Source organism: Rattus norvegicus, chromosome 9, assembly GCF_036323735.1.
Source record: "Rattus norvegicus strain BN/NHsdMcwi chromosome 9, GRCr8, whole genome shotgun sequence".
NCBI lineage: Eukaryota > Metazoa > Chordata > Mammalia > Rodentia > Muridae > Rattus > Rattus norvegicus.
Window position 1 is genome coordinate 66,384,099 of NC_086027.1, and position 144,179 is coordinate 66,528,277.

General features: G+C 41.8%; 3 protein-coding genes, 2 long non-coding RNA genes and 1 other non-coding gene across 22 annotated transcripts; 3 read left to right on the top strand and 3 right to left on the bottom strand.

Moving 5' to 3' along the window:
* Positions 1–5,301: 5,301 nt before the first annotated feature.
* Positions 5,302–10,156, top strand: LOC120094688 (uncharacterized). 3 transcript variants are annotated; one of them, XR_010054789.1, is made up of 4 exons: positions 5,302–5,401; positions 8,255–8,411; positions 8,704–8,849; positions 9,924–10,156. It is a non-coding gene; the product is annotated as an uncharacterized LOC120094688 (long non-coding RNA). The 3 variants fall into 3 exon arrangements; XR_005489150.2 differs by having other exon boundaries at positions 5,323–5,651; XR_010054788.1 differs by having other exon boundaries at positions 5,308–5,401; positions 8,704–10,156.
* LOC102549484 (uncharacterized) lies at positions 9,774–60,027 on the bottom strand. 7 transcript variants are annotated; one of them, XR_005489146.2, is made up of 4 exons: positions 59,806–60,027; positions 59,247–59,361; positions 57,769–58,038; positions 9,774–10,124 (listed from the first exon to the last, which is right to left on the bottom strand). It is a non-coding gene; the product is annotated as an uncharacterized LOC102549484 (long non-coding RNA). The 7 variants fall into 7 exon arrangements; XR_010054786.1 differs by having other exon boundaries at positions 59,787–60,027; XR_010054787.1 differs by having other exon boundaries at positions 9,874–10,124; positions 59,822–60,027.
* C9h2orf69 (similar to human chromosome 2 open reading frame 69) lies at positions 59,986–68,622 on the top strand. 2 transcript variants are annotated; one of them, XR_005488908.2, is made up of 3 exons: positions 59,986–60,344; positions 62,966–63,083; positions 65,987–66,130. XR_005488908.2 is itself a non-coding variant. In NM_001108219.1 (2 exons), exons 1-2 carry the CDS (start codon positions 60,069–60,071, stop codon positions 66,806–66,808), a joined length of 1,098 nt encoding a protein of 365 aa, NP_001101689.1. In that variant the 5' UTR covers positions 60,012–60,068; the 3' UTR covers positions 66,809–68,622. The 2 variants fall into 2 exon arrangements, 1 of the variants encoding a protein (NP_001101689.1); NM_001108219.1 differs by lacking the exon at positions 62,966–63,083 and having other exon boundaries at positions 60,012–60,344; positions 65,987–68,622.
* Positions 68,623–71,265: 2,643 nt separating this feature from the next.
* On the bottom strand, positions 71,266–89,348 carry Tyw5 (tRNA-yW synthesizing protein 5). 8 transcript variants are annotated; one of them, NR_033170.1, is made up of 8 exons: positions 88,997–89,348; positions 84,136–84,271; positions 80,052–80,121; positions 77,301–77,345; positions 76,623–76,760; positions 74,612–74,699; positions 73,846–73,962; positions 71,266–71,778 (listed from the first exon to the last, which is right to left on the bottom strand). NR_033170.1 is itself a non-coding variant. In NM_001170473.1 (8 exons), exons 1-8 carry the CDS (start codon positions 89,072–89,074, stop codon positions 71,522–71,524), a joined length of 948 nt encoding a protein of 315 aa, NP_001163944.1. In that variant the 5' UTR covers positions 89,075–89,348; the 3' UTR covers positions 71,266–71,521. The 8 variants fall into 8 exon arrangements, 7 of the variants coding, with proteins under 7 accessions (NP_001163944.1, XP_038939226.1, XP_063123012.1 ...); NM_001170473.1 differs by having other exon boundaries at positions 84,117–84,271; XM_039083298.2 differs by having other exon boundaries at positions 73,890–73,962; positions 84,117–84,271; positions 88,997–89,136.
* Positions 89,061–96,991, top strand: Maip1 (matrix AAA peptidase interacting protein 1). Its single transcript, NM_001004251.1, has 5 exons — positions 89,061–89,841; positions 92,609–92,680; positions 93,053–93,179; positions 94,531–94,678; positions 96,741–96,991. The coding sequence occupies exons 1-5, from the start codon at positions 89,392–89,394 to the stop codon at positions 96,817–96,819; spliced, it is 876 nt and encodes a 291-aa protein (NP_001004251.1). The 5' UTR covers positions 89,061–89,391; the 3' UTR covers positions 96,820–96,991.
* An 8,246-nt stretch (positions 96,992–105,237) lies between these two features.
* Positions 105,238–105,365, bottom strand: LOC120094912 (small nucleolar RNA SNORA17). The gene has a single exon (XR_005489602.1). It is a non-coding gene; the product is annotated as a small nucleolar RNA SNORA17 (small nucleolar RNA).
* Positions 105,366–144,179: the final 38,814 nt, after the last annotated feature.

Here is a 144,179-nt window from a genome sequence, read left to right on the forward strand (position 1 = left end):
ATCAAAATACCAATCCAATTCTTCAAAGAGTTAGACAGAACAATTTGCAAATTCATCTGGAATAACAAAAAACCCAGGATAGCTAAAGCTATCCTCAACAATAAAAGGACTTCAGGGGGAATCACTATCCCTGAACTCAAGCAGTATTACAGAGCAATAGTGATAAAAACTGCATGGTATTGGTACAGAGACAGACAGATAGACCAATGGAATAGAATTGAAGACCCAGAAATGAACCCACACACCTATGGTCACTTGATTTTTGACAAAGGAGCCAAAACCATCCAATGGAAAAAAGATAGCATTTTCAGCAAATGGTGCTGGTTCAACTGGAGGGCAACATGTAGAAGAATGCAGATCGATCCATGCTTATCACCCTGTACAAAGCTTAAGTCGAAGTGGATCAAGGACCTCCACATCAAACCAGACACACTCAAACTAATAGAAGAAAAACTAGGGAAGCATCTGGAACACATGGGCACTGGAAAAAATTTCCTGAACAAAACACCAATGGCTTATGCTCTAAGATCAAGAATTGACAAATGGGATCTCATAAAACTGCAAAGCTTCTGTAAGGCAAAGGACACTGTGGTTAGGACAAAACGGCAACCAACAGATTGGGAAAAGATCTTTACCAACCCTACAACAGATAGAGGCCTTATATCCAAAATATACAAAGAACTCAAGAAGTTAGATCGCAGGGAAACAAATAACCCTATTAAAAAATGGGGTTCAGAGCTAAACAAAGAATTCACAGCTGAGGAATACCGAATGGCTGAGAAACACCTAAAGAAATGTTCAACATCTTTAGTCATAAGGGAAATGCAAATCAAAACAACCCTGAGATTTCACCTCACACCAGTGCGATTGGCTAAGATCAAAAACTCAGGTGACAGCAGATGCTGGCGAGGTTGTGGAGAAAGAGGAACACTCCTCCATTGTTGGTGGGATTGCAGACTGGTAAAACCATTCTGGAAATCAGTCTGGAGGTTCCTCAGAAAATTGGACATTGAACTGCCTGAGGATCCAGCTATACCTCTCTTGGGCATATACCCAAAAGATGCCTCAACATATAAAAGAGACACGTGCTCCACTATGTTCATCGCAGCCTTATTTATAATAGCCAGAAAATGGAAAGAACCCAGATGCCCTTCAACAGAGGAATGGATACAGAAAATGTGGTACATCTACACAATGGAATACTACTCAGCTATCAAAAACAACGAGTTTATGAAATTCGTAGGCAAATGGTTGGAACTGGAAAATATCATCCTGAGTGAACTAACCCAATCACAGAAAGACATACATGGTATGCACTCATTGATAAGTGGCTATTAGCCCAAATGCTTGAATTACCCTAGATCCCTAGAACAAACGAAACTCAAGACGGATGATCAAAATGTGAATGCTTCACTCCTTCTTTAAATGAGGAAAAAGAATACCCTTGGCAGGGAAGGGAGAGGCAAAGATTAAAACAGAGACTGAAGGAACACCCATTCAGAGCCTGCCCCACATTTGGCCCATACATATACAGCCACCCAATTGGACTAGATGGATGAAGCAAAGAAGTGCAGACCGACAGGAGCCGGATGTAGATCGCTCCTGAGAGACACAGCCAGAATACAGCAAATACAGAGGCGAATGCCAGCAGCAAACCACTGAACTGAGAATAGGTCCCCTATTGAAGGAATCAGAGAAAGAACTGGAAGAGCTTGAAGGGGCTCGAGACCCCAAAAGTACAACAATGCCAAGCAACCAGAGCTTCCAGGGAATAAGCCACTACCTAAAGACTATACATGGACTGACCCTGGACTCTGACCCCATAGGTAGCAATGAATATCCTAGTAAGAGCACCAGTGGAAGGGGAAGCCCTGGGTCCTGCTAAGACTGAACCCCCAGTGAACTAGTCTATGGGGGGAGGGCGGCAATGGTGGGAGGGTTGGGAGGGGAACACCCATAAGGAAGGGGAGGGGGGAGGGGGATGTTTGCCCGGAAACCGGGAAAGGGAATAACACTCGAAATGTATATAAGAAATACTCAAGTTAATAAAAAAAAATAAAAATAAAAAAAAAAAAAAAAGAAGTTGGAACTGGGTGGGGAGGTAAACAGGAGATCTGGACGTTTAGAGGAGGTAAGGGAGTAAATATGATCAAAATATGTTGTATGTATGTGTGGATTATTCAAAGAATTAATAAAAAACATTCTTATTTTAAAAAAGGAAAAAAGTCACAAAAATGCAAGGATCCCCCCCCCGTGGTGAAACCTTAATACTTAAATTTCTTCCCATATAGTTAAATTTAATTTGATTGAAAACTTCTGGATTGTGACCTTTGAAAGTGACCCAAAGCTTGATATTCATGCGCAGGGATTGCCCATCTTTTACAGCATGTGTAGGTACAATGGCCGGAAGTCTCCGACAGAATCACTGGCTGTTTATAAGACACCTGAGGGACTGACTACTGAACTCACTGAAGGTCTCTTAACTTAGTCTAAGAGAAGCATTTTATTCAGTGGCCCAGTTGTATAACTCTAAGGTGACTGTGAGATCATATGACCATCATCTCACAATTTGGAGGCTAAGGCAGGAGGATCGTGAGTTCTAGGCTGACCAGCCTACATAGTATAATCTTGTCTCAAAATCATCAAAGCCACAGCTGCAAAATCGTGTGTGTCTTAGCAATCTCATCTACTTGTTCTTGTCAGTATTTCCTTCCAAAAACCAGAAACCAGACGTTCCTGAGCAAACTCTGAGCCTTTTCACCTCCTCCCCACCCCCCCTTTTAAAGAAAAATCTAGAGAAAGGTAATTAGTGCATGGTTCAAGAGGTTTGGGTGTGCACACACCTGTCCATCTGAGGCTGTTCTGACTATGCCATCTTCCTTGGAGGGCCACCAACAGTTAGATGTTAATGACTTCCAGCTTCAGTGCCTTATGACTCTCTTGACTGTGTAATCTGAAGGAGAATGCTGCTCTACCCTGCTGTGGCAGTCATACATAAACCCAGAGTTATTTTTGAAGTTTACAGGCCTGGTCCGGCCTCCTTAAAAGTCTCCCCATAATGCTACAAAAGCAAATTCAAAGCAAAGGGCTAAAGGGTTTAGGTGGTAATTAAGCCTTTAGTGATGCTATTATACCTCTGTCCCCTGGCAACTTAACAACAGATCTTTTCAGAGCTGGAGGAAGAAGCAGTTGGAGGCAGGCGCTTCAGAGCTTCCAGCAGCCCGACACCATTAATATGGCCGGTGTGAGGAGATAAAAACACGTCACTTGCTCACAGTCAAACTTCCATGGAGCCCTGCACTCATTAGGTCTAAAATTCACAACTCAGTCTCCTGTACTGAAGACCTACTAGGCCATTTATGTGAGCCTGTTTTGCCTAATTAGAAAAAAAAAAGTAAGATTTATATCATCTTATTCCGCCCACGTAAACATGTGTCCTTTTCCACTGTTGGTAAAGCAGGCTCACAGTCTTAACTTGTGCGACCAACCCTCCCGGCACCTTTCAGACTAACTACAAAAGAGGAAACAGGAGCGAAAGCGATTCCCTCTCTTATGTTGTTTCTCAACACATTCTAGCTCCTGGAATAAGAGAGAGAGAGAGCTGATCATGATTCCCAACCCCCCCCCCCACCCTGAATCTTCTGAAAAGCTTTTGTTCACATTTCCATGTGATTCAATAGCCCCAAATGCTGAAAGACTAAAACTCGCTCTCCTGCAATTTCTTAAGCACACGTGTAGGAAAGAGAATGAACGCTGGCAGGAGACACAGTCCTATGAATCTCAGCAGAAGGAAATTGTTTGGTGTTTGTAATGGGGGTATAATAGCTATAATTCCTTTTGAGCGGCTGCCACTAATAAGCTGATAAAAACTGTGAGTCGAGACCCAGGAATCCATAAGTGTGTGTCTTCCACAAACATCTCTGCAAGTTCATTCAGTCACAGACAGGTAGCCCGACCACAGTGGATGTCACGTGTCTGATACTGAAGTACCCAAACCGCTTGGCTCTTCCCACAAAGGACAAGTGACAGCTGGCTGCATGGTGACTCCAAAAGGTGTTTTGTTTTCCTTTCTTTTCTTTTGGATTCTCTGTGTAGCCTTGGCTGTCCTGGAACTCGCTCTGTAGACGAGGCTGGCTGTGTTTCTTTTTTAAAAATCAGTAATTACTAGGAATTTCACAAACACTTCCAAGTTGGAAGACAGAAACCAAAATGTGCTTCTAGTTAGAGGTGAGTTGGAGTGAAGTCTTCTCATGGAAGCGGTAAAAAATGGCAATCAGAAACTAAGCTACTCTGTTCAGGTGATGGCTGACACTCATCCCCTAGGGACACAAAGCTGCTGGCTTGAGTAACAAAACATTTCTATTTAAGTGATTTTAAGCTGCAGATACCGTATGTTTTATGTGTGTTTGAGCATAAAAGCAAATGATATTTAAACTATGCATCACCAAAGGGATGTTTTGGGGGGGGTGTGTGTGACAGACACCTAGTAACATCTCTTGGTAGTGCTGGCCATGAGAAGGAGGCTTGAGTCTCAATCTCCACTGATTTACCATCGGGTGACCCTGTGCCCATCATTCACATGTAATTGTCCAATAGTCCTTGCACAGAAAAAAATGCAGGCTCAATAATAATACTGTAAAGATAGCGTGGACTGTGTGGCAAGAGTGATTTGAACACTGCTTGGCATTTAGAGAGCTTATTTTTCATGTAACTCTCTGAATAAAAATGATGACGTATGGTCTATGATGCTTATTCCACTAGTGACCAAGCAAGTGGCCCATGAAGGAAACAGTACATGTGGGGGGGGGGGTGAACAGATCCTTCTCAGGATCCTAACAGCACCCTGAACAATCGGCATCTCAGTGATTCGTGCATGAACCAGTGTGCAAACCTGCAGAGCTAAGCTAACACAGCCATTTGAAAAGACCAAGTGTGTACGCCAGAAGAAGTGGTCTATCTCAGTACGCCCACAGGTCCGCTGAGGACCAGGATCCTTCAGGAGTATGGATGCGGTGGGTGGGGCAGCAGTCAGAGCAGCTGCCAGCTGTTCATGCCGCTTTTCCCAGGACCTGCTTTGCTCTGCTCTCAACAGTTTCTTCTGGCTTCTGAGGTAAACGGGCTGCCAAAAAGAGCCCCGGGCTAGAGGCGATAGAATGAACAAAAGGAAAAGGATTCTTTGCTGCCGTCTCTGCAGCTCAGGGTTATTTCCGTGTTCACTAACCATGCAAATCCTACCATCCTGGACAGCAGGGCATTGTGACCTGAACACTCAACTCTAATTGTCATCAGACTGGCCGGAGCAGTATCCTGGGTGTACACGGTCGTGTGCACTGGACATGCACATGAGGAACATGATAACAGCACTGGAACAAATGGGCAAATGGCTCTGCCTGCCTGTGAAGTGAGTGGAACTTCCTTGTGGAAGCTCGCTCTTCCACGGGAAGGTGCATGGCCCTTCTCAGCTTAACTTATTCTGCTTTCCAGGCTTCTGTTTAACAAGTAGGCGGATCATTGTGTTGTGAAACTAAGTTCTTGGAGAAATGCAGAAAAGTAGAGGTTATAATATGTTGATTTTTTTTTAATTTAAAAAAAGGCCTGTGACAGCTAAGTAGGTAGATAATAGGTAGATATCGCCATACACCTTGGCCCAGGTGGGTCCTAAAGCAGTTATTTGATTTGTTAAGCTCTTTCTTGTCCTTTGATCACTAAAGTTTCTAAACCAATTTAAAATTAATCTTTCTATGATTCTCCTCCTTGAACTGAGAGACATATTTTCTCATATATGCTACCCAATCATGCCAAAAGTAGGACTTACTCTTTGGTCACAAATGTATTAATCACACACACTTGGGAGGCTACATTAATTCCTTGCAGAACACCAGACATTTGGCAACTTATTTCCCATGCCTGAAACAACATTATAATCAAAAAGAATCAAAATACCTCAAAATATAAGAAAATAACTCAGGATCAGGCTATCACAGTGTGTGCCTTTTTCAAATATCATACCTGAAAAGGAGGAAGGCCCAGTGAATTCGTTCTTCAAATGTTTAAAGTGGGTTGTTTTGTCTGGGAAAGTTCTCCAAGTGGACGATAGTGCAGTGGCAAAAATGTCCCCTGAATGGCTAAGGTCGGACGCTCTTGCTCTGCAAGTGCACACTGGCCACTGCTCGCCCATTTCCCAGCTGCTTTCCAGCCTACAGGCAGGTTTTCCGCTGCCCAATTATTGAAAACTCAGAAAAATACAATCCCTTGGTTTTTCCAGACATTAATAATGATGAAATAAAGCAACCCAGGCCTCTCTCTTCTGTGTAAACAGAAAAATCACGTTACACAGGGGGTGTGGGTGTGTCCTGGTTTTCATTTGTTTTCAGTGTGTTTATGCAGCTTAATTGTGTCATCAGGCACTTTCCCAACGTAATTATGCTTTTTAACAAATGGTGTTTATGGCAACCCTAACAGTGCAAGGGAAAGGATTAGTCTCATCCACTCGTTCCATGTTCTGATTCCCCATGGACAAGCTAAATCATACGAAGATGCTGTTGGAGAAATTTTCCTTCCCAGCAAAAGGTGGCACAGCCTTTGCTCTTAGAAGGCAGCCAAAAGCAATACCTATTCTTCTTGGTGATTTGGAACAGAAAGATCTGATATGGCCAGCCCATACAGCCTGGGATGACTTCAGGTGATAGACCAAAAACCAGTCCCTGGAGGAGGTGGCTGAGGAGTGGGGCAGGGACAAAGGCCTCTTAGGGCCTATACTCCCAGGCTGCAGTTACCCAAGGAACTCTTGGTGACTGCAGTTACCAAGTCCGAAGAGGACGTACAAGACAAGCATTAGGTTCTCTGGGACCACCTAGCCATGCAGGGCCCTCCTTCCAGAGGAGCTGAACCCCCCACCCTTTCGCACTTACACACCCTCATTTAGTCAGTTTCCCAGGACTGTGGAAGATACTTAGGCATTTCCTTCTCCACCGCCCCCCCACCCCCCAAGGCCAGTCAACCTTGAGAACACATTTTCAAAAAAACAAAACAAAACAAAACAAAACAAAAAAAATCAGGACCTGTTTCTGGTTGTTGTTGTTTTCTTTCCTCTTAATGTAACAAGGGTTTAATGTCACCATTTCTAATCTAGTTTCATTTCTGAAAGTGAAATAATCACCAAATAGCGACTTTGACGGAATAAATTAATTTTTAAATCTATTTTTAATTTTCTAATTATAATTTTTAAACACGGTTTGGAGGAAATTAACATTTATGTGGACATTTGGTTTCTAGCCTAATGTAGCATAAAAGTAAGTAACATAATGAGTGTTAAAAAAAACCCAGGTTCATGATGCTTCGCACATCATCATCATTGTGTAAGGTGTCACAACAGTATTATGTGCGATTATGTCAGATCCAGCCTTCTCCATCTCCGAGTGTTGGCAGGTAGGAGGCTTGTTGGCAAGAGGAGGGTGTTAACCTCAGGATCCTGGACCCATTCCAAGGCTGGTAATTATGTTCTGCCAGCCAAAATTCATTCCATAATTTTAATTGGATGAATCCTTTCTAGCCTACTGCTATGCCTGTCAAACTGTTGCCACATTTCACCCCAGAGGTGTCTGTGTTTTAGTTGCAAGAATCAGTCCCTTTGAGGTTGGCTTATCAGTTGAAATCCCCCAAAGTGTTCTGGGATCTTGTGGAATTAAATATACACTTAGGTAGGGGTGTGTGTGTGTGTGTGTGTGTGTGTGTGTGTGTGTAGTGAATCTTCACAGAAATGCATGAAGAGATACATATCCATTTCAACGTAAGGATCAATACTCTTCTAACCTCAGCATTTGACCAGGTATTTGGAGTTGGCTTTTAAACCAGAACCTTGTCCTTTGTTTCCCTCATCTTTTTTGCTGAAAACTTGTGTTACTTATAGCTTGAGTTTCCATCTTCCAAAACTCTTCCAATGCCCAAAGTTTCTTCCATGATAGTTAAAAATTGAGGTCCCTGGAGTGGTTCTCAACCTATGGGTTGTGACCATTGGAAGACGCATTATTTCCAGCGGGCTTAGAACCCGAGGAGGTACCGCTCAGTAGCAAACTCACCAGGTGTGAAGTAGCCACAAAAGTAAATGTATGGTGGGGGGGGGGGGTTCCAAGACTATTGGAAACGAGTGTGTTCTGATGTTTGTGACCAACAGGTTGAGAGGCACTGACTTTGGATGACTGATATTGGTAAAAAGCAGGCAGCGTGCTAAATATTCCATGCAACCCTTTCACAGATCTCCAGAGGTCAGCTTATGACACTGGAACTTGTCGGGATTCAGGCTGCAGCATCTTCCCGGAAAAAGATGGCTTCCTGCATCCTCTAGCCCTCTTGGCAAAGATCTCTCTTCCAGGAAGGGCCACTGGGGCAGGAAGAAAAATACAGTTCTATAGGTAAATCTTCATGTTACCTTTCCAAGCTCAAATGAATGGGAAGTGGGCCCAGGCCCAGTGTTCTTTGGGGATCTGTCCAACCTGCTTGCCTTCTCACCGTGAGTCACCATGGAGACGGGTCCTTGAGGAGGTCAGCAACAAGACCGAGAGCACTAGTGTGTTCTCCAGTACAGAAGAGCATCACTGTGGGACGAGGCTCTCCCCAGGTTATCTCGCCCACTTCCCTATTTACAGGAGCTGACTGCTCCTCGAGTCTCTCCTTTTTCCATTGTGGCATTCAATTCTTCCATAGAATTGCTTCTGTTGCTGAGTCTACCTGCTGGCCATTGGTGCTTTGGCTTATGACTCCTGTCCAGAAAGAAAGCAGCCCTGTGACAGAGGACAAGTGAGACGCCTGAGCCTTCCGTCGCCCGCCCGCCCTTTCCTCCCACGGCTTCTGTAAGATTACGAGGGGGAGAGCATGCCACTCTGCTTTTTCCATCTTACGAATGGGCAGCGCTTAGATCCTGTAAGAGCTGTCCCTGTGCTGTGTGAGCTGAAGAGGCTAAAGGGGAGACATCCACAACTGTGGCTCATGGAGCTACGGGAGTCTAGGGTTGAGTGTTGCTGAGTTTCCCATTATGCTTCAGAATTTTGAAATACTTTACAGAACAATTCAACTGATTGTGTGTCTTAGTCTCTTTCCTGTTGCTGTGGTAAAATACCCTGACAAAGGCACATTAAGAGAGAGGGAGGTTATTTGACTCTTAACTGGAGGAAGGTCACAGCAGCAGGACTGGGGAGAGCTAGTCACATGACATCCAGTAGGGGAGAGCAGCAGAGTGACACATGGCTGCCAGTGCTGAGCTTCCTTACAGATTTTATGTAGTCCAGGATCTCCTGCTGAGGTAGGGGTTCCAACTGTGGTTAAGATGGGCCTTCCAGCATCAGTTAGTTTAGTCAATACAAGCCCTCACACATCGTCTCACAAACTAACCTCAATTCAGACAATGACTCTAACCATCGCCCTCACACATCTATTTTCTAATTGACTATCATTGGAAGGGTTGGAGAAAACCATGTGGATAACTTCCCTCTGCAAGGCCACCTCCATGTGCGGTGGCAGTGGAGGCCAAGAGAAGGTGACAGGCTGGAGAAACCATGTGGTAGTTAAGAATAGTTGCTGCTCTTGAAGAGGACTGGAGTTCACTTCCCAGCACCAGCAACGGTTGCCTGTGACTAGTTCCAAGGCAGCCAATGCCCTTCCTAGACTCCCCCGGCACTCACGCTCATGCAGGATAAAATAAAATTTTAAAAAGGACCGATGTCCAAATCATGTTACACTTGATAACAGAAACATGCCCATCGCCTATAGTATCAGCATTTGATTAGTTAAATGGTTTTAATCGTTTCAGTCCTAATAACAGAATGAGAGAGAACCTCAGTGACGTGTCCACCAGGAACTGCTTCTTTCATCCTGATATTCTAGACACATAGTTTTGGTTTATTGTTTTGTTTTGTTTAACATAATAGGGAATTCTAGTCAGCTGATCACTTGTCGTGAGGACCGGCACAGCAGAATGGCGGTGTAGTTATTGGCTGGAACTGGGATCACTTAAGCATCTGATTCGCCAAGAGCCACCACATCACATGTAATTCACTGACAGTGCCCCAGTCTGTGATCCACCTTCATTCAGTTCTTGCCCTTCTCTGCTTCCCAGTGTTCCACAGAACCTAGAAATAAAATAAAGAGCATCTGTCCTCTCTGCAAGGCTGTGTTTTCATTGCTGTCAGTTTTGAGTGCCGATAAAAACACTCACAATTTCTGGTAATTTCACTTAAAGAACGAGATTATGTCTAAGGCTGTTACAATCCTAGAACGTATCCTTATATTCAGAAAACTCCATAAAGTGCGAGATGCACTGACCACTAAGTGATAGGAATGGTGTCACCGTGCAAGGTTTTATCATTGAGAACTTAAACTCCCAACGTGAATGCGGAGTGCTGCTGCGATTGGTGAATGCTGAGTGCTGCTGTGATTGGTGAATGCTGAGTGCTGCTGTGATTGGTGAATGCTGAGTGCTGCTGTGATTGGCGAATGCTGAGTGCTGCTGTGATTGGTGAATGCTGAGTGCTGCTGCGATTGGTGAATGCTGAGTGCTATGCTGCGATTGGTGAATGCTGAGTGCTGCTGTGATTGGTGAATGCTGAGTGCTGCTGTGATTGGTGAATGCTGAGTGCTGCTGTGATTGGTGAATGCTGAGTGTTATGCTGTGATTGGTGAATGCTGAGTGCTGCTGTGATTGGTGAATGCTGAATGCTGCTGTGATTGGTGAATGCTGAGTGCTGTTGTGATTGGTGAATGCTGAGTGCTGCTGTGATTGGTGAATGCTGAGTGCTGCTGTGATTGGTGAATGCTGAGTGCTGCTGTGATTGGGAGCAGCCCAGCGATCGCCAGTTACCTCTGTACTTGCAGGCTCCTCTGTCGCTGAGTCACATTTACTCAAGGGTCATTTAATGTGCCTGCATGTCTGCAACTGAAAGGCAATCCTATTGACAGCAAGAAGGTAAAGGCCTGTCCGCGTGAGAATCACGTGAATGCGTGAGAAGTGAGGGTCTAGTGCTTTCTACCTCCTGATCTCCCCGTCCTGTGTTTGGAAAGAAATGCTCGCTGGAGAGCATCTGCTCAGTTGCTCTTGGGCAGATTTGCGAGCTCTGGTTGCAAGACATTCAGACGGAAAGCTTAATGGTTTTCCTGCTGGCTTGTCCTTTACAGTGCAGCTCAGTGGCTAAAGGAATTTACATTTTCTCAATGTGCTTTTTCATCTCATGTTAGTTTTTAGGAAGAAGTGAGACAGATGAGTTTTCTGTGCTGCTGTTTATAGTGTTTTCTTCATCTTTCCTTGGGCCGGGGTCATTACACAGCACTTTTGGGCTTGAAGTCTAACTCATGGAGACCTTTTTTCTTCTCATTTGTTTTGAGACTAACTCTTTAAGACTAGGTAGCCCAGGTTGGCCTTGAAGTCAAGATCCTCCTATCTCAGCCCCTACATACCCCCAAGTGCTGACTTACAGGCCTAGGACATGAGAACTAGCTTGTGGAAAACATTTGATTGAAGCCTTCCTTTAATCCAAGCATTCAGGTGGCAGAGGTAGGTAGATCTCTGTGAGTTCAAGGCCAGCCTGGTCTACAGAGAAAGTACCAGTTCAGCCAGGGCTACAAGAAAAACCCTATCTCAAAACAAAAACAAAAAACAAACAAAGAAAAAACAGACCTGAGATTTTGAGTGCTGGAGAAATGACTTAGGAGTTAAGAGCACTGGCTGCTCTTCCAGAGGACTGGGATTCAATTCCCAGCACCCACACGGCAGCTCACAACTGTCTGTAACTCTAGTTCCAGGGGATCTGACACCTTTACTCAGACACATGCAGACAAAACACCAAGGCACATAAAAGAAAATTAAATAGATTATAAAAGAAAATTCCTTGGCATTCAGGGCAAAAGGGATCTATTGAGTTCATCTGGCATTTCCTCAAATCTCTCTCACCTAGATAATGTCTCACCTAGAAGGATGCACTGAAGAAAGAATTGTGTTCTAAGAGGGCACACGAAAAGTCCCTTGCAGGTTAACACTGTCCCTATTTCTGCTTTCCTGAGGCCCCTCCCTGAGCTCCAAGGTGTCTTTTAAAACCAGTAATCAATTCAAGTACCTTTCATAACAACATCATTCTTTCTTTTGAAGATTAGTCTGTAGTTCGAAAGGAGAACTAGGGTGTGCTGTCAGAATGAAAGCACTGTGGAATATAACTTTATAAGTTATTGAAAGGGTTTTAATAGTTGATAGAAAGGAAAATAAATACAATCAGACTTTTAAGTCTAGAAGGATCCATCAAAGGTCTTAATTAATACACAAAATGGTTGAGAACCCAGAAGGATGAAATTTTGGGAAGGAGGAGGAAGGAGTCAAGAGTGTACAATCAAACAGAGTCGACAATTACAGCTCAGACAACAGCAAGGAGGAAAGCAGTATGGTTACCGTGTCATTAACTATTGGGAAGACTGTAACAGCCCTGCCCTGCCCGGGGCATCTGTCACTTCTAACACTGGTATTTTTATTCCTCTATTTTGGGCAAAAAGAGGGCAGTATTCCTTGTGGGGAATTTTGGGTGGCTGTGAGGTGGGTGTATTGGTTTTAGATATGACCAGTTTTTGTTTTCTGTGCTCAACCCATTTTCTATCACAAGTTACAGCATTCGATCTATGATCATAAATTCTGAATGTCCCAGACCTGTCCTCAGCAATAGTTTCAACCACCCACATTTGAAAACCTAGTTCAAATTTTAAAAAAATTAAAAAAATACTAAAAATATCTAAAGATAATAAATTTTGTAAATCAGAAACAAATATATCAAACATCTGAATGCTACTGGTTTTATTAAAATTTACAATTATCATCAGGTTTTATTTATTTATTAATAGAAGATATGACTTATTTCTCTAAAATAAGAATACTTGTGAAGTAATTATTGAAATTATTGAGCATATTTTAAATTATTTAGCTTAGATTGTCTACAGCATTGATAAAAATATAAGAAGGAGAGAAGGTTGAGTAAAAGATACTATAAGACATTTTTCAGAGGGCTGGAGAGATGGCTCAGTGGTTAAGAGCACTGGCCTTTTTTTTTCTTCCAAAAGGACCCTGGTTCAAAACCTAACATGCACACAGCAGCTCACAACTGCTGCAACGCCAGTTCCAAGGGATCTGGCAGCTTTTTCTGCTCTCCGAGGGCACCAGGCATGCACATGGTACACATACTCACAGGCCAAACACCCATACACATTAAACAAATAATAAAATGTTTAAAAATGAAATTTATATGGGGGGGGACAACCTCAGTTAATTATTTACATATTCAGCAATAAACCAATTGGAAGGCTGCATTCCACAGAGTAACTTGCCCTCTCAAGTATGTCCAGGCTTAGAACAAACACGGTCACTTGAATAAACATGTGTGATATTACTTATTTATTTCTGCATAAGGACATGTATGGTGCATATGCTTGTGTTTGCACACTTGTTGGCCCACATGGGAAGGCTGCCCTTGCACATGTGCACATGCATATGGAGGCCTGAGGCTGAAGCCGCGAGTCTACCTCAGTTCTCTACACCTCACACACTGAGGCCAGGTCTCTTGCTGATCCCCAAGTTCCCATTCTGGCTAATCTGGCTAGACAGCTTCCTTGTCTTTTTATCCCGTTGCAGGTTACAGGCTTACCACAATGTCTGCTTGGCTTTTATGTGGACCTCAGAGGTCTGAACGACAGTCTTCACAATCATGGGGCAACTGGGTTACCTGTGTATTCATCTTCCCAGCCCTTAAGTTATAATGAAAGTAAATATCACACAATATAATTTTTGTGAATGAAAGGCTGCTTCTGACAGGTGTGACGGAACTACCCATGTAATTCCAGCACCAGTGAGGCAGAGGCAGGGTCGCTTACCACAGATTCAAAAGCAATCTGGCCTAATCTTCCAAGCCAGGGGACAGTGACATTCTGCCTCAAGTCCGAAAGGTATTCCTGTATAGACAGTATTTTTACTACTAAATGTAATAGAAACCTAATATATTGTTTCCCTGATAGATTAACTTATTGCAAAGCAATTTAAAATGGAAAGTAACACTGGACACGAATTCCTACAATATTTTCAGCTAAAGAAGTAAATTGTCATGTGCCTCAATTGACTTTATTTTAAATTTAAAATGCCTAGGAGATGAAGTCCAAGATCCCTTCCCTAGTAGCCCTTCCTACTCTGTTCTTTCAGAGTTTCCATCGGCCCTAGTTAGGATTACTGTTGCTGTGATAAACGCCAGGACCGAAGGCAGCGTGGGGAGGAAAGGTTTCGTCTGGATGACACTTGCATTTCACTGTTCATCACCAAAGGAACTCAGGACAGGAGCTCAAACAGGCCAAGAACTCAGAGGCAGGAGCTGATGCAGAGGCCATGGAGGGGTGCTGCTTGCTGGCTTGCTCCTCATGGCTTGCTCAGCCTGCTTTCTCATAGAACCCAGGACCACCTGCTCAGTGATGGCGCTATCCACAGTGCGCTGGGCCCTTCTCCATCATTCACTAGACAATGCTAGTTTTCTCATTTGAGGTTCTTTCCTTTAAGACAATTGTTTTCAACTTTCCTAATGCTGAGGCCCTTTAATATAGCCCCATGTTGTGGTGACCCCCAACAGTTGATTATTTTGTCCCTACCCCATAATTGTAATTTTGCTACTGTTATGAATCCTGATGTGAATACCTGATATGCAGGAGATTACGTGACCCCTGTGAGAGAGTCTTTAACACCCTCCTTCCACAGGTTGAGAAACCTCTCTAAGATGACTCAATTCCATGTCAAGGTGACAGGAAACGAGGAGTACACATGTTTTTTCCAACATTTCCCATTGATTTTATATCTTAGCAGCACATACTCACCACATACCTTCCATGATTGTGAGCCTCTTCTGTTGTCACAGAATTTCAGTCTGTGACTTCACCCCTATCCCGCATGCAATTCCCAGCCTAAAGTCTCCCTAAATTCTACACTCTTTACCATGATTTCTTCTCTGGCTTTCCTGTCCTCAGAATGTCTCACACTTAGGAATGAGGACCAGTCATGCCCTGTTACTACATCATTTCATAGCTGGCCATTTCTCCTGTACTAAGTAAAAATGAGGCAAGTTTTATCGTATTCGTAGTGTCTTGAGTCACGGTGACACTGAAAACTGGCTGCACAGGCAAGTGGTAAATTAATAGATTAACGAGAAGATAAGTGCAAGCAAAAATGAGTAAGTGGACAGATAAATGAACCAACAAAGCAGTGAACGACTGTGTGAAATCCCTCAGTCTTGCCTTTGCCTTTCACAGATTGCTATAGGCATGAGCGTTTGCCTGTGTGTACGTCTGTATCACGTGTACAGGAACGTGGGGATGTCAGAAGAGGGAGTTGGAGCTCCTGGAACTGAAGCTACTCTTTGTTGTGAGCCACCCCGTGGGTTCTGGGAACTGAACTGGGGCCTCTGCAAGAACAAGCGCTCTTAAATACTGAGCCATCTCTCCAGCCCCTAGCCTTGTCTTTATTAATACTCTGATATGGGACAGTTCCTTATTGTCAGCAGCTTCTCACTTCTACCCACTAAGCTGCGGCTCCTTCAGACGTCGGTTACTCTCCCCACGAGAGAACAGCTACAGTAGATAGGCAGATGACCAGATGCAGAGATTCCGGGAGATAGTGTGAATTAGAAACTTGCCTGCTTCGGTCCAGTACTTTTTCCTTTATAATTTAGCCTTGCCAACATTCAAATTCAACTCACAAAATATTCTTAAAACATGAGGCCAAAACTAAAACTAAGCAAAGTCTAATGAGTCAGATATTTATAAGTAGCACGGGAGTAAAGCTACGCCTGTTTATAAAAACTCACCTGGTTTACCAACGCCGTCTAAAAACACGGTTCGTCTGCAGGCAGTTGCTATGTGATTATGTGACTCTGTCCAAATGTATTCCTAGCAGCTTTTAAAGTTCTTTTCTAAATGCCACTCCATAGCGCCATCTTGTGGATCTTACAGGAATTTGCTAATTTCTGATTAACAGGACGGGTTTTTTTTTCTTTTCCCCAGAAAATGAATAAAAAATAAAGAAACTATGTTTTGAAAAACCAAAATTTTGCTCCTAGAAGTATCCTTCTAAACTCCAAATTAGGGACACAGAGAGATTAGACCTCAAGTTTGGTACTCAGCCAAGAGTCAGCATCTGGCTTGCACTTCAGCTTCCTTTGGCCTCAGGAAAGCCGACTAACCACATATCTTCATTATCACCAGGTGACTGTGTGAGCTACTGCTCTGTACAGTGAATGAGGCGAGGGCGCTCCACTAGGGAAGGCCATCCTGCAGTGCTTTTGATGCTTGAACAATTGTGGGGAACATACAGATATAACTGGGAACTAAAATTTCCTCCTCGTGTGCTAGAAATCCTGGAAGAGCCTAGGGGAGATGGTAAAACTCCATGACGTGAAGAAAGCACAAAACCCTTGGAACTATTAAATTCACAGTAGGGATAAAGACTGATAGTAGTACTTCCCCACAGGGATCAACACCCCATCGCTCTGACCGCACGGTATTTTGTGTTAGAAGGCTATTGACTGTTTCTTCCATCTGACTCATTGAAAACAGCTCTAGAATGCAGATCTAGCCACTGAGAATGGCTACAGTATTATCTGGTTTTGTCTAAATCTCCCTGTCCCTGTAAGAAGGCAGTCCCAGCTGTGAGTAACACACTTTGAGTTACCTAGGGATGTCACTGGTTGGCCCAACGTCGTATATGGAACGAACTTCAGGCTGGACATCAAGGGGAGGGACATCTTTGTCACCCAGAATGCACCATGGAACAAATGGCATTTCCTTTCTGCAGCTCAACTCCTTTAACAGTGTGGGGGTGGGGTGGACTCTGAGCTCTTCAGTACTTACAGTTTGGTTTAACAGATTAAGATTCTGTGAATTGCACGCCCAGTAAGAGCACAGCTTAATTTGAATTTTGCAATCAGCACAAACAGATGATTTGAGCCCTGTGTCTTACATAGCTTTGGGATCTAACAAGGTGATCCTGCCCCTCCTTCATGATTAGAGGTGCAAGATCTATCAGTTAAGGCTTTTACCTTGTCCCAGTACTATTTTTTCTCCCACATACACATCAGAAAATGTTTTCTTTAAGTATATGATGGCAACCTCTAGTTCTGCTCTTTCCAAATCAAGACTCCAATTCTCTGAAGCTTTTATAATGTAAACACTGTAATCACTCAAACTTTATCTTACAGCCTCTCCCTGAAGTGGGCCCATAGAATATTTATTCCTTTCCAGGCCCTCAAATGCAAACGGCGACGTTGGATCTTACCTTATGATTTGCCACCCCCTTAAGGATCCACAGTGGCTATATCATTTTGACAATTCTGGAGGCCATATTTGTTTGTACTTTCTGAAGGTCTTGGTGGGCAGTTTCTTTTTTAACAGGATCACTTTTTGGCTTCAGGAAATAACATTAGCTTCAAGTCTATGCTTTAGCCTCTCCTGACATAGAAGCTATCCTTAAGACTTCATGCTTTCTTAGGACTTCTTTTCAAGCCCTTTATTTTCATGGTATTTAATCATACAATAATATATATTAAGAGCCTTAGAACTCTCCTCTGAACAGCAGAATGGCCACTTGCAGACAATCGAGCTTCCTCGGCCAGCCCAGGAAGTGAGTACTTCGCATGAGGCATACGTCTCCTGTTCTTTGGACTGTCGCTGCCATTTCCAAATTAGATATGCTCAACGAAGTAAGGATTAAAAACATTTCCAAACTCTGCTAACAGATTCCCTGGTGCCGCTATGTTCAGACACATTTTTACAATGAAAAGCATGCTCAGTAATCAGTGGACTTGAAAGCCACGGAGTGGGACTGGGATTTCTTGAAAAGATAGTAGCACACAAAAGGTATCTTGAGAAGTAATGAGAAACTCTGGGTAAAACCGGAACCTTCTGCACCAAGAGTCACAGTGATGGCAGGCAGTTTTACCTGCTGCTGGGCTTGTGATTAACCTCTGCCTCCCTCCTAGGGAACAGGACACAGGCCTGGTAAAACCGCAATTCCCTGTGTCCTGAGCTGGCTATCAGCCAATAGTGGGACAAAGGTGCATAGTCAGTTAAAATCTAGGCTTGTTGAGGTGTTCAGCTTAAACTTCGGACATTCTATAAAATGCTGGAAATGTTGGAGATGACATAATTTATTATAATTAAACAGGAAGTTATATTGTCAGGTATTTTGTTTAAAAAAAATAGCCAGGAAACTTTCAGAAATTTGATTTTTACACCACTAGGCTATCTTTATTAATCTTATTGGAGTTATAAATTTTAGTTTGTCATCGACTGATGACAATTTTGTTTCTATTTTAATGCGGCGTAGAAAGGTTTCTCATATCATTGTGATTTTTCTGTTAAACTTACATGCAATGCTGTTTTTTTCTTATTTAAAATTTTAAGTCTATTCAAGCTACTAATCTACTTTTAAAGTTTAGTGAAGAAATACTTTTAAAACGCATTTTCTGTGAAAAAAATATTGAAAATATATAATGCTCTATGAAATCCCCACCATCTCTGTCTCCGTTCCTGTAATCCATGCTTCCTTTTGAAGAGGCCTTTGCCAATGTTTCTGCAAACTATTTTTGTTTGAAAATTTCAGGGTGGAATCGTTGTTTTAGATGAAGGAAACTGTATTCGCAATTACAGCTTATGCAGCAAAAGAAAACCAAAAATTCACTTGGGCATCTATTTGACTCGAGGTCAAAATTAGATTTCCTCTTCCTACAGCATTGAATCTGAACACCCCGAGACACACACACACACACACACACACACACACACACACACACACACACTTTCTGTAAGTAGACAGAACTCAGGTTGGTGGCGTCAGCTGCAAACTGTAAAATATGCTGCATGAATTCTAGGGTTAAAGTATAATTTTAAGTAAGGAGCTAATTTAATTTTGACCTTATCTTTTAAAGTTATTTTTCATCTTGGTACTGGTGACATTTTTTATACTTTAATTCAATAAAAACAGTGGTTTTCAAAAATTTCAGACTAACAGGATTATAAGTCGGAATCTTTCATGCTCACATCCGGCTGGCGAGGAGCGCAGGTGGGTAATGGTGTCAGTGACTGCAAAGTAAGGTATTGGGGTCTATTATGCTGCAGAGCCCATTGGGCAAAAATGTATTTGAAGAGAGATAATTCCTGCCATTTTCCCTGCATGTGAAATTGTCTTTCTCTGAAAAGGCTTTCATGGGAAATGTTCATAAATCAGTCTGAAGCTGTTCTCTGAATGAGAGCATGTGGGACTGGGTAGAGAAATTGCTCCTTCCTCTCATTATTTGAATGCGTCCCTTCACTTACTGGAGCCTCTCACAAGCAATTGAGAATTCCAACCCATTCCATCCACATTAGTTACTTAATATGTCAGGCTGATGTTTATGTATGAAGTCACAGAGTGTTGAGCTGAAGAGGATCTGAAAAAAGAAATCTCTGATGAGCAAAGAAAGAGGTGTGTCCCAAAGCAAGGAAATGGACTTCTGGAGAAATGAAAAATGCTGAGAGAGCCTCAGAATATAAGACCAACGTGATGGCGATGTGACAGTTTATAGACCTTAGAAACTGGCAGTCCCACTGGGTGATGACAGCACCAGCAAGTGGCTGGCAGTGGATGGGTCACGGTCCTGTACCTTACTCAGTATCTGGCCACATTTCCCATTACTTTCTTTGACTTCCTTGATCCTTGTGTGAGGGAAATGTTGCTTCCCTATGTAAAGGGTATCCACGAATCCCAGACAACGATCATCAAAAAACAAAAAAAATAAATAAATAAATAAATAAAACAAAAACAAAACCAACCCTGCTACCAGTGATGCTGGGCCAAGTTCCATTAGAAGTCATGGCAAAATGTTAAAAGTACTATTTTTTGTCATATGAGAAATTTTCTCATTTAAAGAGAAAATAAAATAACACTTAAAAGAAGGTTTCCTGGTCAGATTATATTCACTGGGCAATGCAGATGTTCAATGCTCTGAGTTCTTACATGGGACAGTATTTGTTGACTTTCTATTATGAAATTATCTCAAGTGCAAAGCAAAAACCGGTTGTATACTGAGCCCCGATGCCTGTCTTCAGAAATGACTGCCGTGTGTGGCCGATTTTATTCCATCTGCACAAGTCTGTGTCTTGCCCCTCCCTCCCACTCACCTTGCCCTTCTAAGGATGTCCTCAACTAAGGGAAGCTCAGCTGTTACATTCCACCCCTCAGTGTCAGAGGAGCTTTGTGAAACGAACGTCTCTGATCTTCGCAGGACTTATGTCTGTTTTGGAAAAGTTCTACTATCTTTACCCTAATTCACTCACCTGTGGCGTTACCTACAGTTTATTCACGAATGTGCTAACGTGAGGACTTGGCTGGCAAAGTGTGAAGGGAACTAATAGTCCTGTGTTCATGCTTTATTGTTTTGGAAGTAGCAGTCTAGTGTTAAGTAAGTTAAGACAAGAAGCCTTTTCAAACTCCTCATCCCTACACCCCTTACCCCTCCCCCACCAGGCAAACCTCCCACCCCTGCTCTAGCCTCTTCATTAGCTCTTCATATGGAGATTTTGTTCTTGATTCCAAGTTTCCCAACCCACCCCTTCTAGAAAACTCTAGAAAACAACAAAAGTCTATAGCACTGGGGAAAACAAAACAATAGTAAATTTCTAAAAGTCTGCATGTAAATGGTAGCTAACAAGTTTCATATCTCTCACGTCCCCACGCCATATTCTCCCTGGTACAGATCACTCCAGGTGGGTCTGAGAGAACAGAACACACATGACCACAATTTTATCCCTGAAGGGAGTATTAATAGAAAACAGGCAAACAACCGTCCACACTGCCAGGACTGGGGATGTGGTTTCTAAATTAGATAACACTAATAATATACACATCTCCACGTAAAACTACTGTATATCCCTAGTAACCATCGGGCATTATATTTTTATATATTATCCTAAAATAAATGACCATATGAGATTAGCTTCCCTATAAATCAGTCTGCAAATTAAAAACCGATGCTTAGAACTATAAAAAGATAATCATTGTTTTGTGGTAGTGAGTACTAATTCAAATCCCTTTTAGAGCCATCTGTGGCAATTTAAGTTTTAGATGCTTCAAACTTGACTCTTTTTGGTACTTGGTTGAAATAAACTCAATATTTAAGTCAAACATTATATACCATTGATGGAAAAATATAAAACAATATGTTGCTTTTAAGAAGTATGATGTTTCTTTTGTACTTTAAATTAAACGGTTTGAGCTGTTTATTTCCCCCAATCAAAAACTCAAATTACAATGTCCTATAATACAAAATATTTTCTGTCATTGCTTGTTGGCAGTTGAGAATATAAATGGTTTCTAATTTTAAGGATTCAAAGATTTAATAGCTAGATGAATTGTGTTTTAAAATTCCCATTAACCTATTTTCAAATGAAGAAAACCCACAACTCTAAGAAACTGATTATTATGGGGAAAAGGCCTTGATTTGTAATTGTACCCAAATATGAAAGCCTACATTTTGTAAAGCATAAAAATTACATTCTCTTCAAAAGATTTGCAAATTCTCATAGGCACATAACTTAGAGAATGAGAAGATTGTAATTTGAAAAATTACAGATTTCATTGTTTTTTGATGTGTGAAACCTATAAACAAGTATCAGGAGATTGTATTGCAAAACTGAAACTCTCTTGTTTAGTTTTGTAAAGGACAGTGCCCTATGTGGCTTACACAACCCTAACTTAAAAGAAAAAAATGCAGAGTAATGCAAAAGACATTCTAATCACTGCATCTAATTACAAAGAAGAACTCAGCTGAAATTGTAAGGGTCCCTGGGCGGGCGTGCGGTCTAGTGGTCAGAGCATGGGGTTTCAAGTCAGTAGTCTAAATTTCTATTTTAAACACCACTTTCGAATGTCTCCATGACTTTCAGCATGCCATTAACTTTATTTTTAAATAAGAATCTGAGATCTGTTCTTGATAATTATAAAGCTGTTCTAAAATCCTCCAACACGGCCATCAACCGAACAAAAAACAAAAATAGAAAAGGAGGGACAGGTGAGTTCCTGACTTCTTAGAAACAAACTGTCCTTGACAGGGAGCAAAAGCCACCGGTGTGTTTGTATTTGCCTGTAGGTCTGAGCGGTGCTCTATCTACCCCTGTGCCATCGCTCAGCGGTGTGAGCATGCGCAGTCAGCTCAGAGGTCTGGTAACTTCCTTCAATAACTTCCTGCTCCTTTGTGTCTGAGGAAGGAGCGTCCCCACAAGAGCCATGCTGCGTCTTTTATACTGACTTTTGCTGTCAGCTCTCCCGCCACTTGTCTGTTTTGCATTCTCCTGTGGTGTTTTTCAGTGTCCCTCCAAATGTAGTCAGGCGAATGTCCATGGGTGTTTTCTTTAACCTACTGCAGCGGTGTTTCTAGGGATCCCTGTAGGTGATTCAAATGCTAACACTTCCATTTGTCTCTGTATCACAGGAATTTCCCCTTGAAATAACTGACATTTGAATTTGGGAAACGTGATTCCCCCTCTCTTGGAACACCCCCCCCCCTTTTTTTATTCTTTTCTCCTTCCCTCTTTTGCTTCGTTGGCATTTTTGAGTCGGATATTCTTCTTTGGATTTTAGTCCTCGTTCAGCTAGAGTGTGCCCTATGGTTGAAATGGAGTCTACAAATTAGAAACAAAGCGCAGAATCAGGAAAAGGGCAAGCTATTGCTACAGTACACAATGAAACTATTCAAATTTGGCCCATATTTAACCTCACCGAACATAATCTATCGCACAATTTGCAGTATGAATGTAGCCTTTAAAAAAAAAATCCATTTATCAAGATAACGCTCCATAAATGGAAACAGAGGCCGCGGAGAGTAAAGTGAAGCGACCCACGATGGGCGGCTGTTTTATGTTTTCTGATTGGAAACGCAGCCAGGGATACCTTGCGGAAGCACCTCCGGCGCTGTTAAGTGGTCCAAATCTCAGGTGGGAAATCACAGAGTTAAAGGATCAAATCCCAGCAGGATCAGTTTGGTCTCTGGCTTTGTGTAGGATTGAAAGGGGCCTTTCCCTAAATTACTTTGTGCAGACTATGCAGACTGGAATCCTGCCCCGTGGATTGCAGGGGCCAATGGTGGGTGCCTCTGGATTTCCAGAAGGGCTGAATGTGGAAAGCAAAGAAAACTAATGTAATAAAAATTTAAAACTTGATAGGCTTATTTTCTCTAAAAATGTGGGTTACGGTAAACTAGGTATTTGTACTACATGCAGAGACTCACTTCCAGCCCCTGAGTTGCTCTAGGTATAACTCTGTATTCATAGTCAGGTAAAGGAGGGAAGGAACGGATCTCGCCAGAAACTGCAGCATAGTTTTTATGACCAGTATGTGATCATGGTTCTGTAACACAGTTAACATATTCATAATTTTTAATTCTTTTGTCATTGTTCTTTATTTTACATTTCCTACTGCAAAATGATAATTTTGGGAAAAGATAAAGTTGTAACTTTCATGGTGGTATAAAAATGAACACATGTTAAAGATTTGATTTTACTTATCATATAAAGGACTCAGGCAGGCATCTTTTACTGATTCAGAGAAGCCAGACAGCAGAGATCTTAGAGTAGAGAAATGTTGAGATGAATTACAAATCAAACAAAATAGCTTTGTTGGGAGGAGAAAATTAATGCAAGGCAAGGTAACATTTACATATCTAGCAGTTACCAACAATTAACAGAGTTGTAAAGTATCTCAAAGCCTGTGAAGAGACCTAAAATCTGAAACTCTGAAGGATATGGGATACGGGGTGCAGTCTCTCACTGAGGCACATTTGCTTTACAGACTTCACCTTTGTGGCAGAAACATCCTTGGCCACAAAACTAGATTAGATTGGTCTCATTACTTTGGCTTGATCCTATACATAGGTGTGATAAGACTGTTGGATTTCTATGTGGGCCTTTGTATGTGCATGCATGCATGCTTGTGTGTGTGAGAGGGTGGGTTGTGGTGTTGTATGTATAGTGTGGCTATGGGGAGGGGAGGGAGAGGTGGGAGGGTGTGTGTGTATGTGTGTGTGTATGAGAGAGAGAGAGAGAGAGAGAGAGAGAGAGAGAGAGAGAGAGAGAAGTTGTGGTGTTGTGTATGCAATGTGGATGTATGTGTGTGAGGGGGGGAGACAGAGGGAGAAGGAAGAGAGAGAGGTAGAGGGAGGGGGAGAGGGAGAGATAGAGATTGTGGTGTAGTATGTACAGTTTGGATGTGTGTGTGTGTGTGTGTGAGAGAGAGAGAGAGAGAGAGAGAGAGAGAGAGAGAGAGGAGAGAGGTTGTAGTGTTGTGTGTGTAATGTGGATGTATGTGTGTGAGGCGGGGAGAGGGAGAGGGAGGGGGAGGGGGAATGGGAGAGAGAGAAAGAGAAGTTATGGTGTTGTGTGTACAGTGTGGATATGTGTCTGTGTGTGTGTGAGAGAGAGACACGGGGTAGGGGTAGGAGGAGAGGGAGAGGTTGTGGTGTTGTGTGTTCAGTGTGGATGCCTGTGTGTGAATGTGAGCACTTGTGCCACAGAGCAGGGGTGGAGGTCACAGAACCACTGTGGATGTCAGTTCTTTTTTCCACTTCTGTGTATACCATACCAGCTGCCCCATGAGCCATCCCTCTCAGCCTGTTTTTCTCTTCTTTATCTGTCTTTAGTGTGTTCAACTTGCAGGGCCCCAGTCAATGAACATATACTAAGGGAAGGAAAGTGTTTCCTCTTCTCTTATATTAAAATTAAAACAAAAAACATCCAATAAAAATTTTTAAAGGGCCAAGCAGGGAAAACACCAGTTATAAACAAGTTTTTATTTTAATTTACAAGAGTGTAGTCTACAGATTTTTATGGGTTATAAATGCCTTCTGAGACGAGAGAGAGCTTTTTTTATATATCTGGACAAGGCAACATCAAACCATCAGAACTGTTCCAGACAAAAGCTGTAACCAGGCGTCTGTTCTACTCCACTGCATCTCAGGTCAACTGTTCAGAGTCCCATCAATGTCCTAACGAGAGCTTTGGAAATCCTGATCCAGCACATCAGTATAAAGTACTGAATTATGAAAAAACTTAAAGGTTGTTTAAGCCACAAGAAGCCTGTATCCAAAGCACTTGGCATAGCTCTTCCATGGGATGTAAGATGAACTTTATTGAAGACGAAGCCTAAAACTGACTGACCATTTTGTCAACCTGACACAAACTGAGGTCATCTGAGAAGAAGGAATCTCATTGAGACGATCCCTATAACAGACGAGCCTATAGCAAGCCTCTGGGGCCTGTTCTTGATGATTGATGTGGGTGGGACCATTCCACAGGGGGCAGTGCCACCCCCAGGCTGGAGAGTCTGGGTGCTATAAGAAAGTGGCTGTACAAGCCTCTGCGAGCACGTGTGACATGGCTGGTGTGTCCAGAGGACACCATTATTTTGCAGCATTCCTAACTCTGGCTCTTGGAATCTTTTCACCAACTCTTCCACAATGCTTCCTGCACCTTATGGGGAAGGAGTGTAAAGGCTCAATAATAATATTTCAGAGTTTAATTCACCTAAGACATGCAGTGTGTGGTATACCTTTTAGGGAAATCTGTCGATGAGAAGGTGGTGGTGTTATTGGTTTGGGTTTCCTTGTTGTTTTCACAGACACAGACACACTTGAGATGTTGATATCTGCATCCAGCCTGTCTGGGATGCCAATAATTAGTCAGGGCTTTGTTTGACCTATCATACTCATATGTCAGCCTCTGGAGGACAAGCCCCGTGATAGATGGTCCCTCAATACGTCCTGTTCTGTCACCATGTTTGAATGTTAATGTTCAAATGCTGAATAGAAGAGGATATCAGAAACAACAAAAACCTCATGTGTGTATCCAAAAGAAATCTAGCGTATTTAAATATTAGTTCAACTTTATTATCTTCTGGAACTTTAGAAATATTCAGTCAAAATAAAAATGTACTGAGAGGTAAGGCAGAATAAATCTTCTTACAGAGATTCTATATTTTAATTTGTATAAATCAGATATAGAAAGATTACAACTTCACACTGAAGGTCACAAGTCTTTCTGATCTTGGAGACAGACAGACAGACAGACAGACACAAAAACGACGTACAGCTTCTGTTTTTAAAACTTACATATGGTAGGTATAACATTAAGTAAAAACACTCACCAGTCCATACCAAAGTGCTACTCTCTTCTCCGTGAGTGGAAACAATCAGTTTGAACTTAAAATAGACACCAGAAAAGATCACCAGCTGATACTTCATCACCTCTCCCTCCACAGATATTTACAGAGATCACCCACACTGACTATAAAATACAGATTCCCACTGGGGAATAACTAAATTAGTCACACATAAACCAAAACCAAAGTCAGCTTAGGGCAAAATACAAATGATAATAACAGGGTTCTCTCATCAGTTTGGATTTAGCCCTGATGACCAAGAAAAGATGTGTTGTGGCTTTAAGTGCTATGTACTTCCTTGGCAACCATGTTTGTCCAGCTCTAGTGGGTGGAAAAACCATCACATCTCTGGATTGTATTTCCAAAACTGTAAAAGATCGTGTTCAGCAAAATATAAAAATTATGTCTGTCATACATATACAAAAAGGAAGCCATATCAAGTAAAACCATAAGTGTAAAGTGATAGGTATCATAATTATTTTTAAAAGGTCAAACACATAGGACTAAGGAATAATGAAGTGAATTAAAATTGGATACAAAACTGGCGGTTGTGGTGAGCAATGGAGTAAAAGCCGCCTATACAGATCTATAAACTTAGCAATAATCAACACTTTACAAAGGGTTCCAAAATATCTCAAAGATAACAACCTGGGTAAAACCTGATGATGGCCTTGGAGGGTACACTACAGAAAATGCAAAACGGTTTTCACTGAAACATGTTGTGTGCGTGTGTGTGTGTGTGTGTGTGTGTGTGTGTGTGTGTGTGGCAATTATATTCTTTATTCTTTGAAACATTTATAATCGAAGTACCTAAATACAAATTTCCTTTCTGTCTTCCAAGGCATATTCAGAACGTAACAATTACTACTTGGTTTTGAATGCTTTATGAATTGAAATAGAGATTTATAGAAGATGCAACATAAATGTGTTTCAAACATGAAATTCTTGAGTAAAAGATGATTATTCTATTATTCCATACTTCTGTGATAACCCTCCCTCATTGTTCCACTGGAAATGCAAAGAGTTGCAGGAAGAATGGAAAACAGATCAATATAGGTTCAAAACTTGGGTGGAATCGGTTCTAGAGTATATTCTATCTATAGAATGCTGTTCATAAATTGTACTGTGTGGTAGGATATACATGGAATCATGGTAGTTTATTTAGTCAACTTCAAAACCACACAGGTAAGACAAGCTGGGTATTCCAGACAAGCCAGGAAAAGAGCTAGGACAAGTAGCAAAGGTTGCACGGGGAACAGATCACAGAATAGGAGAACTGAATGTCAGGTGCAGGAGAGGAAATCAGAGGGTTTCTGAATTTGTATCTTGCCTAATTAATCCCTTAGAATCCACTCGGGGGAAAAATAATCCGCTGAAGCTGAAGAGCAAAGTAGAATTTCTGAAGGGAAGACACAGAACCCAGAACCTAGAGGGCAATTTGTAGTCGGATAATTTTCTTTTAAGGCAGCAAATGCCCACACGAGGACTTGGTTAAAGGGAATTCAATTACAGGGGCACTGGGGATGACTTAAGGCTTCTCATTTGCTCAGAAGCCAGGATGAAAGACTGACTTTCAAGAGTAAACCCAGTTTAAACTTTAAACAAACATGTGTGAGTGAGAGATCTCCTGACTATTAATGCTAACAGAATATGATGAGGTGTTTTACAATGACTTTATCTACTATCAGAAATGTTAGTATGGTTTGCTGAGTTGAACAGTGCATCATGTTGTGATCTGAACGTCTGTGATATTTTCTTGCTTTATTGTCATTGCTCTGTTTTTTGAGACAGTAGCCCTGGCTGTTCTGGAACTCACGCTGGAGACTAGGCTGGCCTCAGACTCAGAGACTCACTTGTCTTTGCACCCAGAGTGTTGGGATTAAAGGCGTGCACCACCACCATTCAGCTGTGCTGTTTAAATTTAGTACCGCATAATAAATTTCCCTCAAACCCAGTAGCTTAAAACAAATATTTAATTATGATTGATCTTTAAATCATAATAAAAAGCAGAGATGGACTGGGTGAATCTCACCCCCGCTGTGGCTTTAAGGCAGTGTGGTCCTGGTCTAGGCTGGTCTATAAGGGCAGATTCCTCTTCCCTAGTCTTTATGCATTTGTTTAGAAGGCCGGGCTTGTGCTCTCCCCTAAAGACACTCAAACTCCTTAAGTGACTGGTGCTCAGGATCCAAAAGGGAGCTGTTTTAGAGGCCAGACTGCGGCTAGAACTTTCTCCAAAATTCAAGAACATTCTTTCATCTAAACCAAAGTCCAGTTTAGACTCCAGGATTGAGGCATAGACCTCTCCACTCAAAGAGAGGGTTTGAAAGGTATGTGGCCATCTTTTATTCTCCACGGTGGACTTCTGCTTTGCGGTATGCTCTCTCACACCGGCCTTCTACAGTTTAGTTCCCCAGGAAATCAGACATTGATAGCAGATTTCAATTTTCACATTTTCCAAACTTTTAATGTAAATATTTTCAAAACTGAGTTACCTAACTCAGGAAAATAAGAAACACTCCCACCGATGTTGAAGCTAATCTCTAGCAAACTATTTGAGCTTATTTGCTTTGATCTCCTAAGATCTTCAAACTGGCCCAAAACAATAATTATGTTTCGCTTTCTGCCTGCCTCTTCAGTCCCGATTCTGTATTTACAGCATTGCATCACTAACTGGGAAAGTGCTAGGTTACCAGGCCCCAGGATGTCAGTGCTAAGGTTGTGATAAAAAAAAAAAATCTGAGGGTATGCAGAAGACAGAACTGTGGGCCAGGGGCTGTCAATTAGCACGGTTTCCACCCTCCGAGCAACCAGCAGTTACCAGGAAAGGGTGGAAGCAAAGGCTACTTCAGCATTGGCTTATAAAGTGGAAGTTTAAAGGTGGTGTCATTGGGGTGCACAATACCGTGGCTTTTGCAGCTGGGGAGATTTGGACATCTCATCTAGGAGTGAAGAAGAGCTACCTCCAAATGGGGCTTGAATTGGCTTTAAAAACTGTGTTCCTGTTTGCAGATGCGAGCCTGTGGGCTAAGATTCCCATTGCTCTCAATGCAGCCTTAGTGATATTTTATAATACTGCACTACCCTGCAGACCATCGCAAACACTACAAACTTCTAAACTACCATTCTCAAGCCCTGCTCTCATTCTCAATCACTGACCCAGCTTCCTTCACAGACGTTCTCAATTTCCTGTCCACCTGTTCCCCAGAGTTCCTTGTGCTCGTGCTCATGCTTCCTCATTAGCACATGCTGTCTCTTTTTAGCTCTAGATCAATACGTGCATTTAAGTTAAACTCCATAAGGAACCAGGCTAAGAATAACTGAAGAAGGCAATCTGACTTCATAAGAAAGTCAATACTCTGTTCTGTCCTTGGGTTGCATGCCATTCACCTGTTAAGCGGGAAAGCCAAGTAATACTTTTTAGAAAGGTGCACCTGAAGACTGGAAAGGAAGTAAGGGTCTAGCCAAAGAAAGAGCAGAAGAAAGAGTGAATTCGGCAGAGAAAGATGAACCTTGATGCTGTGAGAGTTGGGATGCACTGAAAATGTTAAAGAGCAGTGTGGCTGGAGTGGGGATAGGAAGGATGATACTGAAAGGCAGGCAAGCCTACAGGCCACAGACACTTCAGTAATGAATTTCAAACTATGCATTACAGTGAGAGTTACCGGCAGCCAGAATTTGGGGAAAGGGTAGAGTAGCTGAGGAGGATTGGGGGAAATAAGCTTGAGCCCAAGAGCCAACCAACAAACCACTTTTTCACATCATGATTGAGAGATGGAGGGAGACGGATCATGACTTTGAGTCTAGTCAGGCAGGCACGAGGCCTTTTCCCAATAAAACATACAAAAAGCTCAAAACCCAAATCAAAAAAGGCCATATTGTCAGTAGAGTGTCTTCGTGGATATATTAGATGAGGTTGAACCTTTAGGGAAAGGATTCAAAATCAACAATACAGTAAGTTCTTGTATAATTCCCCTAAATAATGAAGTGTGTGTGTGTGTGTGTGTGTGTGTGTGTGTGTGTGTGCGCGCGCGCGCGCGCGCACGTGCCTGCAAAGTTCTCAGCTCAAACCATAGACTTGAGAACTGGTAGCCCTAAACAGTAATCAAACCACTGGTTATGGCTGGGGCCACTTTGGGGAAATGTGTAAGGGTGAGTGAGCTTAGAGGTGAACCATAATTAAGTGTCGGAAGGTGGACAGAGAAAGCTAACTAGCAAAAGGGTTTAAGAAGGGTTAGTCAGAAAGCTGAGGAGAGAGGGAGCGTGGTGCTCTGGAAGAGACTTGGGAGAGAGAGCATGCAGACAGGAAGGGGTAGGGAGGGGGACAGTGCTTAGCTGGAGAGCAGCTGCCTGGAGTTCAATCACAGCATCTTCAAAGAGCCCCAAACAACAAATGAGTGAGTTCCTGACTGTTGTATAAGGTGTGAGGTATAAACGGAGGCTGAGGATATGGGTTGTACCTAGCAACACGGGTAACACTGGAGGACGGACAACACAGTGCCCTTGAAAGTGAGTACAGGAGAAAACTGGACTGAGTCAATCCATCAGTGAGAATTAAGTTAAAGAGATTCAAGAAGTGCAAAGATGGAGCTAGGGTGGGAGAGAATGGCAGTGCAGGACAGACTGCAGACAGACTCAGAACAGGAGACTGCATGGAGACTATCCCCAGACCGCATGGGAAGAAAGAAAAATGGCACGTATGATCATGTTTCCAATTCCTGCCCAAGGAATTCTGTCCTCAGTATCAGACAATATCATCAATTGATATAAAGAAGGTATGAAATAATTGACTCAAAGGGGAAAACTACATTTATTTATAGTTTAAAAGGTTAAATAAGATAGTATTTACACATACTCTTGATTGTCCCAATTAAGGTTTGTAACTGTGAAAATATGTGAAACTTCTTAGTTGTACTTAACCTGCCCTAAGAGCATGGATATTATTTGTAATAATTACAATTGTATTGTTATAAAATAACAGAAAATAATGTGTGGCAATAAAGGAGTGGCTACATTTTGGGAGGTAATTACATAATGAATCACCATGTGCCTATGAAATAAGTAAGCTTTTGTGATGATAAAGACAGAGTTCTAAGAGTAATTACTGAATAGAGGAACAAAGTATAGAAAAACTCAGCGTTGTGGGAGTTTCTATTAATAGTGTATAGAGAGGGGAGGGACAGACCTAAACTTGAGGACTTTAAGAAAAGCAAATGTTTCCTTACTTACTAGGGTTCAGAACTGAAACATGAGTCAAAGCAACAGGGTAGAAGCCAGACCATGACCTTCATTACGCTGATATATTAACATGTTAACTTCTCCAGTGTCTCTTCAGAAGGCACTGAGAAGCAAGGCTGTGTGTGCTCAAAGGAGCCACTGCAGCCATCACTACAGAATCTAACTGTAAGAAGAAGTAACAGGAAAGAGGGGAACACTGACAGTAAGTGCGAGTGGACAATGTTCTAAGAGTGCTCAATGAACAAAGTGCTGAGCGATCGCCCGCCCGGCACACCCACAGTACACGGAGAAAGAGGAGGGTGCAGTCAGAAGTAATGCAAACTCAGTTCCCGGTAAACCTGAGAAATGACTGTAGGAGCGTGCAGGGGAAAGGTGGGGCAGGGGGAGAACAAGGAATTGAGAAAGCAGATGTAGAGTGGGTTACCCCACACGAGTAATTAAATTCTGAGGACAAGGAAGAGGAGGAAGCAGAAGAAAAATCTTTTTACTAATCTTCAATGTATGGGAGGTGAGGAAGGACATTAAATATTAGTAATGGAAGGAAGTAGATGAGTTATGAAGACTACAGAAGAAAACAAAATGACTCGAAAGCGTTACCCACCTTAGCTCTGAGACATCTGGGTGTGAGAAAGAAAACAGCTAAGTGTCCATAGGGAAAGGCCATAAAAAGCAACCAAGTCAGAGCTCAAAGGCAAGAAACAGGTTCGGGGCACAGGGCAGTGAGCTGGTATAGAGTGAGCCATGCGGGGCGTGACGCAAGGCAGGGTGGGGGAGACATAGAACAGACCGAAATAGGGAGAAGGTAGGCAGATCTTCAACATGAGGTCGCGTAAGCAGTGAGGAAACGACACAAGAGAACTGCATGTCTGAAGGTTTGTGTGAACTAGGCGGGTGAAAAGACCTGTGAGACATGATATTTCTGGTCTCTTTGAGAAAGGTGGCCTTGATTCTAAGTGTAAGCTATCAGTGCTGGTTTGTGGACACTGCAGCGGTGGGGCAGGAATTCACACTGCCTCTTTCAAGAGGTGTGGGCCAAGGGTGCCCCTCAGTATTAGAGCATTTGCCCAACACGCTCAGAGCTGACTTCAATCTCCGAATTGGCAAAGCAAGGATGTGAAGTCGGAAGGTTTTCAGTATTGAGCCATTTTAGTTAATCGTCCTCTCTTCCCATGACTGACGCGGGACTTCATCAGCATTCGTTCTCTTCCTTGGATCCACAAAGCCAGCGTCGTCATTAACATGTCCTCACCTGTCCTCATTTCCCCGGCATGTCAATTCACCTGGCATTTTCTACCCATGCCAAGCTTTCCCACCACCCCGCAAGGACGGGGCGTGGCCTTGTGTCCGTTTCCTACTCTACATCGTCCCTTCCCTGATTGCAGAGTAACCACCAATCTTATTTGTGTGGAAGCTCCATCGGACTGCCACTTTAAACTCTTTCCCTAACCCCTTCAGCAGTCTGGTCTCATAAACATCCCACTTGGCCAAAGGTAAGTTCTTAGGGATGACGCATCTGTCCATAATGCTTCCTATCAGAAAACTGTTACTGGATAGTATAATCCACCAAACAGTAAACACCTATATATTTTTCACCACAAAGGTGTCTCCCCATTCTCTTCCTGTCTTCCTAGTTACTTTTGTCTACTCTAAAAGGATTAGTGTCCGCTAATCCCGTCTCATGTACTCACTTAGTTCCTACTTCCTGGTCCCTTGCTTCCTTTTACAGCTTCTTACTCTCTCCTCTCTGTTCTCTCTTTGCTGTCAAGTAAATCCGGGTTACTTCATGAGTTTTGCTACATCTCCACCACCATGAGATGAGAAATCGTCTCCATTCTTCACCACTACCTGTCATTTGTCACAGAAACACATACTAAAACCTAAACAAAGGGAAACTGTAAGAAAAAAATACACTTCCCAACATTTTGTAATTTAGCAAGACTGTACAAATGCCAACATAAACTCTGGACATTTTTCTTGTTTGGACCCATTTAGCACAGTGGGCAAAGGATTCCTACTTAGGCTGTGACTTGAAGACAGTCATAAATGTTGATCTTCCAGCCACAAAATGTCAAGTCCAAATGACTTGCATGTTTAATGGTAGACCCTCGAGAATGTGCTAACCAGTAAGTAAGTGGTTTTGAAAAATGTAGTCATCTTAGCCTACTTTCTGAGGCTCACAGATCCTCTGAAGCCTAATAATAACACCATTAAAATATGTTGATATGAATTAGGATTTGGGCTAGGCAGTGGTGGCACACACCTTTAATCCCAGCACTTGGATGGCAGAGACAGGCAGATCTCTGTGAGTTCAAGGCCAACCTGGTCTACAGAGCGAGTTCCAGGACAGCCACATATTATACAGTGAAACCATGTCTCAAAAAACTACAAATAAATAAATAATGAAATAATAATGTTTTTAAAGTTAGGATTTGGCAAATATAAAGTTTTCCTTATTTATATTTTTTAATTCCCCCAACGAAAATAGACATTTATAGTTGTTCAAAAACAATCCTATTCTATATACAGCTTAAAGGATCTTATAAAATAAATTCATTGCACAGTGGATTTGTCAAAGAACTGACAACACTGGGTTAGAAATTATAATGACACAAGGCACTCAGTTTTCCCATCTGCAAAATGGGGTGATTAATATTAACCACTCATCCTGCAGCATAGAATAGTATTTGTAAAACTCACAATAGCTGTGAACTTTCTGGGCCCCCTCTGGGTAGTCTCTTATTCAGGCTGTTGTTTTCTTAGACTTGAAGTAGATTTAATGCTGTGGCTGTCTCTTCAGCTATTCTGTTTTCTGGGAGTGAACACCTGCCTGGAATGTACCTAAGGAGTCAGTCCTTTGTTTTCTGATAATTAACGGACTGCAGTGCTGATGGCTGACATCTGGATCCACTTTAAAGCATTCCCTGTGTTTTTCTGGCTCCGGGGAGACTCATGAAGTATAACGCAGTAGATGGAAATGTGGTGATGTGCTTCATTTCGCAACGGCAATTTTACTCTCGCTTTGTTATTTCCCCACTGCGGTGAGTAAGAGCTGCCAGGCTATTGCTGGCTCCGAGAGGTTAAGGGTGCTGAGCTGAGCTCCAGAAATTTAATACACTATATAATGTCTGATTTATTTTTAATCTGGCTTTGACTTGAATTGATAAACTCACTGGGGACTTTTGTGCAGAATCAATATCCAGGGATTGATTTTTATGTTTTTAACTTTTATTTTTAGACACTGGATTCATAGGGAACATTAAAGTTCAAATCTCCCACTTCTGATACCACTAGAGAAAAAGAAACTTGGGAAAACATTTTAATATTACATGTAATTTCCACTAGGGTTTGTTTTCTTGTACTATATACTTTTGTTTCAAATGGTAATTTTTTAGCCTGTTATACTTAACAGAATCTACTTTGACTGAATGCACAGAAAATAACCTTACTGAAAGACAGGAAAGCCCAGAAAATCCCCAGGAAGCTAGAGAACAGCAAGGCGACAGACCAGGTCACTTTAACGCTTAAAGCTCTCCCCAGACCTGGCCAGCAAGAGTGTCTGTGGTGGTCGAACAGACCTGACCCCACAGATGCATGTGTGAATGTGTGGCCACAGGGAGTGGCACTGTTGGGGGTGTGGCCTTGTTGGAGTAGGAAGTGCATCAATCAGAGCCTCTTCCTGGCTCCCTTCAGATCAAGATGTAGAACTCTTGGCTCCTCCATCGCTATATCTGCCTGTGTGCTGCCCTGCTTCTCGCCCTGATGAAAATGGTCTGGTCCTCTGAAAGGGTAAGCCAGCCGCAATTAAACATTTGCCTTTATAACAGTTGCCTTGGTCCTGGTGTATATTCACAGCAATGAAACCCTAAGACAGTAGCTCTCATGACTGATCTGCCAGTATTAAATATGGTTGAGGCTACTCCCCTTGTCCAGCCAGCCACTGCTGCCTTAGGAATTCACCTATCAGGTGCCTTTAACACAAACTGGATTTTTAGCAGTCTCCCTCCCTTAAGATGATAACATTCAAATCACCACCCATGCCAAAGATCAAGAAGCAGTTTTAGGGTCCTCCTTGAGGAAGCCACAGACACCGCGTCTCTCTCTTTTCTTGTTACTATGATAACACACCCTGACAAAAGCACCTTACAGACCAAAGCATTTAGTTTTGCTCTCAGCTCAAAGTGCAGTCCACTATAGTGAGAAGGCAAGTCAGCAGAAGCTTGACTGAAACAACTGGTCCAGTCAGGAAAGATGGAGTCAGGTTTGCCTGTGCTCGGCTCACTTTCTCCACTTACACAATCCGGAGGCTAAGCCAGGAGAGGCACCACCCACAGTCAGAAGGGCTTCCCACCTCAACAAAGTCAACACAATCCCCCAGAAGCCTCCTCCCACTCCCACTATACTGGAGTCTATCAAGTTGACAGTTATCCATCATGCTATGTACGCTCAGAATTCCCTAAGCAAAGAAAAACACAGTTTTAAACGATAAATCCTAGAAAATGTTAAGAAGTCTTGACAGGAAAGAATTACTTTTGCTTAAGAGTACATGTTAAACATTACCTCTTTAAGTCATGGCTTTAGTTAGCCACAAAACAGATACTGTGATGGCTTTAATTATGGGGAAACTGAGGTTCAGAAAGGTTATTTACTAGTCCCTGGCCATTTTGCTGGTAAAACAAAGAATGAAGGTTCCTATTCAAGCCATTTCCACTCATAATCTTGTTAGTTTTGCAGGTGACTCTGATTTCTGCTTTCCCATCTCTAATTCATGCAGAGGCAGAGGGATGCCAAATAGTGCACTGGGGAGTGGTGTGGATACATCAGCTTTGGGAGATGGAACAAGAGGTGTGTTACCTACACAGAAATTTAAAAGCAGTCATAAAGCCAACCAGATAGATCCACTCAGAATCCTGTGGTGAAGCATCATTACTAACCAAGGTGAGCAGTAAAATAGTCCTTCTTCTTGATGGTTCCCCATTTGCTGCTGTACCAATGCATGTAAAAAGTCCTCAATTTTATTGCAAGTTTGTAGGCTGGTGACGTAGGTAACTTGCCTAGGAAACACAAAGACTTGTGTCTAATTCCACTCCTGGTTTCACTATCACCATCACTACCACCACCACTGGAGAAGAGGAGGAGCGAAAGAAGGGGGAAGAGAGAGAGGAGGGGGAGGAAGAGGGGGAAGAGGGGGAGAAGAGGAAGAGGAGGAAGAAGAGGAGGAGGGAGAGGAAGGGGAAGAGGTGATGGTGATGACACTGGTGTTAGTGAAGGAAGTTGTTATCACTTAAAACTTGTCACTGAAGAGCCATAAAGTCTCAGAACAGGATAGACAGTAGCCATTTAAGACACAATATGCCTAAGATGCATATCTTTTAACATGGTTTACAAGAAAACTCCAAGTTCTATTTGGAAACACATCTCCTTTTCAATTTTCCCACGAGGGTGAGATGGTTTCTCTCATCTGCCAGCAACATCTGATACAAAGGCAGAAGCCCCTGGGGAGTTCCTTAGGCAGTAGAGGTTTTCTCTCCAAGGTAGCTGTTGGTAAGAAAGAAGGAAGATGGTCCTAGTGATTTACACAAGGACAGGAAGGAACATTCTAGCTGCAGTCCCAGGAATGGAGAACTTGAAATCTTAATGATATGCTTCACGCTATTGTAAAATTGCATACTGAGTTCATAAATCTGGCATCGAGAGAACCTGTTGGAAATGTTTCACTTTTTTTTTCTAGGGCACAAGATTTGTGTTTTCAAGAATAACCTTCAGCTCACTATGTAGCCCAGGCTGGACTTGAACCCAATCATCTTGCCTCTACCTTCTGAATGCTGGGATTACAGACCTGCCCAGAAGGACACCTAATGATCTAAACTTAATTTTCAGCATTTCTCCATATGGCAAGTGTTAGCATTTCCTCTAGGCTCCACCTAACAGTTACCTAGCAACGGCTAGGTACAAGCCAGGAGCCATTCACATAAGGTGTGTTCAGCTTCTCCCTCTTCCTCTCCTCCCTCTCCCTCTCTGTACCTGTCCTGTCCCTGGCTGGTCTCTTCCTTTTTCTCTCTTCCTTTCTCTCTCTCTGTCTTTCTCTGTCTCCTTCCTTTTTCTGCCTCTACTCCCTTCTCCAGACCCCCTTCCCAGGTCCCAAATAAACTTTCTTTTAAACAAGGCCAACTGCATGGCTGATACTTCAGGGGGATGCCTCAGCTAAGGCCGGCTAAGGCCCCCTCCTGCCACATCCTACCGTGTTTTATAAAACACAACAGCAAGTACAGAACATTATTATTGTTCTTTGTTGCGTGTAGCTTTGCTATCTCCCCTAAGCTCTGGGAATGGGCCACACTGCCAGACTCCACCCAGCTTCCCTTGAATCCATGGATAAAACACACACACACACACACACACACACACACACACACACACACACACACACACAAGTCTAGGAAGAGGGAAATTGGTTTCTCAGTGGATCGCGTCACAGGGTTTCAGTGTAGGAAACTGGAACAAAGGAACACAGCCGCCCTGGCAGGGATTCATCCTGCAGGGAAACTGTAAGAAGCAAACAAAAAAGCTGCCTGCCTCCAGTCAGCAAATATCAAAGGATGGATTTTAAAAATTTGATTTAACAATTTTTAGGATAGAAGAGAATATACAGATTTTGCCCAAGCCACATGGGGAACACCTCCCCCCACCCCACCCCCTGCCCTCCAAGGTTCAGAACTAATAAGAGTTTGGGCTCAGAGGCACTGGGAGCCCCTGCTGTAAAGAGACGGGCTGCTGGGAGGAAGGCAGAGAGAGGCAGACAGTAGATGCTGCCGGCTTCCTACAAGCAAAAAATCAAAGGATAGGAATAAATATGGTTTGATTTTATTGTTTTTAAGGTAAAAAGGAATATACAGTAATTGTTTAAATGTTTATGAGTATACAGAAATATTGAGCTCCACAGAATGGAGAAGTTAGGGAGACTGAGTGAAAAAATGCTTTAGAGAAGATTTTAAAAGGTCTTGCTAGGATAATACTCAGAATATTTGAACGTGGGCTCCACGGGAATTCTGGAATTGTTTAGCCTGGTATAACAGATTAGAAGCCTAAGAATAGACTTATACAGTAGGCAGACAGAGATATTAAAATATTGAGGCATTTGATCTTAAAAAATTAGATCGAAGGAAGGGAATAGGGTGCCTAGCCTATCTCAGACAGTAGAAATTTAGGCCTTGAGAATTATATAAAGAGAGGGCCTGGAAATAGGCTCAAACAGTGAGTAGACAGAGATATTGAATAAATACTTTCAGCCTTGAGCTCATGAAGGGCAGGGCAGGGGACAATAGAATCACTGTCTCAACAGATAACATTTGCTTTCTTTTGCTTTGAATTGTTTTAATTAAAAAATGAGTGTGATTTTGAGTTTGGTAGTTATATTAAAATTAATGATTTCCTATTACTGGATCAAGGATGTGTTATTTTGGGAGAAGGGCTCTGCATTTGTGTTGACAGGAAAAGAGAAGAGGCTGTAGTCCCTTCCAGAGTGATGTGGATCAGGTGTGGCCGGGGAGACCCCTTGAAGACTATGAAAGTTCGAGAAAATCGAACAGGACGGGTAAAGATTCATGGTGCTATCCTTCATATGCAACAAATGAAGACTTATTATAAGATTAACTCATCAAAAAAACAGTTGTCTCCCACCTGTTCTAACAGGGAGCAAGATTTCAGCCTTAATTGATCTGTGAACCTTGCAAGAGCCATACAAATAGCTTAACGGTACTAAAATGTTGGTTGTGACATTCATCTATTACAGAATGTACAGCTTTGGTGAGATTCATCCTCAGAGATGCTGAACTGACCACTTGGGCCCCTGCTTCTGGTTGCTGCCCAAAACAGCTTTAGGAATTGCCACCGATTCCAGGTCACCTTGCCTCATCAAAACTTGCAGATGGATCCAGTCAGAACTTCAGGCAAACTCTGAGTCTTTTAAACATACAAAGACTGGATAACAGATACTAAAGCTAGCTTTTTTAAGTCTAACCACATTTTCTAATTTTCCTACCCCTCTCCATCCCTTTAAAGAACTTTTCATCACCTCTATTCATCAGGAAGAAGCTATGGAAGAGTCGTCAGCTCAATTCCTTGGGTTGGGTTATCTGGTAATGATTATTTTACAAATTATATAAAAGTTGTCATTTTAAGGGACAGTTTGGGAATGGTCATAATTTTGAACAGAGAGGAAATAGATGGGATGGATTACTAAATTTTATCCTTGAACAAAGCATTGTGTAGCCATAATCTTTACTGGTAGAAATGTTTATAATTGATGCAAAGTTGAAGTTATAATTGCTTGTATTAGTACAGAATTTATTTTGATACAGAGTTAAGGTTTTTTTTGTAGCAACCTCTTACAGGTTTTTTTTTCCTTTTTTTAAAATTGTATTTTTTTATTTTTTTAACCTTATTAACTTGAGTATTTCTTATTTACATTTCAATTAGTATTCCCCTTCCCGATTTCCGGGACAATATCCCCCTAACCCCTCCCACTCCCCTTCTATATGGGCTTCCCCTCCCCATCCTCCCCCCATTACCGCCCTCCCCCCAACAATCCCGTTCACTGAGGGTTCAGTCTTGGCAGGACCAAGGGCTTCCCCTTCCACTGCTGCTCTTAATAGGCTATTCATTGCTACCTATGAGGTTGGAGCCAAGGGTCAGTCCATGTATAGTCTTTGGGTAGTGGCTTAGTCCCTGGAAAGTCTGGTTGTTTGGCATTGTTGTTCATATGGGGTGTCAAGCCCCTTCAAGCTCTTCCAGTCCTTTCTCTGATTCCTTCAACAGAGGTTCCATTCTCAGTTTAGTGGTTTGCTGCTGGCATTCGCCTATATATTTACTGTATTCTGGGTGTATCTCTCAGGAGAGATTTACCTCCGGTTCCTGTCAGTGTGCACTTCTTGGCTTCATCCATCTTATCTAGTTTGGTGGCTGTATATGTATGGGCTACATGTGGGGCAGGCTCTGAATGGGTGTTCCTTCTGCCTCTGTTCTAAACTTTGCCTCCCTATTCCCTGCCAAGTGTATTCTTGTTCCCCTTTTAAAGAAGGAATGAAGCATTCGCATTTTGGTCATCCCTCTTGAGTTTCATGTGTTCTGTGCATCTAGGGCAATTCAAGCATTTAGGTTAATAGCCACTTATCAATGAGTGCATACCATGTGTGTTTTTCTGTGATTGAGTTACCTCACTCAGGACGATATTTTCCAGTTCCCTCCGTTTGCCTATGAATTTCATAAAGTCATTGTTTTTGATAGCTGAGTAGTACTCCACTGTGTAGATGTACCACTTTTTCCGAATCAATCCTCTGTTGAAGGGCATCTGGGTCCTTTCCAGCTTCTGGCTATTATAAATAAGGCTGCGATGAACATAGTGGAGCACGTGTCTTTTTTATATGTTGGGGCATCTTTTTGGGTATATGCCCAGAAGAGGTATAGCTGGATCCTCAGGCAGTTCAATGTCCAATTTTCTGAGGAACCTCCAGACTGATTTCCAGAATGGTTGTACCAGTCTGCAATCTCACCAACACTGGAGGAGTGAGTGTTCCTCTTTCTCCACATCCTCACCAGCATTTGCTGTCACCTGAGTTTTTGATCTTAGCCATTCTCACTGTGTGCAGTGAAATCTCAGGTTTGTTTTGCATTTCCCTTATGACTAAAGATGTTGAACATTTCTTTAGGTGTTTCTCAGCCATTCAGCATTCCTCAGCTGTGAATTCTTTGTTTAGCTTTGAACCCCATTTTTTAAAACAGTTATTTGTCTCCCTGTGGTCTAACTTCTTGAGTTCTTTGTATATTTTGGATATAAGCCCTCTATCTGTTGTAAGATTGGTAAAGATCTTTTCCCAATCTGTTGGTTGCCATTTTGTCCTAACAACAGTGTCCTTTGCCTTACAGAAGCTTTGCACTTTTATGAGATCCCATTTGTCGATTCTTGATCTTAGAGCATAAGCCATTGGTGTTTTGTTCAGGAAATTTTCTCCAGTGCCCATGTGTTCAGGATGTCTCCCCATTTTTTCTTCTCTTAGTTTGAGTGTATCTGGTTTGATGTGGAGGTCCTTGATCCACTTGGACTTAAGCTTTGTACAGGGTGATAAGCATAGATTGATCTGCATTCTTCTACATGTTAACCTCCAGTTGAACCAGCACCATTTGCTGAAAATGCTCTTTTTTCCATTGGATGGTTTTGCCTCCTTTGTCAAAAATCAAGTGACCATAGGTGTGTGGATTCATTTCTGGGTCTTCAAATCTATTCCATTGGTCTATCTGTCTGTCTCTGTACCAATACCATGCAGTTTTTATCACTATTGCTCTATAATACTGCTTGAGTTCAGGGATAGTGATTCCCCCCAGAAGCCCTTTTATGGTTGAGGATAGTTTTAGCTATCCTGGGTTTTTTGTTATTCCAGATGAATTTGCAAATTGTTCTGTCTAACTCTTTGAAGAATTGGATTGGTATTTTGATGGGGACTGCATTGAATCTGTACATCGCTTTTGGTAAAATGGCCATTTTTACTATATTAATCCTGCCAATCCATGAGCATGGGAGATCTTTCCATCTTCTGAGGTCTTCTTCAATTTCTTTCTTCAGAGGCTTGAAGTTCTTATTGTACAGATCTTTTACTTGCTTGGTTAAAGTCACACCGAGGTATTTTATATTATTTGGGACTATTATGAAGGCTGTCGTTTCCTTAATTTCTTTCTCGGCTTGTTTCTCTTTTGTGTAAAGGAAGGCTACTGATTTATTTGAGTTAATTTTATACCCAGCCACTTTGCTGAAGTTGCTTATCAGCTTTAGTAGTTCTCTGGTGGAACTTTTGGGATCACTTAAATATACTATCATATCATCTGCAAATAGTGATATTTTGACTTCTTCTTTTCCAATATGTATCCCTTTGATCTCCTTTTGTTGTCTGATTGCTCTGGCTAGAACTTCAAGAACTATATTGAATAAGTAGGGAGAGAGTGGGCAGCCTTGTCTAGTCCCTGATTTTAGTGGGATTTCTTCAAGTTTCTCTCCATTTAGTTTAATGTTAGCGACTGGTTTGCTGTATATGACTTTTACTATGTTTATGTATGGGCCTTGAATTCCTATTCTTTCCAGGACTTTTATCATGAAGGGGTGTTGAATTTTGTCAAATGCTTTCTCAGCATCTAATGAAATGATCATGTGGTTTTGTTCTTTAGGTTGTTTATATAATGGATCACGTTGATGGTTTTCCATATATTAAACCATCCCTGCATGTGGGGGAGTAAGCCTACTTGATCATGATGGATGATTGTTTTGATGTGCTCTTGGATTCGGTTTGCCAGAATTTTATTGAGTATTTTTGCATCGATATTCATAAGGGAAATTGGTCTGAAGTTCTCTTTCTTTGTTGGGTCTTTGTGTGGTTTAGTTATAAGAGTAATTGTGGCTTCATAGAAGGAATTCAGTAGTGCTCCATCTGTTTCAATTTTGTGGAATAGTTTGGATAATATTGGTATGAGGTCTTCTATGAAGGTCTGATAGAATTCTGCACTAAACCCGTCTGGACCTGGGCTCTTTTTGGTTGGGAGACCTTTAATGACTACTTCTATTTCGTTAGGAGTTATGGGGTTGTTTAAATGGTTTATCTGTTCCTGATTTAACCTTGGTACCTGGTATCTGTCTAGGAAATTGTCCATTTACTGCAGATTTTCAAGTTTTGTTGAAATAGGCTTTTGTAGTAGGATCTGATGATTTTTGAATTTCCTCTGATTCTGTAGTTATGTCTCCCTTTTCATTAGTCTGGCTAAGGGTTTATCTATCTTGTTGATTTTCTCAAAGAACCAACTTTTGGTTCTGTTGATTCTTTCTATGGTCCTTTTTGTTTCTACTTGGTTGATTTCAGCTCTGAGTTTGATTATTTCCTGCCTTCTACTCCTCCTGGGTGTATTTGCTTCTTTTCGTTCTAGAGCTTTTAGGTGTGCTGTCAAGCTGCTGACATATGCTCTCTCCTGTTTCTTTCTGCAGGCACTCAGAGCTATGAGTTTTCCTCTTAGCACAGCTTTCATTGTGTCCCATAACTTTAGGTATGTTGTACCTTCATTTTCATTAAATTCTAAGAAGTCTTTAATTTATTTCTTCATTTCTTCCTTGACCAGGTTATCATTGAGTAGAGCATTGTTCAACTTCCATGTATATGTGGGCGTTCTTCCCCTATTGTTATTGAAGACCAGTTTTAGCCTGTGGTGGTCTGATAGGACGCATGGGATTATTTCTATCTTTCTGTATCTGTTCAGGCCTGTTTTATGACCAATTATATGGTCAATTTTGGAGAAAGTACCATGAGGTGGTGAGAAGAATGTATATCCTTTTGCTTTAGGATAGAATGTTCTATAAATATCTGTTAAGTCCATTTGGTTCATGGCTTCTCTTAGTCTGTCTATGTCTTTATTTAATTTCTGTTTCTGCCCATTGATGAGAGTGGGGTGTTGAAATCTCCTACTATTATTGTGTGAGGTGCAATGTGTGTTTTGAGCTTTAGCAAGGTTTCTTTTATGTATGTAGGTGCACTTGTATTTGGAGCATAGATATTTAGGATTAAGAGTTCATCTTGGTGGATTTTTCCTTAGATGAATATGAAGTATTCTTCCTTATCTTTTTTGATGACTTTTAGTTGAAAATCAATTTTATTTGTATTAGAATGGCTACTCCAGCTTGCTTCTTCTGACCATTTGCTTGGAAAGTTGCTTTCCAGCCTTTCACTCTGAGGTAGTGTTTATCCTTGTCTCTGAGGTGTGTTTCCTGTAGGCAGCAAAATGCAGGGTCCTCGTTGCGTATCCAGTTTGTTAATCTATGTCTTTTTATTGGGGAGTTGAGTCCATTGATGTTGAGAGATATTAAGGAATCGTGATTATTGCTTCCTGGTATATTCATATTTGGATGTGAGATTATGTTTGTGTGCTTTTCTTCTCTTTGTTTTGTTGCCAAGACGATTAGTTTCTTGCTTTTTCTAGGGTGTAGTTTGCCTCCTTATGTTAGGCTTTACCATTTATTATCCTTTGTAGCGCTGGATTTGTAGAAAGATATTGTGTAAATTTGGTTTTGTCCTTGAATATCTTGGTTTCTCCATCTATGTTAATTGAGAGTTTTGCAGGATACAGTAACCTGGGCTGACATTTGTGTTCTCTTAGGGTCTGTATGACATCTGTCCAGGATCTTCTGGCTTTCATAGTCTCTGGTGAGAAGTCTGGTGTGATTCTGATAGGTCTGCCTTTTTATGTTACTTGACCTTTTTCCCTTACTGCTTTTAATATTCTTTCTTTATTTTGTGCATTTGGTGTTTTGACTATTATGTGACAGGAGGTGTTTCTTTTCTGGTCCAATCTATTTGGAGTTCTTTAGGCTTCTTGTATGTTTATGGGCATCTCTTTCTTAAGGTTAGGAAAGTTTTCTTCTATGATTTTGTTGAAGATATTTACTGGTCCTTTGAGCTGGGAGTCTTCACTCTCTTTTATACCTATTATCCTTAGGTTTGATCTTCTCATTGAGTCCTGGATTTCCTGTATGTTTTGGACCAGTAGCTTTTTCCATTTTACATTATCTTTGACCGTTGTGTCAATGATTTCTATGGAATCTTCTGCTCCTGAGATTCTCTTTTCTATCTCTTGTATTCTGTTGGTGATGCTTGTATCTATGCCTCCTTGTCTCTTCCTTTTGTTTTCTATATCCAGGGTTGTTTTCCTGTGTCCTTTCTTTATTGCTTCTATTTCCATTTTTAATTCCTTCACCTGTTTGATTGTGTTTTCCTGGAATTCTTTCAGGGGTTTTTGTGATTCCTCTCTATAGGCTTCTACTTGTTTATGTTTTCCTGCATTTCTCTAAGGGAGTTCTTCATGTGTTTCTTGAAGTCCTCCAGCATCATGATCAAATGTAATTTTAAATCTAGATCTTGCTTTTCTGGTGTGTTTGGATATTCAGTGTTTGCTTCGGTGGGAGAATTGGGCTCCAATGATGCCATGTAGTCTTGGTTTCTGTTGCTTGGGTTCCTGAGCTTGGCCATCAGGTTGTTTCTGGTGTTACCTTGTTCTGCTATTTCTGACAGTGGGTAGCCCATCCTATAGCCCTGTGTGTCAGGAGTGCTGTAGACCTGTTTTCCTGTTTTCTTTCAGCCAGTTATGGGAACAGAGTGTTCTGCTTTCGGGCGTGTAGTCTTTCCTGTCTACTGGTTTTCAGCTGTTCCTGTGGGCCTGTGTTCTGAGTCCACCAGGCAGGTCACTTGGAGCAGAAAAGTTGGTCTTACCTGTGGTCCCTTGGCTCAAGTTGCTCCTGAAGCTGCTGCTTTTGAGCTCTCTGTGAGGGCGGCAACCAGAAGGGCCTGCGCCACCTTTTCCCAGGGCCCCCGTGCACCGGGGTCCCAGATAGCGTTAGGTGTTTCCCTCTGGAGTCAGAAATGTGGGCAGAGTGTTGTCTCTTCTTGCTTTCCAGGCGTTTCTGCCCCTCTGAAGGTTTACCTCTCCCCTCCCCCCATGGGATTTGGGTGCAGAGATCTGTTGACCGGTTCCCTTCAGGTCCGGGCGGTGTCTCTTAAAATTTTATTTAATATATTTTTTACACTCCAGATTTTTATGCCCTTCTCTCAGCCCACCCTCTGACTGTTCCCTATCCCATACCTCCTCCCTTCCCCAGTCTCCACAAGGATGTCCCCAGTCCCACCCCCACTCCACTGGACCTTTAAACTCCCTGGGACTTCCTGTCTCTTGAGGGTTAGGTGCATCTTCTCTGACTGAATCCATACCCAGCAGTCCTCTGCTGTACATGTGTTAGGGGCCTCATCTTAGCTGGTGTATGCTGCCTGGTTGATGGCCCAGTGTCTGAGAGATATAAGAGGTCCAGGTAAATTAAGACTCCTGGTCCTCCTTCAGGGCCGCCTTCCTCCTCAGCTTCTTCCAGCTTTTTCCTAATTCAACCATAGAGTGAAGACGTGGTTTTTCAGATGGCATTACAGACTAAAATCTAAACATAATTTAGGAATAGAATCATAATTCTTTAAGTTAGGAATGATGGTAGAGTACTTTATCTAATTGACAAATAAGATGAACTAGATGTCATTTGTATACCATACTTTGTAATTTACATGATTCTAATTGTTTTGTTCAATTTATGTCTGAGAGAAGAAGGTTTTGTTTTTTGGGTTTTTTTTTTTAACTTTTTTTTAGGACAGAAAAGGTGAGGTATAGGGATGGTTCTGATGCTAAGGTCCTGTTTCCCAATTGGTTCTTGATCTGTCAGTAAAAAAAAAAAAAAAAAGCCATGGACCAATTGGTCAGAAGGGATAGGTGGAACTTCCAGGTCCCTGGGAGCAAGAGAGAGATCCAGGGAGAGAAGAGTTTTCCATGCTTCAAAGACAGAAAAGCCAAGCAGCCACGTGAGATCTCAGGAGGAGCAGTGGCCTGTGGCCACTCCTAGAGGCAGGAGCTTGGGGATGTAGCTGAGCAACTGAAGTTCAGGCCAGGTGGAGAGGTGTGGGGCTGAGGATTGATGGGGGCACGCTTTTCCAGGTGGGGATAGGTAGTACTAGCAGTTGTGTCAAAAGGCAAGTTGAAAATGAACAATTGTGTGTATCTGTGTCTTTTATCCATGGATTCAAGGGAAGCTGGATGGGGGCTGGTAGTGTGGCCAATTCCCAGAGCTTAGGTGAGGGAGCAAAGCTACATGCAACAGCTCTTAGGATATTTTTATTTTAAATATAAACTTCTGAATGGATAAGAAAATTGTACAAATAGTAGAACTTAGTGTAACATTAATGAAAAAACTAAATTGAATATACAAAAGAAGCGATCTGAAAATAACATGGCATTGAGAGGCCAGACCTTGGGTTCAGAGTCCATCTTAGAGAACCTGACCTAAGGTTGAACTCAAGTTAACTAATAGGCCAGTAACCTAGCACTAGTTTCCAGTTTACCTCCCCAAAAGACCTGCATATGGCACCAGTTTCCAGTTTATTTCCCAACAAATCTGCACCTCCAGGTTATAAGCCTGCCCCTGAACTTCATTTCCTAACAATCACCAATCAGGAGGAATGCAGAAGTTAAGTTTATGGTTTGGCTCCCAGCACCAGACAATTATGTTAAATGGGCCTTCAATCAGATATGTACCAGGCTACATATCTCCTTCTTGCCTCTATAAATGCTTGTCTGAAACTGGGCTCAGGGGTCCCTCCTTTTCTCCTGCAGCAGAGACTGCCGTGTGGCCCAAGCTCAAGCTTGAATATAGAGCCCCTACTGCGATTGCAATGGAATCGGTTCCTTGGTGGTCTTTTTGGGGCTCACAGGCATTTTCTGGCACAACAACATATTATTCTTATACTTATTGAATTAATAGAAACAATAGCCATTTATATTAGGATTTTAAAAATAGGATGTGTGTGTGTGTGTGTGTGTGTGTGTGTGTGTGTGTGTGTGTGTGTATGTATCTAGATATATACATACATATGGAGAGGAGAGAAAGGGAGATTGAATTATAAGGAATTGGCTTGCACAATCAAGAAAGCCAAGAAATCTCAAGATCTATATCTGGCCATGTGTGGGATAAAGAGCTGACTGTCCCAGTCTGTGCCTGAAGGTCTGAAAGTCAGGATAGGCAATGGTGCAAATTCTAGTATAGCTCCCTCCATGTCTGCACACAGGGGACCAGTGTGGAAATAGCAAAAGACTGGATGAAAGCCACTCACATTGAGAAGAACTATCTATTTCTCTCCATCACCAACGCAAATGTCTCACCCAGAAACAATGGCGCAGACACATTCCAAAAGATGCTTTGCCATACACCCTATGATCCAGTCAACTCAACCCTGTGCACTGCACTGTGCTTAACAGGTCATATGATTGTAAGGGGATATACATGTGCTCTTACAGTCCACATGTGGAAGAATATAAAACAAATTAAACAACTTTACAAGGGAGCAGGCAAATACCGGATGTGATAGTAGAACTGGACTTGGAAGCACATCAAGGATATAAGGTGTGGTGCCTATGTTTTTTTTTTTTTTTTCAATTCTAAAAATGAAAAAAGAAAAGAACCTAAAGTGAAGTGGAAATGTTAAGGGTTCTTGGAAATGTCAGTTGTGTTGGATGGTGTTTTCCTGAAGTGGACCCAAGTGAAAGGCTAAGGCAGACTTATGAAGGAACGTTTCACTGAAGTTCACACAGGTGAAAAAATGTTCAAAAGCAAGCCTGTGAAAGGACACTTGATGAAGAAATCTTCACTAAGGAAATATGTATTGGTCCACCTTATATTGTATAGTTCAGCTCCATTTGTCAGGACTCCATAGAAATGAACCAAAAAATTTCTGGTGGTGTGCTGTGGCTTCTTGCCACTTCCAGGGACTCAGGCTGATCAAAAGAGTGATGCCAACTGAGACAGACTCACACTGACTTGTGCTAAGTCAGACTCATGTGCTGAGGCAGATACATGATAAGGCAAGACCTGTGAAGGACACATGGGGTTTGGAGGAAGTATAAAAAGGACTCAATGAACCGTGAGAGGCTTGGTTGGGCTTGCCTGTAGAGCTAGCTGTGTAATGCTTGTTGGTCTCGTGTCTTCACTGATCTTTGCTTCAATGAGAGAGGCACAGCAGAGAACTTTTCCTGATGTTTCCATTGGCCATGACCCCTCCTGCTGACTTGTGCTGATTCAGTTGAGGCCTGGCTGCCTCTGCTAGGTAGTACCAACACTGCTGATTCGTGTTTGCTATCCCGACTCTACTGCTGATTTCCTGACAATGCAGATTAAATTTGTTCCTAAGAACCATTTCTAAACAGTTCTACTTCTCCCATATCCTTTCTTTTCTGCTTCTTCTGGTGGGTGGTAGGCTGGAAGCGGGGCTAAAGAGTTTAATAACCATCATTAAAAACAGGACCCCTGGGGGCTGGGGATTTAGCTCAGTGGTAGAGCGCTTACCTAGGAAGCACAAGGCCCTGGGTTCGGTCCCCAGCTCCAAAAAAAAAAGAACCAAAAAAACAAAAAAACAAAAAAACAAAAAAAACCAGGACCCCTGTTGAAGGAATCAGAGGAAGAACTGGAAGAGCTTAAAGGGGCTCGAGACCCCATATGAACAATTCCAAGCAACCAGAGCTTCCAGGGACTAAGCCACTACCCAAGACTATACATGGACTGACCCTGGACTCTGACTTCATAGGTAGCAATGAATAGCCTAGTAAGAGCAGCAGTGGAAGGGGAAGTCCTTGGTCCTGCCAAGACTGAATCCCCAGTGAACGTGATTATTGGGGGGAGGGCAGTAATGGCGGGAGGATGGGGAGGAGAACACCCATATAGAAGGGGAAGGGGGGGGGGTTAGGAGGATGTTGGCCCGGAAACCAGGAAAGGGACTAACAATCGAAATGTAAATAAGAAATACTCAAGTTAATAAAGATAACAAAAAAATAGGTTTTGAAAAAATTAAAGTTACACCAAATAAGAAGAAAATCTGAGTAGATGGGACAATTACTGTGCATGTGGCCAAGCCTGGCAGGCTCTGAGCCTCATGATTAATATGAGGAGGAAGAGTTGTTGCACTTGTTAGAGCTCATAGGCAGTCCACATATCTAGAAATGAGCTCAAGCTAGAGTAAGGATTTCTGATAGATTAAAGCTAGCATAGCTAGAAGCTTGTGAAACTAGTTCCCATCTGCCAAAAGGGACCTATGGCTGCCTGTGGCACCTATCAGCATATCAGAGCCCATGCTGGCTTTCAGAGTCCAACCTAGTATCCTGTCCTTTCCCTCCCCCAGATACTCATCTTCCTTAGAATCATCATGATTTCCCCGCCCTACTCTCTCTTTCCTGCTACCCTCCCTCCCTTCTCTATCTCTATCCTTTTGTTCTCATGGACACTCTAGTGTCTTTTTCTCTCTCCACTGCTCTCTCCTACTCTCTAGCTTAACTAGCCCCGGTCATGGCCAGCCTCCTTTTCTTTCCTCTCTACTCAGAATATTTTCTTCCTTTTATGCACACTAAAAACTTTCCCCACTAACCATGAAGCATTGATGTCAGAGTTCACAAACAACCCCTCACAAACAACACTATGTTACCTTTGTGTTTAACAATTTTATTCAAAATTCTAAAATAGAAATAACTGACTGGTAATCTAGATAGTTCTCATATTGGTTTATTTGCTAAAAGCAGTGGCTTTGATGATTCATCTCTTTCATAATGAATAAGACAGTGTTTTAGACATTTTATTTCCTAAACATCTTTCAAATATGCTGCCTTTCCTTTCTGGCCTATTCAGACGCTAATACCATTTACCTAGATGGCCTTTACACATTACTGACTGGTCTCCTTTTCTGCAGGACATTTAAGCAAGACATTATGAAATTTACTTGCTTATAACATCTGCAGTGCAAACTCTTTTGACTGAGTGCACAGCAAAGAAGTTTACTGAAAGATGGGGAAACCCAGAGAATCACTGGGACACTAAAGTACAGTGAGGCAACAAGCTTGGTCACTTTAATGCTTAAAGGTCTCTCTCGACTTGGCCAGTGAGAATAATTGTTGCTACTGATCCACCAACATTAAATATCGTTGAGGCTATTCTGCTTGTCCAGTCAGCCACTGCTGCATTAGTAGTTCAGCTATAATTCCTGAAATGACCTGTAAGCTCCACCTACCCAGGAACCAGCTAACTTCCTGGAATGCTAGGAATCACAGTTCTTGGTAAATAACAAAGCCTCATGGCGACCTATAGGTTTGTCCATATAAGCCCCAGCAACACATAGCTGGAATCCATTCTCAGGTGGGAAACTGCAGGAAATGATCCTGGCCAAAGTCCATCTCTCAGTCAGTATTTAATATTTAATAAAGCTTGCTTCAAATATAGTCCAAAATGGTGGGGCTGGTTTTTCTGGAGAATGTCAGGATTAACAGCCTCGTCAGGGTTTCTAGCAATTATGAAATTATTATGGATACTATGAACTTTACTTGATTAAGATCTGCAATCTCCTCTACCAGCAAAGCTTTCTTCAAGATATGGCTCCGTCCTACCTCTCCAGTGGCATCCCTAAAAATGTTTTCAAACTGTAACACCCAAGTACTCTAAACTCTGAAAGTTTAACCTGTAAAGTTCCCTTAGATCTTCGTAGTGCACACACTGCTAATTGAGCTGGCTAGCCCATACTCATTTCCCTCTCCAACATTCAAACAGCATGAAGTATGCTCTGCTGGGCGTTCTGTTTTTATAGTAGAAGAGGAACTATAGGAAGGCATAGTTCTCTCGTCTGATCAGCTAGCTTGTAAGCTATTGTTGAGAGAGCCTAGATAAACCAAATACATACAATCAAAACAGAAGGCACAGGATACACCCTAAAGAATTTCAGGGCTGTGGCTTTAAGGAGAGAATGCTTAATTCCAGTTTTAGGATATAATGGGGGCACACAACTGAGAAAAGTTAAAAGCACTCAAGAAGAATAACAAGTGGGGTTTAATACTTAGAGATGCCCCAAATTGAAGGTGGAATTTAGGTTCCTATACTACTTGTATATAATGATGTAATGTAAGACTAGAGAGTTGTCCCGCTGAGCATGTAATAGAATGCTGGAAAAAGCGGATACAAGTTAGATGTAAATGCTGGCCAAAGAGTATTTCATTTCGAAGGAACTCCAGTATGGTGAAAGGCAGTAATTAGAAGAAGACCATTCCAATAATAGTGCCATTCCAGGTAAGGAAAAGAAAGTGATTTCTCACCTTCCACAGCCCAAATACTGGCCCTGTTAGTTATTGGTGAGGCAACCTTGATCATGTCATTTAACCTTGCTGCCTACATTTCCTCATTTATTAAATTTATATAATGAGATTTTCAGTGTTCAAATGAGTGATTTATTTCAGCTGCAAGGAATAAAATCCAGATCAAATTAGCATAAATGAATTGATAAAAAGACTACTGACTAGGTAAGTGGAATAAAACAGAAATATATGCCCCTATCAATGTAGCGACTGATCTTTGATAAAGAAATTGGACAATACAAGGGAACAAACCCATTTTTCCCCAACACATGCATCTTTGTATTCACATGAATAAATGTAGACTTGGGACATAAAAATTTTACTCATATTAACTCAAGATTTATTATAGGCTTAAATCTATAATGCAAAATCATAAACTTGCTGGAAAACTGGCAGTTCAGTTTCCTTCGTGAAAGACAGTTAAAGTAGTGTCAACTGAGAGGAAGTTCCTGAAAGGTGCTTTCTGGTGCAGGACTGGTATCCAAAAAGAAATAAGAACTCTTACATCGAAACAAGAGAACAGATAACCCAAATTTTAAAATGGGCAAAGTATGTACAAGAAGTGTATTAGGAAGTGGGTTACAAGCTGTTTGTGTTACATTTTGCCTGTGTCCCTAGAGCTTAAGTGAAGCTCAAGTCAGAAGGAATGGACTCGGGGCTTGAAGACAGCTCCGTGAGAAAAGCTCTTGTTGTACAAGGCTGGCAACGTGAGTTCAATCCCTGTTGTGTTTAGAACTCTTAAAAGCTGTCCTCTATACATGTGTGCAGCTACATACATAAAACACACACACACACACACACACACACACACACACACTTTTTAAGGTAATGTACTAATTTAAGACAGCAGTCAGATGGTGTCGTGGTTAGGAATCACTGCTCTTACCCAGGTTTACAGGGAGAACAGAGATGTGGAAATATAGTTTGGTGAGGAAAGGAGCATGGCAAGGTAAAGATCACAGGTGAGGTTAAGATCACTTTGTAGCCTAGCCTGGCCTCAAACTTGCCACCATCATCCTGCCTTAGCTTCCTGGGGGCTAGCATTACAGATGTGACTGGCAAAAGGCACTTCAGATTAAGGGACCAAACATGATATAGAGCACCAAGGACTAGTGAGAGAATGGCTAGCGGTCCAAGTACGTAGCTGTGAAGATATATCAGGAGCATTGAGAGCTGTAATTGTGAAGGAGATTGCTAGTATTAAACCGAACCCCTGCTTTGAACTAGGCCATCAGAAAGATGCTGAGGACAGGCCCTGCCCATGGCTTGAAAGGAGAGACTGAGAATGCTGCTGAGGGCTCTTGCTCAACTATAACTCTCCAAGGATGTGTTCCCCAGATCATCCTAGAAGGCACTGAGAGAGACGTGTGCTTGTATGGAGGTAGACTAAGAGAGCTTACTTGTGCCATGGGTGGCTGCAGGACTTCACATAGCCCCTGGGGCCTAGTCGATTCTGTCACAGGCCCCAGATGTCAGGAATGGAACTGCAGAGTGTGGTATTTGCTCTGTATCAGTCAGTCTTGCCTTGATCTGGCATTTCTTTGCTATGCCTCTATTGCCCCCTTTTGTTATGTTGTGCCAGTGTACAATGTGTGTATGTTACTTCTGAACAGGGCTCATGGGACTTGCCTGAATCTCAGGAGAGACTTTGGGCTTTTGAACAGAGTTGACGTTGTTAGACCTTGCAGATTTTGAGGTCATAATGAATGTGTTTGATATTATCAGATGGCTGCACACCACTGGGGACCAGTCCTAGAATTCTCTGGTTTGAACATGAAATGTCCGCACTGGCTCCCGTGTCTGAACGCTGGGATGTAATACTTCAGAAGGTAGAATATTGGTGAAAGACTGGGCCATTCCAGGAGGGCCCTGACACTTGATATCCTGGCCCCTCTTCTATGTATTTTTTTTCCTTGACTGTGGACATACTCCCACTGCCATGCCTAATTCACCTAGAGGAACTGTATCTCTCTTAAAACCCAGAGCCAGATTAAACCTTTCTTCAATTTTCTTCTGTCAGGTATCCTGTCATTACTATATATGGAAAATCTCTTGAATATTTTGAAAACCTATCAAATGACATCAAAAGCAGTTCCATCATTCTTATCAGCCATGCACGAGCCTCCTAGCGGTGCATGAGCATCACAACTTCCTGTATCATTGTCAACACTTGTTATATATCTTTTTTAACTATATCCCTACTAGTAAGCATGAAGTGATGCAATGGCTTTGGTTTGCATTTCCCTAATGACTAATGCTGAGAACCTCTAACATGAGTCTTGTCCATTGTATGTCTCCTGCGAAATGTAGAACCTTTCTGTATTTTGAAACCTGCCTTGTCTTCATTATTAAGTACCAGGGATTTCTAATGCATTTTGATATATTTCTTATCAGGTTTGCAATTTCCCCATACTTTATTTTCATTTATTTTGGGGACTGTCTTTTTCATTTTTTGACTAGTAGAATACAAAATAAGAAGTTGTATTTAGCTAAAATTAAGTTTGTCTGTTTTTTCTTTTGACTCTTTTTCATTTATTAAAAAGCATTGGTTTATTAATGTATATGATTATTATTGATGAAGATTATTCCTATTTTTCTCAAGATTTTTGTTTGTTTTAGCTAATATAGTCAAGTCTAATTTTCACACTTGATCTTAACCAAAAGGCCAAAAAGCGATCAAGTCTAATTTTTATTCATCATTTTGAATGTAGTACAGAATGGAAAGAACATCTCTATTTTGCATGTCTACTCAGGTGTCCCAACATGTCATTAAAAACGTTTCTTTTGCACTGGATTATTTTGCCACCTATGTTGAAAATCAACTAACCATTGATGTAAGGTTGGTTTCTAGACATTGAATTCCATCTCACTGTTATGTGTTTCTGCCATAATGACTGTAGACACCTTTTTGATCAACACAGGATTGCAGTTTTGAAATGAAAATTTGTGAGTCTTCCAACTTTTATTATTTTTATCAAGATGAATTTGTATTTCAGATCCCTAGCCTTTAGTGTGCATCTCAGGTCCAGCAAAAACGTCTGATATTTTAATGGAGATTGCTCTGAAGTAACAGATCAATTTTGAAAAAAAGTACCAGCTTAAACAATATAACATCTGATTCATTGACAGTGAATTTCTCTCTATTTATGGTTTCTTTAATTTTTAAATAGCTTTGTAGCTTTTAGTATGCATGTTTTATATTTCTTTCACTATATGCACTCATAAATGTGTTTTTTACTAGAGCAAATACAATTTTTATTACTTTTTTGGATTTTCCATTACCAATGAACTGAAAACACTTGGTTGTTGCATATTGATTTTTAACATTGCTTGACTCATTTATTACTTTCCATAGGCTCCTGTAGATTTCCCATACAGCATCAAGCCATCTGCATGTGTTTTGTCTTCCTCTCTAGTCGAGATGCCTTTTTCCTTTTCTAATTGCTTTGGCTAAAACTTCTAGCATGATAATGATTAGAAACGGCAAGAGCAGGCATTTTATCTTGTTCTGATCTTAGGGTTAAAATACTCAATCTTTCAACCATGAAGTATTACATTAGTTGTAAGTTTTTCCTAATGACTTTAATTAGCTTCAGGAAATTCTCTTCTATTACTAGTTTGCAGAATGGTTTTCATCTTGAAAGTATGCTAGATTTTGCCAATATTTTTGTGTGTCTATTAAGATGTCTATGGTATTTTTAGTTTTATGATATTCATATGGTATAGAATGTTGATTTTCAGATGTAAACCATCTTAGATTCCTGGAATATGTCTCTGGAATTCAGGAAGCAGTGTCTTTCTTGCTGTCCTCTTGAGACAGGGTGTTACTATTCAGCTTGGCTGGCCCTAAATTCATCATAATCCTCCTTCCTCAGCCTCTGGGCACTGTGATTACAGGTATGTACCATCATAACCCAGCTATAAATCCCTCTCGATTATGATCCAGAACTCTCTTTACACATCATTGGATTTATCTTGATGATAGTATTTTGTTGAAAACTTAAAAGTTTTTAATCGATTATATTTTTCTTGTCCTTTAACAGCAAGTAAAGATAATGTGTGCACATACCATTAGTTAACCATTATGCAGGAGGTTTCACTGAGTGCTAATCTATATAACTTTGATATACATGCATTGGTGATTGGTTCTAATGCTTTGAATTAATGTAGCCCCCAAAATCAGGAATCTTCATGTCCAAAGCTAAAGGTCCTTGCCCCCATTGGTTTTTGATTGATTAATAAAGAGTCAACGGCTAATGGCTGCACAGGTAGACTGAGGTGGACTTTTGGATTTGCACAAGATAGGGATTGGAAGAGAGAAAGGGAGAGATCACCAGGATGAGGAAGAAGAAAGACCAGACCTAAAGCCCCCACCCCCGATCACATGGGCCACTTCCCCAGTTGTGTTTAGGGTAGCAGAAATGAAATACAGATTTTAAAAGATGTTAACTCAGAATACTGAAGGCGAGTGTTTGCTAGAAGCAAGGAGGATTAGACGGCCCAGCTTTTGAGCTAATCAAGGCATATATAAATGAACTAGTGTGTGCGTGTGAGTGTGTGTGTGTGAGTGTGTGTGTATATGCATGTATTCATGTGACCCATTGGGTGTACAGAGTGGCTAGTCAAACTACCACTACCTACATGGTTTATATTTTAATAAAGTGTGCATTCAACAGGAAAGCAGAGTGTAATATGTCATTTTAGCTAGTGAAACTTGCCAAAATAAGCTTGCAAATCCTTAAATGGACTTATTCTCTATCTTCACTCCATCTAGAATGTTTGGGGCAAGTTTCAGCAGAGGCTTGTTATACACACACACCACCACCACAACCACTATAACTGCCACCACCACCACCACCACCACCACCACCACCACCACCACCACCACCACCATCATTCAAAACAAAGAATAATTGAAAAAAAATTCAGTATTTGGAAGAACATCAATTAAATCACATAGTTTTTCCCTTTCCGTCTCTTAGAGGGAGCCACATTTAAAGATCTTATCTCTTTCTCTTCATCTCCTGGACTTACATAGCCATTTGTAACCTTCAACCAGAAAAGTTAAAATATTTGTAGCCTATGTACCAAATCTGACTTGTGTATACATTTGATACAAAATCAGTTTAATTACATACCAACGTTTATAGGTTAGCAAGGGATTTACCCAGATAAAGACTTGAATGCTGGCAGTGTTACCTTCCTCTTACAGCTGCGCTGTGGAGGTTTGCACACTAACAACAAGATGCCTGCTGAAGATCACAAAGAATCAGAAAGGAGGAACTTTACTCAACTGGGTAGAGTAACTTTGTTCTTGTAAGACCTCTTATTGATATTGGAAGTCTGGTTCTGAGAAAGAATAAAAGGCCAGAAGGTAAAGTCCATTTGTACAGATGACTGTAGGGAAATCGGAATTAGCAGGATCGATTTTGTGGAGATGAAGAAGATGAGAGAAAACATCATGGTCACCAGGAGACACATAAGAAGTAGCTACAGTCTATGACACGGCACATAAACATCACCCATACCTCTGAAGACAAATTGAGAGAGAGCTGCTGCTTTCCTGTGAAAAGGTCCTGCAGGGTTGTAACTCTTTGACTGGGGGAATGGGGAGTTCTCTTTTCTTCTGCTTGTTTCTTTGCTCTTCAGCTCTTCTTTTGTATTTCTCAAAGGCCTCAATTATCTCAGAGATACTAAGACTCCTTTGAAATATTTAGCATTTGCTACAATTATTTTTCTTTCTAAACACAAGTACTTCCTGTTCCCTTCAGCATATGATTATTCATTCATCAGTCCACCTGAAAAAACAAAAACACAGGAATCAGAAGCTACATTAGCAATATATGTCCACACTTGGAGTTGTAGACTACAGCTTAATAGTCTTAACTTTGTGGTAGGAATTAAATAATTTTTCTTGGTTTCTATCTTAGTTACTTTTCTATTGCTATGATAAAACACCATAACCAAGGCAACTCATAAGAGAAAGTATTGAATTGGAGACTCATGGTTCCAGGGGGTTAGAATCCATGAGCCTCTCGATGGGGAGCATGACAGCAGGCAGACATGGTTTGGTGCTAATGTAGTAGCTGAGACCTTGTATCTTGACCTACAAGGATGGAGGAGTAGAGGGCAAACTTAGAATGATGTGGGCTTTCAAAACCCCAAAACCACCCCATAGAAACACTTGCTCCAAGAACTCTACACATCATAACCCTTCTCCAACAGTTTCACCAACTGGGAACTAAGTATTCAAATATGAGTCTGTGGGGGCCATTCTCAAACAAAACACCTCAGTTACATTTACTATGTCAGTTTATATCAAAGTAGATTGGTAAATATCTCTACGAAGCCACTAAGAAAAGGTACAAAGCAATTATATTTTATTTTCTAACTAATACAAGAATTTTAAAACTAGAATAAGGCTTGGGATATGACTTCGACGTTAAGGTGCCTGCCTTTTTCCCCAAGCCTGGGGGCCTGAGTTGGGTTCCCAGCATTCACAGAACACAGAGGCCAGTAGCCTACATCTGTAATCCAGGAGCTGGGAAGGCAGGCACAGGGCAACCCATTGGGCTTCTTGGCTAGCCCAGTCTATTCCATGAGCTTCAGTTTCAGCAAGATACTGTCAAACAATAAATCAATAAATAAAAAGATTTAAAAGATGAAGAGGACTACTATTGGTACACGAAGCTGCTCTCACCTTAAAGGTGAGCCAAATATGAGTTAGCAGAAGTTTTACAGTACCAAAATAGAAAATAGTATATAAATTAAGACCTTTCAAATAAGGAGATATCAGATGGAAGATCTCTGCTATAGGCCTCTGATGCGATCTGATAACAATCCTTAGCTTCTGGGCTGGTGGAAGCTAAGTTAATACATTTCAAATGTTTCATCTGATACTCACCAGGATGCTGGCTGTTCAGGTACACAGGTTGGCTAGGAAAGACTTTTAATTAAAGGAGCTAAAGAGAGCTCAAGATAAATTTTAATCAGGCTTTGGACTTACAACATTATAATTTCTCCCCAGTCACTGAAGTTTTAATCAGCTAATCACTCCTGCAGAAACTTCAAGTTCTGACTTCTTTCCAGGAATCTCCTTCACACCCAAAGTCACTTCAGGCCTACAGCAGCAAACAAACGCATGTGTTTGTTCAATGTACACACACGAAATGTTAAAATAAGATTCACTTTTCCCATCTTTAGCCTAAGTTTGGCTCAGTCCTATTTCTACACTATTTTAAGAAGTTGCTATTCCCGTGACTTTCCTAACGTGGTTTCAAAACCCTAAATAGGACATTCAGTAAGCTGTAAACACCCCTACAGTAAATGTGTGAACAAGTAGGCCCTTCCTCTATCTTCCCTAAACCAGGTGCCCAGCTCCCTCTACCAATTAGAAATGCACTAGACTTGGTGTGGAAGCACAAATTCCCTAACTAGGTAACTTCAGGACATAGGGGATTCCTTTCATTCAGAGCAAGTACAAGACTTCCAGAATCATTCTACTTTGTCTTTGACTAAATATGCCTCACTGTGAGGACGAAACTACCAAAGATTTTATGCAGAACCTGACGAAAGTCGGACCCTGAGCAGCAGCTACTGCGCATGGGCCCAAACAGCTGCCCTCTCTCAACTCTGGCTCTCGGACTTCCGTTCGAACTTCCCGGCTCGGGCTGAGTCCACCAACCACAAACGTCCTTCCTCCGGCCGTGCCCTCCTCTCCCCCTCCTCCCTGACGCACGCGGCGCGCTGACGTCACGGCGATCGGGGCCGTTGGGCTGCTGAGGCCCCGCCCTCGCCGGCCGGTGTGCGGCCCTGGCCGCTCGAGCCCATGAAGGGGTCTCGGTGGCTGCGGTCCCCGGCACTGGTGCTGCTGCTCCTGAGGCCGCTGCTCGCTTCCGGAGACTCCGTGTCCCGCCTGCAGATCCAAACCATGAACCCGGGCGGCGGCGCGCGGGGCTTCCCAGAGGGCAGCCACCGTCTACTGCGCTTCACGGTGCCGGGCTCTGACCCGGAGCGCAGCAATGAACTGCTCCTGCTGACGGCCGGGAAGGGAGACTCCCCTGAGCAGCCGCACCACGTCCTCTACTTCCCCGGGGACGTGCAGGTAACGCGGGCCAGGCCTCCCCGACACGCCCCCGCGGGTTCTCACTTGAGGGTGTGGGGGCGCCCCCTGTTCCTGCCAGATCCCTTTCCGGGGAAGGGGCCTTGGAGGGCCACTGTCCAGAGAGTGGCTGTCAATCCAGGTGCCCCTGGGTGGAAGGAGAGACGTGACAGGGAATGGGACATGTACACACAGCTCCAGTCTCATCTCAGAGGACTCTGTGTGCCCTGACTGACTAAATAAATACGTCCGTTCCTAAAGTGTGACCTCTCCGGCACCCCTAAAACATGGCAGTGGAAGGAATGTAATCGACAAGAATCTAGTGATACTGAGACCCATTTGAATTCAACACATCTGTGTGCTTCATGTTACTTTTTTTTTTTTTTTTCCGGAGCTGAGGACCGAACCCAGGGCCTTGCGCTTGCTAGGCAACCGCTCTACCACTGAGCTAAATCCCCAACCCCTGTGTTACTGGTTTTATAGCTGCAGACATAACATCTCTTTGAAGCTGCCCTGAAGCTGGGCTTTAAGCATTGTGCAGTGGATACATTAGCCACGTGAGAATATCTGAATAAGTTCCTATGAAAAGTCGGGTTCTCTATCTCACTAGTTGTATTGCCAAGTGTTGAGTCATGAGTCACCCTAGGTGACTTCCGTCTACCTAGTTGGACAGCGCAGATATAGACAGCATTTCCATTGAAACTCAGTCATCTCAAAGAGTTGTTAGCGCTAGGGTAGATATTCAAGTTAGAATACAGCTAGATGGTTTCCTCATACTAGAAAACAGTTAGTTATTGTTTTGAAATAGGTGCTTTAAAATGATACACCTAAAAATCAGAGTGCTACTATTTTCTCTTGCTCTCAAATCAGTTGACTTGACTAGTTGACTGCTAGTGGAAACTGGAAAAAATTCGAATTTAGATTCAAGAAAATCTACTCATTTTTGGTGCCTTTATTCCCAGAATGAAAAACAAGTGTGTTGCTTCTGACATTAACTTCCCATGACTTGTGACCAACTACTTCATTCCTTCCAGAGGTGGTAGTGGTGGCACCGGTGGTGGTGGTGGTGACGGTGGCTGAGTACTTTCTGTCGTAAAAGTGTGCCAGACAGAGCATCACCTGTCTTATGTGAGGCCTAAAGTGTTCTAGATATAGTTTGAGGATCACCTTTCATTTCCGGTCATCTACTCCATCAGCCTTTAGGATAAGGACAGAGAGGTAATTTGTGCCAAGTGTGAGTTTTATAGAGCATGAGGTCTTCTGGAAAAGAAGTCCACTCTACACTTTTTAGCTGTGAAGTCTGTGCAGATGTTAAATCTCTCCTTTGAAGTACACCTCAGACATAAAATGAAGACACTAGGTGAAACGGCCTCAAGCAAGCTTAAATTCGGTTCCAGCCCTTTCTCGCCTTCCATTCTCGGGATTTTTCTCCACTCTTTCAGTGGTCTCTCTTCATCTTGTGCCTTTACATATTGCCTATGCAGTGGCAAGCCTTGGCATTTATTTAGTCTAGACATTAGTGGATGTTCATGAGTTCACCAATCGCACGCCCTTCCTTCCTTTGGATATTTAGTAGCCTTCTAAAACTAAAAATCTATTGAAGCAGCCTTCCTCATGCAAGTTAGTGAAAATACCTCCTCATTCAACCTAGAAATCTGACGTCATCTGTAGACCTTTCATGCCTCCTCTAATCCAGCAGCATGCAGTGTCCCCACCTCTCTGTATCTAAAGTGGTGGACCGCTGGCTGACAGCCAAGGTCTCATTAGTCCACCCTCTTCAAACCATCCAATGGCTTCCTGATCTTCAGCTGTAAGAACCAGAGTCCTCTCAAGTGCTAGGAGTACAGGTGCCATCACAGCTTGCTTTCCTAGAGGGTAAGTGACAAGGGTGTGCCTAGTTCTCTGGGTCTCCTTGCATTTCCTCCCATCCAAGTACTAACCAGGCCCGACCCTGCTTAGCTTCCGAGATCAGACGAGATCGGGCGCGTTCAGGGTGGTATGGCCGTAGACTCCTTGCATTTCCTAAGGCAGTTCCCTTCAGCTGGATTCTTGCTTGCTGCTTAGTTGGGCTGTGTACTGTATGTTCTGAAAAGGCATTCCTTTCGTGGTACATTCTTGAGAGAAGTGTGGCTCTTAGCAGTATAGCTGTCCTCATTCTCTGCAGTCTGTTCAAAGGGTAGTCCATCTACTTCACATCCTTAACATGAATGTTTCTCAACCCTTGCAAACATAAAACTTTTCTGAAAAGATTCTTTGGACTTCAGTCCAGGACAATGTGGGATGGACCCCTACATTTGTGCATTCATGAGCATCCAACTGGGCTAAGCACTCCTTGCTCTCTGCAAGAGATACCTTGTTGTCTGCTTCACTGGACACAAGTGAGACATAGCCTCCATTTCATCCCTCCTGCATTATATTGAAGATGCAAACTTTAAAGAAAACCCTTTCCATAGTTAATAGCCTGGGTTGCGAACTCAGTTTGACTAAGGGGGCATCTGGTCCTCATTTCAGGGCATGCAGGTATTTATCCATGGTTCTTGGGTCTGAGCTTTGATACAGCAGTAACAGCCCTAGTTTTTGTTTTGAGGCTCCGTTCCTCAGAAGTCACATTTCCTTTTCTTTAGATCATGTAACCTGAGGCTGCCAGAGGGAGTGATGTTTAGGTTCATCACGCCTTCTATGAGGTACATCTAAATTGAGATCCATAACATCTGCTTTGCTTGCATCCATTGAATAATTAATGTAAGTGATTGTGCAGCTTCAGGACCTTGGGGTTCTCAATTATAAGCTTGCTTGCGTATTTATTTATTTATTTATTTATTTATTTATTTATTTATTTATTTCTAGGTGGTTCAATATGTATAACCCAAGCTGCTCTTGAATTCTGGATCCTCTTGGCTCAGCCTCCTAAGTGCTAATGGCATGTGCTTCCACACTTAGCTTGCAAAAATGAAGTAGGAGGCAGGTTTAAAACCAGTCCAGTGTTCTTCTCAGCTCCATAATGGGTTCAAGGCTAGCCTAGGCTACATGAGACCTTGCTTCAAATAAGCACATTCCTTTTTTTCTAAGAAGCCAGCAAGATGGCTTAGTGGGTAACAGTGCTTACTGCCACACTGGCCAACCTGAGTTCAGTTCCCGAGACCCACATGGTAGAAGGACAGAACAACTCCTCCAGGTCATCTTCTGCCCTCAAATGCGCTAGCACACACAGAACATGTTGGAAACAGTAACAAAAGGCAATGCAGAAGCCCTTCCCTGATATAATCTTATGACAGTGTTTATATGGTAAACTTGGATGTTTAGAAGGAAATGGCAAAAATCCATAAAAAGTCAACCTAAGATCTTCCTGGAATGTATTGAAAACATACATAACAAGCTGCTAATGGACCTATATGACAAACTCTTAATGAAACAGAACTGTTAAGGAGTTGAACATTACAGTGAGAAGATTATCAAAGGACACAAGGATAGTTAACAAAAGTAAAAAATAAAAATGCAGACAGAAAAATGTTTAACTATATCATAATGCAAATGAAATCAAGAGCATTACATAATCTTATTCTACCTGAACTTTTTTTAAATTAACCTTTATCGTTTGCTAAACAATGGTGTGGAAAACAGTGCATCTTGTACATTTCTAGTGTCGGTTCTACTGTTACTGCCAGTAGTATTTTACTGATGTTTAAAGACAATTATGAACATTTGTATTGCTATAGAGTCATACCTTTTAGACTATTTTTAAGGGAAAATTATACCTAAGCTGTGGTTGCTTAATAGAGAAGGAAAGAATATTTTCTTACATACATAATTACATATGTGTGCGTATTATTTGAAGACATGGAACTGCTAGCCAACTAAATTTTAATTATTTCTAATATTGGTGAACTTAAGACCATTTCTTTGTAGATTTAATTTTTTGTAGTTTTTTCTTTTTTCTTTTTTTTTTTCTTTTTTTCGGAGCTGGGGACCAAACCCAGGGCCTTGCGCTTGCTAGGCAAGCGCTCTACCACTGAGCTAAATCCCCAACCCCTGTAGTTTTTTTCAATAGGAAAATGTACATATCACTTAATATTTAAACTACAAAAGGTTTTTTTTGTTTTGTTTTTTGTTTTTTTTTTATTAACTTGAGTATTTCTTATATACATTTCGAGTGTTATTCCCTTTCCCGGTTTCCGGGCAAATATCCCCTTTTCCCCTCCCCTTCTTTATGGGTGTTCCCCTCCCCATCCTCCCCCCTTGTCGCCCTCCCCACAACAGTCTAGTTCACTGGGGGTTCAGTCTTAGCAGGACCCAGGGCTTCCCCTTCCACTGGTGCTCTTACTAGGATATTCATTGCTACCTATGAGGTCAGAGTCCAGGGTCAGTCCATGTATAGTCTTTAGGTAGTGGCTTAGTCCCTGGAAGATCTGGTTGCTTGGCATTGTTGTACATATGGGGTCTCGAGCCCCTTCAAGCTCTTCCAGTTCTTTCTCTGATTCCTTCAACGGGGGTCCTATTCTCAATTCAGTGGTTTGCTGCTGGCATACGCCTCTGTGTTTGCTGTATTCTGGCTGTGTCTCTCGGGAGAGATCTACATCCGGCTCCTGTCGGCCTGCACTTCTTTGCTTCATCCATCTTGTCTAATTGGATGGCTGTATATGCATGGGCCACATGTGGGGCGGGCTCTGAATGGGTGTTCCTTCTGTGTCTGTTTTAATCTACAAAAGGTTTTAAAGTGAAAAGGTCTCTGACCTTTCTACCTCCAGCCTCCTAGTACTCAGGAGCTAAGATAGGCAAACTACAGCCTGGACCACAGAAGCTGTCTCAAACAAGAACAAACACCCCCATTAGTAAAACTGGGAAAGGAAATTATAGAAGTAGTACAACCAAAACAAAAATATATCATTACTTTATATTAAATGCATCTAAACAAATAAAATCTGTGTACAAACAGGCAAAGGGTAAGGACAGACAAGAGCAAAAACCTAAACGGTAGTAAACAAAGGAGCAAAAGTTTAAAGTCATCCTAATTTTTAATATTAAATTTGAGTCATTTAAACTTGAGCCTCCCTAGACCTGCGAAATTGAACAAATTAAAAAGAAAACCATAGAAGGCAATTTTGTACTCTATTACCAACTTTAAATTATAATTATGTCAGACCTAGTTAGAGATACATACTAAAATTTTCTATGATATTGCAACAAGCAAATTGAAGTCAGACATAGCAGTTGCCAGCAGAATATACATGCCTATGATAGATTTTATAATAAATATTGGAGGACGAGAGCTCACTGAGAAGGAAATATTTTTAAATTATGTCTTGATCAAAAGGTTTGTGATGAAGCAAATTTATATTTTCTGTTGAATTAGGAAACTTTGTTACATATGTACTAAATTAAAATTATAATTTGTAAAACTAAAATTTATCTATTCTAAATTGTTTTATTAGAAATTCTTAATACTTGGTATATTTATTACCCTAAAAAAATTTAGCCTGAGAGTAAAGTCTTCATTCAAAATCTTATAACCAAAAAGTGATAATAGGTTTTTAGGTTTTATTTCTAGTACATTAACTGTAGGTCATCAAAACTTTCTCAGTAATAATGAAAAGCTATTTTTATAGGTAAAAATACACGTTTAATGCTTATTTCATCTTTCTTTTCAGAATTACCATGAGATTATGACTCGTCATCCTGAGAATTATCAATGGGAAAATTGGAGTCTAGAAAATATTGCTACCATTTTAGCCCGCCGTTTTCCCAATAGTTATATTTGGGTAATAAAGTGTTCCCGAATGCATTTGCACAAATTCAGCTGCTATGACAATTTTGTGAAGAGCAACATGTTTGGTGCACCAGAACACAGTCCGGACTTTGGAGCCTTTAAGCACTTATATATGTTACTAGTTAATGCTTTTAACTTAACTCAGAACAGTCTGCTGTCCCAAAGCATGAGTGTTTGGAATAAGGATTGTAAAGCATCTAACTGTGAGTCTAATTCTTCTGCTAGTAATGGTGGCCAGGAGAAAAACGGGAGGACCTGTGAGTATGCTGACGAGCTGTCCATGAGTTTTGCTCCACTGTCATTGGATGGTGCATCGTTTACTTTGATTGGATTCAGTAAAGGCTGTGTTGTTTTGAATCAGTTGCTGTTTGAGTTGAAGGAAGCCAAGAAAGACAAGAACATAGATGCGTTCATCAAAAGTGTAAGAACAATGTACTGGCTGGATGGCGGACATTCTGGAGGAAGCAATACGTGGGTCACATATCCAGAAGTCTTGAAAGAATTTGCTCAAACAGGGATTACTGTTCACACTCATGTAACACCTTACCAAGTACATGATCCAATGAGATCCTGGATTGGAAAGGAGCACAAGAAATTTGTTCAGATACTCGGGGATTTGGGTATGCAAGTGACCAGTCAAATTCATTTTGCGAAGGAAACTCCTTCCATAGAGAATCATTTCAGGGTTCATGAAGTATTCTGAGACTATTAATGTGCTTACTTAATGGGAGAATAAATATTTTGAGTATTATAAATGCAGATGATGAGATGCAAGGTTAACGATGTATCAACAGTTTGTGGGCTAAGAAGATGCACATTCCAAAGTATGAGTGTCAAATGCAATAGGATTCTTTGCTTGTAAATGTGAGCAGTTTTAAATTCTGATTGGATTAGAATTAGTTTGAAATCTAAAAGGGTAATTTGTGCTAACTCTATGACCATTAAAATGAAAGCAACCATGTTAGTTTTTTTAAAAGATAACAAAATTGGTATTGGAAATAGCTGACTTTCCTGAGACCTATTTTAATCTGACTTTGGTAGTAACAGCATTGAGCTGTTGACTAGAGACATTTCACTTCTCTCTGTCCATCACCCTCTCCAGACAACTGCACTCTGCATCCAGACTCCTGGGGTTTCTGAACCCCTGGACTTATTCTCAGTGTTCCACCAAGTGTTTTGTTTTGTTTTGTTTTAAAGTCAAAATATATTTATCCCCTCATATCCAAGATCATAGAATTGTATAGTTGGGTTTTAAAACATATTACACTAAGCACTGTAACGTAATTCTTAATTGTCGGTTTTTAATTATTTGTTAGTGTGCTTTCAAAACAAGACAGATTTCACAGACCTAAATCAGCATTTCTTCAGAAGCATGGTTTTGTCTGCCAAGAGAAAATAGCTTTCTTTGGCCAAATGTAAAATTAAATTGATGAGATAAGAAAGGTTACAAAAGAAGGTTTGAAGACACAAATAATTTAAATTTTGGCCCAGAAACTGAATTTGCTTAACACTGCTACATAATTTGGGCACATTTGTCTTTACTAGAAAAATGCATTTTGAGAAACCTAGATCTAATGAATTTCAAACAATATTGGAACATAGCTGTGTAGTTTTAAAAAGTGGTCAGGCACTTTTTTATTTATAAATAATGAAATAACTAAACAAGGAACTAAAACCTCTGCTTTGGGATTGGCAAGAAACTACTAAAGAATGGCACCTCCCAGGCCCAGTGAGCTTGTCTATCAAATAATATGAAAGTGTTAAGTTTTTGATTCCTTCCAAAATTACATCTTAATCAACCTATAACTATATTCCAAATATTGACTCATGATAAAGAATTCCTTCACACACGGTGTTTAAAAATGAACATGATTCCATCAATTAAAGTTGAGTGTACATTTTCATAAGTAATTTTATATTGTTCCACTTTCTTTGAATATCCATTCTTTTGAGATCAACACTACTTCTCACTGTAGAAACAACTCACCTGGCTTCTAACTTACTGTTTCCTTAATGTTAAGCACTGTGACTGGATGGCTATCTTCAATTTTTTAATAATCCTCAAATGTGTCAATAATGTAAAACTGCTTAACTACTGAATGGTCATACAGAGGGGAAAGGCTTTTTAGTTCTCACAGGATTAACTGAAGTAGAAAGAGGGGTTTTTAAGAACTCACTGAGTTAGTTCTTCGCCTCTCCACATAAATGTTCAAATGTTACAAGTTAAAGTGGATGTTGATCAGACAGACACTGAGCCGTCACCTCTGGAGAGTGTTAATACAGAGTGTTAGTACAGATGCTTAGGAGTGGAAATGATTGAGTTGACCCTCACACAGGTATTTCTGTTTAATACTTCAAACTGGTCCTTTTCTTCATCTGTTTAAAATTGTATGTTAATTTTTTATGGTAAACATGCATCCTACTTGATTGTGCCTTTGTAATGAGTCACTGAGACAAATGTGAACGTTGTTACCACTACAGCATGAATGTATAATTATAATTAATAATAATAATCCACAGAAATGTTATTTGGATGTGTTTTCTCTGTTCACCCAGATCATTTGAAAGGAAATGTTACACCTTGATATTTTTGGTGTCTTTTTATCCTCATAAAAGACCTTTGGAATATAGTGTGATACTCTCATTTCTGCAGTGTTCAAGCACTCATGTAGTATAAGGTGAATCTAAGCCACAAGAATTTAACATCAAGTCCCAGCATGTTAGTGGGGAAATACAACAGCTTAGAGCTTAGGAAGGAATGTCTGAAACAGTATTGTAGCTCATTCAGAGGCCTTCAGAGAAACATAAATTAAGGAGTCAGGAATAAGTGGTCTCATCTGTGGTTCACATGCTTAAATGTGTGGGCCTTTCCGTTCTGAGTCATCACCTGAGTGATGGGAACATAAAAGTCATTTTACTCTTTCCTATATTTAAGACACCCACACATTTGTACCTTTTGAACAAGGTTAAAACCAGAGTGCCAGCCTATGAGTTCCTCCTGACCCATTTGTTTCCCAACACTGGAGGAAGGAGTCACATTGACACAGTCCCAAATTCTGTCATAACCTGCCCTTCACCTTGCTGAACCGCCTCTCCTACCCCATAACTCCATAGATTTAACTTTTTATAGGCATGAGATATGCCTTGTTCTTGGGTTCTTTGCAAATGTTCATATAGCTGCTACAAAAGAATAAAAATTTAGCTTTGTTGCATTTCATAGATTGCAAAATTATGAATAATGTATTCATGTGCTAAGACAATAGTGTCATGGAAAGCTAATGTTTTGAACACAATGTACAAAGCTACAGGTCTGTCTCCCCTGTGACTTCTCAGCCTCATCTCAGGCAGTTGCTGTCACTGGGTTGGTTGTGTACCTGGTAGAGTGCATTCTATGTGAGCAGTACATAGAATATGCATTGTACAAATGGCAGCAGTTTTTATGTAATGTAGTTGAACAAATTCGATGCCAACTCAGAACTTTCTGACTCCTTGTTTCACATTTTGTATCAAATTTTGCCTTCTTCTTCCCATTGACTAATACTTTAATTTGCATCCATGTCCGTATATGTTAAGCATCACATTGTTTTGCTGGGAGAAAATTATTTGTTAAGCCCTGAATCAGCTGAAAAAATGGGGTATAATGACTAATATGGTCACTGCCACTGTAATCTCGGTTTCTGTAGCAGAACCAAATTCTGTTCTTGCTTAACCAGAACCATCTGTGCAACCCAGTATGGTTAGATCATTCCTAAAATACATTCAATAAAAAATTTCAAGTCCAGTGACTTACATTAATGTATATTCATTTGGCCTTAAACTAAGATTTAAAGAAATGTGACCAGGAGGATTGTCTTAAAACTTGTCAAAGAATTCGCTGCAGTGCTACAGTCCACTACAAGCCTAGTTAACAAGTTTGAGAAGAAATACAGAGTAACTAACTAGCACCACCCATATGTGTTTGTTCTTAAGTGGCTTTTGTAGTGTTGTATCAATTATATTTTCAAGATTTGGTTCAGATTGTCACTTTTCTACATGATCCTGGCTTTTGGTATGGTGTCTGAACCATTAGCCATGCTAGGTAAGTGCTCTGTCACTGTTCCCAGCCCTCTATGTGACTCTGGTGGATTTACTCAAAGCTAACTAAATACTGCATGAACTAAGGACTTCCAACTCTTTCCTGAGAGAAAAATCATTAAATAAGTGCTGTATTCAGGCTGAGAAGTAAAGATTTAAAATAATCTGGTAATTTAATCTATGTTTATCTCAATCATTTGTTTCATCTTCCATTTGCCTAGGATAAGTCAACTTTTTAATATACTTTTCCTTTCTTGTCTATTACCATTTCCTTTGAATGCCTGAAATTAGTTCAACTCTAAACAGGGCATGATTTACTACTACCTTCAAGAGTAAATACTGCCTCTGTAATTAAAATGTATTAAATTGACGGCCTTAGATTACCTTTGATGGACACATGTTCATAAGGTCAGTTCTTCAATGGCACTGAGTGAATGAGGTAAGGGACACACGCACATGCACACACTGCTTACTCTCTTCAAACATTACATTAGCGGGATTTCTCATCTTTAAAAGAAATATCGGAAAAACTAGAAATACCATAGAAGTATTTGAAGGGAATACTTCAAAAAAGGCTAGCATCAAATGAGATTTCCATTGGGTAAGTCCCAGAACTCATGATCTATCACAGTATCTAATTTACTTATTCTTGGTCCTGATAATTCAAAGCACCCTGTTTTGTTAAATATCTAAACTTAACCATTCTGCCCTCTCAATACACTTCCTGCACCTCAAGGAAGAGCAACCCACTCCTATGTGTAATTTTATAGCCTGTGATAACAACAGACTGACTCATTGATGGGCAGGGGAAGACATTCAAAGCATTAAGGCTAAGGGAATTCTGGAAAGCTGCTTCATGTAAGACAGTGCCCGTGGATCCCAGCCAGTCTCCTCCACCGCATACAAATGAAGACACACAAGGCCCCAGCTGCTACTGGCAATCATCCCATGACCACGAGGGCAGCTAGATCTAGGATGATGCCAATCCTGTGGTGGAAAGACAGTAGGGTGGGGGTGGGGTGAACAAGGTTTTGGTGGTATCACTAAATCACTGGAAAAAACAAGAAGGCCACTCCATCAGAGGACTTTTATGTAGTGTGACTCAATAGATTAGTTTTATTAACTCTGAATTTTATTTATTTATATCTTAGAGCTAAAGAATAGTCCTGCTAAGCATTTTCAATATACCACGTAGAAATCAGATGTACATTCCTTTTATACTATAAATCTCAGCCTTCTCTTTCCTATTTTAAAAAGTATCTTTAAATTTTATATTTTGTTATAGTTTTCAAATACTTGAGCTGCTTTTTATTTTTAAATTTTGCTACATTTAGTTTATTTTTCACTCAGAGTTCTTGCTGTAGGCTTTGTCTTGAATACGTAAGACCATTTGGCGCGCATAGAAGTCCCTGTATTCCTCTGGTAACTCAGCCAGTGTTTTCAAAGCTCTGTCCAAGATCTGCATGGCTCTGGATGCTGCCACAGGATCTTTGTTGCCATAGGTGTCTGTTGTGTCATAGCATTCCGATGGAAGGTGCTTCAGGAAGACATTCACCCCCACTCCAAACTCTTCAGAAACTACATTATGGAACCATAAAGCTGCAGAAAGTTTAAAAAAAAAAAGTTAAAAATAAAACCTACAGTTTAAAAAAAAACAAATGTCAGTGAAATATCACAAGTTGCATAAAGCCAGTCTGTAGCAAGCTCCCGTCGCTTGCATACTCCCTGCTTTCTAGTCACTCACTTATCATCTGCCAGCTCGCTCAGTGTCAGGAGCACAGGCCTTGTTCCCAAAACGCCTGAGGAATTGTCATTTTCCCATCTAACTCAAAGACATAAGAAAGTTGTATTTGCTTTGAGATTCACAGATTCAGGGCAGTCTTTTGTGTTCCATGTTTGCATTTCGTGATTTATACAACCACATCAGAACATGGAACATTTTGTACACAGGACATTTTAATTATTTAAAAACTATGCCTGGTCCTTTGTGACTCGATATAGTACTTGGTCTCAACAGTTGCTGTTCCAGTGGCAATCTGCTTCCTCACTTGGGCAGCATGCACCGCTGCTTTGGTTTTTACATTTTTTAAGGTACTTAGACCCATTTCAGGTCCTGTACCATGATTATGAAAAACTACAGCAGCTCCTTTGCTAGTAGTGGTGATAAAGAAACTGGATCACATTATTGAGCTGGTTTTTCATTTTCACTAGAAAGTTTACTGTTTTCAACTAACATTTTCAAAATGGACGTGCTAGAAGAATATTAAAGAACACCTCAATGTAACAGATGGAATGCTAACCATGCCAAGAAATGGTTAGTTTGGTGAAAGGAGGGTTTAAATCGTAGAGACATACATTCTAAGAGTGCTCATGGAGAAACAATACTTTTACTAATAAAAGTAGTCTTACAACAGTTTTGGTTTTAATTATAAGGTCTTTCAGAATCTTCTTTCACATGTTAATAGAACAAGCTAACATTCTGATAATTAAATCTAAAGATGGGAATCTCGGTTTTATATTAAAATTCATGCAAATATTTAACCTACAAAAACTAAATACAGAGTAAGAGAAAACTACATAGCTCTAGTCATGTTCTAAAGAAAGGAAAACCAGAACTTTACTGTACAGAACGGCAATAGACTTAGATAACGGCGTTGTTGCTGTAAAGAGTACAGTAGTAGGTCAATGCACCACGGTCGTGAGTCAGCTGTATGGAGTGCTGCTCTTTGGAGAATATAAAACTTAGCAAGAACATGGCTCCTTATGCTCAAGGAATTCACAATCTAACCGAGTATGTCACCTGATTTTTACTGTTTATGGATGTTTCAAAAGTTAATTCTACCACTGAAGAAAGGTATCAACAGTTTAGGACAACAAATGTATTGATTACAGCAAATAGAATTACATAAGTAAAATTGGGCAATAAATCCCATTACTTTTGGTCTTTATAATCTTCAGTTATTCACTTAAGTATTAATTATAAATATTAACCATATCATCATAGTTACTAACAACATGGAAATTTTATGAGCATCTAATGTGTATTTATTGAACACAGAAACTATACAGAAAAAAATTTCAGATGTTGATATATCTTTTATAAATGGTCTATATACTTTGGAAATAAAATAATTTTTAAAAAACAACCAGATAATCTTTTCTCAGGGGCTGGAGAGATGGCTCAGAGGTTAAGAGTACTGACTGCTCTTCCAGAGGTCCTGAGTTCAAATCCCAGCAACCACATGGTGGCTCACAACCACCTGAAATGGGATCTGATGCCCTCTTCTGGTGTGTCTGATGACAGCTATGGTGTACTCATACATAAAATAAATAAAAAAACAAAACAAAACAAAAAAAACCCAATCTTTTCTCAGATATGATATTCATGTTTTTAGTAAAGTAACTCACAATTATCTAGCAAGTTATGGATTGCTTTACAAGAGGAATCTATTATGAGAAAGCATGCAGTTGTGTGAATGACAGACGGAATGGCCTACTTCACCCCTACACTAATGGTACAGCCTATTGCTAAGGACGTATAAACTTGCAGAAGTTTACTGCTCTGAAGACTATAGGCAGCTGTGATGCAATGTACCTGCAATCTAGACACACACACACACACACACACACACACACACACACATTAGTGTGGTTTAGAAACCTTACCAGGAATGAACAGGACATCACCAGCTTCAAGGGAACATTCATACCTCCTTGCCTTAGGAAAGAGTGGGTATTTATCCAGGTCTGGGCTGTCGATATTCAGCACTTCTGATTTAGAACCTGAAAGTCACCAAGAGAGATCACATAGGTTGAACCAAGTCCACATTTTAGAAAGCAATCGCAAATATAAACTTGAAACTTAGTTCTTTTCAATTACTGTATTCACACTGTAAGAATTAATTATTCTTCTGGAACCTAAGATAATTTTCAATGACCATTCTTTAAATATGACAACTGACATGCATTATCTATGCAATGCTATAAGATAATCTGAAAAGTGTGTGCATGTGCGTGTGTGTGTGTGTGTGTGTGTGTGTGTGTGTGTGGCTTTGTTGTTGTTGAGATAGCTTCTTGAACATCCCAAGCTGACCTTAAACTGTATGCAGCTGATCAAGGACTGGCCTTGAACTTCTGATCCTGCTTTGTTTTGTTTTGTTTTGACACATGGTTTCTCTGTGTAGCCAGGGAGGTCCTGAAACTCACTCTGTAGCCCGGGCTACTCAGATCCGCTAGCCTCAGCCTCCTCGGTGCTGGGATTTCGGGAGTGCGCCACTACACCTGGCCTTGAAAACTCCTTCACACTGCCTATCAATCACTGCACACACCAACGGAAATACAGTACATTCCAGAAGACGTATCCTACAACATGGTCTTGCTATATTATTTAAAAATAACTGAATAAACTCTAGAAACATAAACTAAATCATACCTGATAAATATAAATATTGTGCATCCCGAGGACTGAACAGTGTAATTCGCTTCTTTCCTGTCACTTGTATTAAAAAGTTATCCATTACCTAAAGATCAATAAGGAGCTGTGTAAGCAGTATCCAAAAATCAATTCAATGACATTCTAAATAGTTAACTTCAAACCCTATTTTTTCTTTATTTTGGGGGGGGGGGGGATTTTCACAGGATCTCACTATATTGCCCACACTGACCTTCTGATACTCAGTCCTCAGCTTGTGAGCCCCTGGGATCACAGACCTGAGTCACTACACGGTACTTAAACTCTATTCCTTCATGAGATCTGACTTACACAAACCTCTTACAGTCATAATTCAAACCAAACAACAAAACATTTTTATTCCACATGAACTAGGGCGGCAATGGGGGGAGGGCGGCAATGGGGGGAAGATGGGGAGGGGAACACCCATAAGGAAGGGGAGGGGGGAGGGAGATGTTTGCCCGGAAACTGGGAAAGGGAATAACACTCGAAATGTATATAAGAAATACTCAAGTTAATAAAAAAAAAAACAAAAACAAAACAAGTGTCTTTATTGAAGACATCTCTTCCCATGTTAAGAAACATGTGAAGGACCAGCAAATCAGGAAAACCAGAAGTGGAAATACAGTGTAAGTATACCTGAGGCTGCTTTTGGTTGATGTTTATCTTACTAAGTTGTTGAGGAAGGTCTTGGGTCTAAAGGAAAGCACTAACACCACTACTGTTAAACACGGCATATGCATCACCTACAGCATGGTCATGGAAACTGTGGTTATAAGACTATTTGCAAAGGACTACACAATCAGGCAAATTTCCATAGTAGGCTTTTCAAGGAATAACTGTTAACTTTCCCTCTCTTGGTGTAAATTGTGCAAATGTTAAAAGGCAGAGGTACATGACTCAGTTGAAGAATTAAGGCATTCACTGAAGGAAGGAATGAGTGAGTGATCATTCGTGGATCGTAAGTACTGACACCAGCAAACCATCACTCTGTAATCATAACCTCTGTTACTCTGAATTCTTTTTAAGAAAAGCACTATATTTACTGTAATTCATTGTCAAAGGAGATCCTCCGACCTTATAAAGTATAATCTATCTATATGGCTAAAAATATATGAAGCACATCATCTTGTCACCAATCATTCCAATACAACTTTGAAAATATGCTAAGATTCATGTCTCTCATCTAATGATAGCTATGCTGCAATCCCCTGGAAGTTTTAGAATGTACTAGAAGATTCATATGCATGGCATCACAGTTTGGCATGTTGTCACACTCCTAGATTCCTGCCAGTTGGGAGGCAGAGAAAAAAGGGTCTAAAGTCAAGTCGCCAGGGGTTCAAAGCAAAGAGTACCATTTCAAAATACCAAAGGCTCGGAAAAGGACTGCTTACTGCATTAGCATCTTGTTTCTCCGGCTGCCAACACCAAACTGCACATACCACCGTCTAAAACTTGCTTATTACATTTACATGTATATTTCAGCAAATAAAACCATAAGAACACAGAATCAAAGACTGCACATCCTGCTCATATACAAATCAGCCAACATCTGATATTCTCAAAAGATATATCCTAAGACCTCCAGATACCTCAAACTCTTATCCTTGCAAATCCCTCCCCATAAGCTCTACCTTCTCCTAAATATATGCCTGGGGCAGCCAGTCACCTGTTTCATTAAGACACTTTGTATCACATTGCTTTGCTTTTCTACATCCCCCTACTAGCCCCAGTGACCCCTTTCACAGGCCAAAACCGTAACTCCATTTTATCTACGATTTATTATGTTTGCAATGACGTAAGAACCACACCACTGAGAGCATGTAAGAAACTAGGCTTTGCCCTCAGCCGACTCCACATTACTACTGCCCCTCTTCTTCTCAGCCAATGACACTGTACAGACCTACAAACTAGCCAATAAAGCTCAAACTATGAACATTAGACCCATAAGAGCGACAGACTTCTGAGCCTTCACATTCCTTATGTAACGTACATCATAGTGAGTCCAGAGCTGCAATCCAGGTGAGCTAATTCGAAAAACACTGGAAAAGAACTGTTCCTCTCTGAAGAACATTGGAAAGGTAATATCTTCTCCTAATGACGGAAACTGCTGCCTGATGTCTGCAATATCCTGAATTGACAGACAGACATACAAAAGTACTTGATTAGTATCTGCAAAGAATTTCATAATAAACACAACACAGGCATAAGATCAATGTAAGCCACCTGCACGTCGAGTAATAAGGACAAAGAGGCAGTCTTCATTCCGTGCTTTAAAGCCCGATGATGGCAAAAGCCCAGCAGGAACACCCAACCTTCCCAGTGGAGGAGTTCTTCTACTTTCAGCAAGACTCATCTATTTTTTTCTTAATAATTGGCCTCTGAATACACATAAAGGCTCACCTAATAAATGTTCAGCACTTTCATTTATGTCATTAACTGAACTACCTAATCTGTCAATGCTTAGCAGTAGGGAGTCTTTCTGTGTGAAAATGAGGTGACTCCAAGATTCTACAGTTCTGAGTAACTAAATATCAGTGTTTAAAGATTTCTCATTCAGGGGCACAGATTATCAAAAGAAACAGATGACAATGAAACGGGTTACATGTAAATGATAATGTGATATGCTCACCGACATTTTAAGTGACTGCTTCAAATCCACAACTCTTACCTTCCTCGGGTCTTCTCCAAGTGACCGTAAGTAGTATCTCTCATCCTTAAACACAGCAAAGAAAATACTATCAGCATTCGTTAAAAAAAATAAAAAGAAATAAGGGAGTAAATCTTAACATATGATTTAATTAAATTATACTAAAAGTTCAATTACCTTACCCTTTCTGTTGATGCTCCCTGGTGGCCACATAAAGAAATGTCTTTATATGTTGCTCAAAATTAGATCCACAAAACAACAAATAAAAAAATCCTTACGGCAACATAAGCACTCCTGAAGCTCCTGGTTAACAGATACTTCAACTTACATGGTTTTAACATTTGATAATAATGAGTGCACCAATAAACTTGATACAATATAAATGAGGTAAATAAAAACCTTATCCTTTAGCACATTAAAAACCAGGAGACTGCATTGTGCCAGACTGTGTCTATCCCCAGTAACCTGCATTCTCACACCAAGACCTTCTGAACAGTCAGCTCATGCATGACTCAGAAATGCACCATTATATAAAAGCAAAATTATGTAAGTAGTTTCAAAAGTTATCATTTATACTTCTGACTACCTGAGTAGCTAAATAAGAGAACCAATTATAAAACAGTCACTGTAGGGCTAGAGCCTATGTTCCCAGCATCTGCGGCACCCTGGATTCTCAGCACCACGAACAACAAAACCACCCCTGCTGTCTGTGTACATTTCTTAGAAGAACAGAGGACTGAGATCAAGCAGTTCAAGTACAGGCACAATCCAATGGAAGAATTCTGCATTCCAGAAGCCAATGCAAACTGTACTGCATAAACCTCAAGGTATATCTCATTGAACTTTATAAATCTACAATCATAAGTTAACAATTTAGCTGTTTTAATATTTTTAGTGCCACAATGAAATAATTCTTTAAATAAGCTTCAAAGTATGTTGTTCGAAATTTGAATTGTCATTTAGCAGACATATTGCTCAGTTCATCAAGAAAGAGCTCTTGCTTATTTGAAAAGAATGCATTTAGCTTGGGGCTGCCAGCCGTCAATGTCTTCATGTTCACCTCAGCATCTGACCCAAGGTTACATCGTTCACATAGCATAGACCCAAGCAATAATCAAAGAAGATGGTAAGAGGTCTAAAAGCTGCCACCTACGCGGACTCTTCGGGTGGATAGTCTTTGTTCAGGGTGTCACAGGGAATTGGTAAACTGCCAGCTGTATACAGTTGTGTTTGATGGTTCTCCACCACACACCAGAGCACACACCCCACCCAAGTCCTCTCTAGCTTCCTCTTCCTTCGTCCCACAGGCATTACTCCCTGATGTTCTAAGACCATTCCAGTGTCACTTTACTTATGACTTAAGTGAGAATCCATGTTATTCTATTTATGTACACTCCTTAATTTTTAAACTTAACCTTTTAGTTTGTCTCTGATTCTTTTAAGACACATTTCATGGCTATTTAAATCTATGCCATTCATTAACTTTTGAAGGGCAAATGAATCCTTAAAAGTCAGTACTGAGGAACTAATCAAGGCTGGTTTTAAGAGACACTCTAATCATGGTCAGGCTGGAAGTCCACCCTCTGTGTTTCTTCTCAAGATGGCTGTCTACCTTGTTTGCTGAGACAGCTCACCAATTTGGCTATTCTGGTGGGTCAGTGAGCTCCAGGATCCTCCTGTCTCTCCAGAGGATTAGTCCCCGGCACTGAAATCACTCTAAGTACGTACTAGGATGCCCAGGTATGGGGATCACACTTACATCCTCGTGCTTACCAACTAAGGGATCGCTCCAACTCTCACGTAAGTTAAAACTGCGCTTATGTGCATGCTTTAATTAAGGCCCCAATTAAGATATTTAAATGCATAATTACTCAGAACTACACTATAATGTAAAATCCTGCTTTAATCTTAAACAAATGTTACACAGATAAAAGAAACGGCTGGTAACAATAAGCTGTGGAAATTTTAATGTAAGATATGGAATGGAAGTTTTCTATTAACATTTTAATTTTTTCAGAGAAAGTAGGATTAATGATGGGTAGTTTCTGTGTCAGGCACACTGCTAAGTATAGATTATTTTATTTGCTTAGTCCTTACAAAAACCTTATGAAATAAGTAGTTTTTAATCTTCATGTAAAGATAAGTATATTTAAGAAAAAAATAATTTGGCCAAGGTTTGAGAGTTAATAAATAGCAGAGCTACAGCTTGAAGAATAGCCAGCCAAAGTTGAAGAATGGCTATCACACTGGGAGGCAGAGGCAGGCAGATCTGAGTTCGAGGCCAGCCTGCTCTCCAGAGTGAGTTCTAGGATAGTCAGGGGAACCCTGTCTCAAACAACAAACAAACAAACAAACAAACAAACAAACAAACAAACAAAAAACCCCAAAGAATGGCTATTAGGGATTAGAGCTCTGGGACATCATTTTGTAGAAAACAACCTACTGGTCCTTTACAAAGAAGTCCATTGAGGGACAGCTCAATGGATAAGGTGCTTGCTGTGTAAACACGAGGCTGTGTTCAATACCCAGCACCAATGTAAAAACAGCTCTATGTGGCAGTGTGTACTTATAATTTCGGTACTGAGGACAAAGGCAGGCGATACCCTGGAGCGTACTGATTTTAGCTAGACTTCCAAGTTCCAAAAGGCCTTTCCTCATAAAAAATAAGGTAGAGAGTGATTGATACCAACCTCTGACCCCCACACTCATGCACACACTTATAAAACCCATTTTCTATATGGCTTTGATGATTTCTAAAATTAAAAAAGATACCTGTGAAATGAAGAACTCTTTATGTGTTTCTTCGGCCGCTCTCTGGACCAGCTTGTTAAAAGGTAAAGTTCTGAAATACACATAACAGAACCCTTAGATGTCAAAGTAGATACCCACTAGTAATTCATTCACTTTGTACAAAGGCTTGGTAGAGTTGAGTGTCTCATGCTTTGAAAAATGCAGTTTTTAGTATAATCCACGTGGACGGAATTCTGAATAGTCAAAACTCATTTAGCAGTATATAAATTTGGCCTGTTACCTGAATTTTTAGACTTAAAGATTTTAAATATATGGCACAAATGGACCTTTAAGGTCTTGTATCCTCTGTTCAAGTTACTGAGCGCGATGCTTCCACAGTGTCAGGTTACTCTGGAATCACACGCACTAGAGCTGGAGAGAGGGGTCAGTGTTTAAGAGCACTTGCTGCTCTTGAGAATGACGTGCACTTAGTCCCCAACTCCCACACGCACGGCTCACAACCGTCCGTAACTCCCATTTCAGAGGACCTGGTGCCCTTTTCTGGACTCCTTGGGCACCAGACACACAGGCAGTGCACTTACTGCAGGGCACATACATGCAAGCAACCCATCCCCGCAACATCCCATACACACAAGCAACCCATCCCTGCAACATCCAAGTTTAAAATTAAAATCCAGACTCTGGAGCTCTGCCTGGCCCTTGTCTGGAAGTGTCGTGGGCAAAAAAAGTCTTGAAAATGGGACAAGCTACTAGTCTCACCCACGAGATACTAGGGAAGACATTCCCACTGCTCACTCCTGCCTCTGGGCTCCACCCCAGCACAGAAGGCAGGGATGCTGCTCCCACCCTCCTGCTCTACCTGCCATCATAGCTTCTAGAGAAAATGGCTAGACAGTTAAGGAATGATGTTTGTTTCCAGTATACCATACTCTTCAAGTTAAGAGTTATCTTTGCTTCAGTTGTCCTAGCACTTTCCAGAACTAAAAAGTCTTCCTAGATGTAGTTTAGCAGTAGAGGGCTTCTTAGCTATCACCAGATTCTGGCTTCTAACCCTATTACCAATTAATTAATTAATTAATTAATTTTTTAAAAATTTCAAAACCATGTCCCAGTCATGAAGATAGTACTATATCAATAGCAAGACAAAGAAGTCCTCAAAAGTTTGTCCTCCAATACCCCACTGAAACTCTGTTGGTCTCATTACCAAGTATGTGTATAGGGATATGAGGTGGAAGAGCTGTTGTAGTGGCTTGCATATGCTTGGCCCAGGGAGTGGCACTATTAGGATGTGTGGCCTTGTTGGAGGAACGTCACTGTGGGGGTGGGCTTAGAGACCCTCCTCCTAGCTACATGGGAGCCAGTTTTCTCGTTTGCCTTCCGACCAAGATGTAGAACTCTCAGCTCCTCCAGCGCCATGCCTGCCTGGATGCTACCATGCTTCCTGCCTTGATGATAATGAGCTGAATGTGTAAGGCAGCCCCAATTACATGTTGTCCTTATAAGAGTTACCTTGGTCATGGTGTCTATTCACACTAATGAAACCCATTACTATAAACAGCTATAAACTATATCATCTATGAGATGATGACTTGGGCTAACTTACTTTTCCTAGTATTGTTTTCCTAGAAACATTCTAGAAAAAGATGAAGGTTTGATGTCAGCTATGACACCAGATAATGCTGTTTACAAGAATGTGGTTTTCCTGTATACAGTGTATCAAAATGCCACTTAAAGAAATTTATAAGCTATTGTGATCTATTCCAAGCCACTGGTTTTAGGGAACACGTATCTAAGCTGGGGCATGTTTCAGCGCTACCTCCATTAGTCTTGTTCTATTAGGACGAAGTTATGTCTGCTTGGCTAAAAATAACTTGGATCTACAGAATTCACTGATAACATTCTGCTAATGAGAGGCTTCCAGCCTCTCATTCTTCTGAAAAGCTAAGAGACTTTTCTGTCATACTGTGGAGTACGGTCTTGCAAGTGTGAATATCAATCTAAATTGAAGCTATTACTGGGAGTGGTGTAGAGTGAGCACTCCAGAAAGGGCTCTGATATTTCCTGTCTCCTACTACAAAGCAATCTTACTTGGCATTCTCTTATTCAATGCTTCCTACGGAAAGCCTCACTATACACACACTTACCATCCTTGCCAAAGCCTCCTTTAAGATCTGGGGAGGTTAATGTGGCCCATAGCTACCTGTGTAATTACTACCTGTAGTAAGCACCCCCTTACTAGGGAGAAGAAAGGAATGCTTGTAACAGCTTTTCCACAAAAGCTAGGCTGACAAATGACCCTGCATCCAGAGAAGCAGAACCTTAGTTTGTCCACAACCTTGTCCCTACAACTGTTGGGAAGTTCCCCAGTCTTAGGCTCTGTGTACCCCATAATGCTCTAAGCAAGAGGATCTTCTATTAGTGTCTTTTCTTAGGACCAGCAAGATGCAGAACAGTGAGATTATCAAAAGAGGGTTTCCATGGTTTCTGTGACAGGCAAATTTGAATACACCCTGGGTTTTATCATTTTAAACTATATGGTCTTAGACAAATCATTTAATTTTAATTAAAAAAAAGTGTTACATATATTTATTTGTGTGTAAGGAGGAGGATGTGGACAGGTACGTTCACACCATGACGCACTCGTACATGCGTGTGTGCCCGCGTGCCTGTGTCTGTGTGTGTGTGTGTGTGTGTGTGTCTGTGTGTGTGTGTGTCTGTATGTGTGTGAGACAGGACAACTTGGCTTGGAGGAGGTGGTTCTTACTACCATGTGTCCATAACATAACAAACTTAGGTCATCAAAGCTGTAACATGCACTTTATCCCCTGAGCCCCAAGTTACTTTTTTTAAACCTTCATTTTTCTCATCTATAAAATCATCACAGGCAATGTCTGTATTTACCACCTTATATTTTAAATGGAAAAAACCCAACACATCTACTTTTTTCCTTGCACAAAAATAACTGTCCATGTTTCTAGTAGCTCTAGTGAAAGGCTTTGAAGAAGCTGGAATAGAAACTATTACATTATGTATGTGTTCAGAAAGCAAGTTTTAAAAAGTTTAAGACATAAGAAAACATCAAACCCATTCAGGACAAAGTTCCAGTACCCACTGTTCCAGCATTAGACTAGGAAAATAAGTAATATTAACCACAGGCTGAGGAACACTCATTGCTCCAGTACTTTTTTCCACCTTTTTGATTAAATTAAAAGTACCAAGCTCTTACCCTTGGAAAAACTTATGGCAGTTAAATTCAATCTGTGGCCTGTGAAGTATCCCAGAGCTACACTGGTGACTAGTACTGAGAAACAGAAGTGCTGTGGCAACTGCCGCACAGGCTTGGAAAGTACTGATGAGAGGCGATGGCCCCAGGGCAAACTAGTTAGCTCATCTCTAAACTGAAACCCTCTGAAATAACAGGCTCTTCTCAATAGATTTAATTTACTGGGAACTGCACATGCTCAGAATGTGAACACTGTTTTTTAACCTAACATTTTTAATGAATTGCATGGGAATAAATAGCACATGAAATTTACAAGTTCAGCAACCGATGTACCCGTCATAGATGACAGGGTATCAAACAAGCATGAAAGATGTTATCAGCATGTGAGGTCATTTCATCAGGAGAAGACTCAGCATGGGTTTTAAATGCTACTAAACCATAAAAGTGTACACCAAATCTACGCTGCCCTCTGCTTTCTGAGAGGTAGAAAGCAGTGACAGGCTTTGAGAACACGTCCTGTGCTCGGTAATGGCAGCAGAAACGGGTCAGTAAAGATGGGGCAACACAGCACTCAACTTTACAGGCGACCTGACCTCAAGAATGGAGGTTCTCTGTCCCATGACTCCACAGAACACAAGGGTGCACCCTATATTTAAAAAATAAACCTGTGGAAAATGTCTCTGTACAATTATGTAAACTCAGAATTCTTGTCTTTTAAGCCACTCATTAAAAAGAAATAAGTTATTCCACGATTACATAAACTAGAGATGAAATGCAGCACGGTCTTTATATGATGATGTAAAAGTGTTTTTAAAGATTTGAAAAGTGAGTTGTATCCGCAGAGTAACCACAGAAGAAAATACCTATAGACAAAGTTCTTACTAATGAAGTCCATCTGCGCGACTGCAGCGACGTGAATCTTCACCTCTTTCGTCCCTCCGACTTGACTCAGGTAATCCACTGTCCATTTGCTTGTGCAAGATCCTAAGTCGAGTCCTTCCAACACAAGAGGCTTTCTCTGTAATGAACGTGAAAATCACAGCAACTGTGAAAACCAGCACTCCACAAGTGCTGCCTTGGCATCAAGGGTCTGGCTTTCGTCTCAGCCTAAGATGTCCAACGTATAGCATCTATAGTTTGTGCTATTACCAAGCTATGTAGATAACCTACATAGACACCTAGAACAAACTGACGAACAGGAAAACAAAACAGCCTCATCAACAGATAAATTCAAACACTAAAGTACTTTCACATTATTTATGGCAAAAAAAATAATTAAAATTTACCGTATTTTTGTAATTTTTAATTGTAATATCATTTTAACTTTCTAAGAAATGCAAGAACCTAAGTATTTCCCAAGACCTCTCTACTTGACTCCCCAACTTTCCAATAGCACTCCATTTGCGTTATCACTACTCACAAACTCAGTGTATAAAGATAGACATGTTATTAAACCTAATTTTTCTGGACCTTTTCAAAGTCAAATTGTTAACATCATGTCCTCTCAGCTCCAAGACTTAAGTATATCTTCTGAAAACAAAGCTATTCTCTTACAGAGCAACAATCAAAGTTGTATTTCACACTGACATATTATTATGTAACATACCAGGTGCATCTGAATTTCACTAATTATCCCAATAATTTCTGTAGAGTTCTTTCCCTTGACCCAGAATCCAGGCTGAGATGCACATCAGATCAGTGAGCACAGCTCTTTCCATGTGGAATGGCACGTCAGCCTTCTTTGTCTTCTATGACCTTAATATATTTGAGCACACAGGCCAATTATTTTGTTGAATGCCCTTGGATTTGCGTTTATCTAGTTTCTTCATGATTAGATTTTGGGTTATGCAATTTGAGTAAGGAATGTTCTACAGAAGGAATGGGTGTAGAACTCGCAGGACACATTGGCTGGCACATGATACTCTGCCCCAACATCTACTCAAATCTCTCAGCCTCCAGCTTTACTGATATCATTTTAATGCTCAAATTATTGCAGATTTGAGCAGAAGGCTGGTTTTTTTTTGTATGTGTGACTTTTCAAACTAAATACTTCCTTACTTTATAGCAAAATAAGATGATCCAGTTATCTTTCTTATTTCCCTGCCCAGCCTTGCAAACCATCATTTAAGAAAACTCTGGTTTCTTTTCCCTGGGAATGTTCCTTCTGACATTTTAATGTATGACTATAATGTATTTTTATTATATTCATCTACCCTCCAGGAGCTATTTTAGTGCTATGTCATAACTTCTGCCTTCTCAATACTAAAACCAAAAGACATGTACTGGCATATTCAAATTCTAGATATGCAATTACATACTTATCTCTAACCATATATGTACTGTATGTACATATACATCAATGGAATGCATTATGAATAATACATATGCCAAGGTTAAATCTAGCCTTTATTGTATCTTTTCAAATTTTTTGTTCAACAGTAAAAAAAACTTATTTCTCACCATCAATATTTAATCATCTGCAAAATTCTAGAATTTCCAGAAAACACTAGACCACCAAGCTAGAAACACAAGTCTTATAACTAGAATTGTTTTCAGTCCTTTTCACCATTAGACTGAAGACACACAATTAGAGTATTATTTTAAAAGAAACGTAGGTTACTTTTCCACTCCACAACTCCAGACAGGCTTGCTTGTTGTTTATTTTTTTACTTTCAGGTTGTTTTTAAATCATTTCTCACTTCTGTTGAATTCTGTTTGAGACAGTCTCACTATGTAGCCCTGCCTAGCCTAGAACTCATTATGTAGACCAAGATGGCCACAAGAATCACAGAAATCCAACTGCCTCTTCCTAAGTCCCTCTTTGCTTTTCCTGTATTACTCTAGACTGTAAAATATTCCCTCAGGGCCAGCCATCTTACCACATTCTCATACTTACTCACCCTTTAGGGACAGTCAGTTAACTTCCTAAGTACAATTCCTGTACTTTTTTTATTCGAAGTACCCCAAACACAAGTTTGCTTTTTTCTTCTTAAAAAACAAAAACCCCTATGTTTTCTTTTTACAAGTTTAAAACATATACTTTGAGATTTATTGCTATCAGTTCCCACATGTTATTCTTTTTTATAGCTTATATATCAAGGAATGAGCAATAATTTATCTAATTACAATAATAGATTCCTGTAGATATTGTCATATATTTAAAGAAATATCTGCAAAGTAAATCTTAAATATGAAATTTCTATAAACCCAGTGGGAGACACACACACACACACACACACACACACACACACACGGAAGTAGGAGAGATTCATTGACAAGGGCTGCCATGGGAGAGGGCGGGGATGAGAGTGAGTGATGGGAGTGAAAAATGAGTAAAATTCATTACTTTCATGTATGAAACTGTCCATGAATTAAAAATCACTCAGTTATAAAGTAAACATGTAGTTTGTAAGTTGTACCAAGAGTCAAATCACTTAGTATAAACCAGTTGGCTGCTATTTCAATACACCCTCACCAAGAGCGAATCAAAGCTTCCTGACCTCAGGCAACATAAATGATTAAAAACTACTATCTCAGTACAGGAGTGAATGATATGACGAATGATGAAAAACTACTGTGTTTTTCTATTCATTTGTTTTGTTTTATTTCCAACAGACTCACTGCAACTGAGGTAAGACAGAAAGACAGGGAAAATTAAGGCCATCGGAAGGAAAGGTCCTCACCCTGAAGTCTGACATCCCTCTCCAGTTGAGAGGTAAAAATTCATTCAGCACAACTAGTCAGGATGTAACTGCACATGCCTTTAATCCCAGAACTCAGGAGGCAGAGGAAGGTGGGTCTCTGTGAGTTTGAGACCAGCCTGATCTACACAGATCTAAGTAACAGGACAAGTAGGGCTACACAGAGAAACCCTGTCAATAATAATAATAATAATAATAATAATAATAATAATAATGAGGAGGAGGAGGAAGAGGAGGAGGAAGAGGAGGAGGAAGAAGAAGAGGAGGAAGAAGAGGAAGAAGAGGAGGAGGAGGAGGAAGAGGAGGAGGTAGAGGAGGAAGAGGAGGAGGAGGAGGAGGAAGAGGAGGAGGAAGAAGAAGAGGAGGAGGAGGAGGAGGAAGAGGAGGAGGAAGAAGAAGAGGAGGAGGAGGAAGAGGAGGAGGAAGAAGAAGAGGAGGAGGAGGAAGAGGAAGAGGAGGTGGCGGAGGAGGAGGCAGAGGAGGAGGAGGAGGAGGCAGAGGAGGAGGAGGAGGAGGAGGAAGAGGAGGAGGAGGAGGAGGAGGAGGAGGAGGAGGAGGAGGAAGAAGAAGAAGAAGAAGAAGAAGAAGAAGAAGAAGAAGAAGAAGAAGAAGAAGAAGAAGAAGAAGAAGAAGAAGAAATAATAATGTCTAAGGCCAAAGCATATGTGAGGAGGAGGAGGAGGAGGAGGAAGAGGAGGAGGAGGAGGAGGAGGAGGAGGAGGAGGAGGAGGAGGAGGAGGAAGAAGAAGAAGAAGAAGAAGAAGAAGAAGAAGAAGAAGAAGAAGAAGAAGAAGAAGAAGAAGAAGAAGAAGAAGAAGAAGAAGAAGAAATAATAATAATAATCATGTCTAAGGCCAAAGCATATGTGACGGGGTACGACTTATCCCCTTTCCTTTAGACCAGTTATTTTCTAGGATTCTGATGAGCAAGATTAAAGCTCCCCTAGCAGTAAAAGACTTGTCTTTTTATATTTGGGGGTTTTTTGTTTTTGTTCGTTGTTTTTTTGAGACAAGATTTCTCCGTGTAGCCCTGGTTGTCCTGGGACTTGTTCTATAGACCAGGTTGGCCTGGAACTCTGATCTGCCTGCCTCTGCCTCCTGAATAGTGGGATTAAAAGCACGTGCCACCAACACCCTGTAAAAAGACAGATCTTAACCTCCTTGTGCAACATTAGTGAACCATGGCTTTACTGGATCAAACTACAGTATTAGCCCAAAATTTCTATTAAAGCATGAACTTAAAAGTTCTTAATAAAGTTAAACTCCGCTTTATACTGACTCGATAAGAAATTCTTCTAGTGTCGTCAGACATCCTATCTTCTCAAAGGAACACCTCGACTCCTCCGGCAGCATAGTGTAGCTGTTTCTACAGATCCCACCCTACTACCGCTAACATGCTGAGAGGTTTGTTATTCTGAAGCTTGGACTTTCTTGAAAAGTCCTGGGAGCAAACTTTTTTTCTTTTTTAAAATCTAACTACTTTCTGATACTTTTTTTCTTTAAAAAAAAAAAAAAAAAACTAAAGGGCTTGTGAAGCCTTAATTATGATCCAGGTTTAAATCACAGAATGGCCTGTACCAGAGAAAAACGTACGGGAAGATTCTCATTGGTTTCCTTGTTGTAATCCTTTAGACTGAAATACTGAGCTTCAAAAATCTGGTATCTCGAAATAGTTAGGGGCAGTTAGGACCAAGAGAAGGGCGAGGGATCCTGAACTCAACTTAAGGAAACTTCATAGAAAAGAAGCCCGCGAAAAGCCGCATGAGTCTCAATAAGACTCCCGCCAAGTCCGACCTCTCAGTAAGCTTTGGTAAAATGCTTCATGCCGCCCAGCTTTCTCAAGTCATCCTGCTCCCCAAAAATATGGGACCGTTTTCTCCAGGGTTTTTAATTCCCGAGCCGGTCTACAGGTCCCTTCCGCTCTCTTCCCTGGCAGCAAGCCTCGGTCCTTTCCCCGCGAACGTCTCTGGGTTGCAAGAGGGCAGATGGGCGGCCAGAAGGTTTCGGGGTGTCTCCCCGTTTTCCTGCGGTGGGCCTCCTCACCTGCGGGTAAAGATGCTCCATGAACTGCTCCCGCGAGACGCCCCGAAGCCGGGGTACCGGAAGACGCTGTTCGGCCATGGTGGCTCAGGCTAGTTTTCCCAGGTCTCGGAATTTGGACGAGTTCGTCCACGCGTGATTTCTCCCCGTAAACACCACCTCGGAAGAAAAGGTCCGCGAAGGTGACTGACCCCAGAGGGCGGCTGGTTCGAAGCGAGCGGCGGGGAGCCCAAGGGCCTCGGCCTGGATTGAGTGCGAACACAGTGGAGATGGGAGGACTCACCAGAGGTGGCAGCAGCTAGGCGGCCTTGGCTCCACTTCTCCAACAACGGCGAACAGGTTTCCCTCCGGCCTGCTTTCGGTACTGCACAGGCATGCACAGGTGAAAGGTCACAAACATGGCGCTGGCCGCCCGTCTCCTACCTCTTCCCCTGCTTTCTTGGTCGCTGCCCGGCCGGGCCACCAGACTCAGGACTCTCCGTACCACCGAGGTGAAGCTGACGCTCAATGAATTTTGCTGTCTGTGCCGCCGTCGCCTGGGCTCAAGCGCGGCTCCGATCCCTCGCTGTACTTGGGCCTGGGCAAGCCCGACGATGCGTTCCTGGGGCCCCCGAAGGCCCCTTCTCGGCCGGGCAGAACATTCTCCAGCCCTCGCTTCTTTACCCGCTAGTCCCATTCGCAGTTACAGCACCGAGGAGCAGCCCCAGCAACGCCAGAGAACCAGAATGATCATTCTGGGATTTTCCAATCCCATCAACTGGGTCCGGACTCGAATTTATGCCTTCCTTATCTGGGCCTATTTCGACAAAGAGTTCAGTATCGCTGAGTTCTCTGAAGGGGCAAAGCAGGTTTGTTCGCCTCCCTAACTGACCTCTCTGCCTCGTGCACTCAAAGCTTACGTGCTCAAGTGTTTAGCCATGAAGTTTCTTCATTGCGATCCATGTTATCCAACGGTGGTAGTGACTTAGACATTGAATCTTTCAGTCACTTCTTTTTTTTTTTTTTTTCGGAGCTGGGGACCGAACCCAGGGCCTTGCGTTTGCTAGGCAAGCGCTCTACCACTGAGCTAAACCCCCAACCCCTCAGTCACTTCTTGAATTTAATAAGCTTCTACGTGTGTTCGCATGGTCAAGGAGGAGGGGTTCATTTAAGAAACTAGGGTGAAGGCCTAAGTTCAAAGCCTGTTTGTTCCTCCCACTTTAAAACTAGTTAATCCTTTTTCTGGGTATGATTCTTTTCAGAATTAGAAAATTAGAGAAGATAGTGCCTGACACACATAGTAGGCACTTCATAAGTATTTGTTAAATAAATTGAATGGATGAAATTATGGTGAGGAAAAGATAACATTGCCAAAGTAATATCATTTCAGGTACAAAGGCAGAACTTCTTACCAGCTGTTTGACAGGGCTGTATTGCCTTCCTCATCCTCCACCTATATATTCTGTCAAGGAAAAGAGTTTGCTGAGGCTGCTGGTCTGCTAAGTCTAGCACACTGGTGATTCCTAGCTCTGACTTTGCCCATCGTGACCTTTCTGAAGGGCAAGCGATGTTACCTGACAATGGGCACTTTGAATCCGGAGATCATTTACAGAGTTTAGGTGTACATGTGTTCCTTTTTAGGATAGAAGGCTATTTTCATTTTCCCTTCAGTTTTCCTAGTTTGTCAATCCCTAGCATTTCAGAACTGTTGATTAATACAAAGGTAGAAGCCATAGTTTATTTCCCAGTTCATACTGCCATAGACCATCAAGCGTAATAATTTAACAGTATTGACTATATGCTGGTATTTATAATTTTACTCCTGACTTATTCAGAACTTCCCCAGTTCCTAGCCATTTATACCCAGCTCATGTAGTTGTAAATGAGTTTTCAACTTCGTGTAATCAGGGTCAGTACTAACTCCTGTTTCCTTGCATCAATTCTTGGCTAATATATATGCTTGCACAAAAATAAAAGTGAGCAAGCTTGAGTGATACCGCCTACCTCAGTCTCATGATGAAAGGTTGGACACCGAGAAGTAAATTGGTGTGACCCTACTACTTACTCTGCCGTGTCCATGCGTGAGTCTACTTCCCCACCATAACTACACTAGTTCAGGAATGGAAATCATCATGTAACATCAAGTTGAAAGGGCCTCTTATCCAGTCCTTGTTAAGACATGATGAACCCAAGTTCTACAAAGGTTAAACTTGGTGTGCTAGTAACTACACTGTCCGAAGGTGGTCTTGGTGCTAGAAAGATGACTCAATGGCTACAGAACATCTTTCAGAGATCCTAAGTTCGATTTCTAGCACCCACAAGGTACCTCATAACTAACTCTAATTTGAGAGAATCTTACTAGGGTAACCTCATTATGATTCATTATGACATTTTAGGGCAATTTGCTCAGATACAATCTTGACCACACAAACTAGAGATGAGGTTTCTGTATAATGGTCATAGTTCCTATCATCCAGATTATCACTCATGCCGTATGTGAGAACTTACCGAACATACAAGATCCCTGACCCTGAGTGTCTCTGTAGTGTTCAGGGAGATCTTGAATCCGTTTGGATATGTGCGTGTTCTCAGAAGTCACCTGCATTGGATTGTAGTAGTTTGCTAGGGCTATAGTAGAGGGGGCTCAGACTGAACAGCTTAAACAAAAGCGTTCTGATAGCTACATATGAGATGCTTTGCTTTCTCCTGAGGCCACTACATTGTTTGTGTCTGGCATCTGTACACAGTGATACACTAACCACCTCATTTTTTAAAAATCACTTCTTTAAAGGTATTGTCTCCAAATGGTATCACATCCCAAGGTCTTAGAGTTTAGGGGCTTCAACATGAACATGGCAGAGAGGTGGTTCAACTAGTAATAATTTGCAGAGTTCTCTGTCTCACGTGCTCTCTTTTCTTCAGCCAGTATTCAGGTTTCAGCTACTTTAGGGAGCCCTCTGTGGTCCTCCAAGATTAGAGTAGATGGTTCTCTATATGTTTTTTATAGCTTATATTCTTGACCTTGTTGGCCAACTTGTCTTCTCTCAGCCAGCTTAAAGCTCCGGAAATACAAGCTTTTTTTCTCATTGCCAAATTGGAGAATTGTGGTTTCTCTTCCCTCTCCTTAAAATAAGACCTCAGATCTCAGGTCTGAGGTTCACTGTCTTAGATTATAAACTCTTTCTTTTTTCTCCCACTTCTAAACTTAATATATATCTTAGAAAGGTTCTGTCTATAATCCAGATCTCCAGACTTCAAGTACAATCTAGACTCTAGAACATCTTACTTTCTAATTGCTGTCTGTAAATGATTAAAAGGTACATCATAGTTGTCTATATCATCATTTTAAAATAAAATATAAGGTAATTTTTTATTGAGGTATCTAGTCATTTCCCAAGACCTAGAAGTGGATTCATAATTTGTAGTCAGCTCATTTGCAGCTGTATATGCAGCCAAGCCATCTGAGCAGTCAGTCAACTTAAAGGCAGTCATGTCCGACATTGTTGTAATAGTTGTAGCTATCACGTTTACTGTAAAGCAGTTCTTGCTATACTAGCCATTTAACTATGGATGCTGTATGCTATTTTATGTGATGTTTTGAAATAACTGTCATCTTTACCCTCCTGTTTTTTCAAGGCTTTTGCTTATGTATCCAAGTTGCTGTCACAGTGTAAATTTGATCTATTGGAAGAACTTGTAGCCAAAGAGGTAAAGTGTTCTTTTAATTTAAAAAGTCTATGATTCTTGCAATAGAATGATACATGCATGGTTTCACTTCTGCTTTCAAACAGTACATGTACCAGCAAAGAGTGTCTGTCCTTAATGGTACTTTGGGTCATAAAAGTTGGAATGACTCCTGCCACTTAATGCCACAGATAGGCAAATGTTGTGCTTTCCAGTTGTTTTTATGTGCACTGTTAGGAATTACCTAGTTGAATAACTAGATGCCTTTCAGTTTTGTTTCCGAGAATGAGTAGATGAAATATTTTAAACATAAGTCTTGAAAAATTCCATAATAAACATCACTTTTTAAAATACTTTAAAAACTGAGCAAGTAAACTGCTTCTTTTCCCAACTCAGGTGCTGCAGGTATTAAAAGAAAAGGTTGCTTCATTGTCTGATAACCATAAGAATGCACTTGCTGCAGACATAGATGATATTGTCTACACATCAACAGGCGACATCTCTATTTACTATGATGAGAAAGGTAACGGTGGCCAAGGCAACTTTACATGACCAATAATTATTCAAATAAACCAAAGCTGTGAGTACCACAGGACAGAGGACTTCAAATGTCTGTAGCCTTTCAAAGCCTGAATCACTTGGCTAGTTTGCAAAACCAACCTAGTATACATAATAAATAAAAATATGAATATAGAAAATTACCATATTTTATTTGCTGATTACAGACCTAACTGGAAAAGTTGATGCCTAGTAGTAGATTCTGGCTAGATCTCTACCTGGTTACTGGTTACTGTGCAGCAGGGAAATCCAGGGGCAGGTGTGGTTCTTAGACCTTTAATCCCAGCAGAAGCAGGAGGATCTCTGGGTTCAAGACTGACTAGGATTACATAGAGACCCTATCTCGAAAAAAGAAAAAGAAAAAAAATCCTTACATATGTTGATGAAAATGGGTTGTTCAGGATAGGCTCCTCCCATGTCTTAAATAAAAATATTAATGTTTCAGATTTCCTAAAGTGTAGGAAACATGACCTTTTTACATTTCTAGCTGCACATTACATGGAAGGAATGAAGTATAAAAGAAAGCCGAAACAGAAATGCAGATAAAGACATATAAGAATAAAGATTCTAAAACTCTGGGTGGAGTTAGGTAGTAATGGTAAAGTTGGAAGGAACTTTGGTGGTTATATGGTTCTTTTCCTTTTCCAGAGCATCAATTTTTCAATAGCACACCTGAAAGTTCATTGATTAATCATACCATCTATAGATTTTTGTATGCACATTACAAGGCGGGCACACAGGAGAAATAGCCTCTGCTTATATCCTTAAGGCAGTGACAGTAGAGGACTTGCAATAATTTCACATGCAAGTTAATTTGAAGTATTTGGGAAGGTGTCTTGGATGATAATTTCTTCTTCGTTAACATTTCAAATTCCACCTTAGCACCATGGTTATTAACTGAGTTACACAGACATTATGAGACTTAAGGCGCACCCGAGTAAGTGAAGGACAAAGGCCTACCTTTAATGTAGGGCAAAAATGTAGATGTGGCTTCTTTGTTCACCAGGTGTTTGCCTTAAGGTTGTTTTAATTTTAGAAAATGGTGTAAGCTCAGGATAATCATGAGGTACACGTAGTAAAGAATATGTTCAACACTATAGTAGATTGGTTACTGAGCTACGAAGCGGGTAGAAGCCCAACGAAGCCCTAAGAGAGTTTTCCGTAAGGAAGGCAGCGTGACTTCATATATTTTAAGTTACACTGGAGTGTGCAGAAAGACTGGTCTGCAGCAACTTACTGCCTATTTCTGATTTTGTTTTGGACGTGTGGCTGATAGATTATTCTGATTTTGCGAATGTGTGTGTTTTCTCTCTAAGGAAGGAAGTTCGTTAACATCCTGATGTGCTTTTGGTATCTGACTAGTGCCAACATCCCCAGTGAGTCTTTAAGTGGAGCCAATGTGTTCCAGGTGAAGCTGGGGGATCAGAGCGTGGAGACTAAACAGCTGCTCAGTGCGAGTTATGAGTAAGTGTGACTGCGTATCTCGTTTCCTTGTCAAAGAGGGGAAGCTAAAGAGAGCTTTAGGACTAACAGAATTGAAATTTGGCAAGTTATTTATGAAGAGAAAAGTCATAAAGACACACTGAATAAGAAACAGGATTGTTAAAATTTAAATGAGGTAGTACTTCTGCTGGGCGCAGCGATGACACGGACTTTTCACCCTCCCCCTCAGGAGGGAGAAACAGGTAGATCTCTGTGACTCCAAAGTTAGTCTGGTCTACACAGTGAGTTCCAGCCCAGCCAGGCTACACAGTGATACTGTGTTTCAGAAGGGGAAGAAAAAACCACCCACAGTCAGCCCTTCAAACAACTGTTGGTTTTGCCTGTGGCTCACTGCTTTGTGAGTTGTGGAAGTTTAGCTCGGTGGCTTCCTCTGCCTAACCTGGCATCAGGGACAAGAGATTCATTCCCACGGTGGCTTCATCTGTCATATGTGGCATCTCTTTCTCTAGAACTTTTGCAGCTTGGCTCGTAGCCTTAGTTTAACTTGTGACACCATTTGCCTGGTACTGGATGCCAAGAACTTGGAAACTGATAAGTGTGTAAAGAGAGCTAAAGCAATGTTATTTTGCTGTAGTTTGCTGTCAGAAAACTCACAGGATTTGTACAATTTAAAGGGCATCTAGATATACCTTACTCTCTATTTTGAAGAACAATAAATAGCACTAAGTAGCAATAAAGGTCACATTGCAGAGATGTGCACGAGGGATGAAGCATAAGGTGCCTACATCTTTGAAATTTCCAACCTGCCATCGTTGTCATAAGACATTTATCTATAACCTTCCATATTCTAAACACTCCAGTCAGATGCAGTATTGAAGGGACACTGCCTGCTCTTAAAGAGATTAAAAATGGGAGGGAATTTTGGAAAGGTGAACAGCAGTAAAACAAGTCAGTGGAGACAACTCTTTAAGAGAATAACTACTGTTATTTGCCAGCCATATACAAGTTTGCTTTAAAGTAACAAAACAAATGCTGAACATGTTCTAAGGGAAAAACTTCTTCTGTTTTACTGAGTTACAAAGTTCCTGAGTTCATTGTTTTCACTTGTCTAAAGGTTTCTTGTTTGTGTGCTTGGGTTTTTTGGTTAGTTTGTTTTGAGACAGGGTCTTCTTCTATTCCTGACTAGTTCAGACCTTACTATATAAACCAGACTGATCTACAACTAACAAAGATCCACCTGTCTCTGTCTCCCGAGTGCTGGGATTAAAGTAATATGCCACCATGCCTGGCCTGAGAAATGTTTTGTTGTTGTTTTGCTTTTATGTTTTGATTGTAATCCAAAATTTCTCTAGATACTAAATACTTACTCAATTTAAATATATTAGTTGCCTCTTTTAAAATATGTTTATAATTAAGCTCTATATCATTGGTACTAGGTTTGTCTCTTAATATTCCTGATATGACCAGAGTGGCTCAAACTACTGAGATTGGAGATTGGGAAGATGGGAAGATTCAAATTCAGCTCCCAAGCTGTAATCTAGCTTCAAGGAGAATAATGAGTGCACATGTACAAACACACACACACACACACACACACACACACACACACACACACTTAAAAATGAAATCTTTTTAAAAATCCTGTCCTCTAAAGAGTGATTTAATATATAAGAACTGAACCAAATCCCATTATTTTTCATTAAATTGGTAACTGATTTGTTAAACCGACTTTCCTGAATGCTTGTTTATATCTTTAAAGTGCTGTTTGTATTGCCAGAGTCCAGTTATTTCTGTTCATATTAGGCATGAACTTTAAGTAAGTATTTAATAATAAGATCCAAATTTCTTTCTGGGGCTATTGGGTGTTGAAATAGATCAGATCATTAAAAGTGCTAGAGGTAACAGTGTACTTGAACATTTGTTGTATTGTTCTGATTAAATTAAAAGAGCAAACATTTTAATTTTGACTTACCATTAATCATTGAATTAGCTTCTTGTTAATACTGCTTTTAATTCATACTTGCCAGTTGTAGTCTGAGAATATTTGAGTTGATGGAAATCACGGTATTTATGTTTTTCCTAGATTTCAGAGGGAATTTACACAAGGAGTAAAGCCTGACTGGACTATTGCACGGATTGAGCACTCAAAGTTACTAGAATAATCTTTCTTGGAAAAAAAATCAAGGCGTGAACTCTTAATAATTGCTGTGAAAAACTAAGGAAGACAAGTTTCTGGATGATTTGCTTTTAACTTAATTAAGTCTGTGGATTACTTTTGTATTATTTGGAAATACTCAGCATACTGACCTAATACAATAAAGCATTTTCCACAGATTGCTTGTTCTCTAAAGGAGGTCGAAGTAACACACAAATGTTCAGTGTTCTAACGCTACATCTGTATATATGTAACACACAAATCTAAGGCACCACATTGGTGTCATGTTCAGTGTTCTAACGCTACATCTGTATATATGTAACACACAAATCTAAGGCACCACATTGGTGTCATGTTCAGTGTTCTAACGCTACATCTGTATATATGTAACACACAAATCTAAGGCACCACACTGGTGTCATGTTCAGTGTTCTAACGCTACATCTGTATATATGTAACACACAAATCTAAGGCACCACATTGGTGTCATGTTCAGTGTTCTAACGCTACATCTGTATATATGTAATACACAAATCTAAGGCACCACATTGGTGTCATGTTCAGTGTTCTAACGCTACATCTGTATATATGTAACACACAAATGTACAGCACCACACTGGTGTCATGTTCAGTGTTCTAACGCTACATCTGTATATATGTAACACACAAATCTAAGGCACCACACTGGTGTCATGTTCAGTGTTCTAACGCTACATCTGTATATATGTAACACACAAATCTAAGGCACCACACTGGTGTCATGTTCAGTGTTCTAACGCTACATCTGTATATATGTAACACACAAATCTAAGGCACCACACTGGTGTCATGTTCAGTGTTCTAACGCTACATCTGTATATATGTAACACACAAATCTAAGGCACCACACTGGTGTCATGTTCAGTGTTCTAACGCTACATATGTATATATGTAACACACAAATCTAAGGCACCACACTGGTGTCATGTTCAGTGTTCTAACGCTACATATGTATATATGTAACACACAAATCTAAGGCACCACATTGGTGTCCTGCCGAGTGTCATTCAAGTGTTATATATGTACATGTGTCACAGACTAGCTTTATAGATGTGAATTATTGAAACTACTATATATCTCCAATGATCCGAGTTTCTGTAAGTTTGGTTTTTTTTGTTTTGTTTTGTTTTGTTTTTTCAAGCCACTGAGCCTAGTATGTTTTGATCAGTATCCGGATAAGGACTGGCTAGAACCACAGTAGCTTGATCTCTGTAGGACATCCGTGTATGTTTACTGTTCACAACAGAGAAGAGATGGAGCCAGGCTAGATGTCCATCAGCAAGCACTGGAATACATGAAGAAAATCTCATGCATATATATACACAGTGGAAATGTATTCAGCTGTAAGGAAGAGTGAAATCATGATATGAAGAAAATGAATGAACTGGAGATGATTCTGCTAAGTGAAATGAGTCAGACGCAGACAGTGATTGCATGGTTTGTATTGAGGAGTCTAGACTTTTATTTGTGTGTGTTGGGGAAGGCCATGAGAATAGAACTCGTTCTAAACAAGGCATGGAGGAGATGTTGGGGAGAAGAGGATAATTGAACACGTGTGATGTGGAATGGAAAGGTTTAAATTGGGGAGGAGGGCTGGGGAGGGCACAGAGGGTAGCAGGAAACAGATGAGAATGACTATAATGCTATATATGTGGGACGCTCCTAATAAAACTCGGTACTTGGTATGTTACCTTAAGACATTGATTTTAAAAAGGGAACTTTAAGCATAGGAAAGCACAAGAATCAGAAATGGCACTGCGTAAAGTTGGTCTTACATGCTGGGATTTGAACTCCAAGTTGGGTCAGGGAGACAAAAACAGTATCTTAGGGGAAAAAATGGCTAAAGATGATTGATGAAAACTATAAACCAGAGCTAAGAAATTCAATAAGCGAGATCTTTTATTTTTGAGATTATAATCTAATTGTACCATTTCTTCTCTCTCCTCCCTTTGAATTCTCCCATATATTCCTCCTCGCACTCTTTAAAATTCAGGGCCTGTTTTTCACTGATTGCTGTTACATGCAGCCTATAAATGTTTTATGAGTGTTTTGACCATTAGACAAACCAATTGGTGTGCTCTTCCCTGGGTAAGAATTTGTCCAACTCTGCATTTTCTACTTGCTCGACATTATTATATAGAAGGTAGTATATTTTTAAAAGATCTCATAGGGTATCATAATGAAATTAATCAGAAGCTAGGCAGTATTGCAAAAACATCTGGAGTGCAGGCGCTATGGGTTGAGGACTGCAGAGTCCATACAAAGAAACCATGGAGAGGTGAGTGTATACTTTTCTCAAATTTCAAGTGGAGGTATTAGGTAACATCTTTAAACATTGACATAGAGTACTACTTTTAAAAAAAAAAAATGAATGTGACAGGCTTTCAGAGAGAAACTATAAACAGACTTGTTACTAATAGATAGATTTCAGAATTGCTAAGGATGTTTGGACAAAATGAAGTTCAGAAATAGAACCATACATATATGGACAAGTGATTTTACCAAGGTATCAGGAATTTAATAATGAAAAAAATCTTCAACAAATGAAACAGTTGATGCTCACACAGGATTGGAGCTTTAAAAATGGACAATAGACCTAAAAGCCAAAAGTAGAGGTTCTAGAAAGAAGCAGGAAAATTTTTGCTATCTTGGATAAGCAGAATTGTTTTTGGGAGGGCTGAGGGGTGTGGGCAGTAAGCATAACCAGCAAAGTTTTAATCAAGGTGAAATTGCTCTTTAAGAGACAGCCTTAAGAACCAAAGGTTCACAGGTTGTGAGGAAGTGCATGTATGTTGCAAAGGCATAGCTAGAATGTATAAGTAATCCTTATAGCTACATAATGACATGCTAAACTGTGGCAGATATTAGGCAGACACTTTGAAGTAAACTATGTTGTAACACTAACATATATAGCTGCACCCCAGTCATCTGGAATTGTATTCTGGTGACACAAACTTACCAGGACGGCTTGTGACACTGCTGCTTTAGTCTTTATTTGATTGCAATAACCACACCGAGGGGTGTGTCCTTTGGGTCAGTTCGGCAGGTACAAGTGGCTGCATCTGGTGATGGCCTTCTTAGAGGACCTTACCTGTCGGATGTGGGAGCACTTGGGTAATATGTCTCTGACCCTTTACAAGCCACCAGGAGTCACAGTCCCACCCAATGACCTCATTCAAAGACCTGCCTCCAAATACTATTGATTACATTCCACTTCCTTTATAAACTACAATAAGGACCAAGTTGCCATGCATAAAGCCTATGAGACCACAAGCAAACTAACAAATTTGATACCAACTGTTGAAGTAAATGAAATTCTTGTATATTGCTCATAAGAAAACAAAAATAGTGCAGGCACTTTGGGAAAAAGCTTGGCAGCCTCTTATTAAATACAGACTTCCCATAGGATCTCTGGTAGTTGAATGACAAATCTCCTATATAGGTTCATATACTAAACACTTGATCGCAGTCAATGACATTTGGAAAAGTAAGAACAAAGGAAGATGTTGAACCTTGGAGGAAGTACATCATCTGGGCCAGCTTTTGAGAGTTTCTAACATCATTCCACTACTGGCTTGCTCTCCTTCATGTTTGAAAATAATCTCTCTCAGTTTCCTGCTCTGCCTGCCTTCCCACAATACACATATCATTATGGACTCCCTCTGAAACTGTAAGCCAAGATAAACTCTCGGAGAAGTTTCTTTGGGTCATGGTGTTTAATTGCAACAAAAAATATTGTAGGATCACTCAGTTCCATTCTCAGACATTCACCCAAGAAAAGAAAAAGTAAATTCTCTTCTATATTATGACTTGCATATGGATATAGCAGGGGTTTGGCTGTTTTGTTTCCCCTCCCTCCCCCCACCCTGTCTTCAGACTGGACAGGCCTGACGAACACAACAAATGGAGAAGAGACATGGCAGAGGATTGCTTACTCACTGCGTGATTGTATTCCTGAAGAACTTTAGCAAAGATAGTCTACAACTCAGTAGGTGTTAGTCTACAACTCAGTAGGTGTTAGTCTACAACTCAGTAGGTGTTGTGACTACAAAATCAGAGCTGGGGGTGGAGGGGGGGGAAGAGTGGAGCTTTGATGGCTAAGTTATCCACAGGAAGTTTGGGGGTGTGATAAAGATGGTGTATCTCAGCTGGTAGTGGTCACAAGACTTTAGACAATTGTAACTCATCAAAGTCAGCTTAAAATGGGAGAATAGTGCTGTTTTTGTGTTTGCGGTTTATAACTAAAGTTTATGGTAATGTTTTTTAGAAAATTAAGATGAAACGATTCTATTTTTGTAAAAGTATTTAAAAACCGAATTTATAATCCCTCTATACTTAGATCTAATCTTCATGTGGTTTCATTTAATACTTCACAGATGAAATACACCTAGATGAAATGAAAACGATAATAGTTAAAGTAGAAAGGACTAAAAATTGCAGCCGGTTACCACTTGCTATCAAGTTTTAAGATACCCAAAGATTCTAAAATGGATGAGGAAAGTTGATTTACAATCAGGTATTTCTGTTTGCCAGTTATCCTTCAGTAAAGCTGGAGCAGGGTTGGGGCAATATCTAATGCCTAGATCATGGTCTTCATGGTTTCAATGAAAGTATTCTTTAGTATATTCTTGGTGTGCAGAAAAGAAGGTAAGTCTGAGAAGTACTCATGTATGAGGAAAACACCATCAAAGATCTAGAATAAAGTCCAAGCCAAAGAAGCCAACTTGAAAGAGCTTCTACTCAGTAAGATGGGCAGTCAATAAGATGGGCAGCAGTGAGGTCAGGGGTGTGGAGACTGTGGCACAACAGTTTCTGAAAGCCATTAGGTTTTGGTTTTAAATAATTCGGAAGGTCATTAGGTATTCAACTAATTTCATCATAAAAAATGATCAGGATGAAGAAGCATTTGTGATGGTTAATATTGATAATGAACTTGATGGGCTCTAGAAGCACACAGGTGACCAGCCTCTGAATACCTGTGAGGGAGTTTCTAGATTAGATTAAGGTGGGAAGACACTATTCCCTGGCCCGGGGTTCTAATTTGAATAAAGAGATAGAGAGATGGGTACTCTGCTTCCATACTGTGGATATAATGTAACCAGAAGCCCGGAGCTTCTGCCTGTGGATATAATGTAACCAACCAGAAGCCTGGAGCTTCTGCCATCATATTTGCCCCACCATGATGAAGATACCCTGAAGTGTGACCCAAATAAAACTTTCCTCCCTTCCGTTGTTTTTGTCTGGATATTTTATCATAGCCATGGGTATTATTGTGAGAGCTTAAAGTAGTCGGTCACTTTACAAATAGTTCAAAACAGAAGAAAGAAAAGCAAGCCAGGAGCAATGAATACTGTGTTCAGCTCACATTTTCCCTTTCATTCAGTCCAGGACCCAACCCAGGGAGTGGTTCTGCCTACTTTTAGGATGGGTATTAACACCTTAATAACTTAGCAACATGATCCCTCAGAGGCTTGCCTCCAAGGTGACTTCAGACCCTATCAAAGTGATAAGAGTAACCACCACTCGTAACAGACCCTCGACTTAGAAGTTTAAGGTGGCATCATTCATTCTGCTTCGGTTAGGAATCTGAGCCTGGATAACTTAGCACTGTTTGTTTTTGTTTGTTTGTTTTCTGGCTTTTCTTCACCTTGCATCACCAGGGTCATTTGAAATTCTATTTCATCCTTTTTTGGTTTTCATTAAGCTTTCTTTTTAGGCTCTATCTAGAGTAGCCCTAACCCTAAAGGAATTTGGTCTTCGTGGTGGCTCGAATGAGGATGGCCCCCATTAGGGTCATGTGTTTGAATGCATGGTCCCAGTTGGTAGAACTGTTTGGGAAAGATTAGATGTGTCCTTGGGCGAGGTGTGTCACTGGGAGGCAGGCTGTAAGATTTCAAAAGTTAATGCTGCTCCCTGTTAGCTCTCTTCCTCCTGCTTCTGGATTGGATGTAAGCACTTGGATACTGCTCCAGTACCATGCATACTGCCATGTCCCCTGCCATGGTGGTCACAGACTACCTCTGGAACCATAACCCCCAAATTAAATGATTTCTTTTATAAGTTGCCTAAGTTATCATGATTTATCACAGAAATAGAAAAGTAACAAAGTGGTCTTGTTATTATGAAATAGCATTTATGGGCTTTCTACTGGATGTCCCAGCTGTTCAAATAAGGCAGCCTGTGCTAACTAGAGGAGACTGACTACGTTCCCAAAACAATAGGTCTTTCTCAGTTGATCATTGCTTAACTTCAATAGAATCTTGTTAAATACCACAATTCTGAATGCATAGACCTATATTTCCCAAGAAAGGATGGTATCCAGAATAGTACAAGAAAATGAACAAATCCAAATCATTTAATGTTTAAGTCATTTAAAATTGCACCACCTTTAAAATGACTTATAATGTCCCTCTGGCCCTTTTAACACATTTAGAATATTCATCTTTTTTTCTACGACTTCACAATACTCGAGGGATCTGGGGCTGTGAATTTCACATTATGCACTTCAATCCCATTCATCCTTTCCTCCTCTCATACCACTCTCCATCCTTGCCACCTCCCCATGAACAGAGAAAAAAACCTTGTTGTGGAAGCTGTAGTGTGTCACAGTGTGTCCCACAGTATACCCCTTTGTTCATACTTCTTTGCCAATGTTCATTGCAATGAGTCATTGGTCTGGTCGGAGGCCTCTGGCTTCTGCTACACTGTCAATGCTGGATCCTCACCAGGTCTCCCCTCAGATATCCTGCTGTTGCCCTGTGCCATGGAGATCCTGCAGCTTTGCATCTGTAGGACTGGCCTTTATGCCTTTCCAGCAGGAGTAGATGTTGGGATGGGCCAATTTAAAGGCCTGGTTCTGGACCTGAGAGTTGTTGGAGGTGGTCAGTCCTCCAGTTCTGCTCTCCACTCTCAGGGCCAGCTCACCAGCAACTCAGCAACCAAGGCAGCTCCACCTTGCTGCCCAGGAGAGGTGCAGGGACTGCTTTCCCATATAGTACAGCCCGGAAGGGACAGGGACAGTTCGTCCACTATAATGACCCTGGGACCAGCTCTCATACCTGCCATAGATGGTGAGAGATAAGGGGAAGAAGAAAGGTCTCTCTCTCTCTCTCTCTCTCTCTCTCTCTCTCTCTCTCTCTCCCCCTCCCCCTCTCTGTCTCTCTCTGTCTCTCTGTCTCTCTCTGTGTGTCTCTCTCTGTCTCTCTCTCTCTGTGTCTCTCTCTGTGTGTGTCTCTCTCTGTCTCTCTGTCTCTTTGTCTCTCTCTCTCTCTCTGTGTGTGTGTGTGTGTGTGTGTGTGTGTGTGTGTGTGTGTGTGTGTGTCTTTCTCTCTCATCTTCACCACCTCCCAGCACATAATTGGCAGGCTGGCTCACCTGCCACCCCCACATCCTGTGACAGGTCTACTGAGCTGCCCATGTGAGGTACTCTCCCAAGTGCTGCTGCAGGTAAGAGGCAGGGCCGGCTCTCCCATTCTCATGACTTGCAATAGGTGGCACAGGGTGAGGGGAGGGGAAAGGAGGGCATCTCTCCCCCACCCATACTGCCACACGGCAGACAAGTTGTGGAGCCAGTTTTCCCACCCTTATGCCCCAGAGGCCTGCTCAGTCTCACCCCTGCCAGCAGGGTCAGCTCTACTGTGCTGCAGGTGAGGTTCAGGGCCTGCTCTCCTAATGTGTTGATCCCAGATTCAGGTCTCCCACCTACCACAGGTGGTGAGGGGTTGGGGGGGGGTATCGATCCTTCATCCATGCCACTTCACAGGAGATGAGTGGTAAGGCCAGCTAGACCACACTCATATCCTGGGGCTGGCTTACCTGCAATTTCTGCAATGTGCAGAGCCCAATCTCCCAAGTACTGCAGCTGGCTAGGGGTGGGGTCAGCTCTCCCACAATGCCTAGGTAAGAATAGGACCAGTTCTGCACAGCCTTCAGGCATCAATATGTTCCCTGGCAGCAGTGCAGACCAGGGACATCCACCTGGCCTCTGGTAGTAACAGACCCCTGGTGCTGCAGGGCCACAGACCCAGACGCAGTCATAGCAGAGGCCAGGACCCCACCGTGTTCCCAGGTGGCATCGCCAGCTACTCACATCCCGTCCTGCCTCTCTGTTGTGCCACAGCCTTCTGTTTCTTTCTCTTCCATTTCTCCACCACTGACTTGCTCCTTTGAGTGGTGCCTGGGGTCTCTGAGTGTCTGGGGTCATCTCAGGAGTGCTCTCAGGAGTGCTATTCCCTGCTTGTGAATTATGGCCCCAGGCAGGGGTCACCTCAGGCATAGTCTGCCCCGCCCCCATGCCTGCAAGGCCTTCAACTGGTGGTCATCTCTGGCAAGCTCCAACAGCACGCCGGGTCTGGTGGTCCTCTTGGGCTGGAATTTTTTTTCAGGGACTACTAGGATACTAATCATTCAAATGTTCATGGGTCAGAACACTAGGCATAGACATAGCCTCTTCTCTGCCACCTACTGATGCATACGTGACACACCAGTCACACCTGCAATGCCTCTAGGGGCAGGAAGAATATCTTATAAGTTATTTGTGCATCTTATACAAGATCAGCACGAGCACTACGTAATTTCTCACCATTCCATTGTTTAGGGTAGCAATAATGAGAATCCTTAATTATGAAAACCAACTTTCCCTTTTGTAATTAACAATCAGTCTGTAAATAATAGTTTGATATCTTGTAGATAACGCTACTCACAACCAACCATTCACAAAGCTGTGGTGAGGGTAAAATGCCCACATCCTATCCCCAGACGTCCCTACCTGATCCCTGCTACTCATGACTATGATGCGTCCTATGGAAGAGATGGGGGGGGGGGAGACCGTGCGTATGATTGCATTAGCGACCCTGTGCTATCCTGGTTCAGGTCTGTGGTGATCAGTGTCGTCCGTGGTGTTTTTATAAGAGGATGGAGGGTCACCATGGAAGGAGGTATGATAACTCACGCACAAGTGAGAAAGACACGGGTTATTGAGAGTCAAGGGATTAAACGTCGTTGTAAAGCTAGAAGAGCACGTTCCCTGGAGGCTCCTGAAGGAAGCAGCAGGCTAACCTGGTTTGGATTTCTGGCCTCCAGAACTGCAAAAAGATAGGGTTGTGTGGTGATAGATGACCACACTGGGATAGTTTGTTATCTCAGCAGCCAGAAATCAATACACAAGATCAGGGTTCAGTTATCATTTGTAAAATAATCATTCGTTAATTCTATACTCTTTTCTACTGTCTTTTTTCTTTTCTTTTCTTTTTTTTATAAAGCGGGGCCCTGTCTCTTGATACTTAATCATCACTATAAACTTTTGACTATTTTAAGTAAGTGTAGTATCAATTGTAGTTATTATTCATGATGATGCTTGCATATTCTCCAGTTTTCTAAGTGGGAGGCCCGGGCCCTAGTTTATACACACATTAAAGGTTGCTATGACCCAACATTGTTTTTTGAGTTGTGCTGTGTTTTCTGGCATAAAAACACATCCTGGGATGTTCTTTTCCTTCCTTCACAGATGTGGAATAGGTGATTTCTCTAATGAGCCCTGGATTCTGTTCAGTGTGATGAAGTTTCAAAGCCAAGATATATACATCTTGATGCTTTTCAGTCTTTCAAGTCTGTAAGAGAATGCTCACACAGAGAGTAAAATGTGGGCTGCCTGGCGATGTTTCTGTTGACTTTGTTCAGAATAACCCCTCCCCCATCAATCACCATGCTCTAAGCCTGATTTTATCAAGGCATTGTCCATCTAACTGGGGCGGGAACTTGTAATGGCTGCCTCCCCCTATCTAGGAGAACTCAGTAGGTGTGAGCTGAGTGAGTGAACTGTGACTCTTACTTCCCTCCAGCTTCCTAGATCACACAACAGAAATAACCTCCCTTTTACTCTTGACTCGATATCCTAGAAAACTGGATGTGGTTTTTTTAAATGAAGTCCAATCCCTGCTCAAGGATTATTGGGTATGTGACCTTGCTTTGTGGTAGCCAATAAGTGTCATTCATTCCAAGTAGCCACATGGTGGAGCTAGCTGTGTGTGGAATCTGAATGCCAGCCCTGACACTAAGCTTGGCAGGTTCTGAAGTCACCGAGGAATGGAGGATTGCTTCACTTGCTGAGACACTTTTGTAGCAAAGATGTCATAAGTCACTTCACTAAAAAGGATTAATGAAAGTTAACTTCATGTTACAAAGATGACGTGAGGCAGAATCGAAGAGGCCTTCCCCACATTTCCGTGGTGGCTGAAATGGACGATAGCACTCTGTCTCTCTGGTCCCTCCTCCTCCCTGAAGTCTGTTCTTGTATTCTAAACTGTGTCAGTTCACAGGCAACAGTAACAACTCTAACGCAGTGGATGGAAATAAAAGTGAGTGCTTATTCTGGGGTCGGGGTGTGTGTCTGGGAAGACACACATGGACCCATGTACAGGAGTAGATATCTGCCACTGTGGACACTGGCTAGTGGCAGTTACCGCACGGTACCACAGTAAACCAAACACACAACTCTACAATGTCTCACATGAGCACTTACAGGTTGAACTGGACAGTGATGAAGTTCAATGACCATGGCTCCCTCAACCATGAGGATCCAGGAAGAGCAATGTATCCCACTCCTGGGAAGCTACTGCTGCACCAGAGGTAGCAGGAGGCTCAGGGACACAAGGAGCTGTTTCCAGATCTGTGACATAATGCCAGCTGATAACTTGTAGGCATTACAGGACTCTGAAGTTTTGAAGAAAACGCAGAAGACAACTTAAATCCCACTCCTGTCTGTTGAGATCTGCTCAGGTAAATAAAACACCTTTAAATTAAGGGAGTGCCATATGATGCCAAGAGTGTTCATATAACACATTACATAATGTTATTCTGACTCTAAATTAGTCATTGGTCAGTTAATCTCACAATATGGGCAGATTGTAGAAATAATTGGTTTTGGTTGTGAGTGCATGAAATTGAAGCTTTTAAAACTGGCAGCCACCCTCGTTTCCTTGGCTGAGGCAAGAGGATTGCTATGACCTCAAGGTCAGACTGGACCACATAAGGAAGTGGAGGCCAGTCAGGGCTATACAGTAAGACCTGATCTCAAAATACCACCTCCATCACAGGCACACACAGAACAGTGACTTTAGCAACAGATGTCAGTCTCTGGCACAAGGGCAAGTCCGAAGTGAAGATGCATGGTCTGGTTTATCAAATCCACAAAGCCCACAGGGACCCTGTCTCCCTCTGGTCACTGCTGTCTTCCTTAGGATAGGATCGCTGTCCTCGCTGTATAAGATTGCAGACAGAACTCCATCGTCCAGGGGGTAGATCAGAGGCAAGGAAGAAAACGATAAAGGGCACATGTACAAACTGCTTTATTAGATGCTGTCTTGAAACCACCCCAAGGAACATACTTAATTTTCCTGACTAGGGATTAGTCATGCATCACACAATTCTGTTGGTTATGAGAAATGCAGTTTTTTTAAAAAAAATATTGTATATCTGATTACCCCACACACACTACCACCACCCAAAAGGAGAAAAAGAAAAAGAACGAAGAGAGACTGGATATCTGACTTAGACAGTTGGGCTAGTTGAATTGTGAACCAGTGCAGATCCCAATTTCTCATGGTTTCTTCCAGCTAGAGTCTGGAAAGAGTCCTGAATATAGCCAAGTCGTTTATAAATGTAAAACAAAGTAGAGAGCCTAAAGAGAACTTCTTCCTTCCAGAGCTGTTTAAATGTTGTCCTCAGTGTCATAGGTGGACCTCTGAGTGTTCATGGCCTGCTGTTCCCACCAAGAGGGCCACCTTGCTGGAGAAGCCTGGGTGTAGTTTATTCCATCTTCCCTATTGTACATTCTGGAACCATTTCCCTCCTTAGCAAACTGGGACTCCCACTTTTTTTTGTGAACCCAGTCTTACCACAGAGCCAATAGGAATGGGCAGCTGACAATGGTTAGAAACCTCCATAATTATGAACCAAAATTTGCCTTTCCTTTTATTTTAGGCATTCGTGACAGTATGGCGGGCTGTCTTTGTCTTGCAGAACAGCCATGGGCAAGGCTGTGCTGGTCTATAGAACACCCGGCCTGCCTGACACTCCGCCTCCCATTCTGGCCTCGCTGAGTCTCCCGTGTGCACCGCAGTTGCGTCTGACCGTGGCAGCTGGGAAGCTTTCCTAGGGCAAAATGGCCCTGTTGTTCCCCCCACCCCACCCCCACTTTTGACATCCTTCTTATCCTGCAACATTGGGATAGCCCCCTTCCAGACAACAGTAACAATGTGATTGCATCTCAAGCCAGGAGGAATCAAGTCCAGTAACCAACCTTGTCATTGCTAAGAAAGAGATTTCTGATTACTGCCTTTTAAAGCAAAACAATAACCAACCAAAATGAAAACAATAAAAAAGTTTAAAAAAATTAAAATTATATCAGGTCTATATGTTTTAGTTCATCAGGTACTTGGAGGCAGGTTTTGTCTTTGGGACCAGGTCAAGCAGAAGCACTGTCCGGTGGAGGCCGCTGTGTAAGGCCTTGTTGGAATTGTCTTTGACTTCTCATCGCCCTCTGTCTGGGCCTCAGCCATAATTAGGTCCCTATTGGCCGAAGCTATTTTCCCTCGTTGTGCCCTTTGTCCAGACCATCAAGGGGGTCACTTTGTCCTCCCACCTCTTCAGAGAAGACCTTCCTGGCCACCTAAGAGAAAGCAATCCCAGGCCCCCTCAACCCTATCATGTGCAAGAACGTTCCCATATCAGTCCTCATAATTTGTCCTCGTCTGCCCCGCACCCGTTAGAGTTGTGCCCTAGCGCCTCACTGTATATCTTCTACTTGACTGGGTTCCATTCAGGAAAGGGTTAACTAAATGTCAGACTAGTGACATTTGAGAATACATAATTTTTTTTTTAGATTTATTTATTTTTCTGAATAAAAAGTGTTCTGCCTGTATGTATGCCTGCAGGCCAGAAGAGGACACTAGGTTTCATTACAGATGGTTATGAGTCATCATATGGTTGCTGGGAATTAAACCCAGGGCCACCAAAGTGACGACCAAAGCGGCCAGACAGGGCTAAACGTTAAATACTCTCTTGAGTACTTAGCTGCTGTTGTGACTGTTAATGTGAGAAACACCTTTTTTTTTAAAAATCAAAGGTTGTCAGCCCCAACAATGGCCCATTTCCTCAACCCCACCCCTTCCTCTTTACAGCAATTAACCCATTGTGCCTGACTGTGACAGGCAAGGAAAAGTATCTGCCCAGGACACCCCAAGAACAAGTTCTCAGCACAAAGGAGGGACAGAAGGCAGGGATAAGGGACAAAGACAGGAGGTAGAGGAAGAGGGGAGGAGACAAGGGAGATTGGAGAAAAGGGCCAAGGGAGTGCGGAGGGCCGTTTGTCTGAGGGGAATGAAGGACTGACTGCCTCTGGATAGGGAGGAGACAGATGTGGTCCATTGGCAAATGGCAGGTTATAAATGTCAAGGGGGACCCCAAGTTAGGAGGATGGGTTTAATTTTGATTGGGCACGTTAGTTAGGTGAGCCAAAGGGGATTTGACTGCTGGACTTCAATACTTTGAGAGCTGGACATTTGTAGTCAGCCTCAGGAGAACTAAGTGGCCAAGGGAATGGAACTTGGTGGCTAGCTTTGGGAATGTAATTTAATGTTGTTGTTGTTGTTGTTGTTGTGGTGGTGGTGGTGGTGGTGGTGGTGGTGGTGGTGGTGGTGGTGTTTTTAGCAAGGCAGAGGGAATGGGGGAGAAGGGTAAGGATGGCCAGAGCCAGGCCCTTCATGCTAAAGCTGTCTAGAGTCACCTTCAGTGAAGCCCAGGGTCCACCAATGAGATGAGTCACAGTCACCACCTATGTTGGGGATAAAAGACAGAAGCCATTTTGGCTGAATGTGTTGGTTAGCCGTGTTTGGATTCTGGCATACCATTAAAAAAAGAAAGAAAGAAGAAAAGAGAAATTACTTTGCTGAATTATTCTTCCTGTGTTCCTTCATGTGACACAGATTACTCTTTTTTCCAACACCACGAAGTAATCTTGTCTTATGCTAGTAGTAGTTGTCACTACCTAGTGTCTATAGTGCTCTAGGGACTCACACTCAAGATTTCCACCTTAAAGAGGGGTCGTCATTGTCTTCATTTTGCAGATAGGGAAATGGGGGCATGGAATGATTTACAAACTTGTCTAGGTTCGTGCCATTGGTAAAGTCTAAGAATCGAGCCGAGGCACAGACTGCAGAACACGGTGCGAACAGGAGTGGGCACTGCTGTGAGAATCTTTGCCTGCCTACCCATGAGTGCAGAGACTGGGAAACGAGGGAGCTCCCACCCTGTGCATGCATTCCGAGTGAGGTACGACTTTCCTTTCTAAGCCTTAGTTACTGTTCTCAATCCTCATCCTAACAGTAGCACACAGGATTCTCTTAGGAATTAAACGCAACAGCAAACGTAAAAGTACTTAGCTGGTTTCTGGCATGTGGCTAGTTCTGAATTTCTTTTCCTTCCTCTTCCTTCCGCTCCACGCCCTTAGCACTGAAAGTAGTTCTTAAACACCTTGGTCAGACAAGCCCACTGGGAAATCTAACCTTTAAGAAACTGTACGTTCACTGTTCCAGATCAGAATTTTGGCGAACAGTGTTCTTAGAAACAGCCTGTCAGGCTGGCATCTTATCCCACTTTGCTAATGACCAATAGTACCAGCCATCAGCATTAGCCCGCTAAGCCAAAAGGGGCTTTTAAATCTGCGCTGATTGGATGCCTTGGGGCTGGGTTGACAAGTAGCCTCCCATTTCCCCTGACGTGAGTCAGTGAATTAATAGCCTGCCCCATTGTGTTCTGACAACGCCAATTAAGTGACCAGCCCGAATCTTTTGGCCAGCAGGCGGCAGCCTTTGCTAACATAATGGTTGGTATTTCTCTACCGGGCAGAACCCCACCAAAAATTGAGTGCCAGTGAAGTTTACAAGGTGTAGCATTTAAATTGGGGCGGGGCACAAGTCTCTGTGGATAGAATTCCGAGAACGGGAATGGGTGAAAACACCCTGTCGGTTTTCTAGCTGAAATTAAGAGTTTTGATTCAATTGTGAACGCAAGTCCTAGATAACTTGCAGCTTCCACTCCAGGCAGCTAGAAACACTGCTCGCACTCTTCACTGATTTAAAATTGCAGTAGCTGTGGAACCTGCTGCTGGCTCTTGTGATTAAACACATTAACAAATAAGTACACGTGGAACCATATCACAAATCTGTTGGTTTTGTTTTGACATTTTAATGCCTACCTTTTGATATCACTGGCTTGCTTTGAACCCTTATAGACTGATTTATTTTGTTTTAAGTGTATTTACTTTAAAGCATTTTTTTAAAGATTTATTTATTTATTTATTTATTTATTTATTTATTTATTTATTTATTATATATAAGTACACTGTAGCTGTCTTCAGACACACCAGAAGAGGGCATCAGATCTCTTTACAGATGGTTGTGAGCCATCATGTGGTTGCTGGGAATTGAACTCATAACCTCTGGAAGAGCAGTCGGGTGCTCTTAACCACTGAGCCATCTCTCCAGCCCCTAAAGCATTTTTTTTTTTTAAAGAGGAGGAATCTATAGACTTCACCACTCTGTCAATGAGTCCATAATTTAAAACCAGTACCAAGAGCATCCAGTGACAAGGCTACCAGAACAGCCTCTGGAGAAAAGAAGGTCAAAAGACTTTTTGCACTCAGTCGTTGTGTCTTTACTCTTATCCCTCCGTCTTTTCTAACCCTGTGTTGTTCCATGTCTGTAGGAAACTGTTTGCCACGACGCCTGACAGAGCCGAGTTTAACCTCAGGGCGAGATTTTGGTGTATTCAGATCATATCACTAACAAGAGCATTAGCGTCTAGGGCGCTTGCCATCGCCACCTAGGGAAGGAAGACACATGCACCCAGCTCTTCCAGCTGCTTTCACATCTTAGTTCTGCTTGACTTATTTGCCAGGACTCAGGGATCCCCTAAGGTCGCCGACAGTTACTTCCTTTCCCGCAAGAAGCCCTGGCAGGGTCACTTCTGGGGTCAAGTCTCCTTTTCCTCCTCCCTTAAGAAATATTCTGAAATACGTTTAATAGGCGAGAAGACATGTTCTTAAACACCCTCACCTCCTTATCTCCCTGTTTCCTTTTTCCCAAGTAAGGGAAGCCACACTAATTGGGCAGACCCAGCCTGGGGCCAGACATTGTCCATTTTCCTGATACTTTATCCTGAGTGTTGTCATGGAGACTACAGGAACCAAACAAATCCACTGAAGAATTGTTACCTAACACTTTCTGATCCTTGATTTCTGAACTGCCTTCCCAGCCGGATCTTCCAACTGTCTCTGTCCTCACTGCTCTCCTTCCCAGCCTTAATCAAACATGTTTTCTTCTACTGTGATAAAGTATCATAGCCAAGGCAACTCAAGGGGAAGAATTTGTTTTGGCCCACAGTTCCTGAGAGACAAGGGTTCCTTTGGGCAAAGCAGAGTCATACTAATAAGCAACAGGCATGGCCAGAGGGATAGAAAGATGAGTCTGAATGCCAAACAGCAGCCATAAGCAACAAGAGAGCGAAACCAGAAACTGTAGGAGGTGCTTTCTTCCAAAGCCCAGCCCCGGTGACATACTTCCTAAAGCAAGACCACACCTCCTATACCTCCCCAAACACTGTCACCAATTGGGGACTGAGTACCAGATACCTGTGATTATTACAGAGGACATTTTCATTTGAGCCACTACCACACCCCCTATACCCTAAAAAGACACCAACAGCGTCTACAGTGGCAAAGTAACAAAAGCAGGAAAATGCTCTCTTATTTCTTGAAGGCTGACAATGAGTGAGTACCTCATGGCGTATCTTAACTGTCCCTGTCATGTATCCTTTAAACCAATCATTGGTGGTGCCCACCAAATCTGCATCTACCAGGAAACTGAGACCCTGATCTTTTTCAGGGCTTTCCACACATATCCAGAAGAGCGTTCTGGGTTAGGGTGAGTCCTGAGTCTAATGACTGGTCCTCTTGAGATGAGAAGAAGGCATGAAGAGATGATGAAAATGGGGGCAGTCACTGGCCATCACTGCTATGAGCTGAGGTGGCCGGGGGCCACCAGAAGCTGGAAGAGAGGAGGGAAGACTCTGAGGGACATGGACCTGCTCATATGTTGATTTTTGGAACCCTAAACTCTGGAAAGGTGGAAGAAAAAGACCCAGCTGTTTTGAGATGCTAATTTGTGGTTCTTTGTTATAGCACTAACACAACAACAGGAGCACACCGTGTCTACTTTACAATGGAGACAGTGAGATGGCTCTCACCGCTCCCACTTGTCAAATGCAGAAACACCGGCAGAGTCAGAGGACGCAGAGATTGGCATAGCCTGTGGAGTACTGGCATTTGAACTCTGATCTCAGTAATCCTAATGACTTTCGCTGCCCCTGGGTATCAGATCTAGTTATCTGTTGACTGTGCCTACTGCTCAAAATGATTCCCAACCCCGTGGTAGCTGTGTTGTCAAGGGGAGTAAGGACTTTCTAATGGATCTTCTGCTTCCCCAATGGAGGGAAGATTGGAAGGGAAGCTCCTAGTAGACACAGGGCTTGCACCCTAGTGCCTTTCTGGGGTGCTTTGGCTTCCTATCCTCTCTGTCATTCCTACCCAGGCTGTTGTGAGACTACAGCTGTTCGGGGGAGCTATGGAGAGCATGCTCTGAGGCAAATGTCTCCTCTTCAGAGCAAGCCTCTTGTTTCTCAGCAGATCATATCATGACCATTTTAATAAGCCAGAGCAGTTCTACAGAGTACCGACTGTCACTCTGCTTGGGAAGAATGGCGAGTGCTGCTTTGTCCAGGTCCACGATTCTTTTTATTCAAAGGGACATTTCTAATAAAATGAAGCATGCTCCTTATATAAAATTATTCCATTTCCTGTGGCTCAGGTCAGTTTTTCTCATACCATATGCCCTGCCCCCTGGTGTTTGGGTTCCAGAGATGACCCACTACAGTGAACTTCAAGCCAGGTCCACGTGCTGTAAGGCTGGCCCGTGACTTGCTATGGTAATAGTGTCAGGGATTCAATGATGTCAGCTGACACGGCTAAAGGGCTTGCAGCCTATCAATGTCCCAGTCCCCAGCTTGTCAAGAGTTACCTGGTTTGAACTGACAGCACAGTTTTCATTTGCGGGGGGGGGGGGGACCAAAGGAATTTTACAAGATCAGCGTTTGCTGTAGCAGTGCCAACCCTTCACTTCAGGTGATGCTCAACCAGTTCAGGGGGCTGCTCCAGTCTCAGCAGGTGGGTGGCCTCAGGCATGTACCTGAGCTTCCACTGTGACAACATTGGCTCATCTCAAAGGCTTCTTCTAGACTGAACACTTCAGTCAAATAGGAAATATAATAAAAAAATGAAAGAAAGCAGAATTTAAAAAAAATGTGTTATCTTCTTCCAAACGTAATAGGAGGGTTATAATAGGATGTGGATAGGACCAGAGAGCCACCTGTCACAAACAAGAAACAGCAAATTTTCCTAAATGAGAAAAACGGAAACAAAGAACTCACTGATTCCCTTCTTTCCAGTTCCTATCTAACGTTTAAAAGAAAAAAATAAATGCTAAGACTAAAAGCCTGTGCTGAGTTGGCATTTTATAGAACATCATATAGTGTTTTTTTTTTATTATTAATTTTGCGCCATCAGGACACATGGTCATATAGCAGAGTCCTTATTTCTAGTGTGTAAGCCAGGACACATGTGCTCTCTCCTAGAGTCTCATCATCAGTCAGAAGAGGTTACCCAGCAACACCAGTTGGTCTCACTTCTCCACAGGAAGGAGGAAGCAGAGGGCTGAAAGTGTCTAGCGTTGCTAGTCTCCCTTCCCCTACCTGTAGACAGGGGCGACAGTCCCTACCTTACTTTCGTCTGGATTTTAAGAATGTAGAATGATGCCCGGCTTTTGAGCCCCATGCTAGTGTGTGAACAGCCAGGCTCGGTAATACCATGAGATGGTGGAGCTTGCCCCAGGCCTGCCTTTACTATTTTGTGACACTGGTGAATTTCTTAGTGGGCTTGTTCCTCACGGGTTTCTGATAGGGTTAAATCACACAAAAGCCTTTGGTTCCTGGTACATGCTGAGTGCTTGTTTATGGATATTTAAAAGAGATTTTATGATTTTTATGTGAGTGACCATTCAGTAAAGCAGTAGGGAATTAACACATCTAGCTCTTTATCATGAAACCATCTACCATCTACCAAACCAGGCGCCTGGTCCAGCTTCTTTGATGACCTTTCTGACTGCCATGACTGTGTAACCGATAAATTGTTGCCCCTCCTATATTTTTTTAGAACTTACTTAATTTACGTCTGTGGCAATGAGGATTGGATCCAAGGCCTCATAATGCTCGGCAAGTACTTTACCATTAAGCTGTATCTCTAGCCCATTTTAAAAATTTAAATTTGTATCGTGTGGAGGGAAGGCACACATGCAAGTGCATGTGCATACACGTGGAGGATAGGGAACAACATGGCGTCTGTCCTTAGGCATCACCCATCTGTTTGTCTGTCTCCCTTCCTTCCTTCCTTCCTTCCTTCCTTCCTTCCTTTGAGACAAGGTCTCTCACTGGTTTGGAACCCTTGAAGTAGTCTAGGCTGGGTGACTAGCAAGCCCCAGGACCCGTCCCAGTGCTGGGATACAAGTAGGACACCACACCCAGCTTTTGAAAAATACAAAATAAAAAAAGGTCCTGGGGAATGAACTCAGGTCTGGTGTTTACAAGGCAAGCATTTTACAGAGTTATCTCCACAGCCCTTAGATTTTTATTTTGAGATACCGTCTCACCATGTGGCTCAAGCTAGCTTCAAACTCATTATGTAGTCCAGGCAGGCCTTAAAGTTGAGATTCTCCTGCCTCAGTTTACCTGATATTACTGGATGTGCTGCTGGACCCAGCTTGAATTGTCTCTGTCCTCTCCAACACTGGTGGAGTTTACAGTACAGCTTAGCCGCATGGTTCACCAATACTATGTCCCTGGGCTGAGAGAACAGTATGCATTTGTCTCTATTGAGGGGTGCCATGGGGGAGACGGTGGCAGGGGTACAGCTGTGGGGAGGAATGAACTGCTTCCTGTTTCTACACAGCAAGCAGCTGATTCCAGATTGCAGTGCTTACAGAACCCCTCCCACCAGGGTACAGACTTCCTGAGACCAGAATGTACCAGAACTACGAGGACTGTCTTCTAAGCAACTACAGTCTACCCATCCCAATCCTTGTCCCTTGCCTGAGGCAGTCACTGTGTGCTGCAGTCATTACTTTTTGTGTTCCTATTTCAGTGTTCCACTTTTGCTTTTTTCTTTAAAAAAAACTTTATTGTCTAGTTAATGTTTCTTTATACTAAATTCCCATGGATGAAGTAATTAGATTGGTGTGTTGTGTTTTTTTGTTTTTTGTTTTTGTTTTTTTTTTAAAGTTGGATCCTGGTTGGTGCACACACAAATGTATATTTACATATAATATAAAATATTATACAATATAATAATAAAAAGAGGGGCAAGTGAAAGTCACAAGTAGTAGCCCCTCCTTTTCACACGTCATGTGGTGTTTGTAAGCATTATGTCGTCTTTTTACTGTGCCTGTCACCCAGTTCCCTTATGGTCTCCAGAAACTCCACACGTATCATCAGCTCTCTGCCCCTTCAGAAACTTAACAATAGCAATAACAACATTTACAAACATGTATCTGGGGGATTGGAGAAATGACTGGGTGGTTATGAACACTTGCTGCTCTTGCAGAAGACTAGGGTTTGGAACAAAGAACCCACAGCTCGCAAACATCCAGAACTCCAGTTCCAGAGAATCCTATGCCCTCTTCCAATTTCGGCAGGCACCAGGAATATAACTAAGTGCACAGACAAAACACTCATACACAAAAACGTGTGCGTGGTGTGTATTACCATACATTAGCCCTTTACCATCTTCTGTCTTTTAAAGAAAACTTTCAGTATTTTCAAGTCTTAATTAGAATAGGCCCTAGTTCTTTAGCCCTAATCTCTCCCTGTTTCACCCCTCAAGATACTATGCCTCATACCTCCTCTCTCTAACTTTCTTGGCTTTTAGTATGTTTGCTATATTAATTTTAGATACATAATGAAAGATAACTAATGTCATTACAACATAGCCCATTGCCTGACTTACTCTGAAAGTCAACCCCTAAGAAAATGAGGTGTATGGAGTCCATTAAAGGATGCCCGCGTGCACTTCACTAACACCCAACTTATTCTTGAGTCCATTAACAAAATGTCCTGTGTGAGGAATCAAGGGAAAAACACAAGACATTGCCCCTGCTCTGAAATTGCCTACACTCTGGTCGAGGACCCTTCCTGACAGTTAAACAATACCAAGTGAATGTGAGAGGCAATATGTGCTGGAAGACGTCACACCACGGGGAACCAGTAAGGACTTTGCAGAGGAAAGAGATGGAATTTGGACTAAACATGGGAGGGTGGTTTGGATTTGAAATAGAAGACAAAAAGAGTGTTAAGAAGTCTAATTTATGTAGTCCAGATGCTCTATAAGTGAAATGAGCCACTTCCTGCCTCCTAGAGCATGGTTACACAACTTCTCCTCTGAGGTGGACCCAAGAAAGCAGCTACCTATTCATAAATGGTGTCTCTCACCAGTCTGGGGAGCGACACTTCTTGAATGCATGTCCAAGATGCTATAAAATGGACGATCTCTGTTTCTCCTTTGCACAGAGTTGGGCATTACTCATCGTCCCACTTTCCCATCCAGCATTACCCAAGCCCCTCTTTCCCACCTCGGGAGCCCCAAACTCTCCCTCAACAAACAGGAAGTCTTCTTACTTCTTACAACGTAGTTGTTGTTTACAGAATATGTGGGCCCCGATCTTACATTCAATTCAAGCTGCCTTCCTGCGTTATCATCTGTAATCCCCTTAGATTTTCTTAAAGTCTCAATGACATTCTCTCATAAACTCCCTTCTTTGCTGACCAAGTGACGCACAGTTGCTGATTTTGCAAAATACATGCGAATGTTAAGTGTGCCTTCTCTGAGACTCGGTATCACTTGGCTGCTCCCTGCCCCGCCCTCTCCGTGTTTGTCTTTTATTGGAGCTGCGCACTGTATTTCAAGGGAGCCTCGGTGTTCTTCCTGTCCTTCCCCGAATACTGACGATAACATGATAGCCTGTCTCAAAACTGGTTGGTGGGATTCTTTTTCTCAATGTAGTTAAAATAGCTTGCCTTGTAAATGCCAGAAAAATATTTTTGCCAATTAAGGGTTTTATGAAGAACGGTGTCAAATGCTTTCCAGAAAGGTGTTTAAATTGTTTGGCTCAGCCGCTCCATCCATTAACATTTTTCTTTACAGTTTAACCTCACAGGTTTGCGGGATGGTTTCCCCGCACTGGAAAAAAAAAATGTGCCGGTTTCTTTGTAATTAAACATAACTTCCTTAGAGATTCTTATGTTCAAGCTGTGGTTTAGAGCTTCAAAAGGCTTTTCCCCTGCTGCTGAAATCATGAAGTCCGTGGTCTCCCAGCTCTCTTGTAAAAGCCTCTCTCTTTACAGAGTAAGGAGCCTTCACAGCGCCCGTCCTATTCAGCTGCTGCCGCTGATAGTTTCAAAGACATATTCACAGAGCCCTGCTCTGCATCAGGCAGCTGTTATGTGGTTACGGAGTGTTTGGAGCGCTGTATCTCCTTTCAAGTTTCCACCTCCATGTGGGAATTGTCTGCTTGAGAAAGGCTTTGTGCTTTCCAGCGTGTTTCCTGTTTTCCTTGGGAGAGCTCCGTACTGTAATCATTTTTCCATTCCAAGTTGCCTAGGCCGATTTGCTTAACTGTTCTGATGCCTTCCCGGTGTCCAAATTTGCACCCCTGCAATACAGTTTCATTGCTTGCTTCCTATGGGGAGGGGACATCTCACTTCTGCCTCATCCCTATTGTTTCTTCTCTGCTCCGTTTATCTGAGCGCTTGTCACATCCTTCCAAGACCTGAGATCTGATGCCTCAGTTTGGCTTTTCTCGTGCTTGGATGGATGTCGAGGTGATTTATAAAGCGCCTATGCCCAGTGCCATGGGCCAGTGATACCATCAGGTAAGCAGCTTCTCAACTGCTTACCCAGCCTTGCTTATTGATTAGGACCATGGGGAGATACAGCTCTTGTCCTGCGTTCCCAGCAAGTCCATGGTGGGTATCATTTCTGCCATCACTGCATGCCTTGCCTTTGGTACTTTTTTGATTCACATTCATAGACCATAGTTATCTGTAATTAAATTCTGTCAGTGGTGCGTGAATTATTTTGTCTAGTCATATTTAATTTTCCTTGTTCTTCTTCGGGCATTCTCCTGTGAGCTCCAGGCTTCATCCTGTAGATCTTTTGTCTATTTCTGAAGCCAATGTTAAATTGATTACACATCCGGCCTTTAGTTACTTTGTATCCCTCCTCATAGCAGATAAATTTACCCTGATACCACGATAACTTTTTTTTTTTAACCTGTGATTCTTAAGAGCTGTCCAACCATGAAAACCACCAGAAGACAGTAAGTGTTCCTTTAGACTGATGGCTCTTTGCCAGAATTTGGCCTCTAGGACATCTTGGGAAATTTCTGGAGACATTTCTGATAGAGTTTCTTTTGTAACATTTATTTAGTTTTGTATGTGTGTGCTTGAATGCATTTGTGTTCACCACATGTATGGAGGAGCCCCCAGATGTCAGAAGCAAGCGTCAGATCTCCTGGTGTTTGTGAGCCCCAACGTGAGTGCTGAGAAGCAGTCTCAGGTCCTCTGCAAGAGCAGCAAACACTCTTAACCATGGAGACATCTTCCACTGCCAACATTTAATTGTTTACAAATGGAAGTTGGGTGTTCCTGACACCTGGTGGGTAGAAGCCAGAGCTGCAACTGAATTTTCTATACTGTACATGGCAGATCTCACAACAGAAAGTTATATATCTTCAAAATCTGACAGTGTTTGAGTGTAGGAAGGATTCTAAGCCTGGAGCTCAGTTTCTAGAAGGATCTGCTACAGCCATTCCCAAGCCAGTGAAGGGAAGGTGTAACTATCCGAAGGCTGAGTAAAAGAAAAGAGCTAGGTTGTCTTCTAAAGACTTGAAAACAGGTTTTATTCAAAGTGACTTGGGGTCTCCATTATGCGAATGTCCTTTACCAGTTCCGCTCCCTCCCTGCTTTAATTACCATTTACTCTAGACAGCCCCCACCTCCACCATAGCCCCACATAGAGCTCTGGAGCTACCAATGCCTGAGGAACTTAAGCAGACAGTGAGGTAATTTACCAAGCACTTGAAGATCATTCTGGCTAGTGTAGAAAACAGGGCTCCCATGGATTAAGGTGGATTGAACCTTGCAGCAACTGGGCTCAGCTGGTGGCAGTAGGCAGAAGGAGAAGCCAGCCTGACAGAGAAACCTGCCTATTCCCTGCCTGTGTGTTGAGTTTGGGGAGAGTTAAAGAAGGAACATTTACTAACGTCCATTCTGAAAAACAAAGCAAAGCAGAGCCAACCAAACAAACAAGAAACCAACTTGCTTCCCTGGAGGGGCTGCAAGGCCTGTGGGCCATACATGGAGCCCAGACATGAGTGCAGAAGCCCTGCAAGCTCACTTCAAGACCTCTGGAGCAAGTTGCAAACGAAGGCAGAGAAGAGAATGAGCAAGAATCATCCATCTGGTCATGGACTCTGACCAAGTAAGGCCTCAGCCAGGGAGGTAATTGTAAGGCAAGATGGAAAGAAAAACACTCAGAGAGCTAGTACACAGCTCTCAGCAGAGGGGTTGGGCCAGGCCCAATGGACAGGCCCAACTTCCTTCCAAGACAAAGAATCCATCTGTTTCCTGCATTTTGCACAATTAGCTTCCAATGGAGACTTCTCAGGAGAGAGAGAGAGAGAGAGAGAGAGAGAGAGAGAGAGAGAGAGAGAGAGAGAGAGAGAAACTTGGGTTGAATATCAGGGCCCTCATTGGGCCAGCTTTGCTGTGGAGAGAAGGAAAGCCACAGAAGCAGCCTCTTAGTGTCTATCCCGCCACAGACGCTGGCAAAGTCCCAGTTCTAGCTCCTCCACAGGACGTGGCTCGTAGCTTACTTAGTAACCCATGGGGACATTGACAAAGACTGTCCTGATTACAGTCCCATCACGTCTCCTGAACTTGAGCAGGCTGACAATGGACCAGACCTCTCTCGAAAGAATCAGTTCTGTATTTAGACACAAATGGTTTTGTTTTGTTTTGCTTTGCTTTGTTTTATTTGTCTGGACTGAATGGTTTAGATCAGCCTAGAGTAAAGATCATCTTGAAGCCTGGGAACACATTTTTCTCTGAGTTTAGGAGAGTCATCTGCCATTTTCCCTGAGTAATCCAAGCATGACCTTTCCACATTCTTCCATCTAGAGGAAATGGTTTCAATCTCTCTCTCCAGAGGAGTGCAGTTTGCTATTATCTTCTTTATAGTGTCTGAGATTTAGGAAGCTTTCTATGTGTTCAGCTCGTCCTTGTCAATCAAATCAGGCCATCCCCATTGGTGTGACATATTTCACATCCAAATGGAAACGTTCTTCCTCTTTGGCTCCAAATATACTTGTAACATGTGAAACTTCAGAGGTTTTCCTCTAGTTGCCTCTACCAGGGTTCCTACATGGTCAACCAAATCAAGCTACATTTAGGATTAAAGAATGTGGCCATGGGAGTTGGCAGACCCAATGAAGAAGAAATTGTGCTCAAACGGTGGGGTTCACCAGAGTCTGGCCCATCCATAGAATTCTTTGGAAAAACTACCAAAGTCATTGGTGTAAGAATAATAATATCCTTCCCTTGATTGGTCCACAGGATGTGTTGGTAGAGCTTGAGGATGTGTTCTTTAAAGCCATGTGGCAGGGCAATGGTGGCCCACAGCTTTATCTTCAGCTCTAGAGAGGCAGAGGCAGACACAGACAGATCTCTGTGAGTTGGGGGACAACCAGGGATACACAGTGAAACTTTGTCTCCAAAAGCAAAAAAGAAACAAGCAAAAACCAAACCAACAAACAAAACCATATCAGATCAAATCAGCTCCCTGTCTAAGGCGCTGAGATACTTAGGAATAGATTGCTTTCTGTTTATTTGAAATGTAAGTGTTTCTTTATCTTTCCCATCACAACTCTGGTCTGAAAGGACAGGAAGAGAACAGGAAACTGTTCTGTGAAAGGGAAGAGAAGGAGAGCTGTGGAAAGGAGAGGGAGGGGCTAGGAAGTTTCTCCTATGAGAAATCACAGTGGCAGCCTGCTGGCAAGGGCTGAAGGGCTTGAAAGGACAGAATGCTTAATATTGAGAAAACGTGTTGATTTCCTAGTGTTGTGTGAACACCCTGTCCTCTGGCTGCCTCCTCTCCATCCCCGGCAGTGCTCCAACACGTCAAGAAAACCCAGTTTTATCCTCAAATGCTTGGTCAATTGTGTCTGGTGCCAGCAGAAGAGGGAAATTCTTGTCTCCATATGTTGGAGCAGAAAGCCGAGAGCAGCTGTCTGAGTCAAGATGTGAATGAGACCAAGAATTTACAGGGCAGGCAAATTAAAACCAGAGCTCTTCTGAGAAATTAAGATGCCAAGAATTCACAAACATCCCAAGGAGGTCATTGTGTTTTTGGAAGGCTATATGGAAGGCTCAAAGAACAGGCAACTGTGACATCTGGGTTGTTAGCATTCACATGCCTGCACGATAGAACCAGACACCTCAGAAACACACATGTCATTATCCGATGAAGTTTATTCGAATCATTCATTGAATAAATGAAGAACAAGTGCTTTGTGCCGTAGGCACTGGGGTAAGATGGTGTGTGGCTTTGATTATGCTTGGCCCACGGGAAGGAGCTCTAGCAGGAGGTATAGCCGTGTTGGAATAGATGTGGCCTTGTTGGAGAAAGTGTGTCATTGTGGGGGTAGACTTTGAGGTTCTATGCTCAGGTTCCACTCATTGCAGAGGTCAGACCCTCCTCCTGGCTACCTTCAGATCAAGATGTAGAACACCCAGATCCTTCTAGAGCATCATATCTGCCTGGATGCTGCCATACTTCCTGCTATGATGATAATGGACTGAACCTCTAAAACTGTAACCCAGCCCTTATTAAATGTCATTGCCAGTGTTGTCGTCTTGTTTACGCAGATTTCTAAGAAAGATTGTTTCATAGCTGACTTCCTGGTATTCTGGTTCTTGGCAATCTTTCTACCCCACTCTTCTGAGATATTCCCAGAGCCAGAGATGGAGACATTGTAACATAGATATATTGATTACAGATGGGCACCCTGTAGTCTACGGATTTCTGTATTGTATCTACTATAGCTTTAGGGGGATCGTCTCCATTTGCTGTAAATATGATCTTTTTTGATGAGGGGTGGTAGCTATACTTATCTGGGGGCTTAAGAATAAGGTTTAGACTATAGTAAGGAGTTATGTTGGTCCAACAAAATGGTGGCAGTCGATTCTTTTCTAACATTCATGCCCTCACCGGCCCTAGGAAGCTGTGTAGGTTTCCAGTACCAAACATGATTTCCCACCTGTGGACTGGGCCTTAAGTCTAATTAGACAGCCACTTAGTGCACTTATGCAAATCTTGTCATGCTGGTCATTGTGCTTCCTATGTGTCATAGCTGGGCAGAACTGGGTAGAATTCTTTCCTCCCACCACTCCCTGAAGAGAAGACTGAAGGATTTGCTTTTAAAGATTTATATTATTTATATGAGTATACTGACTCTGTCTTCAGACACACCAGAAGAGGGCATTGGATCCCATTACAGATGGTTGTGAGTCACCATGTGATTTCTGAGATTTGAACTCAGGACCTCTGGAAAGAGCAAGTCAGTGCTCTTAACTGCTAAGTTAAGAGCGATTCCAGCCCGCCTGAAGGATTTTTAAGGTAGGAATGACATCAATTTGTGCTATAAAGGACAGAGTGACAAGGAACAGAAGTGGAAGCAACAAGATGGTAGGAGAAAATATCCACAGTCCAAGTAAGAAGTGACCAGAAAACAGTCCTAGAAATTAAGGGTGATGGGCCCTGCAGGGTATAGTTGTTGTGTAATAAAGAATTGGTGTTTTTGTAAAATGGGATAGGGCATGAGACAAATTAAAAGCGTTATTCATTTGGCAACTGAATGTTGAGTGTCTACTGTGTGAAAGTTACTGGTCTAGTTATTTGGGACATATCACAATAAGCAGAGACAGTGTCTCTCACATTGTTCTTACATTTATCATGGGCCACTGGATTGAGCAAATAACTTGGTAGTTTTGTGAGTTATGTTGAGGAAGAATGAAGAAAAATATGGGTTGAAATGAATCAGAGAATCAATTCTAAACTTTTCACAACACCCATGAGCCATCCACTGGTGCATTCTAGCAGTTAGTTTAGAGTAGATCCCAGAGAATGTTTAAGGGTTAAGGAATAATAAGCATAGACATGTCATTTAATGATATTTCTACACTCATGAGAATGGATTTATCATATCTAGATCCTCATAGTGTGTTGTGGTTTACATATAAAATGTCCTCCAAAAAGGATCCTATGTTGAAGGTACAGTCCCAGGCTGGTGGGACCATTGGACAATAGTCGATTGGTCTTCATCAGTCGATTGATCAGTTCATTGATCGGTTCCTAGATAAATAGAATATTAGGAGGTGGGTCTAATTGAAGGAAATGAGTCCCTGGAACATGACTTTGAAGAATACTCTTTCCTTTTCTTTTTCTGCATCCTGACTACTGTGGATAAGCAGCTTTGTTGTCATATGCCTTCCTGATGCCATGACATTTTCCCTCCTCTAGAAGGAACAAGATGGTCATAAACTGAAACTGAGTCAAAATAAATCTTGACTTCCCTGTTTCGGATTTTTCAAAACCCTCAGGTATTTTGTCTCAGTAACAGAAAACATAAATAATACATAAGGCATGTAAAAAGGAAATTAAACCTCTGGGCTGAACAGTAGATGTTTAGTGCTTGGCTAGAGTTAGAGATTGAAAGAGGGTGACGGGTGAGGGAAGACGGCCAGAGACATGGTGGCCTTTCAGGCGAACAGCACTGAAAACCAGTGTGAAGCCAGCAGGTGGAAACAGGAAGTCCTTCCTGGCCTGTTGGCTCTGGGACTGTTGGGATTACAACAAAAACAGTTTTAACAGGAAGAAGACTGGAAAGTGTGGGGAGTTGGATTTGTCATGGCCGAGCAGGAACAAGGAAGGAGAGACAGAGAGAATGGTCTTTCTGGGATGTTTTGAGACATGTGGTAGAAGTTGGGGGAGGCTGTCAGGTCAGGAGAAAGTTTGTGTTTTCTGTCTACTAAATTGAAGATGATAAAGTATATTCATCTCATGCTGGAGTGATCCAAGAGAGGAAGCACTGATGCTGACAAAGAGAGGCTGAGCCAAGAAGAAAGCTGAGTGGCAGCTGAGGCAGCTGAGGCAGCTCAGCCTTGGGGAAGCACCATCCACTGTGCAGAGGAGGAGGATGATAGCAGAGGGGGGCCTCTCCACATTAGTCTGACTGAGGAAGCAAAGCAGCCTTAAGACCAAGTTCCTTTGCTTTTGCTTTGCGAAGACTCCAAGCTGACTAAAGTTAATACAACATGGTTGCTCTGGTCCCTGTTGATGTTAACAGCTAAAAGGCCAGTGAGAAGGGAGTGAGGGTTTTGAACTGCAAAGTAAAACAACGGGGAAGAAGGACAGGTTGTGTCTCTCTGTTTAACTCTCCATCCTTCTCTGACTCAAGCAGAGATTTGCCTTTTTGCTAATATTTAGCCATCTGGATTTCAATGGAGAGTCCCAGAGAGCTTGTCAGGCTCTGGGTGTTTCCACACTGTGTATTGACTGACACCCTGGGCTAGAATGGCACTTACCCAAACAAGTAGGTTTTGGGTGATAGGAAGCCTTTTAAATCCTTCCTCCGAACGTGTCTTAGGGTTTTGCTGCAGTGAACAGACACCATGACCAAGGCAACTCTTAGAAGGACAACATTTAATTGGGCTGGCTTACAGGTTCAGAGGCTCAGTGCATCATCATCAAGGTGAGAACATGGCAGAGTCCAGGTAAGCATGGTGCAGGAGGAACTGAGAGTTCTATAGCTTCATCTGAAGGCCCCTAGAAGAAGACTGTCTCTCATGTGGCTAGGACAAAGGTCTTAAAGCCTATGCCCACATCAACAAGGCCACACCTCCTGATAGTGCCATGCCCTGGGTCATACATATTCAAACCTCCACAACAGGTCTCTGTATGGCAGGGAGAAGCTGATCAGAGCCAGGCAGTTGTTGAGGAAGGACATTCTGAAACTGGGGAGAAAAGAAATGGGTGGAGTTGTGTTCAACTCAAAACTCAGGAAACCAAGTAGGTAGAAGTTACTAGAGAAAACTAGTTTCAATGGTGGGACCAACACACAATTCTGTGCTCCAGCAAAGAAGATGGAGTGGAATCCTGATGGAAAGGAGTTGACCTGAAGTAGGCTTTTTTGCATGATGATTTCCTTAACACTCCATAATCTTGTGAGGTAGGCTTTCTTTGTCCCTTCTCTCTCTGTATATAAATTCAGTGTATACGTTTGATTACTCTAAGTAACCCTGACTAAAACAATTCTCCAATGGACAGTAGACACCTTGTTCATTACCTCTGCCCCCTTCAGTACCTTCCCACTTCAGTGCCTTCTTGCTCCCAAGCTTTGTCACATTGTGTTGACAGGATGTACAAGCACCGTTCCAGCCAGCTGGGATGGGTTCAAGGCCTCTCAGGACTCACCGTACTCCATGCGACTTAGCCATGCAAAGCACATCCGCCAGTGTTTACGTGTTGAATAGTTTATGATCTGCTCTACATCTGATCAGGCAGAGTCAACGACCAAAACTGCTGATCCGTGGAAACTTCACAGCCTTTCCGGGCATAATAATGGCTCCAGCTTCAGCTTATTCAAAGAGAGAAATCGCCTTTGATGAGTTGTGCAAGGACAAATTAAGACGTGACTCTCACTCGGTATCTAGACTGGCCTACTGCTGCAGACTTTGCCTGAGAAGAAAGGGGACCAGATGCAGGCAGGCAGGCTTCAGCCACTCCCCTAATGGAAGGGTAGGGCCAGGACTAACCTGGGCATTGCTAAGGGAGGCTCACTCGTTCAGAAGCAAGAGATCATTCTGCAGAAGCAACTCTGTCACTCCTTTCTTTAAACCTATGCCAGAGGCAGAGCATAGTTCCTCAGATTTGCATTGTTTCTTTAATAGTAATAGAAACATCACTCACCCTTAAGGGCAATGCTAGCTAATTGTAGTATTTCTATATTCCGTACCTCTTTCTACTTAGATATTGTCTAAGTTCAGGACGGCAAGGTGGACATAGAACTGGCAGGAGGAACTTCTGAGGAAAACTACTCTTAAGTATTCCTTCTGTCTGGAATGTGGAACATGATTAGAGCTTGGGCAATTCTATTGAACCGTGAGGTAAGAAACTATCTTTCCAAATATACAGAAGGTATCATTCAGACAGGAGGAGACGGCCAGTAAAGTTTGTGGCATCAGATGGTAGTTGAAACTGCTCTTACATAAGCAGTTTATCATGTTTCTGGCATTTACAAATATTGCTAATGTGCTTTATATGTAACTTTGTCTCGGTACCTTCAAATGTCCCTAATGACCCCTGACAAACCAGCTGTTTTATTAAACAGCCTTACCAACAGATAATGCAGCAACAACCTTTGCACGGTTAGAGACAGTGATTGGGGGCACTGTGAGGCTCTTTGTTATCAATAACATTGTTCCTTCTATCAGTTGGTATGAGAAATCTCATTTAGTCCAGTGTCCTTTGCTCACTAGTACCTGGATTTCTACTGTGTACATCTCCTTGATTTAACTGTGTTCCTATTTCCAAGGGCCTGCAGTTTACTGCCTCATGGGTTTCTCTAAAGTCTGCCCTCTACATATCTGAAAGTCAACCCTCTTTTCCCTCTCCCTCTGGAGCCCTGTCTCTGGCATGAAGCATTAGAGAACTTCAGCCACACCCAATTTTGGCACCCCACTGCTCCTAGATAAATCTAGAGGGCAGAAGATGTCTCCATCCAGAAGGTCACACCCTCTGTACTTGTAGAGTTTAGTTTAGGTACCCAGCATCCTGGAGATACCTGCCTAGATGGTTCCCAGATTGCTCTCAACACTGGTTACTCTGAGGCTAGGCTAGGCAAGGGCCACCTGATTCTAGCTAGTATGGATAGAATCTGAATGTGAGGATAAAGTGAATGTGAGTAGCTGTCTATACTTGCTATTGCCTGGCCTCACTAGGGTGATTTGCAGGGGGCAGGGGGTATTGCCTATCCTCAGCAAAGGCTGGGGCTAATTATGCTGGCTACACAATCTGACATAAAACCCAAAAGAATTCAACAAATTACCATTTCTATTTGGGCCTGGGCCTCAAGGACACAACGAAGGTGTATTTGTCAAAGTGAAAGACCAGGCTATGTTTTATTTAGCATTATCTTGGCTGAACGCATATCTTTAAACATTTAGACTCATGGTATGTGAGCTTCCATCTAGAATGCTCCAATGTAGCTGGGGCATAGAGGTCTCTCTCTCTCTCTCTCTCTCTCTCTCTCTCTCTCTCTCTCTCTCTCTGTGTGTGTGTGTGTGTGTGTGTGTGTGTGTGTGTGTGTGTGTGTGTGTGTAAAAGTCCAACTGAGCCAGGCCTGGCGGATGGCTAGCCAGATGCTCCCAAGTATCTGTTCTAGAGTACAGATTAAAGGAAGTCAGAGAATAACTTGGCCACAGACTCAAGGCAATGTCAGTTCTCGGTGAATTGTGGACATAGCGGTTGTTTCTAACCTGTGTCTGTTCTTACTTGTAGCACGGTTGAGTGATTGGATGGAGCACAGACCAAGCTCATTTAAAAATATCTTTTAATGGCACCCCTAGTTGTCAACATACTCTTTGTGGCCATGCCTTGCTTTGAAGCTGGAGGGAGAGTGGAGATCTGAGAGCTATATCTTCAGGATCCTGTCAGAGTGAATGACTTGGCAGCATGAAGGACATACAGTCACCGAAGCCCCTGCTTCTCATTTGGGACCACACTCCAGTGTACAGGACCCAAGAAGTCTCTGCCCAGGAGGTGTCGATCCACTTCCAGGGCTGGCATTTGGAACGTGCCTCTCCCCAATGCACTCTCCAGCATAACAAGTGACAAAGGTGGGCGTATGGATAAAGAAAGCATGGACTGGGTGCAGGAGCTATCCACCCATGTGAGAGGCTCATGGTGTGGGATAGAAATGAGAGAGAGTACGAAGAACTTTCAATGTCAACGTGAAGGTATATCTCAAGATACAAGGCTAGGATATGTTATCTTCCTTAATATTTTCCCATCCTGAGAAGTGAAGGAGACATGTGTTTTCATTTGTCTTCTTGTCCTGGGCATCACAATCATCTATTACTAGGATACAAAAAGCACGGCAGGCTTTTCCATTCAGGTGCACCATGCAAATGTAAAGTACTGTTCTCAGCCCTGACGTGCCACGTATACGCAGCACACACTGAAGAGTCCTTCCACAGCCAGCTCGGAGGCTGGGTGGCAGAGGAGTGCTCTATCAGCTAGAGCACCAGGACATGAGGACTTTGTGTCAGAGCCATTTGTATTCTTTCTCCATGGTAAACACCACACTTGGCCACTCCACCAGCCATAACACTACAGTGAAGTAACATATTACCATTAAGCACACAGACGCAAAGCCTTGGGAAGGGCAACACCTGCATTTGCTGACCTGTGCTGACCAGCCTGCAATTCTATGAGCCCTTGAAAGCCTTATCGTGGTTTTCCCATATTTACCTTTTGGGGAGAGGCAGGATAGTTTCAATATTCCATCATCAGACAAGAGAAGCCAGGCTTAGTGAGACAAAGGAACTCCCAGAGCCCCTAGCAAATAGAAGGAAAGGTCTAGGTGGGGACCACAGCCAACTAATTCCCATTCAGTGCCCTCATCACTCCACATAAACCCAATCTAGTTCAAGAACAGAAATGTAGGTATAAAGCCCAGCCTCCCGCTTCTGAAAGCATCAGGGACCTGTACCTGGTCAAAGGTTGGCATGTCTATTTATGTAGCTTGTTTAGCTCTGGTTGGCTAATGATACTTAATCACATGTACCTTGCAGTTGGCCAGGATAATGGAGAGAAATGCAGAAGGGTCAACGAAAGACATGTAATTTGCTAACATCCCAAAGCTTTCACAGTGCACAAATGATCCACTGCCAAAGATTTCAGAAGCTGAGGGTAAAAATTAAAGTTAGAGAAACTGCTTAAAACTATGGGCAGGTGTACTGAGCCAAAGACAGCTTTTATTTTTGTGGTTTCAGAATCTGATAAGCAAAATTAGAGACCTACTGTGTGAAAGCTAGTGGGGTAAAATGCAGCACTAGTCAAAGGGGCTGTGTTTCTTCAGATAAACCGGCACCTGTGATGTCTCCAGAGAGTGAGGAGCTGAAGCCTTAGGTAGCCCTCACAGAGGGTTCCTTTTCAATGGACTCTCCTGTTACTATAGCGGTTCATCTATGCTGTGTAACAAACCAGCCTCTCTCTATAGCTATTTAAACATGAGCAATCTGGAGGTAGAGCTTAAGTGGTTAATAGCCATTTGCTGCTTTTCCAGGGTTGGATTCCCAGCACCCACATGGCATACAACCATCTGTATCTCCAATTCCAGGATATTGGAACCCTATTCTCGCCTCCAAGAGTGTGGGTGGCCTCCTCAGACAGAATCTTATTCAAAAGCCCTGCTCTACGAAGGTGGTGACTTATTGGAGCCCACCTTCTTCCTCAAAAGCCTCACCTTACTGTGAGGTCAGACTCAATGTGCAAGATTTTGTTGTCTAACTGAGGATCAACTGCAAGTGAGGTTCCTCACTTATTACTCTAGGGAGCTTGTCTATGAACACGAAGGATAAATGCTCTCTGTGCCCTCTCCTCACATCTGTATGCCAGCATTCTTTGAAAGGATGGGCATGACATGCATCACACATTAACACCCAGTGATCGTCAGTGGCCACTTTGGAAGATGAACCAACTCCAAATAGGTGAGCACATTCTAGTTTTAGATTTTGGTTAAAACTGATTGTAAGTTTTCAAGGCTGACTTTTGGTATTGATAACCAGTTGCTGTGCTCTTCCCTGACGAAGAATCTGTCTCCTACTTTCAGTGTTTCTTGGTTGCCTGTAGTCTTTGTGTAAGATTGCGGCCTCCATCCACATTGGCAAATCTATTGATTTTGCCCTTGTTCAGCATAACATTTGACAACACCTCATTGATACAGCTTCTGACATTCCTAGAAGACACACAACAGGCTCTCTGATCTTTTGGCTCTTACAATCTTTCAGTTCTCCTTCAATGATCCCCGAGCTTTAGGTACAAGAGTTATGTGGTAGATGTCTCCACTGGGATTGGGATCTACAATTCTGCTTTGGTCAGTTGTGATTTTCAGTAATGGTCTCTGTCTTTTGCAAAGAGAAGTTTCCCTGATGAGGGCTGAGGAGCACACATCTTTGAATATAAGCACAGAGGCAGGCAGATACCTGTGAGTTCCAGGCCAACCTGTCTATAGGTGAGTTTCAGGACAGCCAGGGCTTCACATAGAAACCCTGTCTCAAATAAGATAAAACAAAACAAAACAAAACAAAACAAAACAAAAGACAAAAAGGGACAAATATTTAGATATTTAGAGTATAGTTAGAGATCATGCTGATTTAGTACTGGCATGGTTATGGGTTCTTATGCAAGATCCATGATTTCACCAGCTCTAGGTTCACTAGCTAGATTTCTGGTTACTGCTAATATGTGAGTGCCACACTGCACCTCGATGGTCGTTATGCCATGCTGGGTGTGGTGGGTGTGGTGGCTCGCAGGCACTATAGTTGGAGAGGGCTGTTGGTTGGTTCTGTTGGTTGGTTCTCCCTTTGAAAGTTTCCATGCCACCTTCTGACACCATGAAAGCTGGTCCTCCAGGAGGAAGCATTCATGTGAGTCCCAGCTCGAAGGCCTTTTACCCTGTGTCTGAAATGCATAGTGTCTTCAGCAATAAAGACTTACCTTCTATATCTGAGCAGGAAGTGCAACCAAGGACAACATTAATAGCCTGTAATGTTTTGAGAGCCTCTTGGACAACTCTGACCAATAACACAAAAGGGGGTTTCTTGAGCCAGGTGTTGGAGTTTGTATGTATGTGTCTTTGGTGGCATTTAAAAAATGCTTTCTGGTTTCTTTTTATTTTACTTATTTACTTACTTATTTACTTATTCACTTTATATCCCACTCTTGCCACCCTCTTGGTCACTCCTCCCACAATCCTTCCCCCTAGCCCTTCCATCCTCCTCTGAGTGAGGGTCCCCTGCGTATTCCCTCACCATGGCACTTCAAGTCTCTGCAAGGCTGGGTGCTTCCTCTGATGTTGGAGTTTTTGTTGGATGGTCTTGAAGGGAACATTTTCAATCCATATGGGAAGATTTGATTTAAGCTCTGTGCATATACTTGCATGTACTACAGGTATTTTTAGGTAAGTAGCTAATAGTATGATTCCTTATGACTTTTTCAGATATCCTTACCGATATTCTCCCACTCCATCATTCTTCTGTATTTTCCCCTCCCTCCACCATTAGCCACCATGTCTTTTTCCTTCCTTGATCATGTCACTTTTATCATGGGGAACCTCTCTACTGCTCCCTCACTCCAGCAATGGTCTCTTCTTACACTCCTGGTTTCTGTTACTACTGCAGGATATGGGCTCACATTTGAAGATTTGGAGCTTGGAGCCCGCAATGAGAAAGAGCATGCAATATTTCTCTCTGGGTCTGGCTTACCTCATGCTGTACAATATTTTTCTAGTTCCATCCACTTGGCTGAAAAATTGATTGTTTCTTTCTTCCGTACAGCTAAGTAGTAATCTGTAGTGTACACGTACCACATTTTCATTACCCAGCTGTCAGGTGACAGACGTCGAGGATATCTCTATGGCCTAGCTGTTGATGACAGAACAGCAATGAACATGACCTAGCCAGTATCTGAGGCATAAGATGTCCAGTTCTTTGGGCATATGCTAAAGAGTAGTAGAGCTAGGTCATATGGTAAGTTTATTTTTATATTTTTGAGAATTCTCAACACTAATTTCCAGAGTAGCTGGACAAGTTTGCAACCTCACCCACAGTGAATGAGGGCTCCCTCTTTCCCACACCCACTCCAGCATCTGTTGTAACTTGTTTTGTTGATCTTTTTCATTTTTGATTGGGGAAAACAATAAAATCTCAGAGTTACTTTGATTTGTATTTCTGTAATTGATAGGAAAAAGGGAACACTTTTGAGAGAATTTTTAGCCATGTATTTCTTCTTTCGAGAATTCTCTATTCAGGTCCCAGGCCCACTTTTTTTTTTCCTGAATGTGTCATTTCTTTGTTTATGTTGATTCTTTTGGGATTCTTTATATATTCTTGATATTAATCTCTTGTCAAATGCACACCTAACAAGATTTCTTTCCATTCTGTGGGCCTCCTTTTTACCCAGTCATGAAGCGGAAACATAAGGTCTCTTTGGAAAGTCATTTGGTGTTTTGTCGGGTCAAAGATGTGAAGGAACATTTCATAGACACAGGTGTGAAAGGCTAAGGCAGACTCATGAAGGATCATTTTGCTGAAGCAGACACAGGAGAGAGGATGTTCTGCTAAAGCAAACACATAAAAGGACACACGTTGAAGGATTCTATGCTAAAGACATGCATGTATTGATCCTCCTTACATTGAGTAGTTGAACTCCATAAAGAGAAACGCACCAAAAAACTTGTGAAGATATTGTGCACAGTTTCTTGCCTCTTCCACAAACTCAGGCTAATTGGATACATGTGCTGAGGCAAGACTTGGAGGACACATGATGTTTGGAGGGTATAAATAGGACTCTACCACAGAGTGATGAACACAGGGCTTGGCTTGCTGGTACGGCTAGCTGTGCAAAGCTTCTTTGCTGATCTTCACTTCCCTTAGAAAGGCACAGCTGAGAACTTCTGGTGCTCCAGTTGGTCCCTCCTGCTGCCTCGAGCTGAGCTAAGGCCTAGTTGTCTCTGCTAGGTTGTGTCATCACTGTTGCTAACCCGACTCTACCGAACTAGATTGCTAGAGTATCCATGAGGTGCTTGCTAAGCAGACTGAGCTGTCACCGCCTGCTAACCTGTGAACTGAACTGCTGATGTCCAGACAACACAGAAGGCAGTTGCTCCAAAGAACCTTTCAAAACAGGTCCACTCACACCCAACCCCCATATCCTTTCTTCTCCACTACCTCTGGTCAGGAGTGGACTACAAGGAGATTAAAGCTTTTAAGAACTATCATTAAAAATAAGGTTTGAAAAATTATAGTTACACAGCTGTTTGTTTTTCTAGCTGTGCAGAAGCCTTTTGGTTTTGTGCAATTCCACTTGTCAATTGTATGCCTTAATTCTTGAGCAAGTGGAATCCTATATAGAAAATCCTCTCCTATTTTCTATAGAATACCTATATTCTATAAAATACTGCTTATATTTTCTCCTAGCAGTTTCGGGTTTTATATTCGTGTCTCTGGTCCATTTGGAGTTAATTTTGTGCACTGTAGTAGATACTGGTCTAATTTCATTCTTCTGCCTGTGGACATTCAGTTTTTCTAGCATCATTTGTTGAAGATGCTCTCTTTTCCCCAGCATATGGTTTTGGCATTTTTGTCAAATATTAAACGACTTACGTTACATATACTCATGTTTAAGTCTTCAAGTTGATTTCATTGATCTACATATCTGCTCTGGTGCCAGCACTATATTGTTTTTATTACTATGCCCTTGTAATGTATCTTAAGATCTGAAATAGTAACGCCTCCAGCATTATTCTTTTTGCTTAGGATTGTTTTTACTATCCAGGGTCCTTTTCGGTTCCATATGAATTTTAGGATATTTTTTTTCTACTTCTGTAAGGAATAAGTTAGGGATTTTGACTGTGATTGGGTTGACTCTGTGGCTAGCTTTTGGTAAAATGAACATTTTCACATTATTAATCTTGCTAATCCATGAGCACGGGTGTTTTTCCATTTTCTAATGTCTTTCTTCTCTTTCTTCAGGTTTTTTTATGTTTTTATTATAGAGGTCTTCAACTTCCTTGGTTAGGTTTATCACTAGATATTTATTTTGGGGCTACTTTGAACTAGAATGTGTACATGATCTCCTTGTCTGTATGTCTGTTGTTGCTATATAGAAAAACCTATTGATTTGGGCAAATTGAATGTAGAATTTTTTTTGTTTTCATTTCTAGAAGCTTTCTGGTAGAGTTTCGGGTATCTCTAACATGTTCTATCCTGCCATCTGCAAATAGGGATAGTTTGAATTCTTTTCCTATTTGTATCCCTTTCATTCCCTTCTCCAGCTAGCACTTCAAGTGTGATATTAAAAAGGAGAGGGAGAGTGGACAGTTATTTCCCTCCTGACTGCAGCAAGGTTGCCTTTCTCACATGTAGTCTTCACTATGTTGAGGTATGTTCCCTCTTCTCAAACATTTCTGTGACTTTTACCATGGAGCCATGTTGGATTTTGTTTAATGCTTTTTCTGCATCTATTGAGAGGATTGTGTGATTTTTTTCCCCTCCAAAGACATCTATATCAGTGAGAAAACTGTTTGTCATGATCTAGGCTTAAAGCCCAACTCCATGTCTATATAAATATAAACAATGGTAAATATAGTTTAAATATATGCAGAGTTTTCCATGAGTGTAATATAAATAGAAAGAGGATTATTTTTTACTCTTTTGGGAGTTAACCAACACTTGTTAGCTGTGTATCTTAGTCACAGTTCTATGGCTGTGAAGAGACACCGTGACCACAGCAACTCGTATAAGACAGAGCATTTAACTGGGGGTTGGCTCACAGTTTCAGAGGATTAGTCAGTTATTATGGTGGGGAGCATGATAGCACTCACGGTGCTGGAAAATAGCTGAAAGCTACATCCTGATCCACAGGCCAAATGAAGAACACTAGGCCTGTTGTATACTTTTGAAACCTTAAAGCCCACTCCCAGCAACATATCTAAACTGCACCTCTTAATCTCTTGTGGGGTCCTACACCTGCCAGTCCTACCCCTCTGTCAGTTGGCACATTCAGGTGAAATGATAACAGTGCCACTTATTGACTCAAATTTCTAACTTCATTCTGTCTTCAAATGTTGTCATATTTGAATACTAGAATGACTTATTATTTTGTTAAAAATTTATTTTTAAAAAATTTCTTCTTCAAATGAAAGTTATGGCATCATATTGCTTAAAAATATATTATGTGTAAAGGCAAGGTACATCATCTATGAGTGACTTTAATCTGAAAATAGCAAAGGAGGCACTATCAAACACTTGTTCTAAAAGGTGACATGTCTGGTAGCATTTAGAAACAGCTAGTGAAGACAGGTTAGACTAAGTCTCCAGGGCAGAAACAGCAGTTGGAGCAGGAGAAAGACAACTCATTCAATGAACTTGCACTCAAGAACATTGGTAGAAAGAAAGATGGACAGATTGGAGGACAGATGCCTGGTTGCTAGAAACTAGATGAGACTGGGGTTTTCATAGAGCACTAAGAAAGTAATCTCGGGTTTTATAGCTTTATAAAGACCTTTGCTTGATAATTTTTATTCTAATCCCCTCTAGAGGTCAATTGGGTAAGTATGACCTCCCCAGATTACATCAATCAGTGGCCTTGAATCTGCTTGTGTGAGGCAGAGTTGTGCTATGCTCAGTTCTCAAGTCTTGACTTTCTTCTAGTCTTGGACAAATTACTCTTTCCTGGGGGTCTCAGTCACTGTTCTATTGCGCTGTAGAGACACAATGACCATGGAAACTCTAATAAAGGAGAGCTTTTAACTGGGGCCTTGCTCGCAATGTCAGAGTTTTAGTTCATTATCATTATGGTGGTGTGCATGGCTCTGGAGCAGTGGCCCAGAGCTACATCCTGATCTGCAGGCAGAGAGAGTAGGACTGGGCCTGCTATGTGTTCATTGACATACTTCCTCCAGAAAGACCAATCCTCCAATCCTTCTAATCCTTCTCAATAGGCCCACTCCCTTATCACTAAGGTTTCAAATATATGGGCCTATGAGGGTCATTCTTAGTCAGACTACCACACTGGGCTTGGTTATATCCACCCTCCTGGTGCTTGTCTTCACCAAAGTCCAGCTTGTGAATATTTTGACGCCCTCTTCTACATGAAGAGAGCCTTGATTAAATCCTTTATGAGATTGATGTCAGTGTTATTTCTTGTGTTGACAGGAGGAAAGAATTTGGTTATTTAGATCAGGATTAGTTTGTTTCCCATAAGACAATATGGGTCCACACGTGAACCTCCCCCCCAAACCCGATGAGACTGGGCTCATGAGGGACCTTGGTTTTTCCCACAGCAGAGAGAAGTTGGTCAGTCTGTTCACCCAGGCCTTTTTCACCAGTGTGAGTCCAAGGGGAAGATTTTGCTCTGCTTTCCTTCCATTTGCTGAGGCCCAGCAGAGCTGTTAATCTTCCATAGATAGTAAATCTGCTATTTGACTTTTTTGACACCTCCCTTCTCCATCTCTACGGTGCTGATAGAGGCCGTAAACTAACCAGGTGGCATTTTAAAAGCGCCCTTTTTCCTTCCACCCTAAATTATATCTTTTGGGAAATGGATCTATCTTACTTGGCTATAGAAGCTTTCCTTTTCAAATCTCTGCTGTCACAAGCATAGGTGTATTTTAGCCCATTGGGAGACTGCTGCAGTCAGACCTTTTCATCACTGTCACCAAACTCCTTAGAAAAACAGCTTAGGAGACGAAGAGTCACTTTGGCTGACAGTTCCGAATGTTTCAGAGTTTGGTTTGCTCCATGGTCTTAAGGCTATAGAGAGGCATCTCCAAGGACAGCTACTCGCCCCAGGGGGGTGGGGAGCAGAAAGAGTTGAGGGATGTGGTTAGGTCAAGATATACCCTTTAAAGTCACACCTCAAGTGACCTCTCCCCTCTAACGAAGCCGCACATCCCCATTCCCACCAACTCCCAATGATGTCTCAAATGGAGGGTCTGCCCATAGATTAGTCCACCGATGAGGTCACAGTCCTCATCATCCCATCCCTTCTCCAAAGCCTCACATCTGAACCCTGTTGACGACCACTCATTCATCACATGTGCCTTCAGCCGCATCTCATTCCTCAAACACCACCCTTGGCTTTCTTTGCCTTCTCAATACCATTTCAAGAAAAGAGCCTCTCATTGGTTTTTTTTTTGTTTTTTGTTTTTTTCCGGAGCTGGGGACTAAACCCAGAGCCTAGTGCTTGGTAGGCAAGCACTCTACCACTGAGCTAAATCCCCAACGCCTCTCATTGTTTTTGAAGCCACAAAAACACTTGGATGTAAGAGCATGTCTTTTGGGGGACGAAGAGATGCCAACCATAGCTATTGTTGGAAGTACCACAGCAAACTGTAAAGGAGATGCTTTAGATGCTCGGTTCTGTTTAAAGCAGTAGACAGAGAGGTTCTGGCTTTCTTTACATTTCTGGTTTTGCCACCATTTAGTTACTGGCCATGTGTGACAGGGAGCCACCCCAGTGACACAAGAGCGATCACTGTCACTATGTCTCACCCTGTGGCTTTGGACACCTGACTTAAGCAGGCAATCAGATTCCCTCTACAGTCTCCAATTTGGAATTGTGACTGAGTGTGCAGAGAAGGCATCACTTGAGCTGACTGCATCACAGGTGGTACCCAGGAGAGGAAGTGTCCTGCTGACACTTTGCTGGCTGCTCCCCTCAGGTTCATGTCTGCAGGCTGCCTCTGCAGCCCTTCAGTAAATTGCATCTTTTACTTAACTTAGCAAGAGACCCTTTCTATCACTTGCAACAAAAAGAATGCTAACTAACAAAGGGAGCATGGCAAAGAATACCAATGTTGTGAAAGATCTGCTACACTGAATGGCAAGGGAATGAAGACAGAGAATCCACAGGGAAGGAGGCAGACATACAGGTCTATTGGTGACCTTGGCTTTCCAATGAAAAAGTAGGAATCCTGTCTGCTGACTGGTATGAATGTGAGAATGGAGGATATGGCATGTTTGAAAGCAGTGTGTGTGTGTGTGTGTGTGTGTGTGTGTGTGTGTGTGTGTATACATATAGATACATATATACATGAATACATACATATATACACAATATGCATGTATATACATTTATTTGTGTGTATATATAAGTATCATGCTTGATGACATATGGAAGTGTTCACAAAGCACAAAGGTAAGCATGGTAAGCACACAGAGCAGACAAGGAATAGAGGACTTAACCAGACACTTGAAAGTTATAATGATTTTAGAAAACCCACATTGCCTCCCCTGAGATGGCACTGTCTTTTCCTGGTAACCCCCAATTCAACTTCCTCCCAGCAGCAAAGCAAGAGCAGCATATTAATGAGGGTTCAACATTACACTCTCGTGAACACCAACAATAGCCTAACGTTCTCTCAGTCGTGCCAGCTCACCTTGCAATGATATTTGTTTGTTTTAAGTGCCACATAAAAGCTGCTTTGTGGACAGTTCTGAAGGTCATTGGCACCAGCAGAGACGGAATGGGAAGATGAAGGAGACTCTCTGGCCTCCATGACCTGGAATGTGCCTTTGCAAAGCAAAGACAACATTGGTAGAGGTATAGAGCCATATCCAAAAGAACACTATCATTCAGGCCTCTGTTACAGAGTTAACACTTCTCCCCGTGTAACAGAGTGCCAATATGTAAATGTTGTGGCAGTATGTATGATTTGCTAGGTGATCCATTTGGGTTTGTAAGTTTACTGTTTCCAGTTCGATAGGTGATAATTTTGATTGGATTTATGCATCTGATAATCAACTGGGAAATACTTGTGATTCAATAAGATACATTATACAGCAGCATCCATTTCAATAAGTAATGTCTCTGGGCTGCTGTGTACGATGAGGGAATTCATCACATTTTTAAAAGGAGTTCTATATCAAATTTTTAGGACAGTGTGTTTATCTCAGAACAAAGACAAACTATCGCTAGTAATGCAAGCTGGCTGGATTAATCCAGTTTGTGGTAATGTAGTCACTTTGAAGGCCAATTCATGGATGTGTTTGGTAAAATCTAAAGTGAAACGAAGATGTTCATACCCTTTGATCAAATGAAGGATGAACCAATGAGTGCAAATGGACTATTCCGCACCACTCCAGCATCCTAACTACTTGTATTTTATGTAACTGAGAACAGTCAGGCAGATACAGTAGCAATCACAGCTGGCTAATGAAATGTGCATTTAGCCAGTGCTGGTATGAGAAGAAAGCCACAAGAGATCCTTTCCCCCTGACTTTGATAGGCATGGCAATGAAACCCTTTCTAGAATGCACAACCTCTTGATTCTGTGAAGAACAGCCTCAACGAGTTCACAGCTGCCTCTTCCTTGAATAGAAATCATCACGGCTGGATCCTCACAAAGGCAACAATGACATTTTTCAGAGAAACGTACAGGCAGATTCAAGTTTGCAAAGGTCTATATAGTTTTCTCTTCTTGAATATGTTAGTGCTTGCACAATAGCAAATCTCTGCACTTTGGAATTCTTACCCACTTTTCTGCAAAAGAACTCTAAGATACTGATAGCTATGTGCACAAGAAACACATTAAGCCATTTAATTTTCAAAGTGGCCCCACTAGGTGAATGCTATCATTAACACGCCCACTTTATACCTGAGAGGAAAACCAACTTGGCTGGGGTCTCACAAACAATGATGAAGTTCTACAGAGACCAGACCTCACTGGGCAGCTACTGGAATTTTTAAAACTGAAACATGCCAGACTCAATGGGGCAAATACCACGTGGTTCTACTTAGGTGGCACTTAGCGTGGTTAAGGTCCTAGGGACAGAAGGTAGAAAAGTAGTCTGTCTGGTAATAACGAAAAAGCACCAGAAAACTCATTGGGACAAAAGAAAATTGTTAAATATGCAAAGAACTAGAAACAGTATCCCAAAACAAATATAAGAAACAACAACAATAACAAAACAAACAAACAAACAAACAAAAAAAACAAAGGTAGCAATGGTAATGGATCACTCAGCAAGGTAGAATTCAACCCAAAAACAATGAATAGAAGAAAATGTCAAAAGCAGAAAACCGTAAAAGGCTTTAAGCATACTGATCACTAATCCTTAGAACACTCTCAAGACTTGTTAATCCAGAACTGTCCAGATTTGAATAGATTCAAGAGATTGAGGGAGGAGGAGTGATTTTTGGCAAAAAGAAAGGACACAATTGGTGGTCACAGCCCTGCAATAGCAAGGCCACTTTTACTAACACTGGGAGTACATACAGAAAGAACCTGAGAAAATAAGATTGTGATGATGGAGCAGACTGCCTGTTAGGAAAAGAAGTCCAGACCTTTCCTCCAGGAAAGGTGATGAGGAGCAAGAGGGGTGGGGTCAAAGGTGATGAGGAGCCAGAGGGGTGGGGTCAAAGGCAATGAGGAGCAGGAGGGGTGAGGCGAAAGGTGCTCTTTGGAAGGTCAGCATACTACAGCTCCAAAGGCTGGATGGGGACGAAGGGAGTGTCCATAGAGCTGGCCAAATGGGTCCTTCTGTCCAGAGCCACTGCTCATTCTCCTGTCTTCCCTGGCAAAGGAGGGCTTGGAAGTTGAACCCGATGATGCATATTGTATAATAGTCTTCTGAAATTGGAAGTGCCATAAATATGCAGTGCCAATATTAATTATTCTCATTCGTTGTATGGTATTATATTTAAATACTCGGAGTTTCTAAATTGCGATCATAAATTGATGTCTGTAATTCTTATCCCGAGGTAATTGGAAGCTTTGAAGTTGATCAAAGTGAATTCTATTACCAAGGCGCTGAGAACAGCCAGGATGTGAGCAATTACAGAGCCTATCCAAGCAGATTCACTTTCTCATCTGTGCTTTGAACCGCATCCCACTTCCTATGCAGGGTCAGATCTGGGAAACACGGGAAAGTCAGGATGATATTGTCTCTTAAGGGGGAATCTATCCTTTCTAGGATATTAAATTAGTTTTATAATTTTAGGACATTTCTGATAACCTACGTCTTCACTCTGTAGTGGTCAGAGTATGTAAAGACAAAGGAGAAGAATGGATTTCCTTGGTTTAAGAAACTGCAGTTAGTTTGCACCCCTATCTCCCCTCTGCCCCCCAATCATCTGCAGCGGCAGAGGGGAGCCAAGATGGAGATATCCGACAGCTGATCACGGAGGAACACTCTGCTCTTCGGTTTGGGACTGTATTCAATTACCTTCTTTCCCTGTGGCAACATCTTTCTAATTGTGTGCTCTCTAAGTCACTGTGCAGAAAAGTTGGCTACCCTTGGCCACACACTAATTTGTAATGGGAAAAATGGCCCAGGTGGGTTGGCGGGCAGTGGTTTAACAGCCTGGGATTAACCAGCAGCACAGGAAATTACTAGTGGGTACTTTACATGGTGATCATTGAAGTTTTTTTTTTTTCTTAAGCATAATTTTCTGTTGGGAGCCAACTGTACAATGTCTCTGATTTCTATGATTATATGTAAGAGAGAAAGAGAAAGGGAAATTCTATGATAATTTTATGGTAATTTGTTAACACTGAAAGGGAATTACAAAGGAACCTTTAGGAACTGAAGTCTCTTTGACCCCTTTCTAGCCTTTAATATGGGAGGACTTTTACTTCTAAAAGAAAAAAGTCCTTTAGGAACAGTAAGTGGTTGGAATGTCACATAGCAGGAAGAGAACACATAAAGAAAAGACTTATCATTTCTCAAAGATTCACGAAGAATTATAATATTTAATTGCTAAGGTCCAGGGAAAGACACACAATGGATTATCAAACTAAAGTTGTCTTAGTTTCAAAATGTCACCAAAACCAAAGAATAAAATCTGATGTAACTAGTTATCTTTCTGACTTCATCCAGCACTATCCTGAGGCACTGAGGACCACTTGGAAAGGGAGATAAGAGCCATGAAGGCAGCTTTCCTGTGGTGAGACCTATTCAGTGCACCCTGCTTGTGCAGACCCGGGCAGTTCACAAATGTGGGAAACTTCACTGCATGATTTGTGAAGGTAATGGAGATGTGCATTTATTCAGGCTTCTCCTCCTTCTAAAACTGAAAATGGGGCTGGAGAGAGAGATAGTGAGGAGTTCTCAGTGCTCTTGCAGAGGACCTGAGCTCGTTCCCATCTCTCATTAGGTGGTTTTCAACCATCTGTGACTCTAGTTCCTGGGTTCTGATGCCCTCTTCTGACCTCTGTCAGTGTCAGGAATACACACTGCACATATGTACATGCAGGGAAAGCACTC

Bases quoted from the DNA above. Each gene is read 5' to 3' on its own strand.
- C9h2orf69 (NM_001108219.1), top strand. From the start codon at position 60,069: ATGAAGGGGTCTCGGTGGCTGCGGTCCCCGGCACTGGTGCTGCTGCTC. The intron at 60,345-65,986 runs GTAACGCGGGCC...CTTTCTTTTCAG, and splicing joins ACTTCCCCGGGGACGTGCAG to AATTACCATGAGATTATGAC.
- Tyw5 (NM_001170473.1), bottom strand. From the start codon at position 89,074: ATGGCCGAACAGCGTCTTCCGGTACCCCGGCTTCGGGGCGTCTCGCGG. The intron at 84,272-88,996 runs GTGAGGAGGCCC...CGTTCATTACAG, and splicing joins TGGAGCATCTTTACCCGCAG to AGAAAGCCTCTTGTGTTGGA. The intron at 74,700-76,622 runs GTACGTTACATA...ATTGATCTTTAG, and splicing joins AGCTCTGGACTCACTATGAT to GTAATGGATAACTTTTTAAT.
- Maip1 (NM_001004251.1), top strand. From the start codon at position 89,392: ATGGCGCTGGCCGCCCGTCTCCTACCTCTTCCCCTGCTTTCTTGGTCG. The intron at 92,681-93,052 runs GTAAAGTGTTCT...TTCCCAACTCAG, and splicing joins AAGAACTTGTAGCCAAAGAG to GTGCTGCAGGTATTAAAAGA. The intron at 93,180-94,530 runs GTAACGGTGGCC...TTTCTCTCTAAG, and splicing joins TATTTACTATGATGAGAAAG to GAAGGAAGTTCGTTAACATC.